Source organism: Hyperolius riggenbachi, chromosome 2 (genome assembly GCF_040937935.1).
Source record: "Hyperolius riggenbachi isolate aHypRig1 chromosome 2, aHypRig1.pri, whole genome shotgun sequence".
NCBI lineage: Eukaryota > Metazoa > Chordata > Amphibia > Anura > Hyperoliidae > Hyperolius > Hyperolius riggenbachi.
In genome coordinates this window covers 335,766,218-335,910,396 of record NC_090647.1, presented here as the reverse complement: position 1 = coordinate 335,910,396, position 144,179 = coordinate 335,766,218, and the positions used below count along the sequence as shown (strand labels likewise).

Here is a 144,179-nt window from a genome sequence, read left to right as displayed (position 1 = left end):
GATTCCAGCAGTCCCTTTTCTCTATGCACCAAAATAAGTGTCAGCCAATTCTCACACTTTTTGCCAACCCTGAATAAACTACCCCACCTGCACCCGAAATCAAATCTGCTTTTAAAACCCCCTCCCCCAGCACTCTTACCCCTCATTCTCTCACCAACACCCTTATTAAATAAAAAAAAAAAAACCTGAGGGGAAAGGGGAGTTAAAAGATATTCTGTACTAGGATTGGAGGATGTATAGGCTATCTTTACTTACACTTACAGGCTCTTTACTGCCGCCGGGCGGATCGTTCAGAAACAGCCTTATCAGTCCGCCGACAGTGCATACACACACACTACAGTCTGCTGAAAACCCGCCCAGCGGGAGGTGCCGACGGACCCGTCGTCGGCTGCTGTAGTGCGTGTGTACGCACCTTTGGTCAGGGCATTTTGTTGTGACTTTTTTTGTCTATCCCTATAAATTTTCCCCACTTTATTCCAAAGCATACCATGTAGCCTTTTATTGGCCTGTTTTCCGTGCAATCTCTGCAATGCACTCCCTGCAACCTCGGGACTGTTACCATGGAATTAAGGATTCTTAGGTAAAATGTAAAGGCAAGCTTTAGCTCTACACCAGAGAAACATAGTCAATGCTCATGTACTGAATACCTTTCATAGGAAGAGGTGGGCTTGCTGGAGCCTGCAGGATCCTATGGATACATTTTGAAGTTTTAAAGTGAAGGGAACTTTTTTGACCCCCGAGTATCAATATATTTACCTAATGCTTCTAATTTAATCTGTTGGCATTTCTTATTCGATATGTCATACTGTTAGCCTCCTGTTTTATGGCAGGTTTAATTTGTACCAACAGGCATCTGCATTTGTCAGTACAAGAGCTACAGGAAAACAATGCCAGCCTGCAAAGCCTTCATAGCCAAAGCTCTGATCTCCGCCTGGGATAAATAAAGTCCTTCGCTAAGTTTCCACATACAGTACAGACCAAAAGTTTGGACACGCCTTCTCATTCAAAGAGTTTTCTTTATTTTAATGACTATGAACATTGTAGATTCACACTGAAGGCATACAAACTATGAATTAACACATGTTGAAGTATAGTACATAACCAAAAAGTGTGAAACAACTGAAAATATGTCATATTCTAGGTTCTTCAGAGTAGCCACCTTTTGCTTTGATTACTGCTTTGCACATTCTTGCCATTCTCTTGATGAGCTTCAAGAGGTAGTCACCTGAAATGGTTTTCACTTCACAAGTGTGCCCTGTCAGGTTTAATAAGTGGGATTTCTTGCCTTATAAATGATGTTGGGACAATCAGTTGCGTTGTGGAGAAGTCAGGTGGATACACAGCTGATAGTCCTACTGAATAGACTGTTAGAATTTGTATTATGGCAAGAAAAAAGCAGCTAAGTAGAGAAAAATGAGTAGCCATGATTACTTTAAGAAATGAAGGTCAGTCAGTCCGAAAAATTGGGAAAACTTTGAAAGTGTCCCCAAGTGCAGTCTCAAAAACCATCAAACGCTACAAAGAAACTGGCTCACATGCGGACCGCCCCAGGAAAGGAAGACCAAGAGTCACCTCTGCTGCGGAGGATAAATTTATCCGAGTCACCAGCAGAAATTGCAGGTTAACAGCAGCTCAGATTAGAGACCAGGTCAATGCCACCCAGAGTTCTAGCAGCAGACACATCTCTAGAACAACTGTTAAGATGAGACTGTGTGAATCAGGCCTTCATGGTAGAATATCTGCTAGGAAACCACTGCTAAGGACAGGCAACAAGCAGAAGAGACTTGTTTGGGCTAAAGATCACAAGGAATGGACATTAGACCAGTGGAAATCTGTACTTTGGTCTGATGAGTCTAAATTTGAGATTTTTGGTTCCAACCACCTTGTCTTTGTGTGTTGCAGAAAAGGTGAACGGATGGTTTCTACATGCCTGATTCCCACCGTGAAGCATGGAGGAGGAAGTGTGATGGTGTGGGGGTGCTTTGCTGGTGACACTGTTGGGGATTTATTCAAAATTGAAGGCATACTGAACCAGCATGGCTACCACAGCATCTTGCAGCGGCATGCTATTCCATCCGGTTTGCGTTTAGTTGGACCATCATTTATTTTTCAACAGGACAATGACCCCAAACACACTTCCAGGCTGTGTAAGGGCTATTTGACCAGGAAGGAGAGTGATGGGGTGCTGCGCCAGATGACCTAGCCTCCACAGTCACCAGACCTGAACCCAATCGAGATGGTTTGGGGTGAGCTGGACCGCAGAGTGAAGGCAAAAGGGCCAACAAGTGCTAAGCATCTCCGGGAACTTCTTCAAGACTGTTGGAAGACCATTTCAGGTGACTACCTCTTGAAGCTCATCAAAAGAATGCCAGTAATCAAAGCAAAAGGTGGCTACTTTGAAGAACCTAGAATATGACATATTTTCAGTTGTTTCACACTTTTTGGCTATGTACTATACATCCACATGTGTTAATTCATCGTTTGGATACCTTCAGTGTGAATCTATAATGTTCATTGCCATGAAAATAAAGAAAACTCTTTGAATGAGAAGGTGTGTCCAACCTTTTGGTCTATACTGTATATGTAATCCTACACCTGTTGAAGGAGAGAAAAAGTCTAGATTAGGGCACATTTAGAATGTTTGGGAGTGTATTTTCCCACTCCTTGAATTAAACATTCTGGAACTGCAAAGGGTACAAATAATACAGTTCAATATTCCTAATGCTAAGGTGAGCTCCTTGATGTCAACACCTTTGGAAACTATGCTAGAACACAGATACAGACAAGGTCTGAGTGCTACCACGTAGTGATCACAACGGCAGACAACCAGAGAATGACCAGCACCCAGTATATATAGCAAAGCGCTCTCCAGCGCCTCCCCTAAGTGCTGGACCAATGGCAGGTGGTGAAAATGTCAGCTGACCCTTTTCTGGCTGTCATATAAGCTCTGCCTCTCAGCGCGCGCGCGCGCGTCCTTCTGAACCTGTGTGGACTAGCAGTCCCAGCCACACCAGACATGTCTTGCAATGTGACCACTGATTCAGGCGCTCTCTAGGCGAGCGGCAGTTTCCCCGCGTACAGCCGCAATGCCATCTGCTTTGCCATGCGTACAATCTGCCGCATCCAACGCGGACTTCACCGCTCTGCCCATGCGGCCTGCGGCGGTTTCTTCGCGTTGTGCCGCCATGTTAGACGCGGAAACAGCCGCCTCACTCTGAGCCCTTGCGACGGCTTTTCCGCATTTCCTCACAGTACCCCCACCCTGAGGAGTGGACTCCGGACAGCTCCTACCAGGCTTCTCAGGATGCAACGCGTGGAACTCCCTTCTTAATTTGTCAGCATGCATACGACATTCAGGTACCCAAGATCTCTCCTCAACACCATACCCTTTCCAATGAACCAGATATTGTACTGAGTTCTGAACTATGCGAGAGTCTAAAATCTTCTCTACTTCGTACTCAGGTTGGTCATCTATCATCACAGGAGGAGGAGGAGTGGGACCTACATGAACTGCTGGCTTAAGCAGGGACACGTGAAAGGATCTTACACCGCGCATACTGGCAGGGAGGTCAATGGCATAAGTGACATCGTTGATCTTTCTGGTTACTGGGAATGGACCCACATACCTGGGCCCCAACTTAGCTGAGGGCTGTTTCAAGGTCAAGTGACGTGTGGACACCCAGACTAAATCTCCTGGCAAAAACCTCCACTCTAAGGAACGTCTCTTGTCAGCTTGACCTTTTTGACTTTGAAACGCCTTCTCCAAATTATTTTTCACAATCCACCATATATCTTTAAATGACCTTTGCCAGGGCTCCAGAGCTGGAAACGGAGTGGAGGCAACTGGCAATGGGGAGAATTTAGGCAACTTCCCGGTCACTACCTGGAATGGACAAAATCCAGAAGAAGAACTTTTCAAATTATTGTGCGCAAATTCTGCGAAGGGTAAAAACTTAATCCAATCATTTTGCGCTTCTGCAACGTAACACCTCAAAAACTGTTCCAATGATTGTTTGACTCTTTCCGTCTGGCCATTGGTCTGTGGGTGGTAGCCCGACGAAAATGACAGTTCCATGCCCATTTGGTGACAGAATGCCCTCCAAAATCTGGAAACAAATTGGACTCCCCTATCTGACACAATGTTTTCCGGAATGCCATGCAATCGAAAAACGTGGATGATGAACAAATCGGCTAATTCCTGGGCCGAGGGGAGTCCTTTCAAGGGCACAAAATGGGCCATTTTACTAAAGCGGTCAACTACCACCCAAATGACCGACATGCCCTCAGACCTGGGGAGCTCACCCACAAAATCCATGGATAAGTGGGTCGGTCCATGGTTCACTCGGGGTGGGACTGCAATTTTTCCACAGGTGCCAGTCGGGAGGGCTTACTGCTCGCACACACCGCACACTCCCTAACAAACTCTTTACAATCGGCTGCCAGAGACGGCCACCAAGCGCATCTGGCTACAAGGTCCTGTGTTCTGGAGGCCCCAGGGTGTGCCGCATTCCTGTGTGAATGGAACATCTGCAAAATCTGAAGGCGAAATGGCAGTGGAATAAACATAACCCCTTTGGGCTTCCCCTCCAGGATGTCCTGCTGAAAAGGACCTAAAGTCTCTGTCCAATCTTCCCAAGTCTCAGTTGTAGCTAATACCAGTCTCTGTGGGACAATGGTCTCTGGGAGGGAGGGCTGTGCTGTCTCTGGCTCAAAGCATCTAGACAGGGCATCTGCCTTAATGTTTTTTGATCCCTGGGGTGTACGTAATTATAGATCTGAATCTCGAGAAAAATAATGACCATCGAGCCTGTCGGGGGCTTAATATCTTGGCTCCCTCGATATATTCTAAATTTTTGTGGTCAGTGTAAACTGTAATCATATGTTCTGCTCCTTCCAACCAATGACGCCATTCTTCAAAGGCCAATTTGATGGCCAGGAGCTCTCTGTTGCCTATTTCGTAGTTTCTCTCTGCCGGAGAGAACCTACGAGAAAAATAGGCACATGGGTGCAATCTACCCTGCAACCCTGACCGCTGGGACAGCACAGCCCCTACCCCGACCTCTGAGGCGTCCACCTCAACAATAAAGGGATAGGAGGTGTCAACGTGTCTCAGGATGGGTGCAGAGCAAAACAAATCTTTCAGAGTGGAGAATGCATGCAGAGCCTCTGGAGACAAGTGGGTAGTATCTGTCCCTTTCTTAGTGAGACTGGTGAGGGGTGCAATGACAGTGGAGTACCCCTTTATGAACCTTCTATAGTAATTGGCAAAGCCTAAAAATCTCTGAAGAGATTTTAACCCCACTGGTTGAGGCCATTCCAACACAGCAGAGACCTTGGCAGGATCCATAGACAGGCCCGAGGTGGAAATTATGTACCCTAAAAAGGTGACAGATGTTACCTCGAAGATGCATTTCTCCAATTTAGCGTACAGCATGTTTTGTCTTAGTTTATCCAATACAAACCTGACATGTGTCCTGTGCTCAGAGAGGTTGTTGGAAAAAATAAGTATATCATCTAGGTAAACCAACACGAACCTGCCCAATACCTCCCTGAATACTTCATTAATCAGTTCCTGAAAGACGGCCGGGGCGTTACACAGCCCGAAGGCCATCACCAAGTACTCGTAATGCCCGTCGGGCGTGTTGAAGGCCGTCTTCCATTCATCGCCCTTTCTGATCCGCACCAGGTTGTATGCACCCCGTAAATCCAATTTTGAAAAGATCTTAGCATTGGTTATCTGTGTAAACAAGTCATCTATCAAGGGCAACGGGTAGCGATTCTTTACTGTGATTTTATTCAGGCCCCGGTAATCAATGCAAGGCTGCAGGCCTCCGTCTTTTTTCTTAACAAAAAAGAAACCTGCGCCAGCAGGTGACCGGGAAGGGCGAATGAACCCCTTGGCTAAATTTTCACGGATGTATTCCTGCATGGCTACTTTCTCTGGACCAGACAAATTGTAAAGATGGCCCCTAGGGGGCATACAACCTGATCGGAGATCAATGGGACAATCAAAGGGGCGATGTGGAGGTAACTTGTCTGCAGCCTTGGGACAGAACACATCAGAATACTCGGAATATTGTACTGGTACCCCCTCCAACTGGATCCTGGTCTCGCACAGTGTCACTCTCCCTAAACACTGCTGAAAACAGTGGGTTGACAAGCTAGTTAGCTGACCGGTAGCCCAATTAATCTGTGGAGAGTGTAAGTGCAGCCATGGCATGCCAAGGATGACTGTGGAGGTGGTCATGTGTAACACAAAAAACTGTAGTCTCTCTTTATGTAACACCCCTATAGTGACTTCCACCTCTGGTGTCTGGGACAGCGGATGAATACTTTGCAGGGGACAATCATCTACTGCCGTAACCTGAATGGGTGGTTTTACTGGGGTGAACGGAATACCCAATTTCTTTGCAAATTCAAAATCCATAAAATTTGCTGCAGAGCCTGAATCAACAAAAGCCTCAGTAACCTCGGTTTTATCTTCCCATGTGACTGTACAGGGAAGAAGTAACCGTTTATCTTCTAGGGGTAAAAGCTGCGTGCCTAGGGTGCTACCCCCTACAACTCCTAGGCGATAGCGTTTCCCGGCTTGTTAGGACAATTACGTACTCTATGACCCCCCTCTGCGCAGTAAAGACACAGCCGCTCAGACATCCTGCGTCTTCGCTCCACTTGGGATAGCTTTGACCAACCAATTTGCATTGGTTCGGGTGGAGGCGAGACAGGAGGAGGTGGAGTTACTGGAGGTGCAGCGTAGGACACCATTCTTACATGACTACTACCCCGGGTCTGTTTTTGATAGCGCAGTCTGCGATCGACTCGAATGGCCGATGAAATGGCCTCATCAAGTGTCTTAGGTTCAGGCAGACTTAACATGAGATCTGAAACCTCATCCGACAACCCTGATAACAAGCAATCTAATAGGGCATAGGTGTCCCACCTGGCTGAAACTGACCACCTCCTAAATTCGGCTGCGTAATCTTCGACCGGACCCCTACCTTGACGCAAGAGCTTGAGCTTCCGCTCAGAGGTCGCGGCAAGGTCTGGGTCGTCGTAAATTACTGCCATGGCTTTAAAAAATTAATCCACTGAAGAGAGGGCCAAATCCCCGGTGGGCAAACTGTATGCCCACGTCTGAGAATCGCCTGATAACAAAGTCTTGATGAATGTGACCCTTTGGGCCACAGTTCCTGAAGATCGGGGTTTCAACTCAAAGTAAGATAACACTCTACTCCTAAAATTTCGGAAGTCTGATCTGTGACCAGAAAATTTCTCAGGTACAGGCAAACGCATGTCAGAGCTAGGAGGGGATCGCACCTCATTCACTGCTGTCTGGAGGGTTTGTAAAGAACCAGACAAGGCTTCAATCATAGTCTTGTGACTACCCAGCACTTGATTGATGTTGTCCACCGAAGTGGCAAGTGCGCCCAGACGATCAGCGTGTGCGTTTATTTGTATTTTTTGGTCTGCCGTTCTGTAACGATCGGTGTAACACAGAGAGGGTCTAATTACCGGTGAACTGCAGTATCACCGAGAATACAGAATATACCTGATTATTGGTGATCTGCAGTATCACCGATAATCAGATACTGTATATCTACTAACCTCTGGACACCTGATAGAACAAGTGAGTGTATAGATGCAACAGTATACTTTGAGTACTTCTCCAGAAGTATGTTCCTTCCTCTGGCCTAGACTCTCCAGGGGGGAGGAGCTAGGCTGAGGGGAGGAAGGACAGAGCGAGAGTGACACCCGTGGGAGAGGGTGTCACTGACAGGTCTGTGAACTGCCTCTAACAGTAAGGCCAGTTCTCGGGGTCGGCAAGCCAGGTCGATAACACACGGACAGATAAGGTACAGATTCAGGAGGCAGATACGGAATCCAAAAAACAGACAGAGTTTGGCAACGGAGTATCAGAATAGCACAGTACAGAATCAGGAGGCCAATACAGAGTCCAGGAACGAGCAGAGATTGGCAACAGGGTAACAGAAATAGCGAGGTACAGAATCAGAGTTCAGAGGAATGGTCAGACAGGCAGAAGGTCATAACAAATAATACAGTTCAATATTCCTAATGCTAAGGTGTGAGCTCCTTGATGTCAACACCTTTGGAAACTATGCTAGAACACAGATACAGACAAGGTCTGAGTGCTACCACGTAGTGATCACAACGGCAGACAACCAGAGAATGACCAGCACCCAGTATATATAGCAAAGCGCTCTCCAGCGCCTCCCCTAAGTGCTGGACCAATGGCAGGTGGTGAAAATGTCAGCTGACCCGCTTGGTCAGCTGACCCTTTTCTGGCTGTCATATAAGCTCTGCCTCTCAGCGCGCGCGCGCGTCCTTCTGAACCTGTGTGGACTAGCAGTCCCAGCCACACCAGACATGTCTTGCAATGTGACCACTGATTCAGGCCACCGCCCCCGCTCTCTAGGCGAGCTGCGGTTTCCCCGCGTCCAGCCGCAATGCCATCTGCTTTGCCATGCGTACAATCCGCCGCATCCAACGTGGACTCCACCGCTCTGCCCATGCGGCCTGCGGCGGTTTCTTCGCGTTGTGCCGCCATGTTAGACGCGGAAACAGCCGCCTCACTCTGAGCCCTTGCGGCGGCTTTTCCGCGTTTCCTCACAGTACCCCCACACAGTCTCCATATGTTCCTCACCTCGGTTTACTTTTAAGAAGTGGCGGTGAGTGGTGGTGGGATATTTTCAGATTGCTTGAACTTAAAGTGAACCTCCAGACTAAAAATCTACTCAGCAGCGCTGAAAAGGCTTTGTGTTTCTTTAAAGGGAACCTGTACTGAGTAAAATTATTTAAAATAAACACGAGGTAATTTCAAATGAACATTACATAGTTACCTTGCCATCAGTTCCTTTCAGAAGCTCACTATTTTCTTCTGAAAATGATCCCTTCCAGTTCTGGCAACATTTTGTCAGAACTGAAATATATCAGTTGCTGTCAGTTATTTATCAGTTGCTGTCAGTTATAGCTGAGAGGACAACTGATGTGCCAAGTAATGTCTATGTTTCCCTATGGCTCAAGTGGGCGATGTTACAGTTTAACAGTGTGCTGATCAGAAACCTGTTATGGGGTGATGGCCATTTTCAAAATGGAGGACAGAGAATTCCCTTGATCCCAATGGACAAACAGGACACGGGAAAGGAGAAAGATATTGAGGAGTAGACTACATGGGAGGTAAGTATGACTTGTGTATGTTTATTTTAGCTTTTCATTTTCAGTTCAGGTTTTCTTTAACAGTTTCACAGCATCAGAACTTTGTTTTTCTTACCCAAGCCTGATTTTTAGCTGCACAGAAGAAAACTGCCCGGGCATTTTCCCCTTGATGCTGTGCAAAGCATGATGGGATTTCTGATGTTGTTGTTTTCCTTCTGCTGTTTTGGCACAAGTTTGTTTTTTTAAATTTTTAAATTAAGATTTGAAGCCTAGCATGTGCAGCTGGGAGGGGTGATCAGGACTCAGGACAGTTGGAACTGTGTCTCATGCTTCCTGTCACCTCCTTTCAACCAAAAAGATGGCTGCCTCCATGAAAAAGATGGCTGCCCCATGAAATCACAAACATTTCCCTGTTCTTTTAAAACAGGGTGGTTAAAGTTCCCCTTTATTGGTGGACAGTCCTCTTTTTTCAGCCTAAATATATAACTTGACAAGAAACATGAAACAGTTAAATTATGCACGTGTCTTCTCTTTTTAACACTGTTTATAAACTTTAAGTGAATACGTGGGTTACAAAAAGGGGTTCAGCTTGCATGGATGAGTTAGTCTCACCAAACCTTTAATCAGACAAAGTGTCGCATAGCACACCTATCCTTTCAAAAAGGCTGAACAACCAACAAAATAAAAAAAAATTGCTGTGGATATGATTTTCTGCATGCTTCTTATCCCCATACCACACAGCAACTATCATTTGGCATGTAGAAAAACAACTGAGAGAAAGGTGGGATTTGTACAGAAATTAGTTGTACAAGGACAAAATGAGCATAGAGGTACTGTATATCATGACACAGTATAGTGTCTCCTGTAATGTAGGATTGTTGTTTGATATGTTTCAACTTCCCTAGCGGTTGAGGTTAAGTGGAATCAGTTATTGTTTCATAAGAGACTTGTCAGATGAAGGACATATAGTTTCTATTTCATAAGGAATTTGCTAAACTTTAAGGGACATTCAGCTTTTATCCTATCAGGATTTGTTAAACTCAAGTGCAGTGGAAAATGCTGGAACTGCACATCCCACCTGCTCTGTCTTACTACAATGTTGATGGCATTGTTCAGAGAGTCACCTGTCAAATATGATTTGTGAGTCTGCATGTTATCTTTTCTCTAAGTAAAACCGAGACTGTTGTTTCTTTCTTTAAGGTCAGAAAATAGACCTACATCACTGTATCGCCCTGAAAACGTGTTGTGTCATATTTCTAGACTAAATTTATTTATAAGTTATTTTTGTACAAATACACCACCAGTCCAGGTATATGCTAAACAAACTCAATATAAGGGAACCTGAATTGAGAGTCATATGAGGCTGCCATATTAATTTCCTTTTAATCAAAACCAGTTACCTGGCTGTTTTGCTGATCTCTTTGGCTGCAGTAGTCTCTGAATCACACACCTGAAATAAGCATGTGGCTAATCTAGTCAGACTTCAGTCAGAACATCTGATCTGCATGCTTGCTTAGGGTCTATGGCTAAAAGTATTAGAGGCAGAAATTGCAGGACAGCAAGGCAAGTTGCATTCTTTAACATTTTCACTGCCCCTTCATCTGTTAATTAATAAGCGCTGTGGTGGCAATGCAGAGTGGTGCAAGCAGCACTTGATATTTCCCTGATCCAGATGCAGGATTGGCTGTACTCTTGAAGGATCGGTTCCCATCTTCCACTCCCAGGATTGACTATACATTTCCACCACCGAGTGGCACTGCAATGCCAACATCCTCCTTCAGGTCCCGACCCCATGATATGATATGTGATCGGTACCTGAAGGTGGATGTCAGCATTACAGAGCCGATCTCCTCTTCCACCACCAAGTGGCACTATAATGCTAACATCCTCCTTCAGAGGATGATGTCAGCATTACAGCAACGTTTGGGAGTGGAAAAGGAAAGTCAATTCTGGTGGTAAAATGGGAGAGTTGATCCTGCGTCTGGATCAGGTAAATATGAAGCGCTCCTTACGCCACTCTGCATGCGCTGGAGGAGGCAGCACAAGTTTAGCCAGCTGCAGCAGCCTTGCCCTGAGTTACCTAAAATGAATGAGTTGGGGCAGTTAAAAGGTTAAAAGGAAATAAACATGTCAGCCCCCATATCCCTCTGACTTAAGGTTCCCTTTAAATCATTTATAAATACAGCTGGTGGAAAAGGAGAGCCAATCCTGGTGGTAAAAAAAGTAGAGCCGATCCTGCAAGAGAAGAGAAGATCCTGTGTCTGCATTATATTGTGTAAATTATTTTTATTAGTGCTGGGTACCCCTATATTGTTTTTGCGTTTTGTTTTCAACCAGATAAATCAGATCGATTTTTCAGTTTGATAAAATAATTTGAAAAACATTACCATATGATCAGTTTTTTGGAAAATGTAAAAGAAAAATAACATTCTTATATCTGATTTGTGCACTCAGATAATTAATTGAAAATTCTGGGGGAAAAAAACATTCTTAGGCCTCTTGCACACTGCAAGCAATTCAGATTCAGATTCCGCTTTTTAATCTGTTTTTACTTCCGATTCAGATTCAGATTTGCAGTTTGCTCCTTGCACACTGCAAATCTGAATCTGAATCGGAGGTAAAAACTGATTAAAAAGCGGAATCTGAATCTGAATTGCTTGCAGTGTGCAAGAGGCCTTAATCGAAAAAATCAATCTTTTTATACAAAAATGTGTTGAAAAGTCAAATAACTTGGTTGAACATTCTATAGGGAATTTTTTGAGCATGTGGTTCTGACTGCACCCAAATGGGAAAGCGGATGGGTCCACTTTCTTCTTCAATACACATGGCAGTTGCCGACTACAGACAGAACACCCTTCTGCACCTTCTTTAAATACTTTTCAGCAGATTTATAAAAACAAGTGCAAGAAAAGTTGGAGCAAATCTAATGAAAAAATTGGGTAGAACCAGATGGAATCTCCCACACTTCTCTTGGATGGGGAGAATAGCAATCTTAAAAATGAATATTATGCCTAGGCTTCTGTACCTGTTCCAGACTCTGCCAGTCCAAATACCTAGCTCTTTTCTACAATCTGCCCAGACGCTATTTGGTAAATTTATTTGGAAAGGGAAGCCCCCTAGGCTCAAAAGACATATCCTACATAGACCTAAACAACTGGGAGGGCTAGCCGCACCCGATGTTAAAAAATACTACTATGCTGCTGTCCTCACCAGAGTAGTAGATTGGCATAGACATTATACAACTAAGCAATGGGTCGAACTAGAACACCTCGTTTCTAAATATCCCCCCACTAACTTATCATGGTCATCTCCGTCTGCACGTCGCGAGTGGACTGAGCTACATTTAATATACAACACTCTCAGAGTACTATCTATTACCAGATACAAGGAGGATATGTCCCCCTGGCCCCCCCCTGAAGTACCATTATTTAACAATCCAGCGTTTGAATTAGGCTGCCATGGCAACCACTTTAAGGATTGGAAGTTAGCTGGTATCGTTGTTGCGGATGATCTTTGGAGTCGGGGGAAATGGCTGATGATTGATGAGCTCAGAGCTGGATCAGGTATCCACACCCTGGACTGGCTGAGTTTGGCACAGCTCCGCTCTCTGTGTAGAGCACTAGGAATCTCACCAAACAATTCTAGACCGAAATCCGCTTTTGAAATGCTCTGCAGAGCAGGGGGTCCCTCCCAGAAAACCCTCTCGGTAATATACTCTCTATTAATTAACCAACCGCTTAGCTCACTCTCATACCTCAATAAGTGGGAAAGGGACCTCCAGTGTATATTTTCTGGTGCACAGAGAGCGAAAATGTGCATACTTACCCATAAGTCCTCGATCACGGTCAGATTACAAGAGATCAACTATAAAATTATGTCACAATGGTACTTTACTCCACAGAAACTACATAATATTTTCCCAAGTAGAGATCCTCACTGTTGGAGAGGATGTACCTACATAGGCTCCCTACTCCATTTACTATGGGAATGCCCACTAATTGCCTCCTTTTGGGGTAAAGTGGAATCCTTAATTAGAAAGGTAACGGATAGAGAGGTCCTATTTACTCCGCAATTCTTTCTTCTCCATTTTAACAATTGGAGCATAAAGGCATATAAAAACTCCATAGTAAAACACATCCTGAATGCGGCTAAACTGCTTATAATACGTAGATGGGGAACTCATACTATACCTACCCTAAAAGAGCTAGATCAAGAATTGAGCCATATCAGTGCTATGGAAAACACGATAATGACTCTCCAAAACAGATCTGAGCAATACATTAAAACGTGGAGATTCTGGAACTTCTATAGAGAATCAGAGGAGTTCAGGAGTATACTGGTGCAATCATGAGTTCGCCATCTATTAATCGCCCTCTCCCCCTGCCCCAATGGCAATGGCCGACCACAAACCTACACACCATAAGAATTGAGACATTGCCGGACACCCAACAACTAGACCCTAAGTGTTCTGTTTTTGTGTTCTCTTCTGTTTTTCTCACCTCTCACTTGTTCCCTATTTTTCTCCCTTTGAGCTACTTGCTAGCTCTACTCTCTTCCCACTTTCCCTGCTTGCTCAATGTCTTTACTGTCATGTTGAAAGATATTGAATAGCATTGTTATTTAGTTGAAATATATAGATTGTCCCCTTAACAGTTGGGATGCACCCCACAGCTCCATGGAAATCGACACATCTTTATGTACTGTAAATATAAATGGACATTTATAATGTTTTCTTTGATAAGATCAAGCTAGGCATCGCAATACATGTATATGATCCTATGGGCAACTGTATGGTAACAATGCTATGTAGATATTCGGTTGTATTCATATGACACTGGGTCGCCTTACTTTTCTGTTCTGTAAAAAACCTTTGCATAAATAAAAGTATATGAAAAAAAAAATTGGGTAGAAATGGTTTAGTGGCATACAGAGCAACCAATCACACCAATCCTTGATCTGGACGTCTACTGTTGCACCAGTTCTATTCCAGTTTTCCTTGCATTGGTTACGCCCCATGTTCCTCACAACACTAAAATAAGTCTCACAGTGGTTTCTGTATATGTTCCTTCTTTTTTTTAAGATGGTTTTTGAAGCACTTGTATAATTCAGTCATTACAAGACTGGATGCGCAGGAATAAAAGTCTTGTATTTTGGATGAAAACTCTTATTAATTAGCTGTTTGCAAAGACTTTTAGATTGGGTACTCAAACGAAGAAGCAGTACAGTAACCAGTATAACGTAACATTATTACCATTATATACAATTTTTAAGTAACAACACTAAAGACCACTATAGGGATATACGGTAATACTGACTTACCATTTGAATTTTAAATGAGTCTATGAGTAAAATGTTTTCATTTTTTCTAAAGGTTTCAGGTAGCCTTTTAAAGGTTTTTCAGCTCCAGTTGAACAGTACATTATGATACATAATACCCATGTAACCATTAGCACTAAGTCATCATTCTGCCCAATGTGCTCTGCCTCTGCCTGATTTGTGCAGGAAAAAAATGTACATGCTGGCCTTTCACATATAATTATAGAAAATATTCCACAAGTCAGTATTAATGATGCAGGTATAAGAGTAATGGCAATTCAAATAAGCAATTTAGAAGGCATCTGACCCTCAGTATGACTTTATGGCCAGGAAAGCTCCAGATAAAAAGCCAATAAATAACTAAGAGCTGGATATAATCCCAGTTACGTGTACATTTTTCATTTAGCTGCGAGAGAAGCTCATCAAAATATCCCACCAGGCAAAGATTCCTTTTAACACCCTGGAAATAGGCAGCAGCACGTATTTCAACCACTTAACTAATCTTTCCGTCTTTCTAAATAATCACGTGCTGTCACCATTTAGCCACTGATGGATGCAGCCAGGCTGATTTATAAACATCTGAAACAGTGGCATGCTTTCCTGTAGGAACCAATCAAAGCTGTTCTTTCATTTTTTTTACCATCTATACAGTAGGATTATTTTGTCTTTTATACTTTTGCAAATATGTCTTTTTAACTATACAGAAGAGCCTCCAACATAAAGTGCAAGGTGCCTGAGAAACTAGGCACACATGATACAATTCAAAATAAGCTTTGTATCCAATTCCCCCGGCTTCCCATCTCTCTCTCTCTCTCTCTCTTTCTCTCTCTTCTCTATCTCTCTCTCTCTCTCTGCAAATTATCTCTTTATGCCCCTGAAAGCCACACTAGCATCCAAAGCCTTTAACCAGCCCCGTTTCTATGGGCGTGCGACACGTGCCATCGCCCGGGGCGCTTTATTTTGCGCAGGAGGGGGGCGCAGGAGCGGGAGGAACAGACATAATAGTTACAACTCACCTCCTTCAGCCATTCCCCTGCAGTTTCAATGACTTTCCTCTCCCAGCGTCCGTCGCCTGGTAACAGCGCTCCCTGTGATGACGTACCGCATGTCATCACAGGGAGCGCTGTTACGGAGACAGATGCCGGGAAAGGAAGGACATTGAAGCTGTTACGGAGACAGATGCTGGGAAAGGAAGGACATTGAAGCAGCGCGGGTTCGGTGGAAGGAGGTGAGTTGTAACTATTATCAGGGCAGGCAGAAGATTGCTTGGGGCGGGTGGGGAGCCGCTGGCAACATTTCTTATTAGCACATAGCTGACAGAGTCCGCAGTTCTGTCCCTTCCCAGCCGCCAGCTTTGCACACAGACATAAGAAGAAGAAACAGTGGCTGCCTCTACTAGACGGAAGTCTCTATGCTGCTGGGGCTGCCACAGATCAGAAACCCACAGGGGACAGGCATAGAGTGAGTACTCCGTGCACAAATGAGAAGAACCACAGCAGCTACAGTATATTTCCTGAAGGGAAGAGAGAGAGAAAGCATGGCGGGGGAGGGAGAGGGTGATCAGCTGATTAGCTCAGCTGATCGGGACTGGAGCTCACATGGACACGGGGAGAAGCAGGGCTCTGTATGCAGCCTATCACAGTGCACAGAAGACAGGCATAATGATGCAGGAAAGGAAACTGGATGATCTGATTCCTGACAGGGGATAACCTGCTGTGGCTGCATGCTTGTGAGTAGCTGTTGTGACTGTATGCTTGAGAGTGCACCCTCCCCCCTTTCTCCAAAGTAGCATTTGTTCCCCTCAGCATGCCCTCCCACTCCATAGAGGCACCACAGTTACCAGCATGCTCCTCCTGTCCATAGAGGCATCACTGCTCCCAGCATGCCCATTCACAGAGGCACCACTGCCCCCAGCATGCCCCTCCTGCACTATAGGGTCACCATACCTCCCAGCAAGAACCACCTCTCTTTATACAGGCACTACAGTTCCAAGCATGCCCTTCCTCCTCCATATAGTATCGAGTTGTCCCTTACAGTTGGCAGGAGGACCCCCTGGTCTCCCCCCCCCCCCCCCCCCCCCAAAGTGATTAGTGGCCCCCTGGAGCCTCTGCAGCATATTCGCAGAAGAGCACACTTAACTGTACAGCTTGCTTCTCTGTGCTTTATCCTCCTTCATCTCTCTGACCCAGTGACACATGGATGCAGTCCACTGCAAACACAGGGGCCCTGGGGAACCACTATTCACATTTGAGGGGACCTGGCAGCCAGCTCTGGGGGACAACCCAATACTATATGGAGACTGAGAGGCATGCTGGAAACTACGGTGCCTCTGGAAGGGAAGTAGCATCATGGGAGCTGTGGTGCCTCTGTGGAGGGGTAGGGGCATTTTGGCAGCTGTATTGCCTCTATAGAGGGGGGCATGCTGTGAGCTGTTGTAGGTTTGCCCTTAAGGAAAAAATGGTCTTGGCTAGCCCCTTTAATTTCTACCCTTACCTGGCTAACTTATTCACTCTGACCACCCCCTCAGTTCTGGCTGCCCCACTCTATCCTTTTTTTCCTAACTCCTACCTCACTGATATCTCCTCGCCCTGACCACCTCTTTAGTTACTGCTCCTCTCCACCCTTACAAGCCCCCCCCCCCCCCCAACCCCGCTCGGTGTGTATGGATCTATGTTTTTTTTTTGGGGGGGGGGATTGCATCCGGCCCTGACTATTATGTCTGCATCCCCCGCAGCTGCGCTTCTCTCCTGCCACCCATACCTAACTAACCTAAACTGCGGGAACCTACCTATTTAACCTAAACTGCGGGAACCTACTTATCTAACCTGTATTGCGGGATCCTGCCTATCTAACCTAAACTGTGGGAACCTACCTATCTAACCTATACTGCGGGCACCTACCTATCTAACCTATACTGCAGGAACCTACCTAACTAACCTATACTGCCGCAACCTACCTAACTAACCTATACTGCGGCAACCTACCTAACTAACCTATACTGCCGCAACCTACCTAACTAACCTATACTGCGGCAACCTACCTAACTAACCTATACTGCGGGAACCTACCTAACTAACCTATACTGCGGGAACCTACCTAACTAACCTATACTGCGGGGACCTACCTATCTAACCTAAACTGCAGGGTCCTACCTATCTAACCCATACTGGGGGAACATACCTATCTAACCCATACTGGGGGAACCTGCCTATCTAACCCATACTGGGGGAACCTACCTATCTAACCTATACTGCAGGAACCTACCTATCTAACCTAAACTGCGGGAACCTACCTATCTAACCTATACTGCGGGCACCTACCTATCTAACCTAAACTGCGGGAACCTACCTATCTAACCTATACTGCGGGCACCTACCTATCTAAACTATACTGGGGGCATCCACCTATCTTACCCATACTGGTAGCAACTATATGGGCTACCCTATACTGGAGGCACCTACGTAGCTAACCTATACTGGGGGCAACTACCTATCTAACCTATAATGGGGCAACTATACAGGCTACCCTATACTGGAGGCACCTACGTAGCTAACCTATACTGCGGGCACCTATGCCTGGCTCCTTGGGGGGGGGGGGGGGGGGGCGATTTTTTACACTCTCGCCCTGGGTGAAATTTAGCCTAGAAACTGCCCTGCCTTTAACAATATTAACATCCTCCATGGCAAGCTTGGGAATACTTGCCTGGCATTTTTAAAACTATAGGCATTATAAATATAGTGGACACTTTTAGCTTATTATTAGTATTATTAATTTTTTTTTTAATTTATATAGCGCCAACATATTCCGCAGCGCTTTACAAAACACAATAAGACGACAAAGGGAACATAGAACCAAAAAATGTACAGCAGAGTCTCAAGCATCACAAATATTGCGACAAAAACAGTAAACATTAGGAGGAGGACCCGGCCCTTGCGAGATTACAATCTAAAGGGTAGTGGTAGCTTATTCACATATACAACTTAGAATGCGTTGTAGAGATTAGGCAAACATTTTGAAGCATTTGTTAATGCTTCTATTTATTCCTATGGATATCCCCCTGTTCTGAAATGCTTCACATCACAGCATTATTTTTACAGCCAATGTAAGTTCAAACAAAAAACTCAAACAGATACTTACTTAAAGAGAGGTAAGGCTCTGGGTCCTATAGAGCCTTCCCGTTCTTCTCATGGTCCCCTTGTTCCAGCACCGGAGCCGGCTTATGATCTGCTGTTTGCGGGAGGCTTCGGAAGTCCAATTGCTACCAAAGATGGGCGTCTTTGGGAGCACTCAGGTTCACAAAGACCTCTGAAGCCTTCTGCAGCGGCACAGAGCAGTATTCGACTAATTAGTCGGAAACTGCTACCAGGGGGTGACATCGCTGGAACGAAGGGGATCAGAGCCTTCCCTCTTCATAGGTAAGTATCTGTTCTTTTTTATTTCACTTTACATTCATTTTAAATGGCTTGCATTTTTATAATTCTCTATGTACTACTGTATGAATAGGTTCTAAGGCTGTTTGATGACATAAGCACCAATCATATTTAGAAAAACTGCTTTTCTCATGCATTGTGGAGAAAACATAATATACATTAATACTTATAACGCCCTCTAGCCCTCAATGACAAAACAACAATTTCACATACCAGTATTACTACAGTTTCTTTATATAGCTAGAAATGAGGTTTCATATATTACCATGTATGAAAATGAAATACTTATTACTATTAGTTTTTTCATTTAAGGTAGATTGTCCTATCTATGTCAATCCTGTCAATCGTTCCCCAATGATACATTGTTGCCTTGGAATGTGTAAATATATATGAGGTATTATGAATCTGGTTGCACTGTGCAGCTTTATGCAGCCTCTCTGTGCTGAAGCTGTGTGGACATAGTTCATCTTTTAATCTTAGTTCTCTGTCCAGCTCCCCTGCTTCTGAATGCGATGATGACAACCTTATGAAACCTCTTCAATATCCTTCTGCATATTTTATCTCCTGCATAAGTCCCCTACAGCAAAACAACAACACAGGGGACTTACAGCTTCCTCAGCCCTATTCACGAGGCCAGAAAAATGTATATCTACACTAAGCCATAGACATTATACTTTACTCTGCAGATGGTAGGTCAGGAAGCAGCTGTTTCTTGCCTTCCATGTGCAGAATAGCCCAGAGACATTGTAGAGCAATGTCTACAGAAACATTACACCTTTTATTGAAGCAGGGCCTCTTGGTAAAGATGAATGGAGCTTTTCCATTTATCACATGTTGTCCTTATGTGGGTGTATGATGTTCTTCTGATTCTCAACATACTGTAAATAATTCAAACCATTTGATTAAGTTGTTTGCTTTTGTTGTGGGAGTTGGTCAGCCGAAATTACCAATATGGTCGGTTTTATTGAGTATCTTAATAGGAAAATGAGGGGGCAATTTTACTGATGTGTGCCTATTATTGACAAGTCTGTTTGAAGGTTGGGTACATCCGTTAGCATGTAGGCAGCAGAGAGAATAGTGGAAATGGGAGTAGACTATTATACTAAACAACAAAATTTCAGTCAGAATGAGAGTAAAACTGGGCTTCCCAATTAAAGTAGTTCTGTATTAGATTTGTTGTCCCTGGCCATATTGCCCATATTGCCATATTGTAGTTACAGTACAGTCCCAGGTTATCCGGAACTCAACTAACACACCATCTCAACCGACCAGCACAAATCACCGGCAGTGCTCCCAGTGGTAAAAGCCAACTTCTTCCCCAAGGTTAATATGCTTTCAATTACTGTGTTTTAATATTTCATAGAGAGTTCATGGTGTGTATATACAGTGGGGTATAGTACTGTATTAGCTAGGCCTATTTTTAACATTGAGTCTCAAGCAACCAGAATGCACACTTATCCGGCATCACCTAAACCCTGATGGTGCCGATTAATCAAGACTCTAGTGTACAGTAGTACAAAAAATTATGAAAAGATTTGTCACTTGCAAAAGCCTAACATATCACTGGTCAGGTGGTTCAGGGTGTATTGGAGTAATGTTTCAAGAAAAAAATTAAAGGAGAGAGTTTGGCTATCATTCATAAAAGCAGTGCGGTAAGAAAAATCTGTGCGGGAAAATACCGCATTCGGTAGTTTTAAACTTCTGTGTGCTTATTCATAAAAATGTTTACAGTTGCGATACAAGTTCGGTATTTTCCTTGAACTAGGCAGGCAGTAGGCTGGCGGTATGTTTGTGTAACATGAGAAGCTGCCGAGTTGATACATTTTCTCCTCCAGAGACAGCTCTAGTATAGAAGAGGCAGCCCCACCATCCCTTTACATGTGCATTTTTTAAAAACTGCCTCTGTTTGCCCTGAATCTGCACTGAATCTGTCTATTAGTCTTTCTAAACAATCTATTAAATTGGCAGCTTAGAAGAACTTCAAAAAAATGTTACACATGTCAGGCTTTCTGATGTCACATATATCTGAAAACAGGTACCCAAGGGGTTAAAAAAGCACAGCCTTGGTATTCGGTATGCCTTGTCTGCTCTACTCTCTCTGCAGCTGCTGCTTGGGAGGTCTGTCTCATTAGCTTAGCTGTTCTCCGCATTGTTATCGCTACTTCAAAGGGAGCGGTAATCACCGCGCTGATACCGCTTGCTCTAATCTTTATGAATTGATGTATGGTGACATTTGTTAACATAATCACCGCACAAGGCGGTAATTTATCGCTCTGATCAGGAATTGTATCTTCTCATGCGGAAACAGCCTTTATGAATAAACACTTTGCCAAGTGCTCGGTAAATTCAGCTGTTTTAAGCATTTCCGCATGCGGAAATGCTTTATGAATGATAGCCTTTATGAATGATAGCCTTTATGTCACATTTCACAGCTGCCACTAGGCCTATTGCCAGTGATGACAGTGCCACCATTATCACCAGCAACCTTTTCAGTCATTATTGTCCATAGGAGAAAAAGAACGTCTGGCACTATAGTTTATAGTTTATTTATAGCAAACAAGGATACAACAGCTTGTGCAAAACGTTGCTGTGCAAAAAGCAGATGGACAGTACAAAAACTGACATGCATCAAACAGTGTTAATAGAATGGATCCAATTGCTGTACCTGGGTGGTGGGAGGTAGCAGATGTGGGCGCCGCTGGTGCACGGCCTTACGACCGTTTCGCTAGGCTGAACGCCAAGCTTCTTCTGAGGTGGGGTGTGCACAAAGTGACTAGAACATGGCGAGATTAAATGCAAACAGAGAGTCGCATTTCCGGGTCGCCGCAAGGGAGACGCCCCTCCCAAATGATTGGCCCAGAAAATCTGTCCCAGTGATGTAGGTGGCGGAGCGCGCAGCCATCCAAGGAGGAAATCTGAGCGCGTCACTAATGACGCTGCAGTCAGATTACCTCCTGCTGCGTGCCCGCCCATAAGAGCTATGTAGTAGGCTTTGTTGTAAAGTTGCTCAGGAAAGCTCCGTGCAGTCCACGCACAGAGCAATGCGATACAACGTATTCCCCATGTACTTTAAATTACAGGGGAAATAGCTGAGAGGGCTGGAGGAAATTTATCATAGTCTTCTCGGCAAGAGCCTCTAAAACGTGGAGCTATTCTCACACGAGTCGGCGGCTTCGCCTTTTAGAGTAGCATATATGTCACAGGGGCAGGGGGGGGTAACTTATTGGGGGCCAAATGTGAGGAAAAGGGGCGAGGGGGAGGTGTTGATGTGACCCAAGTGGAACGGAAGTGAAAGTGAAATAAGTGTGAAAGAAAGATGGGGAAGAAAAAAAGGGGGGGGGGGGGAAAGGGGGGAAAAAAAGGGGTGTGTGGAAATGGGTACACCAACAAAAATGTGTGAAAGAGAATAGTGAATGAGATCTATGATGAGACCAATCACCGCATAAAGGAGAGGAGAAAAAGAGAAAAAGAGGGTATCTGGTTTTCCCTGTGGCAGGGGTAAAAAAGCGTCTCATAGGGGACATATAACCCTACTAGTACAACAACTTTATTAGAAATCGTACAGAGAAAATTTTCATAAAATTCCTTAAGCAAGGGAAGGGTTGTGAACAGTCATCCTAAGAGGAAGGATGAACCTAGTGTATGTACCAAAAGTATTCCAATTTTAAAAAAGTACCCTGTACAACAGGGGGGGGGGGGGGGAGGGAAAGGGAAAAGAAGAGACATCCTGCCAACATGGGAACCAGAGAGAAAGGGCAACAACCGGTAGCCAGAGGGGGGAAGAAGAAAGGATCAGAAACCAATTAGGGATCCAAGAAACAGGCAAGATCGATATAATCGTTGAGACCCAAAGCACCCATCGCATTGGTGCGTAGAATTCAATGTGCTTCCTGTCTGAGTAAGAGTTTCCTCCTATCACCCCCACGTCGGGGGGTGTTGCAGACATCGATGCATGCAAACAAAACAGGTTAGGATCATTGTTATGAGCTATGGACATGTGTTCAACTATCCATGGGCAACCTTTGCCCTTGGGTAGCAGACGTACATGCTCAAGAATGCGTTCTTTAATCATTCTTGTCGTCTTGCCAATGTAAAACTTTTAAGCCTGCCATTTAATGAAAACAGGCAGGCATTTTCAACTTGGTCCCATAACGCGCAACACGACTTTCTTTGCCATTTGTAGAACCAAGTATGTAGTGTATGCGCTTTGGTGTCCCTGCCAAAGGTTTTACATTGGCAAGATGAAGCACAGTTAGCTATTTATCCAGTGAACCCCGAGTGCCTGCCTGTTCTCCTCATACTCAGTCATTATTGTACCTGATCATAAAAATTGGCAAAACTGCAGATGCATACGTTAAACTACAGGCTGTGAGGTACAGGGAAAGCGACTTGATGTGGTCCTCTGTGAGCAGAATACATGGTCAGTCATGCCTGAGAGGCAGCTGTGGAGGTTTGTTCAGGGTATAAGAACCAGGGTATAAGGTTAGGACTCTAGCAGAAGAGGCTGAGCTTAACTAACCTAAAGGCAAGCAGTGGCAATTAAGCAGCTTAGTGAAGCATCTAATCAGTTGGTTGGCAGGCAAGTGAATGAATGGATGCATCATGGAAATTTTTGTTTCTGAAATAATATGAGGCAGGAGGTAAGTATAGGAAAATGGTACAGGACCACTTAGTAGTGACACTTTCATCATTTCTCCCTCACTTTCTAGCTTACCATAACAAATCTCCATACAAGTATCCTTGTCCAGAGTCTCCCACTAATATTGTTTCTTAAAGAGAACCCGAGGTGTGTTTAAAGAATGTTATCTGCATACAGAGGCTGCATCTGCCTATACAGCCCAGCCTCTGTTGCTACTATCCCAAACCCCCCTAAGGTCCCCCTGCACTCTGCAATCCCTCATAAATCACAGCCATGCTGTGAGGCTGTGTTTACATCTGTAGTGTCAGTCTCAGCTGCTCCCCCGCCTCCTGCATAGCTCCGGTCCCTGCCCCCGTCCCTTCCCTCCAATCAGCAGGGAGGGAAGGGATGCAGGCGGGGGCTGGGGTTCTGCAGGAGGCGGGGAGAGCAGCAGACTGACATTATAGAGATAAACACAGCCAGCTCTGACAAGCTGTTTGTCAGCAGTGTGGCTGTGATTTATGAGGGATTGCAGAGTGCAGGGGGACCTTAGGGGGGTTTGGGATAGCAACAGAGGCTGGGCTGTATAGGCAGATCCAGCTTCTGTATGCAGATAATATTCTTCAAACCCACCTCCGGTTCTCTTTAAGGTTAACCTCTGCTTGATGCTTAACACTAACTTCTCGCCTTGACATAATCCTGTTCCTGAATCCTAACCCTCAACTTTTCCCCTTCATTTCCTGATACTTAACCCTAACATCCTAATCCTAACTGATGATTAAACCTCCATACATCATCCCCGAACTCTCTTAAAAATACCTACTCCTAACTGTTAACACTAGCCAATACTCACCTTCCATCTTCAACTCCAACAGTGAATTTAATCCTTAAAATTGTAAGCTGGCAAGGGCAGGGCTCTCTCACCCGTTTGTGTTTGGGAATTTTCTATACATGTGTTCATCATGTTACATTTTACACTGTAATTACTATGTCTACCAACTCTGTATCATGTACCAGTGTCCATTTATTGTGTATTGTCTGCATTACTCTCATGTTTATTTCTTATTCTGCACAGTGTCATGGAATATGTTGGCACTTTAAAAATCAATAATATTTATAAGCATTGTTCTAATAATATAATAACCATAAAACAGGCCAAATGCTGGCTCTTGGCCATTCATAGGTTTCAGCAAAATACATCTGTCGGGGTCAGTGAACTCACTATGAAGACATACATATGAAAAAGCTGCACAGTAATTTAGGCACAGCATTAAAGGTTAAAGGTAAATAACAATTGAAATGCGGTAGTAGAATATTGGTAGATTTACCAATAGTCTACAACCTGATTGTTATAGTGAAATATCAGCAATATTTGCAGACATTTCTCTATAACCTAACCTCTTCCTACTCTCACACAGAACCCTCTCCGTGGGCAACTAATAACCCTCACCCCGGGCAACTAATAACCCTCCCTCCCCAGGCAACTAATAACCCTCCCTCCCCGGGCAACTAATAACCCTCCCTCCCCGGGCAACTAATAACGCTCCCTCCCTGGACAACTAATAACCCTTCCTCCCTGGACAACTAATAACGCTCCCTCCCTGGGCAACTAATAAACCTCCCTCCCTGGACAACTAATAAACCTCCCCCCATGGGAAATTAATAATCCTCCCTCCCCGGGCAACTAATAACGCTCGCTCCCTGGACAACTAATAAACCTCCCCCCATGGGAAATTAATAACCCTCCCTCCCCGAGCAACTAATAACACTCCCTCCCTGGACAACTAATAACCTTCCCTTCCTGGGCAACTAATAACCCTCCCTCCCCAGGCAACTAATAACCCTTCCTCCCCAGGCAACTAATAACCCTCCCCCCCGAGCAACTAATAACCCTCAATTGGGCAACTAATAACCCTCCTTCCCCAAGCAACTAATAACCTTCCCCCCAGGCAACTAATAACCCTCCATCCCTGGACAACTAATAAACCTCCCCCCATGGGAAATTAATAACCCTCCCTCACCGGGCAACTAATAACCCTCCCTCCCTGGGCAATTAATGCCCCTCCCTTCCTGGGCAACTAATAACCATCCCTCCCAGGCAAAACTAATAACCCTCCCCCAGGCAACTAATAACTATCCTGCCCCAGGCAACTAAACCCTCCGGGCAACTAATAACCCTCTCTCGATGGGCAACTAATAACCCTCGACCCGGGCAACTGATAACCCTCTCCCCTGGTCAACTAATAACTCTTCCCCCACAAATAATAACTCATGCAACAAAAAATGGTAAATAATTTTACCAAAGCTGGCCGTTAAATAACAAAGAAAAAAAAAAGTATATACAACAATGGTAAATAACAATTTTACCCAAGCCGCCGGCTAAATAACAATAAAAAAGGTAAATAACAATTTAACCAGAGCCCCCCACTAAATAGCGGGTGGCTAATAGCAGTAGCGGGTGGCTCCGGCCCTCACTAAATAGTGGGCGCTGGGGCCACCTGCTACTGCTATTTGACCCATTTTTGGCCACACCTTTATTAACTGCTTCGCTAGGAAGTTCCAATCAACACCCGCTAAAAGCACCAGTGAGTGCTTGTAAAGCATCTCACATAGTTTGATCCAACAGAACCTTTTACAACCATTACAATTAATCAGCTTTGATAACATCTTAGATGTCCCTAAACTCAAGATTGTCTAAGCTGCTAATCTTAGTTCTGATCATTCTCAATAAAGGCAAATTTAATAAAACTCATGAAGCATTAACTGTAATTTTTCAATTACTAATTAAAATAGAGCTGTGATGAAATATTAAATTGTACTGTAAGTAAGTTTCTGTTGCTGTGAGAATGAGCGCATTATATAATGCTGCAAGGGAATTCGGTGTCTGGTAAGCAGAGGCTCACTTTGGCACTGAAAGAACTATTTCTTTTAAATGTCAGAATAATTTTTCTTTTTTTCCTGTCTCGCCAAGGCATATATATCTCATTTACTGCCTTGGCTGAATCTGTTGCTGATGTAATTTTTTTTTAATCTGTCACTTCTTGCTCATTTATGTACTCCTTGTATATGCCTCTGTCAACTTCATTCCAAATTCAATATATTGTTTATAGTCCTGTGATTAAAAAGAAGTACAGCTGGGCTCTGTCCTTTTCCTCAGCTTGGTTGTGGCAGATCACATAAATAGTAAGGGACAAATGTTGCCATGTGACCAGATTTTGTATGTTTCCATGAAGATCAAAATCTTCCAAAAATATATTTTATTATATTTTTTGTTCAGATAAGAATTTCCATGAAAATTCTTTGAAGTCAAAGGGATGCAAGAAAATGCATTTTCATAAAAATTTGTATATTTTCTATTTAGCTAAAATTCATGGGGCTTGAATCTCAAAACAGCGCTTACTGTTAGCACGGGTGTGCTAAACAGTTAGCATGCAAAGTGCCGCTTGCGGGCTTTTGTGCGCACAAACACAGAAAGGACGTTTGCGCGCGTTCGGTTTCTGATAACGCGCAAAAGTCTGCATTATCGTGCGCAAATGTACGCGATTGTGGGACTTTGTGTGCGCAAAAGTCTGCGAGCGGCACTTCGCGTGCTAACTGTTTAGCACACCCGTGCTAACAGATAGCGCTGTTTTGAGAATCAAGCCCGTTGTATTTTTGAAATATTTTTTTGCTCTGGTCAAAACATTTTTTTTTGCAATGAAAACAATATTGCAAACTCATCCCTACAACTGACATGGCATAAACAAAGGAAACACTGTGCAAACTGTAGTTGACATGCATGTAGACTGCATTATTGCTCAGGGCCATACTTTAAGCATAAGTACACTAAGGTTTCATTTACATGGGAGGTTCAAGGAAGGTTCATTCACTGCCTGTCAACTTTCACCTAGCATTGGTGGACCACTTGCTAGCACTGAGCACAGGCAGCGGAGAGGCCGCCACCATACCGAAGGCCCCAACCATGCTCAGACGTGACTTGTCACATTTTATTCCCACCACGGATCAAACACTGGACCTAGTGATGTTTTAAACACTGCAATTTGGCTGTATTAAGAGCAGAGACATACCACCAACACTTTTTGATTCGTTTTTTTGATTCTTATAAAAATGCCCCTATTGATTAGCTTTAAAATGGCAAAAAAATGAAAAAAAGGGATTTCAGCTATTTTGCTGCAATTTTAATATAAGTCAATAGGAGCGTTTTTTGTTTTGTTTGTTTTTACTAAAAAACTGATCGGAAAGCACTCGGCAGTGCAACACAGCCCTAAATTGCAGTTGACCGGTGCTCATGACCTGCTGATGGGAGGCTGAGCTAACCTGACAAGCTCAGTACAGCCATCAGTCTGAAGGAGGCCTACCAGTTTAATGAATTTTATTTGGATTAAAACTATAACCACCAATAGTTAGTCATGATATAACTTACTAATACACACTTACGTATTGGTCTCCTATATTAAAATATTAATCTTTACATTTACTCCAGTCTAAAGATGAATAACAGCTTTCAGCTAAGTTCTGGTCACTGTTGTAAAGTGTATTTTTTTCAGTGCAACCAGTCGTTGGACTCCCATTTAATTCCAAGTTATCCAAGACTGGAGGCAGGAAAGGTACAAAAAGAAAACATTACAAATCCATTGATGAAAAAAAAAAAACAGCTTGCTTTAGCTGTGAAATATGTCAGCGCTACATAAATGCATAATAATAATAATTTACCTTAAATAAAAGCCTTGGGCAACCTTGCCTGCTAAATTCCCCATAGTATTTCACTTAATCCCTCTGAGGAGTTGTGCACACATGCATTCAGACAAGGCTTTTCATAGAGGTTTCTGCAGCCCATTAAGCACCTAGAAATGACATTTAAAGTGTACATATTGAGAGCATTAACATGAACATCTATAGGTTGTGTCTGCATTAAATACCATGTAAAAAAACAGTTGCTTGTAACATTCTTCTGGTTGCTGGCATACACTTAACCCCCACTAGCTTAAATGGAAGAGCTTGAAAATTTGAAGTGTTTAGTCAGGAGTTACTAGACGTTTGTGGAGCTTTTTTCTGCATTATCAGACTTTCTTGTCTTTCAGCAAGTGTCAGACAGACTTCCTAAAAGACTTGATAAATGCTTGCACAATGTCCGTCAAATGCTTTGACAAATAACAGTACAATGCTGGCTTGGTTGCATCAAGTTAGTTTCTTGAAAAATAAATAGCATTCTAAAAAAAAAAAAGGCCTAACTGCATGTAATGTAATAGTTTATGGGCTATGATTAAGGAGCCTTCCAGAGCTCCGATACGCGTCAGCCTTATATGTGCTTACTGATGTGTCAATAAAGTTGAAGAAAAAGCTTTTACCCAGCCTTGGTGCAGCGGAATTTTTCCTTCTTTTGCTAATGTAATAGTTTATTGCAGATTTTTGCAAAGGCCACATAGACCATGGCCTAATGGGATGCTGTATATGGGGACGGAGGGGACCCACATATAGAGGAACTGCTCCACATAAGATTTAAGTCTGAAAATGGAATAAATGGCAGCAAACGTGAAGGTAAGCCGTATAGATAGGTATGGCCCAATGGGGCACTGCATAAGGAACAGGTAACTGCACATGGAATGGGAAGGAGGCTGCTGCTCATGCAAGGGTGACTTCTTGAATAATGTGAGTAGAGAGTAATGTATTGCATGTAATATATTGCATTCTGCTCTAATTATTGTGCAGTAAGACTTGTTACACTTGTTATTCTGATTACTACAGTTTAGTTTATATACCCCAAGTAGAGAAGTTCTGTAGGCCACAAACTTTGCAACACCAAAAGGATAATTCACAAAGTCCCAGTGTACAGGGTCTGCACCATCAATAAAACAGTGCATAGTCCTTTAACAAAAAAATCCCATATTAAATACCACATGGTTTTGTTTGAGAAAGTACTGCAAGTGGCAAATGATGGGTATCAGATGGTGCTATTTGTTAGGATGTTTTATATATGAACCCTCTTTAGACTGCTCTTATGTGCACCTGAGAATACTATATTGGACTATCATTATTTTTATTATTATTTATAAAGTGCAAACATATTACACAGTGCTGGACAATAAATAGTGTTCCAGACATTAATAGGGTTGACAGACAGCACTAGATCAAAGTAAACGAAAACAGAAAGGAGCGCTCCTCCTTGTACATTAACCTTTTTATTTTTCAATAATTGCACTTAAAATCACACTTAGAGTTCAAATGGTGTATGGGCGCATCATAGGCCTGCCAGCAAGTCCTCCCTCCTCTCCTGCGCTTGGCCAGAGCTGCAGGGGCGATGTTCGGCGTAGAGCGAAGTGCCAAACACAAAGCCAAAATCCTTTAAATTATTTAAAGATTTACATCGATTTATCAGGACTCTTGAATTGAAGAGGTTCTATGCACTCAAGGAGAAGAAAACCAAGCAAAAAGTGACCAATAGTTCAGAGGTACCAATAGCGGAAAATGTATTTACAGAAGCAGATCTAGAAGCTTTGGCAAACCTCATTGAGTTGAGTGAAGATAACTCTGGAGAGCCAGACCTGGATCAGTTGGTTTGCAGTGAAGAACCAGTTAAATCGTCAGGTTTTAAACCGAGGTCTATTTTTACCCCACACAATCCAAGGGCCAATATATATCCACCTTTTATCAAATAGTCATGGATGAGTTTAATTCACTGTGCAAATCTGGGAACACAAAGAAACAACCAAGTAACCTGATGAAGAAATAAACAGAAGCTCTAAATGCCCTTAAGAAAAACAAACATTTAGTGATATGACAAGCTGATAAAGGCGGAGGCATTGTTCTACAAGACTTTGAATTATCTGATCCGACCAAAGAATACTCTAAAGATCTACTAAATCTGCTTAATAGAGGATTACAACAAGAAATACCAACAAAGGATGAGCACAAATTTCTGTCTCCTACAAATCCGCTAATACCATACTTTTATCACATCCCAAAGAGCCACAAAAATGAAACTACACCGCCAGGACACCCAATAGTGGCAGGAATGGAGGGCCTTATATCCTCCGTCTCGGATTATATAAACCATTTTTTACAGCCCATAGTCCAACAGACAGAGGCCTATACAAGAGACTCCTTACATTTACTAGAAATTATTGAACAATACAAATGGAAAAAACAGTATTATTGGGCCTCACTCGACATATGCTCTTTATATATGAGTATTCCACATGAAAAAGGATTGGAAGCTGTGAATTAATTCCTGATCGAAGATGGCTCATTCAATTCCCTACAAGCACATTTCATCATGGAATTACTTGAATTCACACTCAAACATAATTATTTCATCTAAATGAATAACTACTGCTTACAAACCTGTGGGACATCGATGGGGGCAGGGTTTGCCCCCAGTTTCACCAACCTCTATATGTCCTATTGGGAATATTACTACATCTGGTCAGACCACCCCTTCAGACAAAACTTGGTGCTTTACACTCGTTATATTGATGATGTGCTATTAATTTGGGATGGCACAGCAGAAAGATTTGATGAGTTTGTGAAATACTGTAATCTAAATACATTTGGTTTGGAGTTCACCCATGTCTTAGATAAAGAGAAAATAGTTTTTCTAGACCTGGAAATAACAACAGATGAACAGTTACAAATCTGCACAAAAACACACTTCAAGCCCAACTCTGGGAACTCTTACCTGCATGCAGCAAGTTGCCATCACCCTAAATGGATAAATAATATTCCAAGAAGCCAGCTCTGCAGACTCAGAAGGAACTACACTAAGGACCAAGACTACGAAAGCCAAGCACTAGCATTAGCACATAAGTTTAGAGAGAAGGGATACAAAGAAAAGACCATAAACACGGCAATCGACAAGTTCAAAAGTAAAGATAGAACTGGGCCACAAAAGAGATTGGCAGAAAACAGCTCTATGCCAACATTCATTACGAATTACACAAATGCTTCACGATGTATTCAGAGCGTAATAAGGAAGAACTGGCCTATAATATTACAGGATCCTCTCCTAAAAGACTTGGTCCCTGAGAAACCGAAGATAATCTTTAAAAGAGCATGTTCCCTCAAAAATCAAATTGTGCCAAGCAATAGAAATCTAGACCCACCTCAAACCTGGTTGAGAAACACCTTTAGATGCAACAAATCTAGCTGTGGGTGCTGCTCATTCATACACCATGGGGTTAAAACTCTACAACATCCGGACGGAAACACAATACCACTAAAACATTTCATCAATTGCTCGACTGAGTTTGTAATCTACATGTTAAAATGCAGTTGCAATAAACTATATGTAGGAAGAACTACCAGACTGTTAAGGAAGAGATTGGGCGAACATAAGTGCAATATACTATCCAAGTCTGAGAAGCACGATGTCCCCAGACACTATGCAAAATATCACCAATCAGATCCAAGCTGCCTAAAAATCCTGGGCTTGGAAAGTATCCCTGCTACCTTACCGAGAGGATCAAGATACAAAAAGCTCTGCGAGCAAGAAGTTTACTGGATTTTCAAACTTAATACACTATCTCCAGGAGGACTTAATGAAGATCTAGAGGTCCGAAGCTTCCTACGATGAATTCCGTTTGGATTTGGGCCCCCCCCACACAGTGAAACACGCCTGCAAATGTGGACACTTACCCATTGTTGTCCTTCTGTTCTTGCTTTCCTGACTTTATCGTCCACTTTTCCTCCACAGTACCATCCCTTGTTCCCCCATCCTCCCCACCTTCTACTCTCCCTTCTTAATTCCCCCCCTTGTTTTACCCATCCCAACCTCTCTTCACAAAGTGTGTTGTCTATATAAATACACCGCCATTTTTTTACTGATCCAGAGTACCTCCTAATATCGCATTAGGTCCTTATTTCGTAAGGGATACCCCCCCTCCGGGATTAATAACCTCCATAACTGCACACGCTAGTATATTCAGGTTCCCCCACAGGATCCTATATCCTATCATAGAGACCTAAAGGAGGCTCAAGACAGCCCATGTTCACCTTCCCGCAGTCACTTTGAGTGACTTCCCCTTCTCTTTTCATTATTTAAATCATATAAGTATTAATTTAATTTATATATTACCTTTGCCCTATTTTAATTCAAAATTCCTGTAATTAATTTTTAATCGTATGCATTTTATATACTGATATGCACGTGCATATATATACAATTTAAAGTGGACCCAAATTAAAAATACAATATTTCAGAAATAAAATCTATTTTCTAAATTATAATAATAAATAGCAGCCTTTTTTCAGCTGCATGGTGACAAATATAAAATATTTTACATTTATTGGAGGAACCCCTCCCTTCCTTTCATATTGCCGGGACAGAATCCGGCAAACTGGTGGAGTAGATGATGTCCGGCAAAGGAGGAATTGCTAATGGCTGCCACCTGTAAACCCTAGTTATAAAAAAAGAAGGGTGAAAAGCATGCACTGAAATGCTCATAGGCTTGAAGGAGTGTTTATTTATCTTTGTATGTGTCAGAGTGGTGCAACTAAATATTTTGAATTAAAAAAATGTTTGGTTTGGGTCCGTTTTAATCCACTCCCCTTTTCACTTTAGACTTAGATTCTTTAGAAGACTTAGGGCCATATGCAATTAAGTTTTTCACTTGAGTTATCTCCTAGGAGATAATTTTCATCTTCTCTTTAAACTAACTTTTCAGCATTTTACAATTGGAAATGTACCCAAAAGTTGGTGAAAAAGTACTATTAAATTTATTTTTGAGTATTTTCTTGCTTGTTTTTGGTTTAAATGGCTTTTTATGACAAGTTGTGAAAATATCACTTGAAGGAAAACTCAGGAGAAAAAGTGAATTGCATATGGGCCTTAGAGTCTTTAGACAAGGGTCCATATGCAATTTACGTTTTCACCTGACTTCTCTCCTGGGAGATATTTTTTCATCTTCAGTTTAGAATAACTTTTCAGCACTTTGCAATGTAAAAAAATACCAAAAGTATGTGAAAAGGTACTCAAATGATTTGAGTATTTTTTTGCGCTTTGGTGGTTTAAAAAGCATTTTTTTTTGACAAGTTAAAAAAATATCATCTAGGTGAAAATTCAGGAAATAAAGTTAATTGCATATGGGCCAAGTTCTCTCAGTGTTTCCCTTCGTTTTATGTTAAAATATATTACTATAATAATTATTCATTTAATTGCATGCATTTTTATGCAAAACATTTCTGTACCGATATGTATGCGCATATATATACAATCAGATCCACTTCTCTTTCACTTCATACTCAGATAGTTATGATATAAGTTCTCTTAGGGTTACCCTGAGTTTTATGTACAAACAAGTGGTATATATGCAGCTATACACATGTCAAAATGGTGTTTCTGATGATGCTAGTATGTTTGCTAATGCTGCCAGCGAGTTCTCACTTCGCCGTGCACCTTTTTAATTGATCTGACATTTTTGTATCAAGTTTCTGCCTCCCAGGGGTTTTGATCATGGTCAGCAATGCCAGAATAGTTTTTTAATTTTAATTTTTAATTTCTTTTGCTCCGGTGAGCTTTTAACATTATGTTTAATAACTTTGCATTTAATTTCGAGGTAGTAACCGTCCGTCACACCCCTCCCCGCCTCCAGCCAGGAAGTATAAGATCTCCACCGTCACCGCTATCGCGTCACCTGACGAAGGCGTGGTCTAGCGCTGAAACGCGTCATGACGTCAGATGGCTCCAACGCGACCAGGCCCCAACCACCGCACCTCGCTCCACGCCGAACATCGCCCCTGCAGCTCTGGCCAAGCGCAGGAGAGGAGGGAGGACTTGCTGGCAGGACTATTATGTGCCCATACACCATTTAAACACTGTAAGTGTGATTTTAAGCACAATTATTGAAAAATAAAAAGGTTAATGCATTAAGAGGAGCGCTCCTTTCTGTTTTCATTTACTTAGGCATACTGGCACCACCCAGCAACCGGAGCAGCACCCAGCGCATTAACTGACAAACAAGGAAGCCATTTACCCTAACCCAGGCAGCCCAGGACTATATATTTAAGCACTAGATCAAAACAAGAATAAAAGATCATACAGCACAGGAGAATGGCATGTGAATGTGAGGCAAAAAAAAGAGTGAGGGTAGGTATAGCATACTTAAAAAAGCCAATTATGTAATAGTGTTACCACACATCCAATTTGTGGTCCTCATGATATTCTAACAGCAGATAGTCATAAAGAAATTCTCTCCTTTTTCACACTTTTACTTACCAGTTAGAACTGATTCAACCAGAAACTTGTTAAAGAGACATAATTTCATGGATTAATGCCCAACTGAAGCCAAAACTGAACAATGAAAATTATAATAGCAATCAGGCTATTAAGTACATATAAGCACTGTACGGAAGCAACATGGAGGACAGAATACCAGTATCAAATATGCTTCCCAAACTCCACTACAGCTTGCAGCTTCTCTCCACCCTCCAGTAAGTCAAACCTGTGTGATAATGTGACCCCTAAAGTAAGAGGAACAATAGATGCCAGATAAGTGTCAAACTACTAGCAAACATAGCTACTCAACAAATTTGAACTTATGGTGTACTTTTGAAGAGGTAATACTTATAATTTACACTTTCAGCATGATAGCTTTCACAATTTGCTTTGTTCAATTTTAAATTTAGTTAGGTTTAAATCACCAATGACAAAAACCCTCCACATATCACCAATTTTTTCAAATCCTAATTGCCTTGTCTGGGTTGTAGTCCCCATCAATGGTTGCCAAGCTAATTGGAAGCCTAATGTCAATTCAGTATATCACCAGGACCCTGGTCAGACATAAAGAAACTTTTTCTCCAAATGGTCATATGGGCTACAGCAGTGTTTCTCAACATTTTATTGATATGTACCCCTTTTAAAACCCTGTACTCACCAAGTACCCCCTAGCATAGTAAACATTATCACAAGTACCCCTTGACAAATATATACTTAATCGTAGTACATGATAATTGGTTCTAAACAATTTCCAAGCATTTACTATGGCTTTTAATCAGCTAAAATACTAATTTTTGCTGTTTAAATAGGATTTATCATTTTATAAAACTCTAAATTTGTAATTTTTGGTTAAGTATATCAAGGCCGAGTACCCCCTAGAACCCTCAGAAGTACCCCCTGGGGTACGCGTACCACACGTTGAGAACCTATGGGCTACAGTACATATCAGCACCCGAGAGAGTCAATGAAGAAAGACATCTTATTATATCATACCAACTGCTCAGAACAACACAGCTCTCATAACACATCTATATTAAAGTATTCAAACTGCACTCTTGATTTTGTCCCTTAGTTGACACCATATCTAGTTTTCTTTATTCAACAAAAAAAAACCTACTTATGTAAGTGATTGTTTTGCTCTATTCATTCCTCCTCTGTTCAAAGGTACATAATCAATCACTCGGCATCTTTACTGTGACAGGTTATGACATTCTTCTGTAAAATGACTTGGTACTGCTTGTTCTATATTTCTATTTTTACAATCATTTATGTACAGATGTACAAGCTTTAAAGGGAAAATCCACTTGTAAACATGTCATAAATACAGATTAGTGCTGCATGAGTCTTTGCAGTGCAGTATAATTAAAAATTACCTTTCCATTTCAATCTGCAATAGCTGAGAATTTCTAAAACTGACAGTAAGCTTGAACTGCTCTTCTTTGAATATTTAATGGCATTGCTCTGTCTAGGGTACTGTTGCCATAAGACTAACTAGAAACTCCAACCTTACAGAAGAAGTAATTAACTATAAAGGGCAGCAGCCATTGTTACTCATCTTTAATCCCGGGACTGATCCATTGATTGGCTGCAAAGTTTGACACGCCTACCTGTTAGGTTTTATTAGAAGCACTGTAGGACCAATTTGTTTCCACCATGTGAAAACAAAGTAATCAAGCTGAAATGTTTGCCATTAATCTTTGTAATATATAAAACTGCAGTGAAATCATTAGGTTTCCCTTTCTCTTCTGAATTGTTCCACCAACATAAGCAATTCATTAAATATACTACATATTTAGAGTCATGTTTACTGTAAAATAGCACTTTATATGCCAGGCAAAAACGATGTGCCGTGTAGTTCTAGAATCCATCCTGAATTCTGCTGCCACAATCATCCATCTCTGCTCTAGCTCCTCAGTTGCGTCTCAGCTGCCCCATGCATCACTACACTCATTTCCAGATACCATCCAAAACACAACCTATGCATTTTCAGTGGTCTTTTTCTCTCTACCAGAAACACCTACTTCCACTCCAGATCCAGGATTTCTCAAAAGTTTCCCCCTCCTATGAAACTTCCTCCCTAAATCAGTTCAGAACTTTCCATCTTTGCTCATGTTCAATGTAACAAGTAGACTGTATTTTTTCAAGGAAGCTTAAAATCTGTCAGAGGCCATTTAAGATGGTTACTCGTGCCAGTACAATAATGTAGCCTAGCTTTAAGGCGCACACTGCTCAGCTGCATTATTGTACTGGCACAAGATTTTGGCATAAGGAAGTGGGTTAAGCCCACAAAACAGTTCGCCACTGTCAAATAAAAGCCTCGTTTTTTAACCACACTTAGCGTCATCCTTTGAGTTTAGCCACCTCTCCATTATCTATTTTATATTTTATATTGACTTGGGCACCTTTTTCACCCCATTTGTGTTATGGGAAAGGGCCCTCTAAACTATTCTATTGTAAAACCTCGCTGCATATGGCGGCGGAACGCCGAGATCCATGCTGAGGCGTAAGCCTCTGAGCCTTGGTGAAGCTCTGATGTCAGTGGAGGGCATGGCACTCCTTCCTTAATGGCCAAGCGGCGGGCGCATCCTCAGTACGCGCTCTGCCACTGTAAACATTAGCAGCATGCGTACCGGCGTGTCAGCTGACTTACTGACACGCGGCAGACTGATTGTTTTTTTTGGATTCTGTTACTTTTTGATTGGTTAAATATAAGAGAAAGGTGAGCGCCTTCAGTCTTCGCCAATGATAGCCTATGCTGGGCTTGTAGCTGAGATTGCGCTCACACCAAGTGCCTTGTTTTGCTGAAGATTCTTTCTGTCTCTTGACTAAGCTTCTTGCAGATCTGATGTTGCCAACCCGGATTGAACCTGACTACTCTTCTTCTGTATCAAACGCAGATAGAACAGAGGCGCCAAAAAGAGTAAAAACACTATTACTTAAAAACAGTAAAAAGAGGGAAGGTAAGGTGGACTTACCTCCCTCTAGCAGTGGACAACAAGACTCTGAGGTAGAGTAGAATGCATTTATTAAACAGTGTAACTCCTAAAGATGCAACGCGTTTCGCGGGCCACAGCACCGCTTCCTCAGGCTATACAGGAGTTCAAAAAAGCTGTATCCAATCCAAGTATTGAATGAGCGCCTCCAAGTATTGAATGTACCTTCCCTCTTTTTACTGTTTTCAAGTAATAGTGTTTTTACTCTTTTTGGCGCCTCTGTTCTATCTGCGTTTGATACATATTACTTATCCACCCTTGGTGGAGGGGTATGCCCCCTTTTTTTCCTATCTATAGAGAGCGACTTTTATACCCGAGTGGGGTCGGGTACCAATTCTCCCCACCTGCCTTTCAAGTGGTTGCCTGCTGGTGACCCTTTTTTGTGAGTATAATTCTGCACGAACTATCTAGACAGATTTTCTCTGTTAAAACTATATTGCACTATTGGGCTCTCGGTGCCCTGTTTTCTCTTTTGTCTTACTCTTCTTCTGATCTTCTGTTATCGACCCAGCTTGTACCTGACCTTGCATCTACTGGATTCCCTGTTGCCAAACCTCGGATTGTTTAAGGACCTTGCATGAACGCTGCCTGCCCTGATCCCGGCCTGTCTGATCTTGCATCTGTATTGTGATTATACTTTCGTCTGGATTGCCTCAGTCCATAGGCCTCAGGTGACTATTTAATTATACTGTATCTGCATTTCCTTGCTGTGTTTGCTGAATGCTATATGCCTGATTGTATGCTACATCTACCTGCAGGGTTGTGTAGTTTTGTTTGTTAGGCAGGAGTATATGCAGGTGTTAGGGCTGGGTTATAGGTCAGAAATATGAGCATACAGACTGACATCTATATTGTTACTACGATTTTGCTGACTGACCCATTATTGTATGTATGTGGAGAGAATGGAACATCCTCCCTCACAATGCATCAATTTCACAATGTCAAGGATTAAGGGACTCTTCCATCCTTTGGTACCTCAAGAGGGGGTGGAGGAAATATAGGGACTTATGTGCTATCTCTGATGCAGATTGACCAGTGAGAAGCTACAATAATCCCTTATCCTTTAATTATAAATAAGCAGCATAGATTATAGGCTTGAGGCTGACAAGAGGTCAGTCAAGAAAGTGGTACGGGCTCAACCTCAAAGAGGTGTGCAAAAGTCACACACACACACACACACACACACACACACACACACACACACACACACACACACACACACACACACACACACACACACACACACACACACACACACACACGTGATCAGGACTTGATTCCTCAGACAACAGTTCAAGGCTGAACCCTGTACAGATACCACTCTCTGCTATAGTAGAACAATATATCTGTTGCTATGGAAGAGGTACAACATGCAGTGCACAACAGAATGACTTCTGACGGATGGGTAACAAAGTACTCAAAGGTCGCTGTCATTTAACCACTTCCTTGCGGCAGGTTATTTCCCCTTAAAAACCAGAGCAATTTTCACATTTTACTCCTCTCATTCATTCGCCAATAAGTTTAATGCTAGTTATCACCGAACACTGCCATTCCAGCGCAGGAGACTTGGATGCAGCAGTGAGTAACTTCAGCACCGTCAGAAGACAGAGCTGAAGTTACTTGTAAAACTCTATAATTCGGCCTCCAGCAATTGCTGGAAGCTGAATTATTTCATTCCCTACCATCCATGGCGGCCTGGAGGGGGAAGCAGGATAAGCCATACAGGTTGTATCCTGCGCCCAAGTCTCCTGCGCCGATTCCTCTCATACGCAGTTATCACACCTAAAAGATATATATATATATATATATATATATATATATATATATATATATATATGTTTTTTATTTTTGTTTTGCAGGACAAACTAGGATTCTTTGGGTGGTAACAACCAGAAAAAGAAAGCGCAACAAATGAGAAGTAAATGCAGCTAAGAGGTGGGGGCGGGTCTCAGGCCCCAAAAGATTCAGGAATGTAAATACAGTAAAACCTCAGCGCATATGAAGCAGCTATAGCAAAGTCACAGAAGTAATAGCGGAGCTTCTCACCCTCTCTGGAGATCGGGATTACATCAAGAATATGTATTTTATGGTTTAAAGGTACCAACTACTCATCTCTCCAGGAGGAGGTACTGTATTGCTTTTGATACCTTTGCAGCTCAGACGCTGGGGAACATTGTCTTTGAGCTGGATCAGCAGCATATTTCACTTGAGTCCTTATTACTTCTTTGACTTTGCTATAGCTGCTTCATATGCGCTGAGGTTTTACTGTATTTACATTTCTTTGGGTGGTACTTTTATTTTATTTCTTATGCATTATAAGAGGAATAAGGAAAAGAATGAAAAAAGTCATTATTTCCTCAGTTTTCAACCATTATAGCTTGAAAATAAAAAAGTGCTAATGTAGATAAAAGCCACATTTTTATTTGCCCGTTTGTCCTGGTTATTACAACATTTAAATGATGATCCTAGTACAATGTACAGTTAAAAATTTTTATTTGGAAATAAAAAAGTTTTTTTCCGCTTTGTGTCTTTATACTGTATCAATAATACAAGCTCCTATTTGCAAAAATACCTGTAATATTGTTACAAACCTGAACGGAGGAACAGGTGATGACCACAGTGTGCAGCAATACAGACACTGAAACAATGAATAATGTGCAACAATGGTTTATTGTGACCGGATTGTGAAAAAACAGATAAATGCAAATCAGATGCAAATACTTGCACAACACACTTATATACAGAGCAGATGCAACCAGGTGCACAACACACTATATACAGAGCAATCACCATACATATAAATGTGCAAACCCCAAATACCCTATCTATCTATTCTAGCTAACTAATATATAAATATGTACAGGATAATATATACAGGAGTAATATACAACAATCGGTACAAAAGGGAGCAGGCAGAAATCAAGTCAAACGTAATGCAAGTCAGGCAACAAACCAATCGAAGTACAGAGGACTGAGGAGCAGGCAGGAATCAGAGTAAGACAAAGTATACAGAGTTCAGCAACAGAAAGGCAAATATATACTCAGGGCAACGTACAGGTCAGGTAGCAGGTTGTCCAGAAGCTCAAGGCTGCAAAGAACTGCTAAGCTCTGGCAACCAGCAGGAAGAAAAGGCAGTTCTTAAATAGTCCAGGTAAGAAACAAGATGCATACTGGACACCAGGGCTGCTCACAGTCCACAGAGCCCTCTGCTGGTGGAGGGCAGAACTCCAGGGCTGCTACATGTCCATAAAGCCCCCTGCTGGTGGCATAGTGCAAAGTCCAAGGCAGTCCAAATGAACACCACCAGCAGGTGGCACTTTGCACTATGGTGGCATAGTGCAAAGTCCAAGGCAGTCCAAATGAACACCACCAGCAGGCAGAAAAAGAGCAGCACATAGTTCCTAACAAATATACCCTCATTACATACATATTAAAAAAGCTGAGTTTAAATTTATATTTTATCCACTAGATGTCCTCACACTTTATCTTGTGTAATAATAACAGTACACAAGAAGTGAGTGTGTGTGTGTGTTTCATTTTTCTAAAGCTACTGATCATTCATTTACAGGCACTTTGATCAGCTTTGGGTACATATGTTCCCATTCACTGATCAGCACTCTGTGGGACAGGGTGCGCTGCAACGAAAACAAGGAAGTGCGCATGTCTACACCCCTGATCCAAAAGTGAAGTTTTCAGGATTATATATATATTTATATATAACGGTATATATATATATATATATATATATATATATATATATATATATATATATACATAGAAAGGATCCGGAACTAGTTTAAAGATATGGGCTTCCGAATATCTAAAATATCTAACCAAAGTCAGTGGACACCTGTACACATTCTTAGTAGAGAGAGTGTATACGCACCGCACTAGCTCCTTGACAGGAAAAGAAAAGAAAAAAATTCTTACAGTTACACAGACATTGAATAAGACTGTAAAACTTTGTTTAGCCCCCTTTCCATCCTAACCCTTATATAATACCTAAAGCATACCTTATGTTTCTTGTAATACAACCTAACTCTCTCTCATTAACTTTTCTAACTGAATGGACCAGAAATGTTCATTCTCAAATTTACTTTGCGAATCAGGCAGCAAAAAGTAATGGCAGCAAAATTATCAAAGTGGAAATCTCCGCTTCCATAACACCAGAATGGTATTTTATTTTTTTAGCTGAAGATGCCAAATAGTTTTCCACATCCATAAATTAGCATCCCTAGCATGCGCCCCATTATAAATCCCTTTTTTTAGTAGGTTGCTCCTCAAAGATAAGGTGTATGGGGCATATAAAGTGTTCCGATAAAAAGAAAATGTATGTTTGTACAAATGGTGGGACACGGTGACACTAAGCAATAGATAAGCATTATCACAGCAGAAAAGGAATTTCTAAGCTCTACAGTTTGACATCACCAGAGCAATAAAAATGATTGTTTCTAAGGGCTGAAGAAATCTGTACTTGATGTCAGCACTACCCCTCCAATCCTGACATATAAAAGATAGCAGTGACATTACACGTTGACATATGCTCTGAAGGTTCCCAATCTATACTTTAAAAGCAAATAAAAGAAAGCGAGGTGAGTAAATTATTATACCATATATCTGGTCTTTTTAATGTTCACATTCCTTATAACTTTACCTGTACTACAAAGCGCAATCTATGGCTTTTAGGTTGCAACTTGAAAGGGCTACAGGAGCTCAAGGTAATGGACTTTTGTTACTGTTCTTTATATCTATGTTTCACTTATTCCTTCTGATGCAATCAAAGCTGAAGAGGTGAAGTCATAATGATGTAGCTGGAGTGCAGGATGCACAAAGAATTTAGTCTTTTTGGATGCAGTTTAGTCTATATATGTGTATGAGATACATCAATATGGCTGGGCTAATGATGTTACCAAAATTCAATATTACCAATCCCAATAGTGTTATGTTCAGCAAAACATTCCATCTCAATGGTTGCGCATAAAATACATTGCTGCTATATTTCCATTACTTGTGACTTTGCAATTGCAAAGATGTTGAAGCCAGGGAGGGAATGGGAGGTGATAAAAACTTAATTTAATTTTTTTTAAATAGGCAAACACATACAGAGTGTGTTAGTGTCAGAATAGTGTAAAAAGATAATAAACTCGGATATAAGCACTAAAACACAACTGTGATAAAGAACTCTTTCTTTTCCCGAGCATCCATGGCTTCTCTCCCCTTTCCTGATGATCCAGGAACACAAAACAGCAACAAAATCTTCTTACTTCATTTTAAATGATCACACCCTGCTAAAAAAAGAGCCTTGCTGAAGCCAATACTATGTCAACCAACATTGAAAGCTGCAAAAGAGTGATATAATGGAAGGTGATGAGTAAGCAGCGCATAAAATATGCTGCAGTAAAAAAATAGGGGAATAGGCAAATGGGTATTGCTTATAGAGGTGTGTCTAAATTATAAAGGATGTGTTCATGTTGCAATACTTAGCAATGCAGATATCCAATACCCTATATGTCCTGCTATGCAGCAGGTTATTTGGCAGTTGCTAAAAGAAAGCACTATCATAGTTACATAGTTACATAGTTATTTTGGTTGAAAAAGGACATACGTCCATCGAGTTCAACCAGTATAAAGTACTATCAGGCAAGACAAAAAAAAAATTAGGATTAGGTGTCAGGAAGGGTATTTTCATTAAAGGGATACTGTAGGGGGTCGGGGGAAAATGAGTTGAACTTACCCGGGGCTTCTAATGGTCCCCTGCAAAAGTCCTGTGCCTGCACAGCCAGTCACCGATGCTCGGGCCCCGCCTCCGATTCACTTCTGGAATTTCAGACTTTAAAGTCTGAAAACCACTGCGCCTGCGTTGCCGTGTCCTCGCTCCCGCTGTTGTCACCAGGAGCGTACTGCGCAGGCACAGACCATACTAAGCCTGCGTAGTACTCTCCTGGTGACATCAGCTGGAGCAAGGACACGGCAATGCAGGCGCAGTGGTTTTCAGACTTTAAAGTCTGAAATTCCAGAAGTGAACCGGAGGCGGGGCCGGAGCATCGGTGAGTGGCTGCGCGGGCACAGGATGTCTGCGGGGGACCATTAGAAGCCCTGGGTAACTTCAACTCATTTTCCCCCGACTCCTCTACAGTATCCCTTTAAAGAACAAGCGACACCCATGATAACCTAGAAATAAAAATATATATATATATATAAGTAGATAAATACTACTTCTACTTACATAACAGATGTATTGTGCTATCCACTTAATGATTCCTGTGAATGTTATAAAGGAAAAGCAGAAAATCCTATTCTAGGCAGTGGCCATCTTGCCAAGCTAATGCTGACATCATATCCTCCCTGACTCTTGTTTCCCCCCTCCCTTCTCTTGCTCATTGTGTATTCATTAGCTGCCCTCCTCCCAGAGTCTTCAGACACTCCCACCGAGGTGTATACTAACAACTGCACTGTCTTTTTTTAATTTACACATCCAATCACTGAGTCACCTCAGCCTTGTAATCAGAGGGTGTTTCTAATAAGCAGCTAGGCAGGGAAATAAATGGAAGAGGAGGAATATATTATAGATAAAAAGAACTCCCAGCATTCAACTATTTGGCACTGTTTGGCACTAGGGCCAGTGCTCCTAAAGTATGTGATAACTACAGACCATAACAGCAGAACAAGTTTTGCAAGTTTTGAATGCAGGATTAGCATCTTTATCACTTAATACACTCAGACCAGTTGCTGTTGAAATTTGATTTTTATGGTGACAATACCGCTTTAAGATGATTGGTTAAGTTTAGGTGATTGATGGGAAAACACAGTGTAAACTATGTACTTCAAATATGCAAGTACTGGTAATAGATTACCACTATTCAATGTCTGTGGCAAATTCACCATGCTAAATCGAAGCAAACTCTCCAAGAGAATTCATTTCAGTATATTGAAGAGACACTGAAGCGAAAAAAAATTATGATATTATGATTTGTATGTGTAGTACAGCTAAGGAATAAAACATTAAGATCAGATACATCAGTCTAATTGTTTCCAGTACAGGAAGAGTTAAGAAACTCTAGTTGTTATCTCTATGCAAAAAAGCAATTAAGCTCTTTCAAGACTTTCAAAGTGGTGGAGGGGGCTGTTATCTGACTTTTATTATCTCAACTGTAAGTAAACAAATGTCTTTTACTCTGGCAGAGGAGAGGTAATTAGTTCACAGACTGCTCTGAAAGAATCATTTTGAATGCTGAGTGTTGTGTAATCTCGACATATTATAGAATGATACAATGTTAGAAAAAACACTATATACCTGAAAATAAAAATATGAGAATATTTTCTTTGCTGCTAAACTTCTATTAATTATTCATAGTACACACAACCAATTGATTATATCATATTTTTTTTTCGCTTCAGTGTCTCTTTAACCAGTTCACCCCCAAGGGTTTTTATCCTAACGGACCAGAGCAATTTTCAGTTGTCAGTGCTCCTCCCTTTTATTCCCTAATAACTTTATTACTACTTATAACAAGAAAATGATCTATACCTCGTTTTTTCCGCCACCAATTAGGCTTTCTGTGGATAGTACATTTTGCTAAGAATTTTTTTATTCTAAATGCGTTTTAATGAGAAAAACAGAAAAAAAAGAAGAAAAATCATTATCTCTCAGTTTTCAACCATTATAGTTTTAAAATTAAACATTCTCCTGTGGATAAAACAAACACGTTTTATTTGCCCAGTCGTCCCGATTATTAAACAGTTTAAATTATGTCCCTATCACAATGTATGGCGACAGTATATTATTTTGAAATATAAGTGTTATTTTTCTGTTCTGTTTTTTTTTTTTTATTCTGGCCATAATTACAAGCCCCTATGTAATAAATTAAAATTAATTTCCCCCCATAAAATATAAATTAACAAAGCTGAGTCCCTAAGGCAACTTTTTTTTTTTTTTTAGCTGATTTTTTTTTTACAAGTGTTTTTTTTTTTGGGGGGGGGGGGAGGGTTGGAAGTGTAATTTTATTAAGATCTGTATGTACTTGAAAATGAATGTATTTTGTAGGTGTAATATACTTTTTGGCCACAAGATGGCGCTAGTGAACACTCATAGGAAATGTTCACTTTTTTTTTTTTTCCTTCACTTTATTTAATTGTTACATTTCCTGTTATTGTGAATGGACGTAGCCGCTGTTCGCGGTCACGTCCATTCACTCCAGGCACTGCGATTGGGTAGAGGACCGTTCGGTCCTCTTCCCCAATCACCCAGCACAGAAGCCCGACGGTAATGGCGGCGGTAGCGGCGCACACACGGCGGTAGCAGCGGCGGGAACGCGGGACGTATTAAAACGTCATGTTGCTGTTAATAGCGGTAAGCATGACGTTTTAATACGTTAGAATGTCAGTAAATGGTTAAGAAAAGCCCTCTTTTTTCAGAATAAGACTCTAAAGAAAAGCTCGGTGTCTCTCTTCATACTAAAGCAAAATACAAGGATCCATCAGTATATACTGTAGGCTCTCAAACAAGGTTCCCTTCACCACCTGTGCCCCATAGAAAGTGCACTCTAAAAATATTCCTCTGTCTGAAGCCAAGACCCCCCTAAATATTTTTAATTCTTGAGAAATCTCCCTCATTGCTCCAGATGTTATCCTTATAATATACACCCGATCAGACAAATGTAGGCTGTTCTGGAACAGTGTAAAATAAAAACTGTAGCTCACGATTTGCATGAAGTGCAAATCAAATGACCAATAACTCACAAACCTTTGCCAACCTCCACTGTGGTCTGACATGAATAAGATGAGGGTGACAATTCAATTAGAAATGAATTCAGTACAGGTTAGATATAACATCTCCAGTTGCTTGGATATCCCTGGAGATGCCTTATTAACTAATGGGTATTTGCTATATATTGCAGCAATGCTTCTTATTAAACTAAATCTGTGGACTAAGCAAATATACCATCAATGTAGATGACACAATATTATATGTATTGTCACGTGTAGAGCAACCATTGAGGTGGAGAGTAATCCAGAATTTCTTCTTTGCTCTAAAAGATTATTTACAGTATATAATATACTAACACAATTTTTTTTTTAGTAAAACAGCATACAAAGGGTTAAATCACAGGACTGACTTTTCCTCCTGCAGGGGCAGCTGCATCCAAACTGGTGATAACCTTTATCTTGTGTTTACATTCTTCACTTGATACAACATTCTCTGATTGTGCAGAAACTTCTGCTAATGAGTTCTGAACTGAAACACTGCTCAGAAATCATTACTGGGTGCATTTACAATAGAAATACAACAGTTATGAATAAAATGCGCCGGCAGCTTTTAAAGTAAATAAACTGGGAACTTATAATTTCTAAAAGAATAATAATACTTGTGTACAAAAGCAAATATGATAATTGTATGGGTTATAAAAACTAGGAAAACACATTTTTATTGAATATCTTGTCAGAGTTTAAAACTGCTTTAAGGTTCCGACAGAATGAAAGTATTCAAGACCAACTTGCTCTATATAAGGACTGTCTTAATAGCTGAACAATGGCTAGTCCAGTCTAGTTTAGACTTGTCCAAAACCTGTCAGATCTTTCAGCTACAACTACCTATTGTAAGTGACAGCAACATAGGAATAGTAAAAATAAAACAGAGGACACCAAGAGCCCAATAGTGCAATATTGTCTGGTAAGCTCAATATATAATGTAATGTCAAAGGTTCTTATACTCACAAAGGTGGGTTACCATCAGGCAACCACTTGACAGGCAGGTGGGGAGTATTAGTACCTGACCCCACTCAGGTATAAAAGTCGCTCTCTGTAGATAGGAAAATGGGGGTAAGAACCCCTCCACCAGGGGTGGACTTAATCGTGCTGTAATATGTATGAACAGAGGCACCAAGCAGAGTAAAACAATGTTCTAAATATGATAAAAAGAGGGAAGTCGAGGTGGACTTCCCTCCCTCTGGTAGTGGACATATACTCAAATGCAGAGTAAAAAATATACAATTTATTCACAGCTCCATAAAATCGCAACTGCCTGATGAAGCGGGACTGTTGACCACGAAATGTGTTGCGATTTTATGGAGCTGTGAATAAATTGTATATTTTTTACTCTGCATTTGAGTATATGTCCACTACCAGAGGGAGGTAAGTCCACCTCGACTTTCCTCTTTTTATCATTTTTAGAACATTGTTTTACTCTGCTTGGTGCCACTGTTCGTACATATTACAGCAACATAGAAAAAAGGCTAAGTCTAGTGCCTTTTACTAAAATGTATCTATTTGAAATCTTACAGTTCGCTATAGTGGTCCTATAAAGATGAACTTTACTGATTATAGCTTAAAGCGGTTTAAAACCCTGACATAATATTCAATAAAAACATGTTTTCTTCTTTTTATATGCCATACGGTTATCATATTTGCATTTGTGCATAAGTATTATTATTGATTTAGAATTAATAGGTTCCCAAAAGTACAGTTTTTTGCTTTGTGAGCTGACTTTGCATTTTATTATAAAACTATATAAAGATGAACTTTACTGATTATAGCTTAAAGCGGTTTAAAACCCTGACATAATATTCAATAAAAACATGTTTTCTTCTTTTTATATGCCATACTGTTATCATATTTGCATTTGTGCATAAGTATTATTATTGATTTAGAATTTAGAAATTATAGGTTCCCAAAAGTACAGTTTTTTGCTTTGTGAGCTGACTTTGCATTTTATTATAAAACTATATAAAGATGAACTTTACTGATTATAGCTTAAAGCGGTTTAAAACCCTGACATAATATTCAATAAAACATGTTTTCTTCTTTTTATATGCCATACGGTTATCATATTTGCATTTGTGCATAAGTATTATTATTGATTTAGAAATTATAAGTTCCCAAAAGTACAGTTTTTTGATTTGTGAGCTGACTTTGCATTTTATTATAAAACTGGTTTTATTCATTATGTATTGAAGGCAGACATGCTTTGACTCTCTGTCTGTGTCGAGCTGCTTCTCCACAGTCAGAGAATCGGTCACATTTCTCACTTGATACATTTAAGTAAACACAAGATAACATCATCTACAACTTTGGATGCGTCCACATTTCACTGCACTGAACTTTCCAGCCCTGTGTGTTACCCTTCGAAAGCTGGTCTAGTAAAAAAAAAATATGCTGTAAATAATGTTTTAGAGCAAACATGAAATGCTGGGTTATATTCCGCTTTAAAGGGAACTGAGAAGGATATGGATGTTTCCTTTTAAACAATATCAGTTGCTTGGCAGTCTAGCTGATCTCTTTGGCTGCAGTAGTGGCTGAATTACACCTGAAACAAGCATGAAGCTAATCCAGTATGACTACAGTCAGAGCACCTGATCTGCATGCTTGTTGAGGGGCTGTGGCTAAAAGTATTAGAGACACAGGATCCGCAGGACAGTCAGGCAACTGGTATTATTTGAAAGGAAAAATCCATATCCTTCTCAGTTTAGGTTCCCTTTAATGAATACAATTGCTAATTTTTAACAACATTACTTTATAAATTGTTTAATCAATATTTGCCCACTTTAAAATCTTTCCTCTCCCCGATTTACATGTTTTAATTTATCTCAGGTGGTGACAACTTTACTGCTGGCAAGGTGTATAACTGCAGATTGTTTGTTTACTGTGTGTTCTGAAGTCAGTAGAAACAACATCTGGCTCTGCATAACGAAACAGTCTATGCTAAACATCACTGGGAGGGTGTGTCTGCATATCAATGTGCAGCAATATATAGATATAGGAGTTGTTTCTGATGCTGAAGCCAGGATAATTAATCCTGAATAATTGACTAGATATGTCATTATTTGCATCTTAACATTTTTGCTCCTAATCATTATTTTTTCCCAATTGTTAGCTCCCCTTCTCTCTTTCTCTTTCAGCAATGATCTCTCGTACAGCTGTCTCGCTCTTACTCATCGCATTTGGTCTCTGCATTTTGGCAGAGAGGACTCAAGGAAGTTTCCTTCATTTTTTCTCGCACAGTGATGCTTGTAACATGCAGGTATTGCAGTCATCATTTGCTAATAAATGGCAGACATCAAGTTCCGCCTGTGTCATTGGAATTACATATTCAATACACTTTTTCTCCTAATTTTTTTCTAGGAGAAAAAGTGAATGGAACAATGGCGTATGGGCTTCAAGTGGAACTGAAAATGATATGTCTGCCTGTGTATGTCTGATCATTTCCATCTTTGAATCTGAACTGCATTGAATTTTGCAACCAAACGCTTTATATGCTCCAGCATCTGCCTGTGTATGTCTGATCATTTCCATCTTTTGTATTTGTTCACTTTTGCTTTCTTGATCTACCTCTGTAATAGTATTAGCACCTGAGTAACATTACAGACATTATTGTAATTGCTATTGAATTCTGGCTTTGTTTGTTCACACTTTACTTCCCCGTGGCTGGCCTGCAACTTCAATCAAAGCCTGTATCACATACAAATCTGTTTGAACTTGCAGGAGACCACTCCACCCCATTACTTAATTTGCATATTGTCTGCCAGCTGACCAGGCCTTCCTGATTACACATTGCTCTGGCTCTGTGTATATAAGGAGAGCACATTGTCGGTTCACAGACAATAGGGTTCGCTTTCTAAGGGCGAAAAAATGAATTTACCCGAATTCACCAGTAATTCACCCTTAAAGACAAAAAATGGGCAAGCACCATCAACTTATACCATAAAATATGGACAAATCAAAAATAATATATAATATATAATCAGGAGTGTGCAGAAAGGAACCAAACAACATATATGCATCAAGAAAGAACAAGAAGTTCCCTAAAAAACCGCACCACTCAACCAATGTATCCAAAAATACAAATCATCTTTATTGAGCACAAAAACCAATAAAAACACTTAAAACCATAAACAGAGGGGCACTCTGTAATAATATTCAAAATATTGCACAATAAACACATGCAACTTATTTATTCATCCATCCTCTGAGGCTGCACTTTTGCACTAATTGTTATGATACACTGTCATACTTAGTCTTACTTGGTAGTACTCTTGTCTCACTCATGTTCTTATGATCTTATCTTTTATGTATATGTATATATATATATATATATGTTACCTTGATCATATGATTATTTCACAAGGCAATGTGTTTACATGTGTTTATTGTGCAATATTTTGAATATTATTACAGAGTGCCCCTCTGTTTATGGTTTTAAGTGTTTTTATTGGTTTTTGTGCTCAATAAAGATGATTTGTATTTTTGGATACATTGGTTGAGTGGTGCGTTTTTTTAGGGAACTTCTTGTTCTTTCTTGATGCAGTAATTCACCCTTGTCATCTCCCGCCTAGACTACTGCAATTCTCTTTTGTCTGGGCTCCCCTCTAACCGTACTGGCCCACTTCAATCGGTAATGAATGTGGCAGCCAGACTGATACATTCTTCTCATCACAGCGCTTCTACGACTCCGCTCTGTAAAGCCCTAAACTGGCTCCCCATCAGCTTTAGGATCAATTTCAAAATCCTGTGCTTGGCCTACAAATCAGTGCACAAGACCTGCCCAACCTACATCTCTGATTTGGTCCACAGGCACATACCAGCCCGCCCCCTCCGATCCTCCAATGACCTGCGCCTAGTCGCACAATGCATATTTCAGTCCCATGCACAATTGCAGGACTTCACCAGTGCTGCCCCCACTCTCTGAAACTCACTCCCACTAGCCATCAGACTCGCCCCCACCTTTAATACCTTCAAACAAGCTCTCAAGACTCACCTTTTCATGCTCGCATACCCCCCTACACCAGCACCATAATACGTTCTGTTAGACACCCTCTCAACAGATGCACTTATTGTCTCCACCCCCACCCTTTAGATTGTAAGCCTCTGGCAGGGCCCTCCTCCCTATCGTTTCCAGCTTGATTATGCAATCTTACTGTCAATCACCCCTCTTGTGGACTAGAACAGTCTCTATTTTGACATATGACACTGTACTGTTATCAAATCATTTGCATGATCTTGTTTTGTTGTGAGTTTCTTGTATGTCCTACATTGTATGTTAACCCATTTATCTATTGTGCAGTGCTGCGTAATATGTTGGTGCTTTATAAATACAATAAATAATAATAATAATTACTTACCCTGCTTTGTAGCAGTTTAGTTTCCTTGCATTGTAAGCAGGTGCAAAATGCCTCTCATAATTTTACCAATATGTGGGGAATTATGCCCTTTACATAAATGCACACTATAAAGTTAACCTATTTTGGTTCCTGGACGTAGAAACTACGTCCAGGAACCATGCGCTCCTGCAGGCGATCGCGCGCGTGCACGCGCACTCCCGGCCGCGGATTCGGTAGCCACGGAATCAATGTATCGGGCTATGGTGCCCGATCACTGATTCCTCTCCCCCGCTGAAAAAGCGACAGCTTCTCTCGAAAGCTGTGCTTTTTCTGGCCGTTGCCTCCACCCTGCGTCACTCTAAGTGTGTGTTACGCTTAGAGTGACGTCATATAAACAAACTCATGGCCGCCATCTTGTGGCCAAAAAGTAAAACTACAGCTAAAAGTAAAAAAAATTAAAAACAAAACACAATTACATTATAAAACTATAGTTTACATCCCACCCTCCCAAAAATACCCAAATAAAATGTTTAATATTAAAAAAACAACAACATTACAATAAAAAAAAAACAACATGTAAATATTTACCTAAGGGTCTAAACTTTTTAAATATCAATGTAAAGATGAAATATTTCTATATTTTTTTTATTTTATACTTGTAAATAGTGATAGATGCAAAACGGAAAAAATGCACCTTTATTTCCAAATAAAATATTGTCGCCATACATTGTGATAGGTTTGTGATTGTGATTACATACATTGTGATTGTGATAGGGACATAATTTTAATGGTGTAATAACCGGGACATTTGGGCAAATACAATACGTGAGTTTTAATTATGGAGGCCTGTATTATTTTAAAACTATAATGGCTGAAAACTGAGAAATAATGATTTTTTCAGTTTTTTTCTTTTTCTTCTTGTTAAAATGCATTTACAGTAAAGTGGCTCTTAGCAAAATGTACCCCCCAAAGAAAGCCTAATTGGTGGCGGAAAAAATAAGATAAAGATCAGTTCATTGTGATAAGTAGTGATAAAGTTATAGGCTAATGAATGGGAGGTGAACATTTCTCAAGTGAAAACGACGGAACGCGAATGGGTTAAGTTTGGGTGAATGAAATGGCTGACTTTGCTAGCCTATCAGAGTTAGAGGTTAGAGATGCTTAGCTTCTCCAGTGTCCTCTACTGTTGTTCAAGCGTAGTAAAAAAAATCAAGGTGCTTCCAAGCTTGCATGTACTGCTGAGTTTTCCTGTTAGAAAATGCAGTATGTTCTGCATGATGAGTTTCCTAACTTCTTTGTTCCTTTACAATATGCACACTAAAGGTGGCTACACACCATACACTTTTTTTTTTAAATATCTGTTCAATTCAAGAATAGCAATCAATTTTCCTGACTGATTGTAACAATTCAAAAATCTGGCCAATGTACCACACGCCTATTTTTTTTCCAAATCATGAATAAAATAACTGAAAGCTCAGAAAAAATTGATTGGAACTATACATCAAGTAATTGACAATCCATCACACACCATACAATTCTTGATAAAGTTGGTCTGAAATTTCCAACATGCCCAATCTCCAAAAATTGAAAAAAAAAAAGAAAAAAAACCTTGAAATTTGATTGCATTTATTGATTGAAAAAGAAGAAAAACTCTCGATTTTTCGGGACAACTGATCGAAATTATCAAATTGTATGGTGTGTGTCCACCTTAAGGGTCCATTCACACTGAATCAGTTGCTGTCGGTTATAACTGAATGAACAACTGATTTGCAGGGAAATGTTCATGTTTCCCTTTCATATAGAAATGCTCTGTGAAGCACAAAACTCATGCAAAATTGCATTGAAGAGGATGCAGAGCATAAAATAGCAAGTGAAAATACATACAAACCTAAGCATTTTTATATCCAATTCTTCAAATTTGAAGTGTAAACATGACCTAGAAATGCAAACGGTGTAATTGTGTCCCAACCTTATCATACCACAGGAATCCCCATTCCTACCCCTAATGTAAAAATATAAAGAAAATGGTTCCATACGTTTACTCTCGCAGGCATTTCTCCATTTAACATATACAGTACCGTATTTGAAACTCTTTTTTATATCAGCTATAGGAATGTAAGTTTAGTTCCTGCAATGATCCTGCTAGGGGTACAATTTTAATTTTCTTTTTCATGGCTTTATTTGGCTGGCCAGCTCCATTCTGCATACCCTTGATAAGCTTACTATTGCTTGGTCTAAATGCATACAATTTTAGTTTGAATTAACTGTAATGTAAGGTTTTCATATGAGTAATTGAAAATGTAAAATGTCATTTTATAAACATGTAATCTTAAAAAGAAAAGTAGAGAAAAATTGGCAAAAATTCTGGTACCTTTGCTATAAAAATGTACAAAATTCATTAAGTAAAAAGTTCACTAATAGCTGGTTACACTTAAAGCCGATCTACAGGCACAGAGCTTAAAAAATACCATCTAATAGTTCAGCACTTAGTGTGGTTGATATGAAAAGAAGCTTCTGAAACTAAAATTTGATCATGCAATTTTGATCACGTGAGCAGAAGCCCTGAGAACAGGCAGTTAGCAGTAGGCTCTGTGAGTTTGGCTGCTACCTGGATTGCATCATCCAACTTTTTAGACAGCAGGGGAAATGCTCTGACTGAGGGCTCTTGCACACTACATGCAATTCCGGTACTGAATGCTGTGTTTTTCTGTGTTTTCTTCTTGTTTTGATAGCATCCAGTGAAAATCGGAATCGCAAATCGGATTTGCAGTGTGCAGGGGGCCTCAATCCCTCAGGAAAGGTTGCAGGTTATAGTGATAGCAGTTTGTAGTGCAGGAATTCATTGCCTTAGGTCCTAAGCAGAAAATGTGAAAGTGATTTTATTTTTTGTAAACTGAGTGCTTACACAGGTCTAGAAAAACACTTGAGCCCACAGTGGAGCTTTAAAAACAGACATTCTTTATTTCAATGAAAACATATAGCCAGTTTTGTTTTTGTTTTTTAAATAACTTATTGATGTTGCCATCACACAGGGTGAGATATGTGTGAACATGTTCTGGGATTGATCCAAGGATCATTGATCTCTATAGTAAATGGACCATCTTTACTGATGAACAGTTAACTGAGGAAATCTCATGATGCAAATGAACACAGACACAGCATAAGTGCTTTATGGACCATTTTTTCCGTCCATCAAGTAGGGGTATTTAGTTATAGTTCATTTTCCTCTGAGCTTAGTAAGCACTGAAGAGGCTAATGCATCATTTTCAACAGTATACATATTTAGATAACATTTTAATGATTGTTTTATGGTGAGGTCATGGAGTTTATTTTACCAGTAAAAGATAAAACTTGCAGAAATGCTTCGCAACCAATCACAAGTCAATTCTCTGATCTGACTGCAGTAAAAAGTAAATAATTGCTATGTATTTACGCACATCATTACTGCTCTCTCTGCTGCCTCATTTCATAACTCGCTATGTATTTTCAGAGACTTTAGCTGTGCTGAGTACATTATTTTTAACATCTAGCTTGGTTTTAGCTCATTACCATCATATCGTTACTCATCATATTTACAAAGCAGCAAACTCAGATTCCACAAGGAATTTGCAAGGATTTCTTCATTCAGATCAAATTCTTACATAGAATGTTTTAATAAATAAGCATAACTGAAATATTAGTTCTGCATAAGAAATTTCCAGGAAATTCCTTAAGAGTTTGTAGCAAGAATGGAATACACAGGTTTATGAATGGGTTTATAATTGTGCACCCTTTGTCTTAGCCTCCTAGAGGTAACCCTGAACCAGGCTCGGGAACAGAAATCTGCAGCTCAGAGCAGTAACCCCCGAGCCTAACTTGGGGTCACGCCTGCGGTGTCTGGATTGCTTATCCCCTGCGTCTCCAATGTTCCCTCCAGTTGCTCCAGTCCTCTCCCCGTAGGATCAGAGCATCTGTGACGTGATGATGTCATCCGCACAAGATTGACGGTAGTGTTAGAAGAATTAACAATAAAGTAAAAAAAATATGAACTATAAGAAAAAGAAAATATTTACAAATATAAATTAAAAAAATGAAGCATAAAATAAACAAAATACTGGAAATAATGAAATAAAAAAAGAAAATAGGACCAAATATAAATGTTAAAAAAGCAACACTTTAATTAAAAAAAATGAACAATATAAGTAAAAGAAAACAAAATTTCAATTTAAAAAAATTGCCACACTTTTAGAGAGTTACTTTTGGCAGTAATCATAGTGCCAAAGAAGTCCTGTACTCTTTTGCAGACAAAAGCTATTCCTAACTTCCCCTCACAAAGAGGATTCCACGCATAGCTTTGCTTGTATAGGAGAAGTAATTTACATAAGAAATTACTTTCTTTTACTGTTGAGACTTTCAATTGTGGGGTGTTGACAGCCGCGCCTGAAAGTTTGGCCTGGGTCTAACCTTTGGTAAAAAAAAACACTTCTATTTAGAAGGTTGCAGATACATACAGTATATAACCCTTAAGGGCCCGTTCAGATCACAAATGCGGATGGCCATGCGTGCGGAACGCGTGCGGACCGCAACGCGTACGAACGCATGGCCATCCGCGTTTGTGTGCGTTGCGTGGCTGATCCCATCACTGAAAAGTGAATGGGACAGCCACGCGTTTTAGCAAAATCTGCGTGCAGCATGCGTTTCCGGACCGCACAGGTCCGGAACGCATGCAGTGTGAACATCAGACATTGCACTCTATGCAATGTCTGATGTCGTGCGTATCGGCCACCTGCACGCGTTTCCAAAACGCGGCTGGAAACGCGTGCAGTGTGAACGGGCCCTTAATATCAGCAGTAGCTATGATCTCTTGTTCAGTGAGTCCTGTCTGCACTGAGAAGGCCTTAGATGACAATCCTAAAGCAACGCTAAGTATAATTTGTCTTCCTAAAACAGAAGGTATTTGCGATAATTCAAGGGATCAAATGTGGTTTGTTATGAGCAGTGGCGGCTCCAGGAAATTTTTTTAGGGGGTGCTATGCAGGTGCTGGACCAATTTCCGGGGGAGCTGACGACCTGCGGCGCGCAAAGCGCGCCACGCCAAAAAATGGGTGTGGCTACAACCTGCGGCGAAAAAATGGGCGTGGTCATGACCGGATGAGGGCGGGGCTAACTGTAATTTAAAGTGAACCCAGGGTGAGAGTGATATGGTGGCTGCCATATTTATTTCCTTTTAAACAATACTAGTTGCCTGGCAGCCCTGCTGATCTATTTGGCTGTAGCAGTGAACTGAATTACACCAGAAACAAGCCATGCAGCTAATCTTGTCAGTTCTGACAATATTGTCAGAAACCCCTGACCTGCTGCATGCTTGTTCAGGGTCTATGGTTGAAAGAATAAGAGGCAGAGGACCAGCACGGCAGCCAGGCAACTGGTATTGCTTAAAGGGAGATAAATATGGCAGCCTCAATATTATTCTCACCTCGGGTTCCCTTTAAAACTGCAACGCAAAGACAGAGGGCCCAAGTTTTGGTGACCCTTTTCCCAGAAAATTCACATAATTGTGCAGGTTTTCTCAAGAAAATACACGTAATGTGAGCAGATTTTAACAAAAAACACGTCCAATGACCCCAATATGCACAATCGTTATCAGATATGACCCCAATATGCACAATCGGTAGCAGATATGGCCCCAATATGCACAATCGGTAGCAGATATGGCCCCAATATGCACAATCGGTAGCAGATATGGTCCCAATATGCACAATCGGTAGCAGATATGGTCCCAATATGCACAATCGGTAGCAGATATGGTCCCAATATGCACAATCGGTAGCAGATATGGTCCCAATATGCACAATCGGTAGCAGATATGGTCCCAATATGCACAATCGGTAGCAGATATGGTCCCAATATGCACAATCGGTAGCAGATATGGTCCCAATATGCACAATCGGTAGCAGATATGGTCCCAATATGCACAATCGGTAGCAGATATGGTCCCAATATGCACAATCGGTGGCAGATATGGTCCCAATATGCACAATCGGTGGCAGATATGGTCCCAATATGCACAATCGGTGGCAGATATGGTCCCAATATGCACAATCGGTGGCAGATATGGTCCCAATATGCACAATCGGTGGCAGACATGACCCCAATATGCACAATCGGTAGCAGATATGACCCCAATATGCACAATCGGTAGCAGATATGACCCCAATATGCACAATCGGTAGCAGAAATGACCCCAATATGCACAATCGGTAGCAGAAATGACCCCAATATGCACAATCGGTAGCAGAAATGACCCCAATATGCACAATCGGTAGCAGAAATGACCCCAATATGCACAATCGGTAGCAGAAATGACCCCAATATGCACAATCCGTAGCAGATATGACCCCAATATGCACAATCCGTAGCAGATATGACCCCAATATGCACAATCCGTAGCAGATATGACCCCAATATGCACAATCCGTAGCAGATATGACCCCAATATGCACAATCAGCATCACCTGAAAAAGAAAAGAAAAACCCATTTACTCACCTACAGCCAGAAGACCTTCTTTCCCGACCTCCTGTCCCGAGTCCCGACCTTATTGTGGCGCGCAGCGCCCGCGCGCCCACGATCCTCTTCCTTCCCGACGTCACAACGAGACTTCCTGCCTGCATGCAGAGAGCAGGAATACGGGAAAATGGCCGCCCGAAGCCATGCACTGCAGACTCGAAGTCTGCAAAACAGGGCTCCGGGCGGCCATCTTACCGTAGCCCTGCCTGCTGCTCCGTGCTGCCGCTGTGTGAACTGACTTGGCGTCTTTTAGACGCCTGAAGTCAGTTCACTCCAGGGGGTGCTTTGGGGGTGCTTGGACAATTCTAGGGGGTGCTCGAGCACCCCCTTGCACCCCCCTGGCGCCGCCCCTGCTTATGAGACATCACTCCTGAATATGCAGCTCATCTCTGTATGCCCTTGAAGCCACAGAGAGCAGATTTTACACATCAGGAAGGTGAAATGACACTGTGCACTAGTAAAGTATTGTTATTTGGTTATGTAGATCATGGCGGTCATGGTATCAAATGGAGAATAATAGAGTTTATGTTTGCTTTATAGCCTAACTGTAGACAATTTTTTTTGTTTAGCATCAGCTAGAGTGAGGGAATACAGTAGTTTCTTCTTTTTGATGAGTTCCTACTTCTGTCTGTTTCACCACTGGGTAGAAATCACCTACCAACATCTTTAACGTGTTACAAGCATAAGCTCATAGTATCACTGGAAAAGAAAGAGAGGGACAGCAAAAAAACCTATACAAATCTACATTTCCATACTGTTTCTAATCTTTGTTGAAGAAACTTACCAAATGTCCAAGTTGCACAGCAAGTATGAATACTTCAGTTTAAAGAAGACAAAGATGGCCCCCCAAAAAAGAGAAACTAAAAAGTGTTCAAAACCCATTTCATTTTATCTAAAGTTAAATTCAAAATTTTGGTTAGCGTTACAACATTAATCAAAGTAACTTAAGTTTCTTATTCTTGTGTTTCCTATTTAAGAAGGGAGGCCTGTGCAAAAAGTACTTGCAGCAGAGATCAGAGGGAGGAAATCTACGAGACGCAGGAGGTTTGGAAGAAGAAGATGTTATAAAGGTAGGAAATCCTCTTGTGTTTTTCCTATAAAATGCTTACATACTGTAATACTAGAACACATAGCTTTCAATATTAAGAGAACGCTATTTTGCTTTTTTTTTGTAATGGAGCTTAACCACTTCCCGACCGCCTAACGCACAGAGGCGGCCGGGAAGTGGAGCCCTGAAGGACCGGCTCACCCACAGAGGCGGCGGTCCTTCTAAGGGCATGGGCGGAGCGATCGCGTCATCCGTGACGCGATCCTCCGCCGGCGCCTGTCACCGATCGCTCGCCGCAACATCCCGCCGGCTATACGGAAGCGCCGGCGGGATGTTAACCCCGCGATCGCCGCATACAAAGTGTATAATACACTTTGTAATGTTTACAAAGTGTATTATACAGGCTGCCTCCTGCCCTGGTGATCCCAGTGTCCGAGGGACCACCAGGGCAGGCTGCAGCCACCCTAGTCTGCACCCAAGCACACTGATTTCTCCCCCCCCTGCCCCAGATCGCCCACAGCACCCATCAGACCCCCCCCCCTGCCCACCCCCCAGACCCCTGTTTGCACCCAATCACCCCCCTAATCACCCATCAATCACTCCCTGTCACTATCTGTCAACGCTATTTTTTTTTTTATCCCCCCCCCTGCTCCCTGCCCCCTCCTGATCACCCCCCACCCCTTAGATTCTCCCCAGACCCCCCCCCCCCCAGACCACCCCCCCTGTTTACTGTATGCATCTATCCCCCTGATCACCTGTCAATCACCTGTCAATCACCCGTCAATCACCCGTCAATCACCCCCTGTCACTGCCACCCATCAATCAGCCCCTAACCTGCCCCTTGCGGGCAATCTGATCACCCCCCCACACCAATAGATCGCCCACAGATCCGACATCAGATCACCTCCCAAATCCATTGTTTACATCTATTCTCTCCTCTAAACACCCACTAATTACCCATCAATCACCCATCAATCACCCCCTATCACCACCTGTCACTTTTACCTATCAGATCAGACCCTAATCTGCCCCTTGCGGGCACCCAATCACCCGCCCACACGCTCAGATTGCCCTCTGACCCCCCCTTATCAATTCACCAGTGCATTAATTACATCTGTTCTTCCCTGTAATAACCCACTGATCACCTGTCAATCACCCGCCAATCACCTATCACCCATCAGTCACCCCCTGTCACTGCCACCCATCAATCAGCCCCTAACCTGCCCCTTGTGGGCAATCTGATCACCCACCCACACCATTAGATCGCCCGCAAACCTGCCGTCAGATTACCTCCCAAATGTATCGTTTACATCTGTTATCTTCTCTAAACACCCACTAATTACCCATCAATCACCCATCAATCACCCCCTATCACCACCTGTCACTGTTACCTATCAGATCAGACCCTAATCTGCCCCTTGCGGGCACCCAATCACCCGCCCACACGCTCAGATTGCCCTCAGACCCCCCCCCCCCCCTTATCAATTCGCCAGTGCATTAATTACATCTGTCCTTCCCTGTAATAACCCACTGATCACCTGTCAATCACCTGCCAATCACCTATCACCCATCAATCACCCCCTGTCACTGCCACCCAACAATCAGCCCCTAACCTGCCCCTTGCGGGCAATCTGATCACCCACCCACACCAATAGATCGCCCGCAGATCCGACATCAGATCACCACCCAAGCGCAGCGTTTACATCTATTCTCTCCTCTAAACACCCACTAATTACCCATCAATCACCCATCAATCACTCCCTATCACCACCTGTCACTGTTACCTATCAGATCAGACCCTAATCTGCCCCTTGCGGGCACCCAATCACCCGCCTACACGCTCAGATTGCCCTCAGACCCCCCTTTATCAATTCGCCAGTGCAATATTTACATCTGTCCTTCCCTGTAATAACCCACTGATCACCTGTCAATCACCTGCCAATCACCTATCACCCATCAATCACCCCCTGTCACTGCCACCCAACAATCAGCCCCTAACCTGCCCCTTGCGGGCAAACTGATCACCCACCCACACCAATAGATCGCCCGCAGATCCGACATCAGATCACCACCCAAGCGCAGTGTTTCCATCTATTCTCTCCTCTAAACACCCACTAATTACCCATCAATCACCCATCAATCACCCCCTATCACCACCTGTCACTGTTACCCATCAGATCAGACCCTAATCTGCCCCTTGCGGGCACCCAATCGCCCGCCTACACGCTCAGATTGCCATCAGACCCCCCCTTATCAATTCGCCAGTGCAATATTTACATCTGTTCTCCCCTGTAATAACCCACTGATTACCTGTCAATCACCTATCAATCACCCATCAATCACCCCCTGTCACTGCCACCCATCAATCACCCCCTGTCACTGCCACCCATCAATCACCCGCTGTCACTGCCACCCATCAATCAGCCCCTAACCTGCCCCTTGCGGGCAAACTGATCACCCACCCACACCAATAGATCGCCCGCAGATCCGACATCAGATCACCACCCAAGCGCAGTGTTTCCATCTATTCTCTACCCTAAACACCCACTAATTACCCATCAATCACCCCCTGTCACTGCTACCTATCAGATTAGACCCCTATCTGCCCCTAGGGCACTCAATCACCCGCCCACACCCTCAGAATGCCCTCAGACCCCAGCCCTGATCACCTCACCAGTGCATTGCTTACATCTATTCCCCCCTCTAATCACACCTTGAGACACCCATCAATCAACTCCTGTCACCCCCTAGCACACCTACCCATCAGATCAGGCCCCAATTTGCCCCGTGTGGGCTCCTGATCACTCGGCCAAACCCTCAGACCCCCTTCCGATCACCTCCCCAGTGCATTGATTGCATCTATTTTCCCCTCTAACCACCCCCTGAGACACCCATCAATCACCTCCTGTCACCCTGCTAGCACTCCTATCCATCAGATCAGGCCCAATACAACCTGTCATCTAAAAGGCCACCCTGCTTATGACCGGTTCCACAAAATTCGCCCCCTCATAGACCACCTGTCATCAAAATTTGCAGATGCTTATACCCCTGAACAGTCATTTTGAGACATTTGGTTTCCAGACTACTCACGGTTTTGAGCCTGTAAAATGCCAGGGCGGTATAGGAACCCCACAAGTGACCCCATTTTAGAAAAAAAGACACCCCAAGGTATTCTGTTAGGTGTATGACGAGTTCATAGAAGATTTTATTTTTTGTCAAAAGTTAGCGGAAATTAATTTTTATTGGTTTTTTTTCACAAAGTGTCATTTTTCACTAACTTGTGACAAAAAATAAAATCTTCTATGAACTCGCCATACACCTAACGGAATACCTTGGGGTGTCTTCTTTCTAAAATGGGGTCACTTGTGGGGTTCCTATACTGCCCTGGCATTTTAGGGGCCCTAAACCGCGAGGAGTAGTCTAGAAAACAAATGCTTCAAAATGACCTGTGAATAGGACGTTGGGCCCCTTAGCGCACCTAGGCTGCAAAAAAGTGTCACACATGTGGTACCGCCGTACTCAGGAAAAGTAGTATAATGTGTTTTGGGGTGTATTTTTACACATACCCATGCTGGGTGGGAGAAATTTCTATGTAAAAGGACAATTGTGTGTAAAAAAATCAAACAATTGTCATTTACAGAGATATTTCTCCCACTTAGCATGGGTATGTGTAAAAATACACCCCAAAACGCATTATACTACTTCTCCTGAGTACAGCGGTACCACATGTGTGGCACTTTTTTACACCCTAAGTACGCTAAGGGGCCCAAAGTCCAATGAGTACCTTTAGGATTTCACAGGTCATTTTGCGACATTTGCTTTCAAGACGACTCCTCACGGTTTAGGGCCCCTAAAATGCCAGGGCAGTATAGGAACCCCACAAATGACCCCATTCTAGAAAGAAGACACCCAAAGGTATTCCGTACGGAGTATGGTGAGTTCATAGAAGATTTTATTTTTTGTCACAAGTTAGCGGAAAATGACACTTTGTGAAAAAAAACTATTAAAATCAATTTCCGCTAACTTGTGACAAAAAAATAAAAACTTCTATGAACTCACCATACTCCTAACAGAATACCTTGGGGTGTCTTCTTTCTAAAATGGGGTCATTAGTGGGGTTCCTATACTGCCCTGGCATTTTAGGGGCCCTAAACCGTGAGGAGTAGTCTTGAAACAAAAATGACCTGTGAAATCCTAAAGGTACTCATTGGACTTTGGGCCCCTTAGTGCAGTTAGGGTGCAAAAAAGTGCCACACATGTGGTATCGCCGTACTCGGGAGAAGTAGTACAATGTGTTTTGGGGTGTATTTTTACACATACCCATGCTGGGTGGGAGAAATACCTCTGTAAATGACAATCTTTTGATTTTTTTACACACAATTGTCCATTTACAGAGGTATTTCTCCCACCCAGCATGGGTATGTGTAAAAATACACCCCAAAACACATTGTACTACTTCTCCCGAGTATGGCGATACCACATGTGTGGCACTTTTTTGCACCCTAACTGCGCTAAAGGGCCCAAAGTCCAATGAGTACCTTTAGGATTTCACAGGTCATTTTGAGAAATTTCGTTTCAAGACTACTTGACTAAAAGTTAGCGGAAATTGATTTTAATTGTGTTTTTTCACAAAGTGTCATTTTCCGCTAACTTTTGACAAAAAATAAAATCTTCTATGAACTCACCATACTCCTAACGGAATACCTTGGGGTGTCTTCTTTCTAAAATGGGGTCATTTGTGGGGTTCCTATACTGCCCTGGCATTTTAGGGGCCCTAAACCGTGAGGAGTAGTCTTGAAACGAAAATTCTCAAAATGACCTGTGAAATCCTAAAGGTACTCATTGGACTTTAGGCCCTTTAGCGCAGTTAGGGTGCAAAAAAGTGCCACACATGTGGTATCGCCGTACTCAGGAGAAGTAGTATAATGTGTTTTGTGGTGTATTTTTACACATACCCATGCTGAGTGGGAGAAATATCTCTGTAAATGGACAATTGTGTGTAAAAAAAATTAACAAATTGTCATTTACAGAGATATTTCTCCCACCCAGCATGGGTATGTGTAAAAATACACCCCAAAACACATTATACTACTTCTCCTGAGTACGGCAATACCACATGTGTGGCACTTTTTTGCAGCCTAACTGCGCTAAGGGGTCCAAAGTCCAATGAGCACCTTTAGGCTTTACAGGGGTGCTTACAATTTAGCACCCCCCAAAATGTCAGGACAGTAAACACACCCCACAAATGATCCCATTTTGCAAAGTAGACCCTTCAAGGTATTCAGAGAGGGGCATGGTGAGTCCGTGGCAGATTTCATTTTTTTTTGTCGCAAGTTAGAAGAAATGGAAACTTTTTTTTTTTTTTCTCACAAAGTGTCATTTTCCGCTTACTTGTGACAAAAAATAATATCTTCTATGAACTCACTATGCCTCTCAGTGAATACTTTGGGATGTCTTCTTTCCAAAATGGGGTCATTTGGGGGGTATTTATACTATCCTGGAATTCTAGCCCCTCATGAAACATGACAGGGGGTCAGAAAAGTCAGAGATGCTTGAAAATGGGAAAATTCACTTTTTGCACCATAGTTTGTAAACGCTATAACTTTTACCCAAACCAATAAATATACACTGAATGGGTTTTTTTTAATCAAAAACATGTTTGTCCACATTTTTCGCGCTGCATGTATACAGAAATTTTACTTTATTTGAAAAATGTCAGCACAGAAAGTTAAAAAAATCATTTTTTTGCCAAAATTCATGTCTTTTTTGATGAATATAATAAAAAGTAAAAATCGCAGGAGCAATCAAATAGCACCAAAAGAAAGCTTTATTAGTGACAAGAAAAGGAGCCAAAATTCATTTAGGTGGTAGGTTGTATGAGCGAGCAATAAACCGTGAAAGCTGCAGTGGTCTGAATGGAAAAAAAGTGGCCGGTCCTTAAGGGGTAGAAAGCCCTAGGTCCTCAAGTGGTTAATCTTTGAGGGCAGAGTCTCTGACTTTTTTTGACATACTGTTTGACACCCCTATCCCAGTGATCTGCAAACTTTGCTCTTCAGCTGTTAAGGAACTACGAGTCCCACAATGCATTGCAGGAGTCTGACAGCCACAGTCATAATTCATAAAGGCAAATGCATTGTGGGACTTGTAGTCCCTTAACAGCTGGAGAGACAAGTTTGCAGATCACTGCCCTGCCCTATCCTATATTTATTGGACTCCCAACTGCTGGAGGTCTATTTTCTTGAAATCCAAAAATGTGAAATTCAACCCAGCAGTAGAAAGCTTTCACCCAATGATCTGGGGCCCACAGACATTGATTGTGGGATCCAAGTGCATCCATCATACTGCCTAGGCATTGCTGCTTTGAGATTTCATTAAACAATTTCACGGCCCACTGCACAGGGCAAAGTGTCAGATAGCATTTGGTAGGACATACTTACTGCAGAGTGACAAGGTGCAGAGGTCACAATACCAGTCACTCATGTGTTACCTGTTGTTTCACAGTATTTTGATTTTCAAAACGATCTAAAAGCTCTGTAGACAAGAAGAATTATATGTGTGGCTTTGAAAAGTAATGTATATAGCTTTACTGCGCTAGAGGTAAATAACTACCAAGTTTGTGGTTTTAGCTAGTTTAATATAAAACTTGTATGCTACATATATCAGTTGGGAAATCCGATAAAAATATATTTTTTTTAGCGTTCATTTATGATGTGTTGATGAAGGCAAACTAGACATGATATGTTCCCTAGCCCAAAGATGCCTCACCATGTATTAGGGAGCCTTTTATCAAACTGTACATTATTGATCAGTCCAAGATGACTCCTGCCACATTATCAAGAATGAATCCAAATACTTCCTTTGAATGCCCCAAATGTAAATGCCTAACCCCATCATATTACCACTTAATTTGGGAGTGGCCCCCAGTTGCTAGCTTCTCGAAGCAGGTTGTAAATTTCCTGCATGTTAAAATGGGGTGTCCTGCAACATTTCCCCTACATTGTGTATTCTCTACTTAATCACAGATTAATCAATGCATAACAATATAAATATTTTTTTCACCCAAACTCTGTTTCAGGCTAGGCAAGAGGTTGCACATAATGGCTTTCTAGTGGACTACCTAGGTACCAAAGCTGGGTTAGTAGAGTTGATCAAGCTCTTCCCTTCAAAAAATGGGTTATCCTCATAGCAAACACCTCCCCAGGTATCACTTAATATGGGATAGAAGGCTTGAACAATAGGTGCCCAGTGTTGTGTTATTTACATGGTTTCCATGCTAATTAGTCATTGATGTTCAGTTAGAATACCTATTTTGACAACTGTGGATAACTCTATATGTATGTAACTAGGCTTTTCTTATCTGCAGCTAGAATTTGGAGATATGTGTCAGGTTGATACAATTTCATGATATTACTTCTTCTTTTCCTTGCTGCATTTATATAGGTCTCTTTTGTGAGATTCATGACTGCTATATAATTAATATTGTGTTGCAGTATGCTATTGACATCTGGAAATGTGGTATTTCGATAAGTATGTTTCTATATGCTCCATTGCTTATTAAAAATGTTCTTTTATATTTTTTATTAGCTAAAGGCCCCTGTTGAGATTGAACTTAAGCTGGACTCACAGCAGATCGAGAGCTACAGAAATATTGTTGAAGAAATGTTTGGGGATGAAGCTCAAAAGTCTAATTAATGTAGCAAAAAATACTCCATATATTTTGTTTTGGCTATCTGTGAGTTTTTTTAAATCAAACTTTAGCAATAATAAAAGCATTGTCATTTTAGAGAAGAAAATGAATAAAATATAAAACATGAACTCATGTATTTTCTTGAATGCCAAACCAATTATAAAACATTCTTTTTACAATTCCGTATAATCTAATTAGCTTATTGAGGATGTAGCAACTCAAAATGTATTAAACTACTTAGCAAAGAACATAAGCAAGACTGATCTACAATTGCCGTACAATGTAAAGGTGCAGGACCAAGTTCTTCCAACATTTTGTAAAATCTTTTTACAATCTACCAACCAACAACCAACAGTAGATCACACTTTTCTCTTTGTGTAAAATGGATGAGGGTTTCACCCTGTGTGCTCTACAGCCAACCATTAGTCACATTGGGCCAGATACTCTATATTACAATAAAGTGCAGAATTGTTAAACTTTCATACTGCATGGAAGTGATAACAGTGCCCATTCATTGGACAATCAAAATTGGCCAATTTTACCACTGCTGTGTAATATAATAGCTTATAGTATTCAAAATCTGATGGCCCTCATACTACATGGAGGTGGTAAAATTGGTAGTCATTGGCCAATCAAAATTAAATGGCTTTACCACAAACATTACCAGAGATGTTGATAGGTCGGCAGATTCTTCACAGCCTATCATTCTTGGGGAAATATTTCCCCATCTATGGGCATTTTTACTAAACAGTCATTACCAATTTCCTCTTATGTCCACCAATAAAAATCCTATGCCCATTCAGTTCTGTTAATCTATAAATAGTGCTTATTCCACAAAGACCAGTTCCATAAATAGGCAACTATTTGAGATTAACCCACTGCAAAATTTTAACTGGCAGCCAGTAATGTATATAACCCATTTCCTGCTGGCTGAGGTTGAAGAAACATCTTAGCAGGTATTACTTGTATTATTGGTATAGAACATTCAACAACAAAACCTCATTTTCTATTGTTTTTAATAACAAGTGAAAGGCTTTTGTAAACATGCATTTTCTCTTTCTACAAAATTCAGAGGACTCACATCTTTAGATGCTTAAGCACTATATTGTGGACATTTATTGGTATTTATGGACATTGCAGTCTCTTCACCCTTACCTGCTCATTGCCACCAGCTTAACAAGTTAACCTATTTAAAGAGAGTCTGAAGCGAGAATAAATCTCGCTTCAGACCTCATATATAGCAGGGGCACGTGTGCCCCTGCTAAACCGCCGCTATCCCGTGGCTTAACAGGGGTCTCTGATCCCCCAAATCCCCTCCGTAATGCGGGGGAGCGCTTCCTGGTTGGGCAGCCCTGCCCCACGCGCGTCTGTCAGCGCGTATCTCCGCCTCTCCCCCGCCCCTCTCAGTCTTCCTTCACTGAGAGGGGCGGGGGAGAGGCGGCGATGCGCCGCTGATAGACGTGACTGGAGGCAGGGCTGCAGCCGTTAGCCCTGCCTCCAGGAGCGACCAAGTCTGTGACCAAGTGTCGCAGTGGGGGGTTTGGGGGTAAAGGGACCGCCGTTTAGCGGCGCTATTGCGGCGGTCTAGCAGGGGCACACGTGCCCCTGCTAACTATGAGCTCTGAAGCGAGATTTATTCTCGCTTCAGAGTCTCTTTAAGGATGCTCAGGCCACTCCCTGACTGTCTAAATATCAGGTATGTTTGTCCTGTCAAGGCTTCAACCATGACAGGAATGCAAAAGTTGGTTAATGACACACCAAAAGGTCTTATTTTATAATGCGGGCCTGATCACCTGTAGACAACCCCAGTTACCACATAATTCCTATCACTTGTCTCACACTACAGCTGTCTCACCTGTCTGTCTCTACAATAGAGAGAAGAAATTATGCTATTCCAGAGGGATTTTATTCCACAAATGTATTCTGAGTTAAAAAGCAGACCTTAACTACTCAAATGTGCTATTCCTTTAATAAACTTCAATGTAGAGTTGGCAGCACAGCAAAACTCACTTGATGGATGACTTGACAGCTGCACAGAGGGCCATTTCTGAAACAGTCTTATTTCCATTTACTATCATTTGGATGACAGTGGATGGCAGCGGGACTGCTGCAAGCTGGGCATAAAGTGTTTGTAGCGGTCCTGTGATCCATCAAGTGAGCCACTTTCGCTATATTCCCAACTCTAAATTCAAGTTTATTAAAGTAAAACACATTTGAGCAGGCATGACCTGTTTTACCTGTCAAACCTACCAGAGGCAAACTCATCAAAAAAACAATATTGCTGCCATGGTTTATTTGGGCTTTATATTTGGGGATATTTTATTAACAGTTTTTTTTATAAAGAGATGCAAGCTTTCTTACAGTAAGTCAATGTCAATCTACATAATCATGAAGTTTACTTCCCACCTGGACGTCACACCAACTGTGTGTTTCGGGTTGAACTTGATGGAAAGGTGTTTTTTTCTAACCAAACTTACTAAGTAACTATAGGCTTGATGCACTGAAGTACAGTTAAGTTGCCGGAGCACTGCAATTTTATCATTTTAGTGCAGGAGGAGCACCAGCCGTTAACCCATTAGCGGGACGTGTGTTACAGCAATGACACGTGCGTTGCTATGGTAATGTGTGTTACCATAGAAAAGTGTGCGCTAACCCAGTGTGTGCCGCTAATGGGTTAACAGCCAGAGATTGGGGCCTGGGATTATTTCTATTTCATATCTCCATTAATGCAATACAGATGGAGAAAGAAGAGAAGAAGAGGAGGGGTGTGTGTGTTGGTACATGAGAATAGAAGAAATGGGAGGAGAGTATGCAAGAAACTTTCCATCCACTGTAAACCTCAGCCATGTGTGTTGGGGAAGCAGCAGGCATCTGTTTTATTCTATTTGACCCACAAGAACGTTTGTAATCAGTGGTAGGCAGCTTGAGCTACATGAACACCCTCATGTTGATGTGCTTACATCTCACAACTCACATGCAGACCCTTATTCAATTTTTCTCCTAAGAGATCATTTTTCATCTTCTCGTTAAAATAACATTTCCACTCTTTACAATTGGAAACACTGGGGTATCAATAGGGGATGTGACTCCTGCCGTCGCAGGGGGCCCCGGGGCCCCCCTAGGGCCCGCTCAGGGACTTTTGGGGGCAGGAGGGGTCGCAGCCTAAAAGGAGAGTGTGGCAGATCGGTGGGGAGGGGGGACATTCCCCCCCTCCTTCAACTCGGGCTCTCCTCTGAGCGCTCCCCTCCTGCAATCAATCATTGGTGGCAGCAGGCAGCAGCAGCGGCGGCAGGCTGAATACATTACCTCCTTCTCGCTGGAGGTCTTCCGATCTCTTCATGCAACTTCCTGTGTAAACGGAGAACGGAAGACCTCCAGTGAGAAGGAGGTAATGTATTCAGCCTGCCTCCGCTGCTGCTGCCACCAATTAATGATTGCAGGAGGGGAGCGCTCAGAGGAGAGCCCGAGGTGAGGGAAGGGGGGAATTTCCCCCCTCCCCACCGATCTGCCACACTCTCCTCTTAGGCTGCGACCCCTCCTGACCCCCCAAAAGTCCCTGAGTGGGCCCTGGGGGGGAGGGGGGCCGGATTTTTTTTGCAGGGGGGCCCGGGGATTTCTAGGTACGCCCCTGATTGGAAAATTAGCTAAAAGTAAGTGAAAAAGTAGGTGAAAAACAATCAAAATTGTTTTAAGTATTGCTTGCTGGTGGTTTAAAAGGCATTTTATTGACACAGTGTGATAATATCTCCTGGGATAAAACTCAGGAGAAAGGTTAATTGCATATGGGCCATAGTCTCTCACAAAAGTGAGTACACCTCTCCCATCTTGTAAATATTAGATCTTTTCATGGGACAACACTGAAGATATGACACTTTGGTACAATGTAAAGTAGTCAATGTACAGCTTGTATAACAGTGTAAACTTGCTGTCCGTCAAAATAACTCACACAGCCATTAATGTCTAAACCAATGGCAACAATCATGAGCACACCTCAAAGTGAAGAATGTCGAAATTCTGCCCAATTAGACATTTTTCCTCCCCAGGGTCATGTTACTCATACATGTTACAAGGTCTCAGGTGTGAATGGGAGCAGATATATTACATTTGGTGCTATTGCTCTCATACTTGTCACTGGAAGTTCAACTTGGCACTTTATGGCAGAGAACTCTCTGAGGAAGTTAACAAAAAATAAAAAAAAATGTTGCTCTGCATAAACATGGTCTAGGCTATACGGTTACCAACACCTTGAAACTGATATGCAGCATGGTAGCTAAAACCGTTTAGCAGTTTAACAGGACAGGTTCCACTCAGAACAGGCCTCGTCATGGTCAACCAAAGATGTTGAGTGCACCTGCTCATCATCATATCCAGAAGTTGTCTTTTGCAATAGAGATATGAGTGCTGGCAGCACTGGTGCACAGGTTGAAGAGATGGTAGTTCAGCATGTCAGTGTTTAGACCAAATGCTGCACACTGCATCAAATTGGTCTCCAATTGTCCCAGAAGGAAGCCTCTTCTAAGGATGATGCACAAAAGCCCGCAAGAAGACTAAGGGCTCGATTCACAAAGCGGTGCTAACCCAGTTAGAGACTTTAGGCGTGATAACCATTGCACCACACTGGTGAAAAGCTGGTTTAGGCGTGATAAGTTTCGGCGTGATAAGTTTAGGCATGATAAGTTTAGGCATGATAAGTTTAGATAACTGTAGTTTGCGTGCAAAGTCCCGCACGCAAAGCAGCACCATTAAACACTATGCGAAGTGCACCAGACTTTGCTAGCGCAAAACTTTTTATCAGCTGTGCACTGCGGTGCTAACCCAGTTGGTGCTTAAACTTATCACGCCTAAACTTATCACACTTAAACTTATCATGCCTAAACTTATCACACCTAAACGTATCATGCCTAAACTGAGTTTAGGCGTGATAAAGGGCTTTTCACCAGCGTGCTATCTGTTAGCACCGCTTTGTGAATCAGGCCCTAAGTATGTGGATTACTTGAACCATGTCCTGTGGTCTAAAGAGACCAATATAAAATGATTGTGTCCAGTGTGTGTGGCAGCAACCAGGTGAGGAGTACAAAGACAAGTGTGTCTGCCTACAGTCAAGCATGGTGGTGGGACTGCATGAGTGCTGCCAGCACAGGGGAGCTAAAATTCATTGAGGGAACCTTGAATGCCACCATGTACCATATCATACTAAAGCAGGTCATAATCCCCTACGTTCAGAAACTGGGCCGCTGGGCAGTATTCCAACATGATAACCTCAAACGCTCCTCTAAGATGACCACTGCCTTGCTAAAGAAACTGAGGGTAAAGGTACTAGACTGGCCAAGCATGTCTCCAGACCTAAACCCTATTGAGCAGGGCTGCCCATTGCATCGATCGCGATCTACCTGTAGAACGTAAAGGACTTCTGGGTAGATCACGGTCAGATGCTTTAAAATAGTGCGCTAGATGCTGACTGTGCAGCACCGCTCTGCTGCCCTGTACAGAGCAGCACACAGCCAGTCAGAGGAGGCGAAGAGAGAGGCACAGCAAGTGAAAGCCCGTGCCTGTGGCCCCACCGTTTCAGGGGTGTCTCATGCACAATAGAATAAGTGGTTATGAAGTACTGCAGCTGCAGGAGACAATGCTCCATGAGAATATATACACTTCTCTCTGTCCAGGCTCAATACACAGAGTAGTGCAGGGAGTACTGTACATTACCTATCTGCAAAACTGTAAATATCTCAGCACAGCTTAGTGTGCATCTGTATAGCTCTATACAGCTCCTGCTTTGGATGTTCCTGCATACCAGGGCGACAGAAAACCTGGGAGCCATACAGAGCTATATGGAAACACGCTGACTGGTGCTGGAAATGATTTGGAGATGCTGAGAATCAGTTTTAAATGTTTTCAACTCTGTTGACCTGACTTTACTGCATCAGGTCTCGTGTGACCACCCTTCCTAGTGCCTAACCTTAGCCCTTCCTCTTTAGTGTGATACCTAACCCTAAAAGATACAATACCTGTAGCCACCTAAAAAAAGAAAGTTACATACCTAAGAGGCAAGGCTCTGAATCCCTTAGAGCCTCCTGGTCCTCTGCGTCCCCTCGTTCCACCGAGAGGCCCTCGTTGCAGCAATCTGTCTTTAATCACTTGAGGACCACAGGCTTACACCCCCCCAGCGACCAGTCGATTTTATTTACAATGCAGCACACTGCAGCTTTAACAGTTTATTACATGGCTAAACGACTTAGCAGCCAAATGAATCTTACCTACTTTTCTGCCCACCAAAAGAGATTTCTGTTGGTGGGATCTGATTGCTGCTGCAATTTTTTTTTTATTAATTTTATTGTACATTTCTTTAAATAAAAATGTGTATTTTCTTTTTAATATATTCCGTCCCCCTTTCCTCCCTCCCCCCAAGATCCAATCCCTGTGAACAGCTCTCATAGGCATCAGCCTATAAGAGGGATCAGATTGTGAGCCTCTCCTGGGGACAGCTCAGTGACAGAGCTGTCCCCCGTACAGCGCTGTACTAGATCGCAGTGCTGTACAAATTATTTTGGCCATTTTTTTTTTAATTTACAGCCTGCCAGCTCCAATCTCGGCTGGCAGGATGTTTATGGAGTGGAGCTCCGTAACTCAACGTGGATGCAATCCCTGCTAATCTCCACCTACAGGACCTAAAGCCAGTCAGCGTTAGGCGGTCCTGTACATGCCACCCTCCCACCGCCAACAGGTGTTAGGCAGTTGGGAAGGGGTTAATGTTGAAGAACCCTTTGGTCTTCTTGGAAGGCTTCATAAGTACTCGGGTCTTCGAGTCCTTAAGTTCATGTGTGCGAGTCATTGAGTCCATATGTAGGTGGTGCCAAATATTGACCATATCATGGTAGTAGGCAGTAATTGTCAAGCAGTGATAGATAGTGGATGCAGGTAGTGGGAGACAGACAAATAATGCATGCCAAGTATAAGTGGGTGCAAGGCCGAAGAGGATGCAGAGCGTTAAAGTATGCTGAGCACCATCTGATCTGGTTCAAAAATGGTGTGTGCTGTTGGAGGGGGGGGGGGATGTGTCAAACATCTAATCTAATCTAATCTTGATACTTACCTGGGTCCTCCTCCAGCCCTCTTCAGGCGGTGGGCTCCCTTGTCTCTCCGGGCCGTTCAGATCGTCCCCCAGCCAACCTGATAACTTTACTAAGTTGCACTCTGCTTGCTACATCATGAATTTGTAATCTTTTCTCAATAAAAGAGCTATTTTATGAAGGTCGGTGCTGACCTTCATAAAACATATTGGAAGATACCTGTATTGGAAGATACCTGTAGTGCACAGGTGGATTGGAGTCTACAGCACATCCATTTACCACTAATTTTTCCTCCATCGGTGCATGCCATACACAGTTTAGCCTATAGGCTAACTACAAGTTTACTCATACCTCCCAACTTTTTGAGATAAGAAAAAGGGACTCTTAGGCCACGCCCCTGACACACCCCTGGCCACATCGGTGTATTTTTCTTATGAAATCTTTATGGTATGTGTGATTAGGGGCATGGTGGGGGCCACCATGCCCCTAATCACACAAACCATAAAGCTTTCATAAGAAAAATATGTTGTTTTATAATTCAAACCCCACTGATCCTTTTTATCCTGGTTCATTTTCCTTCATAGTAACATTTTAAAATTATTATTATATATATTTAAAGGATGGGAATAAAGTTTAAAATCAATCAACCACATTTTTAGTATAGCATTATATATGTGTATATAGAAAGAGGGACAAAGTCCTGAAAGAGGGACAAATGAGGGGGAAAGAGGGACAGTGCTCCCAAAAAGGGACTGTCCCTCCGAAAGAGGGACAGTTGGGAGCTATGTGTTTACTAGCTGCGGAGTGCAGAGGAGAGCCGACAGAGCAGCACACGACATAGCTGTACATAGTGGGCAGGGTAAGAACAATGCTCTGTGAGACGATCAACCGTCCGGCTGCCTTAGCCGATAACTGTCTAATGTGTGTACAAGGATTATGACCAATTTGACTTTTCTGGGATAAGGGAGGGAATGTGGGGTGCTTGGACCAAAGCCCTACACAGGGTGAACATACATGTCACTGACCTTCCCCAGGGCCAATTCTAGACCTTTTGCTGGAACAGTCCCTCTTTCTTCCTCGTCTGTCCCTCTTTAAAGACTAATGTACAGATCGGTCTTAATATATGGATTTTTCTACTGCAAAGTGGGTTTAATGGACTCTAAACTATATTCCCATAAATTAAATTGATATATTTGTTATTTTTTAAATGTTAAATGATCAAAAGCTAATGATGATAGAAAGGACCAGTATAGTTGGAATGATAAAACCACAACTCTTTATAATTATTAATTCTTTGTTATATGCATGTGGAGGGGTGTGCTGGTGGGCATGGATAGAGGTGTGGCAGGGATGTGTCCTAAAAAGTGTCCCTCTTTCTTATTTCAAAAAATTGGGCGGTATGCTAATTTAAACCACAAAGGATTATACAAGTTCTATCGACTGGAAATGAGGGGAAATCTTTACATTGGGGATAAAGCAATAAAGTAGTAAGTTTTAACTCCTTTCGACGTTGTTCAAAACTAAAATAATTTTCCATGCAGGTCCTTAGCATGCCAAGATTCCTTTTATAGACAAGCTTGTAATGCTGTGGCGTTCGAACAGCAGGCAGTCCTCCTATCCACGACACCCAAGTTCAGCTTCCTGGCAGCACATGCCCACTTTCCCTTCAGCAGTATGGCGCTAAGGAATCGCCGCGGAAGTGACGTTACAGCAGCCTCCAGAAAGATGTCGGACGAGCAGCTGAAGCGGGATTTGCTCGCATTGGGCTACACACCGGGGCCAATTACTGACAGCACGCGGAAGGTCTTGGAAAAAAAACTTCAGAAGTTACGAGAAGAGGCTTCCAAGAGTTCTAAAAGTTCTAAAAAGAACGTAAGAAGCAGGAGAAGTGATGAAGGACAGCGGCACCGTGACCTGCAGGACGACGACGGCGGCGGAGAGGACGAGCTGGAGCGCTGGGCAGAGTACAGAGCGACCCCGGCTGTACGAAGCCAGAAGCCCGAGAGGGCTCCCCGTAGGGACAGTTGGGGGGAAGAGAGGCAGGAAGGGAGATTGTTCTCTGGTTTTAGTAGTCTTCCCACTCACTTGCAGGACACAGGACCGCGAGGAAGTGACAGGTCCTCGCTGACCAGGGAAAGTGTGCCAAGAACTACTGAGTACTTGGAGCATGAGAGTAGGAGTCTGCCAGCAGATAGATTTGAAAGATACTCCTCTGATTATGGTTCGAGGGGACAGGAAGCTAGGTACTCTTTAGGAGGGGACAGGTTTGGGAGAGCCACTTCTGATTATAGTGGCAGTCTTGGGCATGAAGGCGGATACTTAGGAGGGGAGAGGTTTGGGAGAGGCACCGATGATTACAGTGCCAGCTTGATGAAAGAACCCAGGTCCTCCTTAGGAGGAGGTAGTTTTGCGAGCACTGCTGAATATGGTGGTAGGTTTGGGCTGGGATCCAGGTCCTCTTTGGGAGAGGATAGATTTGCAAGAGGTGTTGCTGATTACAGTGGCAGCTCGATAAAAGAACCCAGATCCTTCTTAGGAGGTAGCCTTGCAAGCACTGCTGCATATAGTGGCAGCTTGGGGCTTGAAGGCAGGTCCTCATTGGGAGGAGAAAGGTCGTCAGGAAGTATTGCTGATTATAGCAGTAGTTTGGGACAGGACATAAGGTCTCCATTGGGAGGGGACAGATTTGCAAGTACTTCTGTTTATAGGAGCAGCTTGGGGCAGGAGCTGAGATCAAGACCAATAGGAGAAAGGAGCAGCTTGTCAGGCTTGCTAACAAATAGGGAACAGGACAGAAGTTTGTATCAATATGGTGTGCCAGGAACCCACAGAAGTTGGACAGCAAAGGATCAGCTTTCTAAATATGGGAGCCATGGAAAACCACAAAATAAACCAAACTGGAGCAGAGCTATGGAATATTATCTGTCAAGGCTCTTGTGGGCTCTTTCAGTACTTCTAGTTATCGTCTTTCTTGGAATTCTGGTTGTGAAGAGTGGGGTATTTTACAGTAAAGATCAGAATGATAGTAAGTGAATGTTTGATGTCTTGTTACTTTCAAATACTGTGCTAAAATCTCACTGTATTGCTTTCACATAGTATATATTTTTTCTAAGGATTGAAGAATAGAGTTTAATTATTTCAGCTCACGGGTTGTTTTCACCTTATGGACTAGAGGGATTTTCACATTTCAGTGCTCCTCCCATTTATTCCCCAATAACTTTATTACAATGAAATGAGCTATACCTTGTCTGTTCCGCCAGCAATTAGGCTTTCTTTGGGTGGTACGTTATGCTAAGAATTATTTTATTCTAAATACATTTTAATGGGATTAATAAGAAACATTTTTTGAAAAAATCATTTCCCAGTTTTCGGACATTATAGTTTTAAAATAAAACATTCTACTGTGGATAAAAGCCACACATTTTATTTGCTCATTTATCCCGGTTATTGCAACATTTAAATTATATCCCTAGTACAATGTATGATTACAATATTTTATTTAGAAATAAAGGTGCATTTTTTTCAGTTTTACATCCATCACTAATCACATGCCCATAATGTAATAATAATATACCCTCTTGACATGCATACTAAAAATGTTTTTGACCCTAATGTATATGTGTAATTTTACTGTTTGGCCACAAGATGTCCTCGCACAATACTTCCTATAAGCGTACAATAAGTATGCTTAATAGGAAGTAATGCGTAGCTGTTACTCGGCAGTGATGCATGCATCTCATTAATGCCTGCGATCACGGTGGCCTAGAGGGGGAGATGAATGAATGGGAACAAAGTTCCCATTCATTAAAGAGAACCCGAGGTGGGATTTTATTCAGGGCTGTGGAGTCGGAGTCGTGGAGTCGGGCAATTTTGGGTGCCTGGCGTCGGAGTCGGGGAAAAATGCTCCGACTCCTAATGAATTTGTAACTGTAATTAAAATAGAAAATATGATAAAATGTTCTATTTCTCAGATAATAGTCATTAAAAATAATGTATATATACAGTATATATACAGTAATAGCTGTGCTTAGTATACAAAAATGAAATAAACCAATCAAAATTAGTTACTTGTGCTGCTTCAATAAAGCAGTCCACGTATTTTTAAGGTCAGATATACATATCTGATTGTGACTGTATATATGATGTGTACACAGGAATCTCTTATATATACTAAATAACATCTATGCTGTAAGAATAAAGCCTGACAGGGGCGTAGCAATAGAGGTCGCAGCGGTCGCATGCGCGACTGGGCCCGGCTCCTGAAGAGGCGGGGGAGGGGCCCGGGGGGGCCCATGTCTTTTTATAGTGCGGCCAGGACTGAGTGCGGCCCGTGCGCCGTGCACGCTATTGGGAAGGGGGGAGCCGCAGCTGCGGGGAGAGCAGCCCGACCTCTCCCTCCCTTCCTCTCCCCGGGCCCCCCCCCCTTTCAGATGCAGAGTGACGCGCACGGAAGCGCTGTAGGCTGAAACTCACCTCCGTCCCTGCGTTCCAAGCGCCGCTGATCTCCTCTCGCTGTATAGATGCTGTTACACACTGCTTCCGGCTAAACAGGAAGCAGTGTGTAACAACATCTATACAGAGCGGGAGGAGAGGAGACCAGCGGCGCAGGGACGGAGGTGAGTTCTGCCTACAGCGCTTCCGTGCGCCGCGCACTCTGCATTTGAAGGGGGGAGGGCCAGGGGAGAGGAAGGGAGGGAGAGGTCGGGCTGCTCTCCCCGCAGCTGCGGCTCCCCCCTTCATTATAGGGGGGGGACCTACCTACCTACCTAATCCTGGGGGGCAGCTACCTACCTATCCTGGGGGGGCAGCTACCTAACCTAATCTATCCTGGGGGGCAGCTACCTAATCTATCCTGGGGGGGCAGCTACCTACCTAACCTATCCTGGGGGGGCAGCTACCTACCTAACCTGTCCTGGGGGGGGCAGCTACCTACCTAACCTATCCTGGGGGGGCAGCTACCTACCTAACCTATCCTGGGGGGCAGCTACCCACCTAACCTATCTGGGGGGGGGCAGCTACCTAATCTAACCTATCCTGGGGGGCAGCTACCTAATCTAACCTATCCTGGGGGGCAGCTACCTAATCTATAATGGGGGGCAGCTACCTACTCTAACCTATCCTGGGGGGCAGCTACCTACTCTAACCTATCCTGGGGGCAGCTACCTAATCTAACCTATCCTGGGGGCAGCTACCTAATCTAATCTATCCTGGGGGAAAGCTACCTAATCTATCCTGGGGGGCAGCTACCTAACCTATACTGGGGGGCACCTACCTCATCTAACCTATACTGGGGGCCACCTACCTATCTAACCTGGGGGCACTTACTTGTCTAACCTGTATTCGGGGCACCTAGCTAGCCTATACAGGTGGCAACTATACTGGCTACCTATATTGGAGGCACCTACCTAACTAACCTATACTGGGGGCACCTACCTATCTAACCTATGCTGGGGACAACTATTCTGGCTACCTATATTAGAGGCACCCACCTAGCTAACCTGTACTGGGGGCACCTATCTATCTAACCTATACCGGCGGCGCCTGCCTATCTAACCTATACTGGGGGCAACTATACTGGCTACTTATGCTGGAGGCACCTACCTGGCTAACCTATACCGGGGGCAACTATACTGGCTTACCTATGCCTGGCTACCTATACTGGGGGGACCTATAGCTGGCTATAGGGATTTGGATATGTGTGTGCGTCGGGTGTTGCCGGGGGAGGGGGGCTGTTGTTGCCGTGGGGGGGGGGGGGGCCCACATCCAGATTCCGCATTGGGGCCCAGAGGTTTGTAGCTACGCCACTGAAGCCTGATGTGTAGCTATGTCACTAATAGAGATGGTCAACAAGATGGAAATAATTCTGCATTGATGCTGATTTATGCAAATGTATGCACTCCCTTTGCTGATGAAATAAAAAAATTTGATATGTTATTAAAATTTGGTTTGGTGACTACAAATTAAAGGGTAACTGAGACGGATGAAAAGTAAAGTTTTATACATACCTGGCGCTTCCTCCAGCCCCCTTCAGGCTAATCAGTCCCTCACTGTCCTCCACCACCCGGATCTTCTGCTATGAGTCCCGGTAATTCAGTCAGTCAGCGCTGTCCGGCCACGTGCCGCTCCCACAGCCAGGAACATTCTGCACCTGCGCCATAGTGCTGCACAGGTGTAGTATGCTCCTGGCGGCGGAGTGTGTGCATGCGCACTACGCCTGACTGGCTCAAGTACCTGGACTCATAGCAGAAGATCCAGGTGGTGGAGGAGGACAACGAGGGACTGATTAGCCTGAAGGGGGCTGGAGGTTACCCCAGGTATGTATAAAACTTTAATTTCATCTGTTTGAGGTTTACTTTGTTACACAGTAGTACTATACTCTACATACAGTATGCACTCGACACAGAGCTGCAGGGAATCCACTCAGAATGTTGTGCACATTGAACACAGAGGTGTTGTCTGTTTACAATCTCCTCATTCCCCTGCAGAGTACCTGCACATCATTCTTACATGTACCCACACTTACATTGCCTAGGGCCTGATAGATGTTCTTTGTTCCGGTTTGTACCTTTTACAAGTACTCTTACCAAGGACTAGTTTTAGTCTAAAGGGAATAAATATAGTAGTCTACATATCCTTCTCACTTCAGTTGTCTTGTAAAATTCCTAAGCGTTGGCAGTTATGAGACGAATTTCATGTTACATACTTTTAATCAACAAAATTGTAATATGCAAATTAGAGGAGTCGGAGTCGGAGGAATCCTAAACTGAGGAGTCGGAGTTGGAGTCGGAGTCGGTGGATTTTTGGACCGACTCCACAGCCCTGATTTTATTATGCTAGTGGGGCACAGAGGCTGGTTGTGCACACTATCACCAGCCTCTGTTGCCCCATGGTGTGCCTCAAAGACCCCCCCCCTGCGCGCCGCTATACCCCCACAGTGCTGGCGACAATGTTTACCTAAGCGCTGTCTGTCAGCGTCGCTCCCCCGCCTCCTCCTTATCGGCGCTACCCGCCTGTGTCCCTTCCCTCCCGCTGATTGGAGGGAAGTGACGCGGCGAACCTTGTGCTGGCGACACGCTGCGTGTCGCCAGCACTGCGGGGGTATAGCGGCGCGCAGGGGGGGTCTTTGAGGCACACCATGGGGCAACAGAGGCTGGTGTTGCTGTGCACAACCAGCCTCTGTGCCCCACTAGCACAATATAATCCCACCTCGGGTTCTCTTTAATCTAACGATGGGCGGCGGAAGCAGTGGAAACGAGTGGGAGGCAGCGCGGTGGCACCAATCGACTTTTGTCCCCTGCCACCAATCCCCCCTGATGCCAGGACCATCGCGAACGCGACCTTCTTACAGGTGGCCCTTGTTAGATCACTGAGCCCCTTCCTGCTGCAATTTAATGTAGCTAAATGGCAGGGCACTAGTTTAGGGGACATAGCAGGAAACTTCACAAGAAACGGTTCTCCAATCACAGCACCCTCTACAGCACAAAATGTTGTGAATTTCAGAATAGTGTGGGCGGGGTTTACTACTAGCTATCTGAAACCTAGCAATTTGAGAGGGTGGTGTCCACTTGGCACTTTAATTCGCTACCAGGTAGCAAGCATCTATATGATGTCGCAACAAATTGTCGGCTGTGGCTTCAGAGGTGCCCAGCGAGACCACCGTGGGATATAGGAGGACAGGGAAGCCTGAATCGGATCCAGAGGCTTCCCCCCCTCCCGAGGTAAGTACCCCTTAGGGACCATTTTTTTTAGATACAGTCTCTTTAAAGGGACTCAGAGACAAAATATAATAATGTATACATACCTGGGGCTTCCTTCAGCCCCATCCGCATGGATCGCTATCACGCCGCTGTCCTCCAGCGCCTCTATCGCCGGTACCTGGTCCCGTCACTTCCACTGGACGCTGCCAGTTTTCCGCATGCGCAGGGACTCCGTCTCGCTGGCTCCTGCTTTATGCACGTGCCTGCGCAGTACGGAGGGAGCGCACTGCGCTTGCGTCGACTGGCCAAAGTGATGGGACCCGGTACAGGCGATTCAGAAGGCTGAGGACGGTGGCGTGGGAGTGATCCATGCGAATGGGGCTGGAGGAAGTCCCATGTATGTATTAATCTATTATGATTGTCGTCTCTGAGTCTCTTTAAAGTGTAGCTGAAGGGTAAAATAAGTGCCTCTAGGGGGTACTAAACTTGGTAAGTGGAAGCCTCTGGATCCTAAAGAGGCTTCCTCCCATCCTTATCAGCAGAGGTGATCCAGCGCTGGAACCCCTGAATGTCCCCTGCACAGTAGAGCGACCTCATCGGGCTTGACTATTTCCGCTGGAGCCAGAGTGAAAAGCCGCTGGTGCACCTGCATGCAATGGTTGATGTTATTATTGGGGGTTTTTTGTCGATGCCAGTGCTGGATCAGATTGGCTGCGGAGTGAAACCTCATTAGGATCCTGTTGTTTTTTGGTGTTTTTTTTTTTTTGCCTTTTTACTGATTCTCTCTAAATGTAGCAAATGCTGTTAAAATGTACCTGACGTGTAGAAATGCTGTATTTTATACTTACCTGGGGCTACCTCCAGCCCCTGAGGTGCGTGGGTTCCCTCGCCATCCTCTCTGGCCACTCCATTCTGCCAGATATCTCATCCGGTAATCTGGCCAGTCATGCTCTTCTGCAAATGCTTGACAGCACACTTGCTCCCGGGAGCATTCTGCACCTGTGCAGTACTACTGCACAGGCACAGCACACCCCAGGCTTTGGGAGCATGAGAGGGGGCCCGCGCATGGCCGAGCCACACACGTATGAAAGATTGCCGAACGAGATAGGGGGAGATTGGAGAGCATGGTGAGGGAGCCCACAACCTCATGGAGCTGGAGGAGGCCCCATGTAAGTATAAATACAGCATTTTTACAAATCTGAGGATTCTGTTGGGGAGCAGCTGCTACATGGTGAATGCAAAACCTTGTGTGAAGTGGCCTAAGGTGTTCGTGGTTCAAGCGATGTCCATTCAGATAGATGAAAGCATTTTTTTTTAAACAATGTACTATTTTTTGCATTTGTGTAAACGCTTTACTTGGTTGTGTTGTCTCTATATTTGGTGCTTCCGTGTCCCAGTAGGGTGCTCTAAACACAACAGGAACTGATGCCAAATGATTTTCTGCTCTGTTCTAGAAACACCTTTTAGCATTGGTAAACAGGACGCACCTGGTGGCCAGTGTAAATCAGCCCTTAGAGTGCGTACACACATGAAAGTGGACAATTTTACTACTTCCATGAAGTATGAGGGTCAATACATTTTCTACATACTACGAGCAAATTGTGTAGGTAAACTGTCATACTACACACATGGAAGTGGTAAAATTGAGCAATCCAAATTATATGTGTACCTACCCTTAGGGCTGGTGCACACCAGAAGAGCTTTTCTGAGCGGTTTGTAATTTTAAATGCGCCTTCTAATGATATCCTATGTGTGTGTGCACACAGGAGCGATGTGATTTTGTAAAAAAAAAAAAATCCCCCATAGCATTGCATTAGCAATAGCTTTTAAAATCTCTAACGTTTAAAAAGCTCTTGTGGTGTGCACCAACCCTTAAGGGGCCCATACACTGGTCGATTTCAATTCTATAGAATCGACCGAACAGAAATCGATTCTTTCATATCGATCGATTTGTGGCCGTTTTCGATGGATTTGATCTGACAGGATGGAAGATCTAGATCGATCTGCTGCTGGTAGCAGATCCATGGCCCATAGAGTTGCATTGGATCTAATGGTCCAATAATGCATTTAGATTTCCAATGGATTTAATTCTGAAATCTATTGGAAATCTGTTTCTAGTGTGTGCCACACATCAGATAGATTCCTGTCAGATTGGACTTGACAGGCATCTGGCAGAAATCTATCTGATGGTCAAATCTGCTGCAAATCTATAAGTGTATGGCCACCTTTAGTCGGTGTGCAGACTAGAATCATTGTCCTTATTTATACTTATCAAAAGGGACCAAGTGTTTTATTTTAGACCTGAATTGTGTGCAAAGGTCAAAGCCTGTGTTATTGGTCTTTTCATGTTTTACTAACAAAATTGCGTTACTAACACAGGGTTTTTAAATGCAAATTCAGCAGTGTACCCACATCTGGATTGGCCACAGTGTAGCCACATCTGGACAGGATACAGTACACTACAAAGCAGCTTTCCAGATATAGCCACTGTCTGAGAGAAGTGCAGGCATGGGCAATAGAATGGTTAAAGCCTTCTGAGCACCTATTTAAAAAAAAAAATATACAAAACAAATGTAAATACTGTGTTTCCCCTAAGACCTCCTCTGAAAATAAGCCCTAGCTTATATTTCAAACATGTTTGAAATATAAGCCTTCCCCCTGAAAAAAATCCCTAGCTGTGGGACGCTATGTGTATTGGGAGGTGTGCAGTCTCTTACCGCACCTCCAGTATGCCATTGACTCACTCAAGAAGGGCTTGTGTGATGCTGTGCTGTATTCCAGGGTTCCCCAACCTTTTTCAGCATGGGGACCGGTATCCAGACCAAACTTTTCTCTGGGGCCCGGAGGGGGGGGGGGGGGGGGTAGCAGCGAAAGCAGCCCCCCAATTGGAGTGGCAGGTGAATTCTCCCCCCCCCCCCCCAGATTTGGAGTATAGTTAGTCCAGTATAACCAGTATAGTTAGTCCAGTATAACCAGTATAGTTAGCCCAGTATAACTAGTATAGTTAGCCCAGTATAACTAGTATAGTTAGCCCAGTATAACTAGTATTGTTAGCCCAGTATAACTAGTATTGTTAGCCCAGTATAACTAGTATAGTTAGCCCAGTATAGCTAGTATAGTTAGCCCAGTATAGCTAGTATAGTTGCCCCAGTATATTTAGCCTAGTATAGTTAGCCCAATGTAGTTAGTATAGCTACCCCTGTATAGCTAGTATAGTTGCCCCAGTATATTTAGTATAGCTACCCCTGTATAGCTAGTATAGTTGCCCCAGTATATTTAGTATAGTTAGCCCAGTATAGCTAGTACAGGTCCTTTCTTAAAAAATTAGCATATTGTGATAAAGTTCATTATTTTCTGTAATGTACTGATAAACATTAGACTTTTATATATTTTAGATTCATTACACACAACTGAAGTAGTTCAAGCCTTTTATTGTTTTAATATTGATGATTTTGGCATACAGGTCATGAAAACCCAAAATTCCTATCTCAAAAAAACTTGCATATTTCATCCGACCAATAAAAGAAAAGTGTTTTTAAAACAAAAAAAGTCAAACTTCAAATAATTATGTTCAGTTATGCACTCAATACTTGGTCGGGAATCCTTTTGCAGAAATGACTGCTTCAATGCGGCGTGGCATGGAGGCAATCAGCCTGTGGCACTGCTCAGGTGTTATGGAGGCCCAGGATGCTTCGATAGCGGCCTTAAGCTCATCCAGAGTGTTGGGTCTTGCGTCCCTCAACTTTCTCTTCACAATATCCCACAGATTCTCTATGGGGTTCAGGTCAGGAGAGTTGGCAGGCCAATTGAGCACAGTAATACCATGGTCCATAAACTATTTACCAGTGGTTTTGACACTGTGAGCAGGTGCCAGGTCGTGCTGAAAAATGAAATCTTCATCTCCATAAAGCTTTTCAGCAGGTGGAAGCATGAAGTGCTCCAAAATCTCCTGATAGCTAGTTGCATTGACCCTGCCCTGCCCTTGATTAAACACAGTGGACCAACACCAGCAGCTGACATGGCACCCCAGACCATCACTGACTGTGGGTACTTGACACTGGACTTCAGGCATTTTGGCATTTCCCTCTCCCCAGTCTTCCTCCAGACTCTGGCACCTTGATTTCCAAATGACATGCAAAATTTGCTTTCATCCAAAAAAAGTACTTTGCACCACTGAGCAACAGTCCAGTGCTGCTTCTCTGTAGCCCAGGTCAGGCGCTTCTGTTGCTGTTTCTGGTTCAAAAGTGGCTTGACCTGGGGAATGCGGCACCTGTAGCCCATTTCCTGCACACGCCTGTACACGGTGGCTCTGGATGTTTCTACACCAGACTCAGTCCACTGCTTCCGCAGGTCCCCCAAGGTCTGGAATCGGTCCTTCTCCACAATCTTCCTCAGGGTCTGGTCACCTCTTCTAGTTGTGCAGCGTTTTCTGCCACACTTTTTCCTTCCCACAGACTTCCCACTGAGGTGCCTTGATACAGCACTCTGGGAACAGCCTATTTGTTCAGAAATTACTCTGTGTCTCACTCTCTTGCTTGAGGGTGTCAATGATGGCCTTCTGGACAGCAGTCAGGTCGGCAGTCTTACCCATGATTGCGGTTTTGAGTAATGAACCAGGCTGGGAGTTTTTAAAAGCCTCAGGAATCTTTTGCAGGTGTTTAGAGTTAATTAGTTGATTCAGATGATTAGGTTAATAGCTAGTTTAGAGAACCTTTTCATAATATGCTATTTTTTTGAGATAGTAATTTTGGGTTTTCATGAGCTGTATGCCAAAATCATCAATGTTAAAACAATAAAAGGCTTGAACTACTTCAGTTGTGTGTAATGAATCTAAAATATATGAAAGTCTTATGTTTATCAGTACATTACAGAAAATAATGAACTTTATCACAATATGCTAATTTTTTGAGAAGGACCTGTATAGTTGCCCCAGTATATTTAGTATAGTTAGCCCAGTATAGTTAGTATAGTTAGCCCAGTATAGTTAGTATAGCTACCCCTGTATAGCTGGTATAGTTGCCCCAGTATAGGACTAAGTGCCCCCTCCCTCCGCAGCCGCGGCTCCTGTTACCTTATGAGCTGGCGGCCGCTTGCTCTTTTATAATCCCTAGTGGCCCCTCTCCTCCACGCTCTATCGTCTATAACAGCAGCGCGACTCGCGGCTGCTAAGGAGGAAGGAAGCAGGAGAGCTCCTGCTTCCTTCCTCTTTAGCAGCCGCGAGTCGCGCTGCTGTTATAGACGATAGAGCGTGGAGGAGAGCGGCCACTAGGGATTATAAAAAAACAAGCGGCCACCAGCTCATAAGGCAACAGGAGCCGCGGCTGCGGAGGGAGAGGGGGGGGGGTGAGAGGCCAGACCTGCCGCGGCCCAGCTGTAAACTGCCCACGGACCAGCAGTGAGCCGTGGCCCGGTGGTTGGGACCCCTGCAATATACCACACCAAATTGATCTACAAGGGTGTCATAAAAAGCATTGTGTGGTGTTCTCACTGCAGTACACATTTTTGGGCACAATGCTGCCCCAGTATGTGTACTTGAATGGAGTCAGTGCTGCACTAGAAAGGACAATTGTAGTGGAGAGTTGTTCACTACATACTGTGGTGACTAGCTCAAAGCAAGGAGTCACCTGTTTGTTGTATGCCATTGACCCCTACCTGGTCTTTTTTTAATTCCTGGCCCTCTCACAACTGGCACTGGGGCGAAAAAACCTAGGTAATTTCAAAATATTATGTTTTTGAGTGGAGCAGGATTTATGGAGATCAGGGATGAGCCGGAGAGTATGAAATTCAGTTTCACTTTCACCTGTGACAAAAAATGAACCTGAGTGTTGATGGGAAGATGGGAAGATCAGCACCTTGATGAGAGGCGGTGACTGGTGAAGAAACCCTGCCATGGACCGCACCCACCAACATGCAGGCAGGGAAATATATTTTTCCTTTTAACCACTTCAGCCCACAGTGTTGTTCACCTTATGCATCCAAGCAACTTTCACCTCCCATTCATTCACCAATAACTTTATTACTGCTTATCACAGTGGAATGATCTATATCTATATCTTGTTTTTTCCGCCACTAATTATGCTTTCTTTGGGTGGTACATTTTGCTAAGAATTATTTTTTCCTAAATCCATTTTAACAGAAAGATTAAGAAAGAAATGGAAAAAATTCATTATTTCTCAGTTTGTGGCCATTTATAATTTAAAATTAATACATGCTACCATAATTAAAACCTAATGTATTTTATTTGCCCATTTGTCCTGGTTATTACACCATTTAAATTATGTCTTTATCACAATTTATGGCGCCAATATTTTATTTGGAAATAAAGGTGCATTTTCTCAGTTTGGGTCCATCAGTATTTACAAGCTTATAATTTAAAAAACAATCTATTAATACACTCTCTTGACATGCATATTTAAAAAGTTCAGACTGCTAGGTAACTATTTATGTTTTTTTTTTTTTTTTTTTTTTTAGCCTCCTTAGCGGTAACCCTGTGCTACATACGGGGTAGCCGCTGCGGAGGATCACATGGCCCCAGAACCTAAAAAAAAACCAAAAATGGTGCAATGCGCTTTAGCTAGCGGTTCGCTAGCTAAGCGTATGCACAAAGTTGCTCCGGTCCCCCACGATCGCCCGTAATAGCTGCCGGTATATGTATCCCCCAGCGTTCCCACGTCGGCTCCAGGCCTCGCGATGACTGCAATCGGGATTGCGGCTGACGTCATGACGTCGATAACGTCATCTCCGATCGTCGCCATGGCAACGCCGGAAGAAAACTGCACTTTGCGTGGGATCGTGGCGAGGTATGTATAGCCGGCGGCGATTGGCGGGCATGGGGGGGGACGGGACCGGAGCAACCTAATACATACGCTTATCTAGCAAAATGCTAGCTAAAGCGTTCATAAATTTGGGGGAGGGCAAAAACCTCCTGGCGGATGCAGCGTCAGAAACTGCGTACCGCCAAGGGGGTTAATTATAATTTTTTTTTTTTTTATTAAAATTTTTATTTGGGTTATTTTTGGTGTGGGAGGTAAACGGCTAATTTTAAATTTAATATGATGTATTTATATATTAAAACATGTATGCAAGTGTAGTTTTTTACTATTTGGCCACAAGATGGCCACAGTCAAAAAGTCCTGGAAGCGAACGACCTCGCTTCCAGGGACTAGAAAGAGGAAGGGAAACTTTTTTTTTTTACGCAGAAAGACTGCGGACTCTAACGGGCAGTCGGTTTTTCTGCTGGGGACTTTGATCGATGAATGGGGACTATATTTCCATTCATTGATCTGGGATCTAACAGCAGACGGCGGGAGCATGCGCGATCACGCGCCTCAGGCAGAGGCAGCTGCACAGTCTATCTGGACGGATATATTCGTCCAGATAGGCTTAAGTGGTTAAATAATACCTCTTGCCTGGCTGTCCTGCTGATCTCTTTGGAATCGCACACATACTATGCATGACATGCTTGACTGCGAGGAAGGTGAAGAGTACGCGTTGCCGGGAAAGCTAAACTAACCAGCGGCAGGGCCCAGAGCACACTCGAGGAGCTGCAAGGGCACAGGACGGCTGCAGGGGGCTTGGGGAAGTCCCAGGTAAGTGAAACTTTTTTTTTTTTTGCCTGGGTTAAGGTTCCTTTTAACAGTGGCTGAACAGTAATCATTCCTTAAAGTGAACCTCCGGACTAAAAACCTACTCGGCAGCACTGAAAAGGCCTGGTGTTTCTTTAACAGTTTCATAGCATCAGAACTTTGTTTCTCTTATCCAAGCCTCATTTTTAGCTGCACAGAAGAAAACTGCCCGGGCTTTTTTCCCCTGATGCTGTGCAAAGCATGATGGGATTTCTGATGTTGTTGCTCTCATTCTGCTGTTTTGGTGCAATTTTTTTTTTTTTTTTTTTTTTTTTTTTTTTACATTTTGAATCTTACATTTGAAGCCTAGCGTGTGCAGCTGGGAAAGGTTATCAGGACACAGGACAGTTGGAACTGTGTCTCCTGCTCCTTGTCACCTCCTTTCAACCAAAAAGATGGCTGCCCCCATGACAAAGATGGCAGCCTCCATGAATCACAAACATTTGCCTGTTCTTTTAAAACAGGGCTGGTAAAAAATTATCTATTTTTTAAAAATATATATAAAAACCCATCTATTCTAATTAACATAACTAATGTAACTTAATGACAGTATGTTTGTTTAGGCTGAAGTTCCCCTTTAAAGAGACACTGAAGCGTAAAAAGAAATGATATAATGCATTGGTTGTGTAGTACGGATAATTACTAGAACATTGGTAGCAAAGAAAATATTCATCAGTGTTCTCCCCAGAGATTTTTTTCAGCCAGATGGCATGAAAAAGTAGCCGGGTGGGGATGTAAGGGCTCTTTTCTACTGGGAAGCGCGATCGCGATGCGATCACGCAACCTACAATTTCCACCAGGGCTGTGGAGTCGGTCCAAAAATCCACCGACTCCGACTCCTCAGTTTATTATTCCACTGACCTCGACTCCGACTCCTCTAATTTGCATATTACAATTTTGTTGATTAAAAGTATGTAACATGAAATTCGTCTCTTAACTGCCAACGCTTAGGAATTTTACAAGACAACTGAAGTAAGAAGGATATGTAGACTACTATATTTATTCCCTTTAGACTAAAACTAGTCCTTGGTAAGAGTACTTGTAAAAGGTACAACCGGAACAAAGAACATCTATCAGGCCCTAGGCCAGTGGTTCCCAACCTTTTCCAGGTCGTGACACATCACGCCAAACATTCAGATATCCGTGACACGTCACATCACGCCAAACATTCAGATATACGTGACGTGTCACGTATGATAGAAAAATAAGGATAATAATTTGAAAATCAATAAAGTGCATTTTTCAGAACACACTTGAAAATGAGGGCTAGAGCTTTTCATGTATATGATTAAGGGCTGCATCGACAGTCTGCTTCTGCTGCTGGAACAATGGGGGGCTCAGAAAATCTTCTGATGCTGCTGGTGCAATGGGGGCTGCAGGGACAATCTGCTGGTGGTGCAGGGACAATCTGCTGATGCTGGTAAAATGGGGGCTGCAAGGACAATCTGCTGATGTTGCTGAAACATTGGGGGGGCTCAGAAACAATCTGCTGGTGCAATGGGGGCTGCAGGGACAATCTGCTGCTGGTGCAATGGGGGGCTCAGAAACAATCTTCTGATGCTGCTGGTGCAATGGGGGCTGCAGGGACAATCTGCTGGTGCAATGGGGGCTGTAGGGACAATCTGCTGATGCTGCTGGAACAATGGGGGGCTGTAGGGACAATCTGCTGATGCTGCTGGAACAATGGGGGGCTGCAGGGACAATCTGCTGCTGGTGCAATGGGGGTTGCAGGGACAATCTGCAGCTGGTGCAATGGGGGGCTCAGGGACAATCTGCTGCTGGTGCAATGGGGGCTGCAGGGACAATCCGCTGCTGGTGCAATGGGGGGCTGCAGGGACAATCTGCTGCTGGTGCAATGGGGGTTGCAGGGACAATCTGCTGCTGGTGCAATGGGGGGCTCAGGGACAATCTGCTGCTGGTGCAATGGGGGGCTCAGGGACAATCTGCTGCTGGTGCAATGGGGGCTGCAGGGACAATCTGCTGCTGGTGCAATGGGGGGCTCAGGGACAATCTGCTGCTGGTGCAATGGGGGCTGCAGGGACAATCTGCTGATGCTGCTGCAATATACTGCTGCTGACACAATGTGGGGGGGAGGTGGTTAGAGGGACACAATGCTGCTGCACAATAAACATTGGGCTGCAGGAATAATTTGCTGCTAATGCTGCTGCTGGTGCAGAATAGCTTGAGGGACAGTATTCTATATGATTGGTACAGGGACAGTGTACTGCTGCTCACACAGTGCCACAGGAAGAAACTTCCCTAACTCACCGCTCCATGGCCACCCCTTTGCCCCTTATCCTCCTTCCCTCCAAGCATCCAGACTTTGGCTCCGTCCTCAATGCTCCGCCTACGCCCTCTGACTCGTAGTTAGTAAAGACTACAAGAAAATGGCCGCCGATGTCTGCAAATGCAGACGGCGGCAGCCATTTTCTTGTAGTCCTGCACTAATAGGAGGAGAATGGCAATTAGCGGGGAGGAGATAGAGCGGGGGAGATGAACGGCAAGCAGAGTGGCGACACATAGCCGGTGCTGCTGCGACACATAAGTGTGTCGCGGCACACCGGTTGGGAACCGCTGCCCTAGGCAATGTAAGTGTGGGTACATGTAAGAATGATGTGCAGGTACTCTGCAGGGGAATAAGGGGATTGTAAACAGACAACACCTCTGTGTTCAATGTGCACAGCATTCTCAGTGAATTCCCTGCAGCTTTGTGGGGAGTGCATATGTAGAGTATAGTACTACTGTGTAACAAAGTAAACCTGAGACAGATGAAATTAAAGTTTTATACATACCTGGGGCTTCCTCCAGCCGCCTTCAGGATAATCAGTCCCTCGTTGTCCTCCTCCACCACCTGGATCTTCTGCTTTGAGTCCAGGTACTTGAGCCAGTCGGGCGTAGTGCGCATGCACACACTCCGCCGCCAGGAGCATACTACACCTGTGCAGCACTATTGCGCAGGTGCAGAATGTTCCTGGCTGTGGGAGCAGCATGCGGCCGGACAGCGCTGACTGGCTGAATTACCAGGACTCATAGCCGAAGATCCGGGTGGTGGAGGAAAGCGAGGGACTGATTAGCCTGAAGGGGGCTGGAGGAAGCCCCAGGTATGTATAAAACTTTACTTTTCATCCGTCTCAGTTACCCTTTAATTTGTAGTCACCAAACCAAATTTTAACAACATATCAAATTATTTGATTTCATCAGCAAAGGGAGTGCATACATTTGCATAAATCAGCATCAATGCAGAATTATTTCCATCTCGTTGACCATCTCTATTAGTGACACAGCTACACATCAGGCTTTATTCTAACTTCATAGATGTTATTTAGTATATATAAGAGATTCCTGTGTACACATCATATATACAGTCACAATCAGATATGTATATCTGACCTTAAAAATACGGGGACTGCTTTATTGAAGCAGCACAAGTAACTAATTTTGAGTTTATTTCATTTTTGTGGACTAAGCACAGCTATTACTGTATATATACTGTATATATACATTATTTTTAATGACTATTATCTGAGAAATAGAACATTTTATCATATTTTCTATTTTAATTACAGTTACAAATTCATTAGGAGTTGGAGTCGGTGCATTTTTTTTCCCGACTCCGACTCCAGGCACCCAAAATTGCCCGACTCTCCGACTCCGACTCCACAGCCCTGATTTCCACTACCCGTGATTGTGGCATATAGCTGCCGGGAACGGAGCACGATCATGCGACGATTGCAATGCGGAAAAACCGATGCATGCTAGTGGGAAATGACCACCACGATTTACATGTTATTGCGTTGCTCATTGGGTGAGGGGCGTTAGTTACTTAGCTGGGGCTTCTTCCAGCAGTCTTATCAGCTCCCTTGCTGTAGTTCCAATCTACTCCAGTGTGTCGCTGTTCCCTCTGAAAGATCCCAGACTCTGGTTGTGAACCCGTCTGCACCTCTCTCAGTTGTGCTCCAGTGGCCAGGATGATTCTGTGCCTGCGCTGTTCACGCATAAATAAACTACATAAACGCAGAATGCTCCAGACTACAGGAGCATGAGCAAGAGAGGTGCATAGATGAGACCTTGCATGCACAGTAGCCTGCGATCAGCTGTGGTTGGAGATCTTTTGGAGGGAACAGCAGCAGCCTGGAGGGCAGCATAACCACTGCGTGGGTTTCCTCCGGGTACTCCTGTTTCTTCCCACATCCCAAAAACATACAGATAAGTTAATTGGCTTAGGCTTAAAATTGTCCCTAGACTACGATACATATACTGCACAATACATACATAGACATATGACTATGGTAGGGATTAGACTGTGAGCTCCTCCGAGGGACAGTTAGTGACTCTGTACTGCGCTGAGGAAGATGTTGGCGCTTGATCGGTTCAACTCTTCCTATGCTGTAAGCACAGTTGCGCACAGAAGCACCGGCCCTGCATTCTCTCATCTTGCCCCACCTTTTTCTACTTTTTCATGCCACCCGGGTACTCTTTCATGCCACCCAGCTGGAAAAAAAATAATGGAGAGAACACTGGCATCAAAAAAAATAAATTGTTTTTTTAAAAAAAAGCATACAAAACGCATTACATTGCATTACTATTGACTTTCATTATGTGTGTTTTTTTTATGCGTTTTTGAAAATCATGCTACAAAACCAGCGTTTTTAAAAACGCATGTTGTAAAATGCATAAAAATGCATATGCGTTTTTGATGCGTCGCATTCACTACCATTAGCGGCTAAAACGCTGCATTTTCCGCAAAACTAGCGTTTATGCTAAGTGTGATCCTAGCCTTACAGTGTAACTCAGAGATTGATTACTGAAGTCTAGCAGGAAAGGTCTATAAATGTATCTAGGCTGCCAAACCATTTAATGACACTGGAGGAATAAGCTAAAGCTTTCCCATCTTTTGTCTAATTTGCCTTCTGAATTCAAAAATTGCTCTTGCCTTTGTAATGTGTACATCCGTCCACTATTGGTATCATGAATTCTGTTGATTTTGAAAGCATCAAGTTAGGAAGATGTTGGTTTTCTATGGCTTAATAGAAGTCATTGTAGAAATAGCTATATACCGTAGTAGTATACATGTCAGGGGTTTGGCCCAAAAGTGTAGAAGAGCGCTAGTTCCATCACAATTTTCAAAGCAGCAGGACTACTAATAGTCATGGCAGAGGTAGATGTGAAGCTGGGCATGTGTGTAGTAGATGTGGGAAATGCTTAATATCTATATTAATCACATACCACCTTGCCACTGTACCGGTCTAATATAAGATCAGATCTGAGAAAAGACAGGATTTAAAATGGCTTTCCCTGCTGCAGGCACACGTTTTCTACCACTTGTTGCAGTACAAACTTTTGGAGCCTCCTTTCAGCGTCACCCTTGCCTGTAGCTGCACATGCTTGAACTTAAATAGAACACTTTTTCCCATCAATAGGTATGATTTACAAAGCGTTTTCACCTGTTTTCACCTTATCTATGTTACATTTTTGAGCTCCAAAAGAGCAAAAATATAATTAACTGCTTGAGGCCCGCAGTGGTAAACCCCCCTAAAAAACCAAGCCATTTTTTACTAATTGGGCCACTGCAGCTTTAAAGAGACTGTGCAACAACATTTTCAGCCTTATTTCTTCTATCCTATAAGTTCCTATACCTGTTCTAATGTGGTGTGTCTGATGGCCCGTACTCACGGGCTGCAGAAGTGGCCTGTCGCCAGCACACGTGAGCGTGTGGGCGACAGGCCGGCGACAGCTCCTCGCCAGGTCCCTCCGCGTACACACGCGGAAGAGGGACCAGCGGCGAGACGGAAGCTGTCGCCGACGTTCCTCCTCCCCCCGCCGGAAGCTCCATTTACCACACTGGAGGTTGCTGTAAACCCCCCTAAAAAACCAAGCCATTTTTTACTAATTGGGCCACTGCAGCTTTAAAGAGACTGTGCAACAACATTTTCAGCCTTATTTCTTCTATCCTATAAGTTCCTATACCTGTTCTAATGTGGTGTGTCTGATGGCCCGTACTCACGGGCTGCAGAAGTGGCCTGTCGCCAGCACACGTGAGCGTGTGGGCGACAGGCCGGCGACAGCTCCTCGCCAGGTCCCTCCGCGTACACACGCGGAAGAGGGACCAGCGGCGAGACGGAAGCTGTCGCCGACGTTCCTCCTCCCCCCGCCGGAAGCTCCATTTACCACACTGGAGGTTGCTGTCGCTAGTCCGCGTACTCACGCGGACTAGCGACAGTTGCGGGGGAGGTGCGGCGGCGACTGTCGCCATGCGATTGAAACTTTCAATCGCATGGCGACATGAGCGACGGGCGATAGTTCGGGGTGCACACGCGTGCGACGGCCCATACTCACGGGCAACCTGTCGCCGCAACACGCGCGCGCCGCGTGTTGAGGCGACAAAAGTCCCTCGTGAGTATGGGCCATTACTGCAGCTTGTCCTAGTAGCACAGTGGCTGTATTCTCTCTGTTATATAATCTAATCTTCTTTTCTCTGATGGCTTTGTCGGACTCAGGCTGGAATGTGCAGCTCAGCTTGTGATAGGATAGAAGCTATACACACCCTGCACTTATAACATTGCAGGCTCTGTGTGAGTCACAGAGTGAGCTCCTCTGAGCCTAACACATTCTGGTAACAGCCATGTCTTTTGTTTGTAAACACTGCCTCAGGGCTGGAACCCACTAGAGCGATTTTTTTTTTTTGAGCGTTTGGGGAGCGCTTTGAATCGCTATCGCTTTCCCTAAACGCTCTGCCAAAGTAAATAAATGTAACAAATTCCACAGTAGCGATTGCGATTAGCAAAATCGCAATCGCAAGACATGCAGCATTTTGAAAGCTTTTGCACTTCAATGTAAAGTACATTACATTGAAGCGCTGGCAAATCGCTCATGAATCGCTACACCTAGCGATTTGAGTGCGATTGCAAACTGTAAATAAAATTATGATACATTGAAAGGACCAATTGGCATTAAAAACACTAATCGCAAATCGCTGGCAAAAAGCTTACACTTTTTAAAATCGATCCCAAAAGTGCCGTAAATCGCTTACAAATCGCTTATTAAAAACTCTAGTGATTGTACTAGCGATTTGTAGTGGGTTCCAGGTCTAAAACTGGCAATTAGACGCCAGGATTGCAGCAGGGAGTGGCAGAAACAGCACAGAGGGGCCCAGGAGAACATAATGAATAGAATGGTATGCTTTTTATTGTAAGAATTTTAGAGTACAGATTCTCTTTAACCACTTCCGGATTCTCGGAGCGTATATACACGCCCCTGAATCCTGAAGTGTATTCCATGGAAACGGCCGCTCGTACGAGCGGCCGTTCCATGTCAGTTCCCGGAGGGTGTCTCCGTGAACACCCTGCGAGCCGATCGGCGGCTCGCAGGGTAAATGTAAACACACGGGGAAGACCTTCCCCGGTGTTTACATGTATACGGCGCTGCTGCGCAGCAGCGCCGTAGAGGAGATCGGTGATCCCCGGCCTCTGATTGGCCGGGGATCACCGGCATCTGATAGGCTAAAGCCTATCCCATCAGGCGCAGGACGGAAATCCGTCCTGCGCCGCTCACAGGGGGAGGGAGAGGGAGGGAAGGGGAAGGAGGCCAGGAAGCGCTGCGGAGGGGGGCTTTGAAGAGCCCCCCGCAAGCGCAAGCAGCCGGCGGCGATCAGACCCCCCCAGCAGGACATCCCCCTAGTGGGGAAAAAAGGGGGGAAGTCTGATCGGCCTGGCTGCTAGCTGATCGGTGCTGCGGGCTGGAGAGCCCACGCAGCACCGATCAGCACAAAATAGCGTGGTAGGGAAGTGGTTAAGGTCTAGCTGCAGGGCCGCACAAGTCAGCACACAAGTGATTTCCCCATCCCCTTTCTCCCCACCACAGAGCTTTCTGTTGGCGGGGTCCGATAGCTCCCTCTGTGTTTTTGTTTTTTTTTATCAATATTTGTTATTTATTTTGAATAAAATTAACTTTTTATTTATTTTTTGTACGCTAGCTACGCAGTGGTCCGTTGCATAATGCACACGTTATGACTATGAACTGCAAAGGCTATAGACTATAATACAAAGCTTGCATGCAGCACATTAGGATAATGTGATCAGTTATAACACTGGCCCATAGAATTTTATGAGCAGTGAGTTGACATGCAGGATTATTTTACAACGCAACTGACCACTGTGAACAGGGCCTTAATGTTTTTTATCCAAAGTAACTTATCTAATATTCTAATCTAATATTCTATTTCTTATATTAAATAGAACTACGCTTGCTGTGCCATACTGCCCCCCCCCCAATAAAAAAAAAAAAACCTTATGATCTACAATAGGCAGAGCTCTTCTTTAACATTCAGATTAGTATCTGTGACCCATGTAAAACACCCACTTCTGTTCTGTAGCCATTTTCATGGCCTTTCTGCAGTGCGTATAGCCCATTTATGCCTTCTACGTAAAGTAAAAAAAAATAGCACGCCTGGCCTGAAGGGAAGGCTAAATGATATAACCTGCTGCTGGCTAATAGTTTGGTTGTAATAATAAATAGCAAAGATAGACTAAATGAAATGTCATCTGTAGTCTGAAATAGAGAAGTGCCCTGCTGTAGTAATAAGTGCCACCTTGTGATTAAATTAAATGTCATCCACAATCTAATAGAAGGGTGTCTCATTTTTAATACCTTTTTTTTTTTGTTTTAGCTGTTCTTTTATGCTACAAGTTTGTTAAAATTGGTATGATATTCTGTGATTTCAAGTGGAATGTTGTATTGTGAATATTAATTATAATTGTGTCCCAGTAGTATAGAGCTTGTTAATGGAAATGCATTTTCTTTGTGGCAAACTTTGGAGCGGTAGTAGGGAGCGGCAGGCTTATTCTGCATACCTTTAAATAATAATAAGCATTACTTGTAGGAGCTGTAATGAAAATGGCTTTCTACCACTATAAAAAGGTGAACATATTGAAATAAATATGCAATTCCTTTTTCCTATTTCTTTTAGTCATTAATATTTTTACAGGCATAAGGCAGAAATTTTCATATTTCTGACTAGTATGCATACACAAAACTGACCCCTTGTCAATGGGTTATCAGTTGGCACATTAATGTGTCAGTATATGAACAGGGAAAACTGTTGAACAAGCAAAGCTATATGTGCACGGGGGAGAATGTTGCCCATATTTGCTTTGGGTGACTGTTTACTCATGATCAGTGCGCAGATGAGCTGCTTGGCAAACAGCCCATTCTTGTTCAGAGGAGAGGGAGGGTGAGCAGGAGCTGTCCGCTGCAGCACTGAGTGGGAACTACTGTAACAATTTACCAGGTAACTCGGCTGAGAGGGGGTCGCTGTGGTACTCGCACCAGATTTTCTTCTATTCATAGTTTCCACTTGTGTGTTCCTGCATGCAGCTTCAGCAACGCACAGTGTGTAACATGTAAGGCTGTCAGAAATGCACTGTCTGTCTCTATTCATGCTTTGTGATTCCGTTCTTTATCGCAACGCATGGCTGCATGCATTTCTTGTGCAAATGTAATGTAACACCATTCATTATAAATAAATGGGATCTGCACCGCATCGGAGAGCAAAGCCGGGGGCGTGCGTTGCTACATCCACCTGTGTTGCAAGCAGCGAGTGGGGAAGGGGCCTTGGAGTTGCTTTTGGCTATCAAAATCTAGTGTTTCTGCATAATTTAATATTGTTTATAGCTAACACTTCTTTGCAGATGCAGATCAAATCCATTTATAATGCATGGGATCGCACTGCGTTTGCACAAAATTGCATTTAACTATATATTCCATTACCACACTTAATCACAACACATAGATGGGAAACATCAGGCAGTGCAACTTCTGATGTTCTTGTGTGTCACACGCACTGTTGAAAATGAGATTAGCAAGTGGGGACGAGGCCTTTAGTGAGGTCTTTTAATACCTTGCCATGTACATACCATAGTTGCCCTATAGGGAATTTTTTTCTCCACAAAACTGTGTGGCACTCTTTTTTCTACCATTGTTTCTGTTGTTCCATTGCACTAGGTGTAGTAGTCAGATCTCCGTATCCAGGCAACCACAGCTGCAGGTCCAATTTTATATCTTGATGCATTTTGGGGGTCAAGCAGGTTATCGTATTACTGTTTACAAATGCGGTTATCGTTTAAAACACATTAAAGGTGCTATAACGGGAGCGCTCAACAGTACTTGCTATACTCAGGATCCTCCGTATGCTGTCAGAATTCAAAAGTCCTCCTAATGTTAACTTCCATCGTACACCATCAGGTAACGCATGTTCTTAAGAAAGACAGAAAATGTTGTGCATTTCGCACTGACCTCTTCTGCAGCATTTTGGAGAGTACATAGTCATGTCACTGACTGTACTCAGAGGAGCTCCGCTCACAAGCTAATCATAGTGATAGTGAGAGAGAGAGCCACATGGAGAAAGATGACAGAGAGAGGCAAAGACGGCAGTATGGAGGGAGACAGAGCCACGTGGGGGAATCTGAGAAAGGGGGAGAGTGGCAGTTGCGGGAGGGGCCTATGTCCACCCCTGTGTTGGACAATTAAAATAGGATGTGTGTATGTACCCTAATGTTCTGAAGGCCTACCGCTGCTATTTGACTGCAGTTTGACTTCTCTGACTGCTAAAGCACACTATTACAGTAACCGTAGGTATAAGAAGAAAACTGGCGTAACAATAGACCCTGCAATGGATGCAGCCGCAGGTGGGCACAGAAGCCACAGGGGGCCCCATCCTCGAAGACTGACAACTAAGGGCAAGAAGAAAAGTCTTTCTGCTCTCTGCACAATTGTTCTAATGACTGCATCTGCTCAGCTACTGCTAAGGAATCATACAAAGATTTGTAGACAATCCCTATTCAGTGTTCAGGAGGGTCTTGTAAACAGTGCTACTCTTCCCCCAGCCTTTCTACCCCTCCCCAAGTGCTCTGTACTGTAGTGATGCTTGAGGAGTCTGGGCACGGAAGAGAAAAAGCTTTCTGCTCTCTGCACAATTGTTCTGACTGCATCTGCTCATCCACTGATAACGAATCATGCAAAGTTTTGTTGAAAAAAAAATTGTAGACAGTCTCTGTTCAGTGTAGAGCAGGCTCTTCTGTACAGCACCAGAAGCTGGAGGGGGCCCCATCCAAAGTTTTGCAGGGGAGCCCAGCGATTTCTAGTTACGCCCCTGGAAGAAAAATTGAAAAGGGACCAAAGAAAAGTTCTAAGTAGGATAAGTACTGTATATACACACATTTATCTCATTATGTCACGTGTCAGTTCAGGTACTACTTAGCTTATTTGGCAACGCTATTCCATTCTCATATGTCATTAGCTTGAAATGGCAAGTCTCTTCCGTTGTCATTGTACATGTTCCACCAAATGTGGCATATTTGTATTTGTTTATACTGTTTTAACTTTGTTTGTACTTAAAATATCCACCCTGTTTGTTTTGTATATTATATCCTGCCATGTTAGAAGATTGGACTGCATAAATCAAAAGCGTACATCTGCATAAAATATATGATTTGATAGAACACATTCTAATTTTCCTGTTTTTGTTTTTCTTTAGTCAAACTTCTACCATCTGAGTGCGATGGAAAAGATGATCAGGTGGGATTTATTTATTTATTATTGCACCATTTTCTTGAAATGCTATGTAATTTTTCTCTATCAGTACATCTCTGAAAATTGCTACCTGTCTCCCGTTAAGCAGTGTACCACAGCTGCACTATGCATTATGTAAATCCTAATCTATAATAACCATACAGCATTCAAGTGTTTTATTTGCCTTGTGTCTGTTATGTAAATAGAATTAGGGTGTTACCACATATCTGTGAAAAATACCCATTTATACAAGCTGTGCAGCTATTTTTCCAGAGCAGTTTCATTGTTTTCTTCGATGCAGAAAACTGCTGTGTTGTTGGGGAGATGTTTGGGAATAGTGTATTGTCCAATGAGGTCCTTGTGTTAATTTGCTATTATTTCTGGCTCCTTTGTGTTTCAGTATTGCAAAGCCAAGCAAAAGCAAATCATCCTCCAAATCCTGTCAGAGCTGTATGAGTTTCTGTCCTTAGAGGCTGGTGAGTATTTAATGCTCTGCTGTTACAAAAATACAGTATAATCTAGCAGTAATTATCTGCTTGTACTTGTCACATAATCTTAGCCAACAGGTCACATTCATTCAAGTTCCTCTTCATGTAAAATCCTGTAGGGGTGATGACAGCTCTATTACCTGTTTGTACTGAAGTTAAATTATATATCCACTGAAGACGATAGAGCAGTGGCTTAATTTTCATGCCAGACTTTTTCTTTTTACATATTACCTTAGCCGAAGCTGTTAATATGAATAAATCATTGAAAGATGTCGGCCTGGTAATCTGAAAATGTTGTTTCAGCTCACAGTGTGTGCATCAGTAGGGATAGTTCAGAGCTGGCTGCTCAACGCATAAGTGCAAGGATTCTGCAGCATGATATTGTTAAAGGAAAAGAAACTGGTAATATAAAGAATTTTAAATCATTCCCAGCTTTTCCCCTAATCGGTAGTACAATTAAATGGCGTATTGTATTTGCCCTCATGGCTCTCGGTGTACAGTAACAGCAGCTAGTACGCATACACAGCATTGCTGCAAAACATGCTGGGTCTGATCTGCTCCAGAGAACATTCACCTTATCCAGTGGTGAGATCATAAGTGATCCAGTGAAGTGTGGTCCGGTGTTAGTTGAGGAGCAGAAATGCAGACATCAAACCAACAAACGTTGCAAGCTTTCAAAACGTTAAGTTTCTTCTTCAGGCATTATACAGAACTGGATAAGAACCATACAAATCATTGTACGGTTCTGATCTAGTTCTGTATAATGCCTGAAGAAGAAACTTAACGTTTTGAAAGCTTGCAATAAACCATGTACATTAAAGGTATGACCGGAATCAACGTTTGTTGGTTTGATGTCTGCATAAGTGATCCAGCAAACCTGACGTGAGAGGAATATGGAAGCTGACCTATTTATTCTCTTTGAAACAATGCAAATTGCCTGGATGTCCTGCAGATCATCTTCTTCTAATCACAAAATTCCGACTGATCAATAGATACACAGGAATTTCCCTGAGATGGACTGAATACTAAAATTTAACCTTTAACCACCCTGGCGGTATTGAAGAGCTCAGCTCGTCCAGGAAAAAACTTGCTGAAAGCGGTATTGACGAGCTGACCTCGTCAATACCGCCAGGGAGATTTCTTGTTTCTCTGCCCCGCCGGCTGCACTTTTCCCTCATCAGAGGGATTCCGCAGGATGGCTGGATACCTGTCGGCACGCTGTGGGTAGCGATCTGTGCTACCCACAGCATACAGAACTAGCATCCAGCCACCCTGGGAATCCCTGTGCAGCCGGCGGGGCAGAGAATGTGTGAGGTTGTGCAGGGATTCCCCTTCTGTGCCGGCGGGTAGCTGGTGCGGGGATCCTCTCTGTGCGGGGGGCCAGGGGGGATCCCCGTACTGTGCGTGCGGGTGACCCTTTTGTGTGTGCGGGGAGGGGGGTGGGTATGCCCTTCTATGCGGGCTATGGGTGGCCTCTCCCTCCTCTTCCCCATCCCTCCCTCTCTGACCCCCCCCATCCCGTGTCTCCCCCCCTGTCAGAAGCCCTGCTTTACTCACCTGAGGGCTTTCTCCTGCGCCGGCCGCGATGGACACCCTCCTACTCCATCGCCGAAGTCCCGGTCTGTGTAATTACAGTACGCGGCTTGGTGACGTCACCAAGCCGCGTACTGTAATTACAGAGAACACGAGACTTCGTGATGGAGGAGGAGGCGCGCCGCTTCCACCGCAGGAGAAAGCCCTCAGGTGAATAGATCAGGGCTTCTGAAAGGGGGGAGACATGGGATGGGGGGGGGGGGGCACGGGGGATCGGGAGGGAGGGATGGGGGGAAGAGGAGGGAGAGGCCACCCACAGCCCGCATAGATGGGGACACCCACCTTCCCCCCCACCACAGAAGGGGGTGTCCCCGACCGACCACGGCTAGCCCCCATAGAAGGGGATACCCCCCCCCCCCCGCACACGCAGAAGGGCCACCCGCATGCACAGTATGGGGATTCCCCCCCTCCCACAGAGGGGATCCCCGCCGGCCACTACCAGCCAGCACAGAAGGGGAGCCCCCCCACAGAAGGGACACCCGGCCACAGCATCGGGGGCAATGGGGGGGGGGGGCAGAGGCACCCGCAAACCTGGCTCCCTATACATATGACTCCCTAGACCTGGCTGCACATCTGTCTCCTATACACCTGGCTGCACATCTGTCTCCTATATACCTGGCAAACATCTTGCTCCCTATATACCTGGCAAACATCTTGCTCCCTATATACCTGGCAAACATCTTGCTCCCTATATACCTGGCAAAACATCTGGCTAACTATTCCTGGCTAATACATCTGGCTAACTATACCTGGCTGCACATCTGGCTAACTACACCTGGCTGCACATCTGGCTAACTATACCTGGCTGCACATCTGTCTTATGTGAGTCTTATACTCACCATTGTCACAAGTTAGTGTAAAATGACACTTTGTGAAAAAATACAATAAAAATCAATTTCCGCTAACTTTTGACAAAAAATAAAATCTTCTATGAACGTGTCATACACCTAACAGAATACCTTGGGGTGTCTTTTTTTTTTCTAAAATGGGGTCACTTGTGGGGTTCCTATACCGCCCTGGCATTTTACGGGCCCAAAACCGTGAGTAGTCTGGAAACCAAATGTCTCAAAATGACTGTTCAGGGGTATAAGCATCTGCAAATTTTGATGACAGGTGGTCTATGAGGGGGCGAATTTTGTGGAACCGGTCATAAGCAGGGTGGCCTTTTAGATGACAGGTTGTATTGGGCCTGATCTGATGGGTAGGTGTGCTAGGGGGTGACAGGAGGTGATTGATGGGTGTCTCAAGGTGTGATTAGAGGGGGGAATAGATGCAAGCAATGCACTGGCGAGGTGATCAGGGCTGGGGTCTGAGGGCGTTCTGAGGGTGTGGGCGGGTGATTGAGTGCCCTAGGGGCAGATAGGGGTCTAATCTGATAGGTAGCAGTGACAGGGGGTGATTGATGGGTAATTAGTGGGTGTTTAGGGTAGAGAACAGATGTAAACACTGCACTTGGGAGGTGATCTGACATCGGATCTGCGAGCGATCTATTGGTGTGGGTGGGTGATCAGATTGCCCACAAGGGGCAGGTTAGGGGCTGATTGAAGGGTGGCAGTGACAGGCGGTGATTGATGGGTGATTGACAGGTGATTGATAGGTGATTGACAGGTGATCAGGGGGATAGATGCATACAGTACACGGGGGGGGGGGGGGGGTTATCTGGGGGGGAGGGTCTGGGGAGAATCTGAGGGGTGGGGGGGGGTGATCAGGAGGGAGCAGGGGGCAGTTTAGGGAATAAAAAAAATAGCATTGACAGATAGTGACAGGGAGTGATTGATGGGTGATTAGGGGGGTGATTGGGTGCAGTGGTCTGGGGGGTGGGCAGGGGCGGGAGGTCTGAGGGGTGCTGTGGGCGATCAGGGGGGGGGGGGGGAAATCAGTGTGCTTGGGTGCAGACTAGGGTGGCTGCAGCCTGCCCTGGTGGTCCCTCGGACACTGGGACCACCAGGGCAGGAGGCAGCCTGTATAATACACTTTGTATACATTACAAAGTGTATTATACACTTTGTATGCGGTGATCCGGGTGCTAGTAACCCGCCGGCGCTTCCGAACGGCCGGCAGGTTACAGCGCGAGGTGGGCGGAGCCAGTCCCCGGCGGTCGATCGCGACACGGATGACGCGATCGCTCCGCCCATGCCCCTACAAGGACCGCCGCCTCTGGGCATGAGCTGGTCCTTGCGGGATCCACTTTCCGGCCGCCCCTGTGCAGTGGGTGGTCGTTAAGTGGTTAAGGTCTGCTGATTGGTCATCAATGCTGTATATCACATATTGGCCAATCATAGTGTAGCTCTATCTTTTGCCATATCAGTGTCATCCTTCTTTAGATCCCTGATTTCAGGATCTATATTCTGAGTGGAAAGATGTGTTTACACTGATATGGCAAAAGATAGCGCTACACTATGATTGGCCAATATGTGATATACAGCATTGATGACCAATCAGCAGACCTTAATGAAGGGGTGGCGACCCGAGGTGGGTGGACCGCTAACCACTCCCTTCATCTCAGGTATAAAAGCACTAGGTCTGCAGCATGTTCATTTGGGCTGCTGTCGTACGGCCTATATGTTATGCTATAATTTGTATATAAAGTATATTTTTTGCACCTTGGCACGTTAGTACTTTACTGTCTGCACTTACCCTTAAAAAAGGTTCTTTATGAATTGAAACATGTTGGGTTTTATGGTGGAGGGTGTTTAATTGTAATTCTAATATACAAATACTGCGTTTGGAATGGGTCTTCCCTAATACAATAGTTACCTTTTATAATGGTTCCCAACGCAGTTTAATTGTATTTGTCCATCTCATATATGACAGCATTTTCACTTGCTTTTACACTTACTATTAAAGGTTAAGTTTTAGTATTCAGTCCCTCTCAGGGAAGGTCCTGTGTATCCATCTTCTTCTAATGCCTGGTATCATGATTTACTTTTCCGTCAGATCGATGATCGATTGATGATTTCTAGCATGTCCGATCTGCTCCGGATCAAGAAAGTGGTCAATTTTGTGCCGTACTGATCTGAAAATTTTAGCCATAGACACTGAACAAGCATGCAGATCAGTTGTTTCTGACAAGATTAGCTGTATGCTTGTTTCTGGTGTTATTCAGACACTTCTGCAGCTAACAAAAAGATCACCAGGACTTGCCAGGCAATTTATGCCCTAGATCAGCAATGCTTATGGTAGTAATTTAATTAGCAGTGCACAATGTTTGTGCACATGTGCATTGCATACGTGTGCTTTTCACAGTACATGTGTTAAAGCATCGCTGAAGTGAGAAGAATAATAAAATTAACTGAAAATATATTATTAATAATTTGCCAGCCCCTTTTGACCCGTTCCATGGTTTTGTGTGTTTTTTTTGTTTTCTTTTGCTTTACTGTTTAAGATGAATTATTTCTATAAACATGGCACTCACTGACCCCAGACAACCTCCAGCACTGACCCCAGACAGTGTTCTGTGAACAAGACTGCCAGGAGCTTGTGCATGGTCATCTAACTCTGCACAAGTAAAGCAATGTACTGAACATGCACAGTTTGTGAGCTCATGCATGATTAGTACAGCTCTGCTGATGTACAGAGCTCCTGTGTGGCCAGGAACGTGTCTGGATGGGGAGGGAAAAGGGTGCGAAATGAGTGGGTGTGGAAAAACCTCCTCCTCCTTCATATTTGAATAATGGCCAGTGGAATATTTTAGCTATGGATTGTGGGGGGCATAATTCCTGAGTAAAGACCACAACAAAGTATGTGTCACTTAAGGGCACATGTTTTTAATCTCTAAACTCACTTCAGGTGTACTTTAAAGATTAGCTTGCTGGTTTATTTCTATCATTTCATTTCCTGCTGCGGTGACGGTGCAATTTTACTTGACAGAACACTGCCCAAAATAATCCTCCTATCCCATCATCACCCACATGAGGTAGTTAGGGAGCAGCTAAAATGAGGCACTAGCTAGTCTTTCCTCGTTTCCCTGTCAGCGCAGATCGCCTGACACCACCGACTTCTGCCTTATGCTGCTAAGAGATTACCTCTTTGTGGCCAGCATTGCAGCTCAGAAGACTTGCTTACTTATCCTGTAAAATGTAATTAACCAGACCAATAGAAAATTAATGTATGTTGTTGCCTTCAGTGAAGATATCAAAAGGATTTTGTTGGTGCAGAAATGGAATTGAAAATAGCGTCCTAGTGGTATGAATACTGACTGTTAAGCTATTTTGATATGCTAAATTAAAGTTTAATGTCATGCTTTTGATCTTTCATGATAGTTTCAGATGATGTTTAAAGAGAACCCGAGGCGGGGTTCTTACATCGCAATCCGCATACAGAGGCTGGGTCTGTGTATAGACTATGCACTGTCATACACCCTTTGTCTGCTGTACCATACCTAGCAGGAATTACATAGATTAGCATTCAGGTGGGAGGCTTCGGTTGGACGCAATCGTGAATTGCGTCGTTTAACAGGGACGCCCCGTGTAGGCACATCTCCCACACGGTCCCCTTTCTAACCACTCACCTGTCAACAGCATCGTAGAAGCTGCAAAAAATAAAATTTAAAATCACAAACACTGGTCCACATGACAGCCCAGGGGCCCCAGGTCTCTCTCACTCACTCGTGAGGTAAACACAGCTGAGGTAAACACAGCCGCATATTATGGGGTCTGACGGCACGCAGGGGGGTCTTTGGAGGAAAACTAACTAGCAACAGAGGCTGGGCTCTATAGACAGACCCAGCCTCTGTATGCGGATTGCGATGTAAGAACCCCGCCTTGGGTTCTCGTTAAGGAAAGACTGCTATACAGATGCTCTATTTGGCTCTTGACCAATCAGCTTTTTCTGTTGTGTGGTGTGGGAGAGGGGTGTGGAGGGACAGGTGATGAGCGGGAGGTGCCCACTATGGTAACTAAAGCCTGACACCTGAGTGTGATTTGGCACAGTGAATCACTAGGATTTTCACCCAAGACCATAACAAATTATTTTCTCTGGCGTTCCCTTGCATTTTTATTCAAAAAATGTAATGTGGAGGGTGGTACTGCATGTGAAGACAAAAGGCAGGCCCTGCATCTACTTTAGTCTGGGAATGGGGCAGAGCTTTTTGCCTACTGCCTGTTCCTCCCCTCAATGTCACCCCTATAGGTGTTCCCAATTATGCCTGAGGGGGTAGCAGCCAGGAAGGGGGGCAGCGGCTGTGTTCTCCTCAGAATTTTTTTCCAGCCAGGTAGCATGAAAATGTAGAAAGGTGGCATGAAAAAGTAGCCGGTTGGGGCAAGATGAGAGAATGCAGGGGCAGTGCTTCTGTGTGCAACTCTGCTTACAGAATAGGAGGAGGTGAGCTGATAACAGCTGGGTGCTCACCAAAACTAGCCGGGTGGAGCACCCGGCTAAAAGAGTCTGGGGAGAACACTGAACGGGCACAGCGGCAGGGTCCCCCTGTCCCCACTCCCCCTAGAGCTATGTCAGCTATAGCAAAAGTAATAATGAACGAGTGGGGAAGCAATTACCTTCCTTCCTCTACTCGCCGTGTGACTTCCCACTAGTGGGCTGCATTGCAGGAAGTCACGAGGCGAGCAGAGGAAGGAAGGTAATTGCTTCCCTGCTCGCTCATTATTACTTTTGCCATCATTACTTTTGCTATAGCAGACATAGCCAGAGGGGGAGCTGGGACGGGGGGACCCAGGTGAGGGGCGCCCCCCCCCTCCTTGCCGAGTGCCCGCTACCCCCCTTCCCGGCTGCTACTCCCTCCAACATGGCGCCCCCTCCAAGCTATTTTTAACGGACACGTAAACGGACTGGAAACATGCTGCAAAAGGGCAGCAAGGATCTGTTTTTGATCCATTTACGTTCCGGTTTAGAAAAACTGAGCCCGGACCGCGGATTGCGTTCTGCAACCGCACCTACCGTCTTTCCCTGAAAATAAGACAGTGTCTTATATTAATTTGTGCTCTAAAAGATGTACTAGGGCTTATTTTCAGGGAATGTCTTATATTTCTATTAGGAAGTGTCTCTCAGCAGAACATTTCCTGTTCCTTTGCACTGTGATATTCATGGATTTGAAAGTATGCTTCTGTACAGCTCAGGCACCTGCCCTGTCTTCCCTGCACACAGCTGATAACCTTGCTGTGTGCTGGGATGACAGGATCAGTGCCCGATTGGCACTGCACCACTGTGTCCCCACTTACTGGCTGCCTCTTCCTCCTCTTATTTTCGGGGTAGGGCTTATATTTCAAGCATGCTAAAAATTCCAGCTAGGGCTTATTTTTAGGGTAGGTCTTATTTTCAGGGAAAGAGGGTAGTGTGGAGCCTAACTGCAAATTATTTAAAGCCTACACCATTACATGTAGTAGATTTAGCCATTGGTTACTGGTATCAGATGTCTGTATGTTTTAGACAGGCAACAGCTGAGCCATAAGAGAAACATTTTTACAAAAATAATGTAGAAGTTTAATAATGCACATAATAAAGATCTGATTGTTTATTTTTCTTTTAAAGTCAAAACTATCTAGCTCAACCTCTACAAATATCCAGGTGGTTCTGTTTCTCAATGACTGGATATCCTGTAGCAGCTATCTCTCCCTCAAGTTTCCCATACAGCTGTTTCACTCTGTGCCTTTCACAGACAAAGGCCAAAACAGCCTAAAACTGCTAACCATAAGGTGGATTATACGGCTGTGTAAAATTAATAAGCTGTAGGTGCGCTATAAAGGAGTGGTTCTGGATGTATGCCTGGCTTTTCAGGGACATAAAAGAATGATTTGCGCTCACTGTCCTGGGGTGATGTATTATGTGACGGCAAATACTTGCAAGTACCTTCTGTTTAAATGAGGCAACATTATACTGTGCAAAACAATTTGAGACAGAATTAAGGTTTACCTAAGCCTATACCTGGGTTACAAAAAGAGACCTTGGAAAGACGTATACTGCATTGTCAGCCTTGCAAGCAGCTGAGCCACATGGTTCAGCCAGCTGCCGATAAATTAATTTACTATGCAAACTAATGTCAAAGTCCCAACACCTGCAGCTGAAAATTGGCCTGTTTGTTTACAGCCACCTCTCAGAATTTGCCTGCAGCATTCCTTTAAAGAGAACCCGAGGTGGGTTTGAAGAATATTATCTGCATACAGAGGCTGGATCTGCCTATACAGCCCAGCCTCTGTTGCTATCCCAATCCCCCCTAAGGTCCCCCTGCACTCTGCAATCCCTCATAAATCACATCCACGCTGCTGACAAACAGCTTGTCAGAGCTGGCTGTGTTTATCTCTATAGTGTCAGTCTGCTGCTCTCCCTGCCTCCTGCAGAACTCCAGTCCCCGCCTGCATCCCTTCCCTCCCTGCTGATTGGAGGGAAGGGACGGGGGCAGGGACCGGAGCTATGCAGGAGGCGGGGGAGCAGCTGAGACTGACACTACAGATGTAAACACAGCCTCACAGCACGGCTGTGATTTATGAGGGATTGCAGAGTGCAGGGGGACCTTAGTGGGGTTTAAGATAACAGAGGCTGGGCTGTATAGGCAGATCCAGCCGCTGTATGCAGATAACATTCTTTAAACACACCTCGGGTTCTCTTTAAGGATCTTTAGTATTAACAGAACAGAGCATTAACAGAACAAGGCACCACACACAGTGTGCAGTATGTAGGAACATCACATAGTGCATAGAAAACTATTCCTGGCATTCCCACAAATGTGCTGTGTTGCAGTGCGAGGTGAGATTGTACTGCTGCACACATTTCTTTGTTTCCCCATTCAGTGTATTGCTGGATGTCCTTATTGTACAGAGTTTTGATTGTGTCATGTATATTTGCTCCCCACTGTTTGTTGTGTACTATGTAAAGTGCTAAAGAAGAAGTTGGCACAATATAAATAAAAAACAATAATTTGGTGCAATAAATAGGTTTAGTGTCATAACAGCCCAGATATCTGTGCATCATGGTAACCTATGGCCACCTGCTTTCCATGGTAATGAGCCCTTAGGGGTGACTGCTATAAGCGAAACACACCCCCTTTTAACCACTTCGCGTCCCTGGTCATTTTCACAATTCAGCTCAGTTCTGATTACTTTGGCAATAACTTTATCAATAACTATCACCACTAAATGATCTATATATTGTTTTGTTCAGGACAAATTAGGCTTTTTGTGGCTGATAGTTGTTTTAGGTAGGTACCTTATTTTCTATGCATTTTAAAATAAAGATAGGGAAAAAGTGAAAAAAAAATATAGTTTATTCACTTTCATACATTATAGCTTTCATGTAAACAGTCCTATTGTACATTAAACACCCACATTTTATTTGTCTATATCTCCTGTTTATTAAAACAGTTATTTTGTTTTAACAATGTATTAGTAACACATTGTATACACTACCTAATAGTTACATTTGTCTGCTCCTAAATGTTTATTTTTCCACTTGTTAATTCATTAGGCTTGCCATTGAATTCCCTAGGGGAAGGAGAGTGCTTTTCTTTCATTCTGTAAGGGCTCGTTTCCACTTGTGCGGCGTGCGTCTCGCAGACGCACGCCGCACTGAGCGGGTGGGCGGGATCGCCGGCGAATCCCATGAGCCGTGCCATGCACGGCTATGGGATTCGCAGCCTCAGCAGCGAAAACTGCGGGGTATTCCGGGCGAATCGCTCCCGCGAGCGATTCCGCACCGGCGCCGTCATCCCCTATGGCAGAGTTTCCCCGTGCGAATGATGTGCGGGGAAACTCTGCAGATTCGCAGGCGAAAACGCCCTAGTGGAAACGGGCCCTTACAGCTGTATAGCATTTTTATCAGTTCAGAGATAACAAAACAGTGTTATCTAGGATTTTGTAAGGAAGAGAGTGCAGAGACTTATTTTAAGGTCCTGGAGCTTCAATGGGTTAAATGACTGCGAATGCTTTGTTATGCACTTTTCCCATGTTTCTGGGTGGTTTTTAATGCAGAACTGTCTTCTAAATGTTTTACAATAACTTGCTTATCAAATGCCTGGACAACACCCCTGGAATGGCTGCTTCCATTATCAGTATGCACAATGCTGTCCTTGTACAGGAGGGTATGCTAGGTTTCATCCACTTACACTTGGCTGCAAAACTTTTTTGTGAACTTAAAGGGGCACTATAGCAAAATTTAGGCTACTGGGATAATCCTAGTTGCTTGTTGCTAATAAGAAGAGCAACACATATTAGGTAGTGTTTTTTTGTTTTGTTTAAAAAGGTGATTTGGATAGGATAACTTATAGCACTTGTACAGATCCTGGCATCAGCAAGAGGAAAGTGACATTGTCCTCTGTTCCGTTGTGGTCTCCTCTCCACGCTGCAAGATCAAAGCTTGTTCTCCTAATGCAGGCTCCTCAGCAGCAAGTACTGATATCTTAGGTAAATAAACAGGATTGCTGCCTGTTTATTTACCAAATACCTTCCACAGCAGATATTAGTACTTGGTGCTGAGCCTGCATTACAAGAACAAGCTTTGTCCTTAAAGTGGACCTAAACTCTTGCACAGGACAGAAGGGAAACATAGTGAAATGCACCCTGCATGTATTTTCAATTGTGTCTAATCACTAACTGTAATTTGATCTCTCCCCTGTGTCACATGACTGCCATGGTAGATAAGGCAGATAAGCCCGTTTGAAAGCACAGGAGGTTAACAATATGTCTGCTTCCATGAATCAGGAAGTAGAAACAGTGCAGATGTATTTTTAGGATTTGTATCAGCTGTAACAAAGAAGTTGAAAGGTTATTATGCTGTTTCATATCTTTTAGAGCAGAGAGCATGTTCTGAGTTCAGGTATGCTTTAAGGTAGCCGTACATCAGGCGACTTGGTAGCCAATCGGCCATCCAATGAAAACACCGGCGCTGTCCCCCCCCCCCCCCCCTAATGTTAAGGACTACCCCCTCCCCCCCTCCCCCCCCCCCCCCCCCCCCCAGTGCCTAGTGCATGTTATACATTGTCTACCGCTGGCTCCAGGCGCACTCTGCTCTACATGCGCGCCCCATGTGATTGCCTGGTAAGGGCGCGTGCCAGACGTCACACACGCAGCCACGTTACTAGGCAACCACACGGCACGTGTATGAAGAACAGATTGCGCCTGGAGCCAGCGGGAACAAGCAGAGGTCACGGGCAGGTAATGTTTAGCATGCACTGGAGGGACACTTAACGTTGGGAGAAATCGGCGAGGCGGTGGGATGCGGTGTCACCAGGCAGATTACAGAATTTTTGTTCAGAATCTTTTATTTCGCCAAGCACAGCTGGGTCGTTCCCGGAATTGGTTTTGGCAGAAACAGGGTGTGACAATCCAGCCCCGCGATCCCGTCGAGGTCTGCTCCCGTTAGCGTACGCAGGAAGTACGGGCGCAGACGGACAACGAGACCGGTTGCTGGATCGTCAGAGGTAGAAGAAAGAAAGAAGAAAAAGCGACAGAGCGTGCCAATCCCGTCTAATCTGCTCCCGTTAGCATACGCAGGAAGTACGTTGAACAGACTGACAAAGAAGCAGCTGCCGACAATATGTAATGGGATAAACATCCACCAATCCCGTATTACTAGGCCACTGTTGCCATGCAGGTCTCATGCACTAGAGACTGCTGGAGGCAAATTCACTGTGTGCGTAGTAAACGGTTAAGATCGGTTGGAGGTGTCCATACATGTACAATTCTGATTGTATATACAATCGGTAAACTAAAAATATCGATTTCGCGCTGGAAATTAGGTAAATACACTGCCACCACTGCCTGATTGGATGAATGGAGCAGACAGTCTCCAACTAGGGCGAAGAGACCCCAACGCTATCATAATACGGTAGCCAGCCCAATCACGTTCAACACACTCCAGTCACCGTTCGGGGAATAGTCACTTCCGACGGCTTAGACTGTGAGCAATGTGACGTTAAAGAAAGGTTACTGGGTCCCTATATGATGCAATCTCGAATTGTATTTACAATCATGAAACGAAAGTTATCGATTTCACACAGGAAATCTGGTACTAGCTAATCCTAAAAGGAAGAAACGGTTATTTACAACCTAGCTAGCAAATCAACAAGTTATAAGCAAGTAAAAAAACAATGCGGTAGTATGACGGACTCTTCAGAGGGCAGATTCGTTATAGCAGCAATCAGATGACCAGAAAAGGCACACGACTGAACGATAAAAAATCGTTAGTTTATTTCTAAACTACATACACACAGCCTATTTTAGTACAGATTGACAGAGAGAAGAGAGGAAAAGAAACAGAATGTCTGAATATACAGTTCAAATACCGTTATTGGTAGTCCATGCGGCAATCGCAAGTCTTTGGCGAAAGTCCCAAAATGGCGGTTGCCATGCGGCCAACAGGCCTTTGTTAGAAATAGTTCCAAGATGGAGGTTTTGGCCTGTGTCCTTGCGGGCTGCCAGGATGTTACTAGGCATCAGATGAAAGGTAAAGGACCTGGACTTTTGGGTCATGTCAGTTTTGTTCCTCACTGTAGGTGGGAGGAGTTATGACACATACAAGTCCAGCCTTGCAATTTGAATAAGGCAGTGCCTCCTTAGGCAGGGAGAGGCTTTGGCCCAATTCATATTTTGCCCGCTCTCAGCATGCCCGTAGGTAATATCAAGAACCCGAATGAATATTCACAATCAGCGTAAGTGTGTGAATCTGCTAATACCAAACACGAGGAGTCTGGATCGCTAACAGCACCGTCCCCCCCTTTCACCTTACTGACACTGGTTCCAAAAGATCCAGAGGGCTGAAAATCTCTCAGGACCAGTGTCATGTGGAATCTAATAAACTCCGTGAATTTGAGGGAACTGTGATCTTGGGAACACCAGAAATATTACCAAACTGTGCCTATTTATTAAATATAGTTTCTAAAGTTTGTTGAATCTTTGGGTGCCGCCAGATGGCGTGATAAGGATCATTCCTGTCTCCTTTCAACTCAGGCCACAAGGCAGCTAAGTGTCGGACTCCTGCTGGTTCGGTTCCTACCAGTTTGGAGAAGGACAGTGTAGGGGTGAGATTTCTCCCTTTCTGCCTGGTTGGGGGTCCCTGAATGCCCAGGAAACACTTTGTCACATGGAGGTGCGAAAGCTGTAATTAGAAGCTACCAAAGAGCCAGGGTTTGTTAGCAGCCAGAGAGTAAGAGAAAAAACGGGATTTTAAACCAACAACTGTCAGTTTGATTGGTTTGTGAAGAACTGGCGTTCGTAACTTCATGACGCATTCGATATGTCATATCGACGGCGTCACACAGGGCTAGTGTGAAAACTGACATACATACAAACAAACACGGTAATTTATTCAAACATAGAAAAACATTGAGTTGGCCGCTAATTTTGACCAGTTTGAGGAGCGTCCATAGAGTTCAAAGAGTTACAGCTGAAGGGAAGAAGCTGTTCCTGTGTCTTGTGGTCCTGGTGTAGATGGACCGGAATCTCCGTTCCGAGGGAAGCTGGCTGAAGAAGTGGAAGCCCGGGTGAGGTGGGTCCCTGATGATCCTCAGAGCTCTGGAGCGCAGTCTGGAGGTAAAAAGTTGTTCCAGGGAGGGAAGAGGTTTCCCAATAATCCTTTCCGCTGATCTTATGACTCTCTGTAGTTTGAGTCTGTCATTGGCGGAGGAGCCAGCATACCAGACCAAGATGGAGGAGCAGAGGACAGATTCAATCGTGGTTGTGTAGAAACTCGTCAGAAGTTCCTAGGCCATGCCAAACTTCTTCAGTTGGCGGAGGAAAAAGAGTCTCTGCTGTGCTTTTTTTCTGGATGGAGGTCGTGTTGGCTTTCCAAGTCAGGTCCTTGGAAATTGTCGTGCCTAGGAGGCGTGCACAGGGGACGCTTACCACTTCTGTGCCATTAATGCGGATTGGAGGTGGGGTGGGAGTGTGTCTTCTAAAGTCAACAATCAGTTCAACAGTGTTTCCAGTGTTGAGGACTAGGCCATTCTCTCTACACCACTGGCAAATTCTGTCAACCTGGTGGCGTTACACCTGCTCATCATTTCCAGAGATGAGGCCCACTATAGTGGTGTCGTCAGCGAACTTGATAACCTTGACAGAGTTTGCCGTGGACCTGCAGTTGTTTGTATAAAGGGAGAACAGGAACGGCGACAGCACACATCCTTGAGGGGCCCCTGTGTTGGTGATCCTTGGTTGGGAGGTGATGGTGCACAGCTTGACAACCGGGGATCTGTTACGTAGGAAGTCTGTGATCCACAGGCGTAGGTTGGGGTGGACCTTGAGGGTAGGAAGGTTCTCTTGCAGAATTTGGGGGCTGATGGTGTTGAACGCCGAGCTAAAGTCAAGCAGGAGGATCCTAGCGTATAAGCCTGGCTTATCTAGGTGGTCACTAACGAGTTCCAGGCAGATGTTTATGGCGTCATCAGTGGATCTGTTCGTTCTGTAGGCAAACTGAAAAGGGTCTAGCAGGGCCTCAGTGGATAGTTTTAGGAGAGGCAGGACCAAGCTTTCAAAGGTTTTCATGACAGATGTGAGAGCCACTGTCCTGAAGTTGTTGAGCTCGGATACTCCCTGTTTTTTAGGGACAGGGATGATTGTGGACCTCTTGAAGTAAGCAGGGACTTTGCCGGCCTGAATTGATTTATTGAAGATGGAGGAGAGAACAGGAGCGAGCTGCCGTGCGCACGTTTTCAGACAGGCTGGTGACACTCCATCCGGGCCTGAGGCTTTCCTTGCGTTTAACCTTGACAGGTGTCGCAAGACATCCTCCTCATTCACAGCCAGAGGTGGGAGGCCTGGAAGTAGTGGGACATCTGTGTCAGAGGTTGGGGCGGGAGACACAGGAGGCCTTGTGGGTGCTGCCTGGTTCTCAAATCTGCAATAGAAGTTGCTGAGGCTCTCGGTGAGCTCTGTGCTGGGGATTGCATGCTTGGGGGGGGGGTTATAGTTTGTGGCAACCTTGAGCCACTTCCAGACAGCTTGTGAGTCTCTCGAGGAGAGGTTCTCTTCTAGTTTCACCGCATAGTTCTTTTTGACGACTTTCAGTTCCCTGTTTAGGGTGTTTTTTTGCCCTTCTATAGTCTTCCTGGTTGCCAGACTTGTATGCCATTTCCTTACTTCTCCGCAGCTGCCGAAGTTTATTAGAAAACCATGGCTTGTCATTAGGGTAGTGCTTGCAGGTTACTGTTTGGATACAGTTATCCTCGCAGAAGTTGATGTACGAGGATACGTTGTCTGCCCATTCGTCTAGGTTTGGTGCTTCCAGGGCCTTCCAGTCTGTACAGTCGAAGCAGGCTTGAAGTTGTAGTTTAGCATCGTCTGACCATATTTTTCTCGATTTCAGGACCGATTTCACAGTTTCCAGGCATCTTCTGTAGTTGGGAATCAGGTGGATGACGCAGTGGTCAGATGAGCCTAGCGCTGCCCACGGGGTGGCCTTGATTGCATCCTTAAAGAGAACCCGAGGTGGGTTTGAAGAATATTATCTGCATACAGAGGCTGGATCTGCCTATGCAGCCCAGCCTCTGTTGCTATCCCAAACCCCCCTAAGGTCCCCCTGCACTCTGCAATCCCTCATAAATCACAGCCACGCTGCTGACAAACAGCTTGTCAGAGCTGGCTGTGTTTATCTCTATAGTGTCAGTCTGCTGCTCTCCCCGCCTCCTGCAGAACTCCAGTCCCCGCCTGCATCCCTTCCCTCCCTGCTGATTGGAGGGAAGGGACGGGGGCAGGGACTGGAGCTATGCAGGAGGCGGGGGAGCAGCTGAGACTGACACTACAGATGTAAACAGAGCCTCACAGCAGGGCTGTGATTTATGAGGGATTGCAGAGTGCAGGGGGACCTTAGTGGGGTTTGGGATAGCAACAGAGGCTGGGCTGTATAGGCAGATCCAGCCTCTGTATGCAGATAACATTCTTTAAACACACCTCGGGTTCTCTTTAAGGACCGTGTAGCAATGGTCCAGAGTGTTGGCATTCCTGGTTGGACAGGTGACATGCTGATGGAAGCGCGGCAGCTCTTGGCGGAGGTTGGCCCAGTTGAAGTCACCCAGGATAATGAACAGCGAGTCCGGGAGGGATGTCTCCCACTGCGTGGTGGTATCGCTGAGCTCACGCAGGGCCGTTCTGACATCAGCGTCAGGTGGGTTATACACTCCCACAAGGACATAAGAGGAAAATTCCCTGGGTGAGTATGTCGGTCTGCAGTTTACAAGGAGTTCAAGTTCTGTGGAACATTTCTTGGCAAGTACGGAGGTGTTGGAGCACCAGGCGGAGCTGATGTAGAAACAGATGCCGCCCCCTTTACTTTTCCCGGAGAGGATGCTGTCACGGTCTGCACGGATTATATTGAAACCTGGAAGATAAAGGGCACTGTCAGGGATGTCGTCGTGGAGCCAGGTTTCCGTGAAGCAGAAAACTGCGGTGTTGCTTCCAAGTTCTCTCTTGTTGCTAAGAAGCCGCAGCTCATCCAGCTTGTTAGGGAGGGAGCATACATTTGCCAGGAGGACCGCAGGGATGGGTGATCGTAGCCCTTTCCTTCTCATCCACACCTGGGCTCCGGCCCGACAGCCCCTGCGTTGCTTACCTCTGTGAGGTTCCGACACAGGCGCAGTGATTTTTTTGGGGGCATGTCTCCAAATGGACTCGTACAGGAGCCTGGCTTCTGGGTGCTGGGGTGTGCTCGTTTCCCATTCTAGGAGCTGAGATCTAGTGTAGGTGATGCGTGGGGAACAGTGTAACAGTCAATTTTCAAACCCCATCACAGTAGCAGCGCAACACAGTCCATATTGTGACAATCTACACAGTCCATATTGTGACAATCACAGTACATCCCATGACCCTGCTACAGTAACTGTGCAACACAACCCCTTTTTGACGACTACCGCACCCATGCAGCATAGTACATAAAGTGGACTTGCGCTGGTAGCAGTTCAACACAGTCCAAAATTGTGGCCTCGCAGCAGTTACCGTGCAAAGCCAGTCCATATCATGACATCACGCCAGAACAGTGTAACGCAGACCGTTATGTGACGTGCTACAGTAACAGTGCAACACAGAGCATATAGTGACCCTGCTCATACTGACCGTGCAACACAGTGCAGTGGTAACAATGCAAACTTAGTCTATTTGGTGTCCCCCGTGCAGAGAGCATATAACATAGTCCCATAAGCAGCAGGATGACCACAAGTGGAGTGGATGGTAATAGCCCCAGAAGCCTCAAATCAAATTGCCCACAGAGGTGTAGCAGCACACATGGCAGAGAAAGACAATTTAATGCTGCACAAAAGAGCTCAGGCCCAGCAAGCAGGGCGCTCACCTGGATGAGACCTGGATGGATGGATGGATGGATGGATGAAGAGGTGCTCTGCTGCTTCTGACTATAGGTCTGCCTGGGACTGAAGCAGTGGAGTGGGCAAGGCTGGGTGGCACGTTGATGGTGCTGTAGTGTGTTGGCCGCAGCTGGCAGAGGAGGGGGAGCAGGTCGGGTCGGCTCATTCCCTGGTAGCGGTGAAGTGGCAGAGGTGAAGTGGGGAGCGCAGGAGCAGAGGCCGCAGCTGCCCATGGAGGAGGAAGCAGATCGGGCTGGCCCGTCTCTGGAATCCGTAGTGTGACCTGGGCACTGGTGGGGAGCGCAGGAGCCAGCAATTAGCGGTGGAGGAGCCGGCTCTCAGGAGCTAGCAGCTATCGGTGGAGGAGTCTGCTCGCCCCCGGCGTCAGAGTAATTGGGCCGGGTGGGAGCAGGAGCCAGTAGGTAGCGGTGGAGGAGCTGGCTCACTCCGGAGTCATTGTGTCCGGGCCGCTGAGATTTGCAGGTAGCGGTGGAGGAGCCGGCTCGCACCGGCGACAGAGTGACTCGGGCCGGCTGGGAGCAGGAGCCAGCAGCTAGCGATGGAGGAGCCGGCTCACTCCGGAGTCATTGTGTCCAGGCCATTGAGATTTGCGGTGGAGGAGCCCGCCAGTTGAGACTTGCAGTGGAGGAGCCAGCTCACTCCGGCGTCAGTGTGTCCAGGCCAGCTGAGATTTGCAGCTGACAGATCTCTCTCTAAACAGATTCGATTAGAGAGAGATTTGGCTCTTGGTCAAATCTGCCCATCATCGCTAGATGTATGGCTACCTTTACAGGGAGGAGAGAAATAAGCTATTAGCACAGCCTAACTGAACACAGGAGGATGTTGCTTTCCTCTTAGGGCTCAGCCACACTAGAAGCGCTTTTGTGAGCGCTTGTGATTGATTAGCTCTTTCTGAGGGCTTTTTAAAAATCGCTCCCATTCACGTTCATTAAAATCACGATAAAAATTGCTTGAAAATTCCCATGATTGCACAATCGCTGTGATTTTTACTGCGATTTTAATGAAAGTGAATGGGAGCGATTTTTAACCTCTTGAGGACTGCAGGGCTAAACCCCCCTAGTGACCAGGCAATTTTTAGTTTAAAAGGCCACTGCAGCTTTAAGGCACAGCTGCAGGGCCGCACAACATAGCACACGAGTGATTTCCCCCCCCCCCCCTTTTCTCCCCACCAACAGAGCTCTCTGTTGGTGGGGTCTGATCGCTCCCCCCATGTTTATTTTTTTTTTTATAAATATTTGTATTGCTTTTTTTTAAAAAAAAACCCTCTTCCTTTAAATCCCTTCCCTCCCTCGCTCCCTCCCTCCCCACAGCCGGCCAATTACGGCGATCGGCTGTCATAGGCTTCTGCCTATGAGAGCCGATCGCTCTCTTGTCCCCCAGGGGGACAGCCGTGTCACACGGCTGTCCCCAGTGCAGCGCTGCTGCTGATCGCAGCGCTGCACAGAGTAAATAGACGGCGATCACGCCGTCTAACAGTCTCCCGAGCGGCAATAGCCGTTCGGAGACTGAAGGCGGGGCGGAGCTCCGCCCCCCCAAGCAGGAGATGCGCGCGCAGCCTGCGCGCGATCTCCTGCAAAACAGAGCCCCAGGACTTTACGCCAATTGGCGTTAGGCGGTCCTGGGGCTGCCGCCGCGGCCACGCCTACTGGCGTGACGCGGTCGGCAAAAGGTTAAAAAGCACTCAAAGTGCTAAACAATCACAAGCGCTCAGAAAAGCGCTTACAGTGTGGCTGAGCCCTTACTGATGCCGGGATCTGTACGTGTAATATAAATTATACTATTTTGTAAACAAAAACATTACCTAATAAGTATTGTTCTTCCTATTAGTAGGGTTCATCAATGAGAAGCATCTATTTCCGAGTTCATGCAGGATTATGTTAATTTCTATGCAAATATATGCAGCTTGAAAATAGACCAATCAAGTCCCACCAAGGTTTAAATTGATTGGTCCATTTTCAAGCTGCATGTTTTTTCATACAAATGTACATAATCCTTCATGAACTTGGAAATATTTGCATCTCATTGATCATCCCTACCATGCTACTAGGGCAGTGATGGCTAACCTTGGCATTCCAGCTATGACAAAACTACAAATCCCATCATGCCTCTGCCTCCCCGAGTTATGCTTAGAGCTGTCAGCGTATTGCAATGACTCATTGGACTTGTAGTTCCACCACAGCTGGAGTGCCAAAGTTAGCCATCACTGTACTAGGGTAATCTCAGCAGCCTAAATAGTGCCCCTTTAAGACTTTTATGTGGAAGCAGGCATTCTCTGACTGACCAAACCTATTCACTGAGCCACCCTTTTAATCTAAACATTAAACTGTATAATGGCTTTTGCAAACAATAATCTATTTAAAATAGTAATCCAGTTGGCCTGATATTTTATTAAACTTTTTTTCCTTTAACTTGATAGGCAGCTTTGAGTGTGGAAATCCTTCTGGTCTGAGTAGTAAATGTGTGCCAGTCAATACAGCAAAAGACCATATACTGGTAAGTAGGAGTATGGACTTGTCACACTATCACAAACCATTTAATGTTCATGACTAAACTTTGCTTCCTATGCTTTGTAGACTGTTACGGGCCATACAGAGGAGAAATTTGACAGTGCTTTAGACTGGCTCCTGGCAAGTCACGCACATTTAGGCATATGGTGAGTCAACTGGAATTCTATCCTATCCGTTGCCGATTAAAAATGTGAGAGACTCGTCCCCTTTTTCTATCCGTACCCAGGCAAGGACTTTCCATGTTTCCGTGCATGATCGCATGCATGCACTTGATCCCTTCCACGCACATTCCCAGCGGCTCCAAAGGTAGCACTGATTAGTGCAAGGGAACATGTGTTCCATCAGCCAATCTGTGCCTGTTGTGAATGATGGCTTTTAAAACCAGTAACTGTGATCATTTTCTAATGACCACAATTGAGCATGAGACTCATGTCCTCTTTTCCTAGCTCTACCCGTGCAAGGACTTGTCTCATGTCCTTGTAGTTTTGCCATCGCTGTGCGCAATTACATGCACATTTACATACTATCCTGCATACGCACGTTCCCAACAACTCCAAAGCAAGCACTGATTGGCTCAGAGAAGACTTGTTCCCTTTCACCTGTCTGTGCTTCTTTTTTGTGAATAATTGTTGTTACAGCCAGTAACCGTGATCATTCTTAGGCTAGGACCACACTTGCATCATGGAAAACCAGCCAAGTTTTTTTGCAGATGATTTTGTGCATGTTGGGTATGTTTTAATGTGTTCTTCACCCACCTCTGGGACTTATCGGCAGGCTATAGTTATTGCAAGATTCTATGCGGGTGGCGGGAAGGCAACGCACGGGAATCGCGGTAGAAAATCAGAGATGGTGCACATCGCCATTGAAAAGCATTAGGTGTGGTCATAGCCTTGAAGCGAACCTGTGTGGGGGAAAAACATAAATAGAAGTTAGCATATTTGACAAACTCTTGTTGAATATGTTTAGAGGGTCAGAGTGCTGGAACGGCTATGCAAACAAAGAATGACTCTGTAACAATTCGTACAGAATAGAGAAATAGATTGTGAGTGGAAATGAAATGCTTCTCAGCTGATGCAGGTAGAAAATCCCAGGTCCATCAGATTTCTGATAGCTATACATGGTTGACTTAGGTGTTTTTGCAATGTTTACCCTATTCCCCCACCAATCTCCCACACTTCCCTACCCCGCCCATTCCCCTACCCTTAGCCCTCCCGTTCGCGTTCCCCACCCTATTTTACCTCATAGCAGAAACCTCCGTATATTATTAAGACATGTATGTTTTACATGATCCCAAATATCAAAAAATGAATGTTAAGTTCAGAAACATTTGTATACATGTAAATGTTGAATTGTGCAGCTTTATTCTTTGAAAAATCCTCAATAATATGTGATTGTTTAAAGTGAACCAGAGACGAAGCACCCTTGTGTATTTTACCATAGAAATCAGTGGGAACATTAGAGAAAACATTTACCATGCTCTCTGTTCCATCCTCACTGCTAAAAGTGTCTGTTATCTAGCTGAGATAAGAATCCCGGACTGAGCATTGATTCTGGCTTTGCTATAATGACTCAGCTATAATGATTCCTGAGCAAAGCCAGCAGGGGGCAGGCTTGGACTTGAAGACAGCAAAGAACACAGTCTCAGCTATAATTATTCTGTAGCAAAGCCAGACCGACTGCTTAGTCGGGATTCTTATCTTAGAGGTGATAACAGGCAAATTAAACAGAGAACAATGTAACAAAGAGCAGATTAGGTGTTTACTGTCATGTTCCCACTGATTTATAAGGTAAAATACATGAGGTTGCTTCATCTCTGGTTCTCTTTAAATAAAAGAAAAAGACTGCAAAAAGCAATAGGTGCACGTTGAGTATAGTGGATTGCCATGCATCCAGATTATGAAATGATATGTGCGGACTTATTTTAATTGATTACATTTTGATGTGCATTTCAGCTTAGAGACTCATGTCCCATAAAAAATAGGTAGGGACAAACTCAATACATCATACAAAAACATGTAATTTTCAAAATTATGAAAAAAACTTGGGAACATTTCAGGAAACTGGAACTTTACTAACTACCCATACTTGTATAGCCCTGGATGTTCCCTTTTCATTAGGACGACATTTGTGGACTTTTTTTTTTCCTGGTGTCCAGTCTCTTCTGGGGCTCAAAGAAAGAATGACGCTAAAATGCTTTGTGCAAAAACTGGACTGTAAAAAGCCACATGCGAACTTTGGGGTTAATAGTCTAACTGCCCAGCTAGCTATCTAGTGAAACGTGGTAACATTTTATTTCTGAGATTTAAGGTTTGAGGCTTAAAGAGAATCTGTACTCTAAAATTTTTACAGCAAAAAGCATACCATTCTATTCATTATGTTCTCCTGGGTCCCTCTGTGCTGTTTCTGCCACTCTGTGCTGCAAACCTGGCTTGTAATTGCCAGTTTTAGGCAGTGTTTACAAACAAACTAACCAGCTTGTGATAGGCTCACATAAGCAGAGTGTGTGAGTCATACAGAGCCTGGAGGGTGTGTGTGTATAGCTTCTACCAATCACAAGCAGCACAGCACATTCCACACATTCCAGCCTTAGCCCGACTGTGCCGACAGAAGAAAACAGATTAGATCATATAACAGAGATAACACAGCCACTGTGCAATTAGGAAAAGCTGCAGTAAGCCAGAGCACATTAGAACAGGCAAAGGAATGTCTAGGATAGAAGAACTAAGGCTGAAAATTTTGTTACAGAGTCTCTTTAAGTCATGTGCATTCTTTTTAATGAATCAAAAGCAATCAAATAGTTATTTTCATATACTCTGTACCAAAATTAAATACTTGTAACACAAAAAAAGTGACAGAACTTACAATTTTCTGGTAACCAAGATAAATGGGGAAATAAAATGTGTGGGTTTTATGTATAGTAGCACTGTTTATTTTAAAACAATAATGAATTAAAATTGAGAAATAGAGTACGTTTTTCATACTTTTAAAATGCATAGAAAATTAAGTAAATGCTAAAAAAAAATGTCACCAACAAAAAGCCTAATTTGTCCTGAAAAAAAAAACAATCTTGATTTAGGTGTGATGAGTAGCGATTAACTACTTCCCGACCGCCGTATAGACAAATGGTGGCCGGGAAGTAGACGCCGCAAGGACCGCCGTATTGACAAAATGCGGCGGTCCTTGTTTGGGCATGGGCGGAGCGATCGCGTCATCCGTGACGCGATCCTCCGCCTCCGCCTGTCGCCGCTCACTCGCCGCAACATCCCGCCGGCCATACGGAAGCGCCGGCGGGATGTTAACCCGACGATCGCCGCATACAAAGTGTATAATACACTTTGTAATGTTTACAAAGTGTATTATACAGGCTGCCTCCTGCCCTGGTGGTCCCAGTGTCTGAGGGACCACCAGGGCAGGCTGCAGCCACCCTAGTCTGCACCAAGCACACTGATTTTCTCCCCCCCCCCCCCCCGCCCCAGATCGCCCACAGCACCCATCAGACCCCCCCCCTGCCCACCCCCCAGACCCCTGTTTGCACCCAATCACCCATCAATCACTCCCTGTCACTATCTGTCAACGCTATTTTTTTTTATACCCCCCCCCCCTGCCCCCTGCTCCCTCCTGATCACCCCCCCACCCCTCAGATTCTCCCCAGACCCCCCCCCCCCCATGTACTGTATGCATCTATCCCCCCTGATCACCTGTCAATCACCCATCAATCACCCCCTGTCACTGCCACCCATCAATCAGCCCCTAACCTGCCCCTTGCGGGCAATCTGATCACCCCCCCACACCAATAGATCGCCCGCAGATCCGACATCAGATCACCTCCCAAATCCATTGTTTACATCTATTCTCTCCTCTAAACACCCACTAATTACCCATCAATCACCCCCTATCACCACCTGTCACTTTTTACCTATCAGATCAGACCCTAATCTGCCCCTTGCGGGCACCCAATCACCCGCCCACACGCTCAGATTGCCCTCAGACCCCCCCTTATCAATTCACCAGTGCATTCATTACATCTGTTCTTCCCTGTAATAACCCACTGATCACCTGTCAATCACCTGCCAATCACCTATCACCCATCAATCACCCCCTGTCACTGCCACCCATCAATCAGCCCCTAACCTGCCCCTTGCGGGCAATCTGATTACCCACCCACACCATTAGATCGCCCGCAAACCCGCCGTCAGATTACCTCCCAAATGTATTGTTTACATCTGTTATCTTCTCTAAACACCCACTAATTACCCATCAATCACCCATCAATCACCCCCTATCACTGTTACCTATCAGATCAGACCCTAATCTGCCCCTTGCGGGCACCCAATCACCCGCCTACACGCTCAGATTACCCTCAGACCCCCCCCTTATCAATTCGCCAGGGCATTATTTACATCTATCCTTCCCTGTAATAACCCACTGATCACCTGTCAATCACCTGCCAATCACCTATCACCCATCAATCACCCCCTGTCACTGCCACCCAACAATCAGCCCCTAACCTGCCCCTTGCGGGCAATCTGATTACCCACCCACACCAATAGATCGCCCGCAGATCCGACATCAGATCACCACCCAAGCGCAGCGTTTACACCTATTCTCTCCTCTAAACACCCACTAATTACCCATCAATCACCCCCTATCACCACCTGTCACTGTTACCCATCAGATCAGACCCTAATCTGCCCCTTGCGGGCACCCAATCACCCGCCTACACGCTCAGATTGCCCTCAGACCCCCCCTTATCAATTCGCCAGTGCAATATTTACATCTGTTCTCCCCTGTAATAACCCACTGATTACCTGTCAATCACCTATCAATCACCCATCAATCACCCCCTGTCACTGCCACCCATCAATCACCCCCTGTCACTGCCACCCATCAATCACCCGCTGTCACTGCCACCCATCAATCAGCCCCTAACCTGCCCCTTGTGGGCAATCTGATCACCCACCCACACCAATAGTTCGCCCGCAGATCCGACGTCCGATCACCTCCCAAGTGCAGTGTTTACATCTGTTCTCTACCCTAAACACCCACTAATTACCCATCAATCACCCCCTGTCACTGCTACCTATCAGGTTAGACCCCTATCTGCCCCTAGGGCACTCAATCACCCGCCCACACCCTCAGAATGCCCTCAGACCCCAGCCCTGATCACCTCGCCAGTGCATTGCTTGCATCTATTCCCCCATCTAATCACACCTTGAGACACCCATCAATCACCTCCTGTCACCCCCTAGCACACCTACCCATCAGATCAGGCCCTAATTTGCCCCGTGTGGGCTCCTGATCACTCGGCCAAACCTTTAGATCCCCCTCGGACCCCCTTCCGATCACCTCCCCAGTGCATTGATTGCATCTATTTTCCCCTCTAACCACCCCCTGAGACACCCATCAATCACCTCCTGTCACCCCCCTAGCACTCCTATCCATCAGATCAGGCCCAATACAACCTGTCATCTAAAAGGCCACCCTGCTTATGACCGGTTCCACAAAATTCGCCCCCTCATAGACCACCTGTCATCAAAATTTGCAGATGCTTATACCCCTGAACAGTCATTTTGAGACATTTGGTTTCCAGACTACTCACGGTTTTGGGCCCGTAAAATGCCAGGGCGGTATAGGAACCCCACAAGTGTCCCCATTTTAGAAAAAAAGACACCCCAAGGTATTCTGTTAGGTGTATGACGAGTTCATAGAAGATTTTATTTTTTGTCAAAAGTTAGCGGAAATTGATTTTTATTGGTTTTTTTTCCACAAAGTGTCACTTTCCGCTAACTTTTGACAAAAAATAAAATCTTCTATGAACTCGTCATACACCTAACAGAATACCTTGGGGTGTCTTCTTTCTAAAATGGGGTCACTTGTGGGGTTCCTATACTGCCCTGGCATTTTAGGGGCCCTAAACAGCGAGGAGTAGTCTAGAAAACAAATGCCTCAAAATGACCTGTGAATAGGACGTTGGGCCCCTTAGCGCACCTAGGCTGCAAAAAAGTGTCACACATGTGGTATCGCCGTACTCAGGAGAAGTAGTATAATGTGTTTTGGGGTGTATTTTTACACATACCCATGCTGGGTGGGAGAAATCTCTCTGTAAATGGACAATTGTGTGTAAAAAAAATCAAAAGATTGTCATTTACAGAGATATTTCTTCCACCCAGCATCGGTATGTGTAAAAATACACCCCAAAACACATTATACTACTTCTCCTGAGTACGGCGGTACCACATGTGTGGCACTTTTTTACACCCTAAGTGCGCTAAGGGGCCCAAAGTCCAATGAGTACCTTTAGGATTTCACAGGTCATTTTGCGACATTTGCTTTCAAGACTACTCCTCACGGTTTAGGGCCCCTAAAATGCCAGGGCAGTATAGGAACCCCACAAATGACCCCATTTTAGAAAGAAGACACCCCAAGGTATTCTGTTAGGACTATGGTGAGTTCATAGAAGATTTTATTTTTTGTCACAAGTTAGCGGAAAATGACACTTTGTGAAAAAAAACAATACAAATCAATTTCCGCTAACTTGTGACAAAAAAATAAAATCTTCTATGAACTCACCATACTCCTAACGGAATACCTTGGGGTGTCTTCTTTCTAAAATGGGGTCATTTGTGGGGTTCCTATACTGCCCTGGCATTTTAGGGGCCCTAAACCGTGAGGAGTCGTCTTGAAAGCAAATGTCGCAAAATGACCTGTTAAATCCTAAAAGTGCTCATTGGACTTTGGGCCCCTTAGCGCGGTTAGGGTGCAAAAAAGTGCCACACATGTGGTATCGCCGTACTCAGGAGAAGTAGTATAATGTGTTTTGGGGTGTATTTTTACACATACCCATGCTGAGTGGAAGAAATCTCTCTGTAAATGGACAATTGTGTGTAAAAAAAATTAACAAATTGTCATTTACAGAGATATTTCTCCCACCCAGCATGGGTATGTGTAAAAATACACCCCAAAACACATTATACTACTTCTCCTGAGTATGGCAATACCACATGTGTGGCACTTTTTTGCAGCCTAACTGCGCTAAGGGGTCCAAAGTCCAATGAGCACCTTTAGGCTTTACAGGGGTGCTTACAATTTAGCACCCCCCAAAATGTCAGGACAGTAAACACACCCCACAAATGACCCCATTTTGGAAAGTAGACCCTTCAAGGTATTCAGAGAGGGGCATGGTGAGTCCGTGGCAGATTTCATTTTTTTTTTGTCGCAAGTTAGAAGAAATGGAAACTCTTTTTTTTTTTTGTCACAAAGTGTCATTTTCCGCTTACTTGTGACAAAAAATATCTTCTATGAACTCACTATGCCTCTCAGTGAATACTTTGGGATGTCTTCTTTCCAAAATGGGGTCATTTGGGGGGTATTTATACTATCCTGGAATTCTAGCCCCTCATGAAACATGACAGGTGGTCAGAAAAGTCATAGATGCTTGAAAATGGGAAAATTCACTTTTTGCACCATAGTTTGTAAACGCTATAACTTTTACCCAAACCAATAAATATACACTGAATGGGTTTTTTTTTATCCAAAACATGTTTGTCCACATTTTTCGCGCTGCATGTATACAGAAATTTTACTTTATTTGAAAAATGTCAGCACAGAAAGTTAAAAAAATCATTTTTTTGCCAAAATTCATGTCTTTTTTGATGAATATAATAAAAAGTAAAAATCGCAGGAGCAATCAAATAGCCCCAAAAGAAAGCTTTATTAGTGACAAGAAAAGGAGGTAAAATTCATTTAGGTGGTAGGTTGTATGAGCGAGCAATAAACCGTGAAAGCTGCAGTGGTCTGAATGGAAAAAAAGTGGCCGGTACTTAAGGGGTAGAAAGCCCTAGGTCCTCAAGTGGTTAAATTGTTGCCAAATGAATAGACGCAGTGCTGAAATGTGAAAATTGCTCTAGTCCATTAGTTGAAAAACAACCCTGCAGTCAGAAGTGGTTAATATTTACATACCAACTACATTCTACACATCTGCCAATCTTAGACTGAATATGTTGGTGTATTAAAAAAGAGTGTTCACATCATCTTCTTTTAGGGCAAAGGACATAAATACTGAGATCGTTAACACAAGACCAGATGTCTACTGCCTGGAATCCTCGCATCCACGTTTAGGAACTACTTGCCGTCTGAAGAATGCTCTCCACACAGCCATTTCTAACCTTTTCCTGGCACTCTTTGGTAGGATTTTCTTTTTTTGTGGTGTTGTTTGCCTCTGTAGCTTGTCCACTGTTGCACATATACAGTGTCATTACCATTCCTTATTAACTATACTGTACTACTATACTGTATTCTGCAAAGTGCACAGTTCAGCCAAGGCAGAATTTCTAACTAGACCCTTTAGTACATGATCCGTAGGGCTAGCACATATTGGGCTTGATTCACAAAGCGGTGCTAACCTACTTAGCACGTCTAAAGTCTTTAGACGCGCTAACCAGGGTGCTAAGTAGGTTAGCACCGGATTTCTCAATCAGATCGCGCGCTAACTTTGCGCGCGCAAAGTTTTACGCGCGCTAAGTCCCATAGGCTTTAATGGGCACTTCGCACGGAGCGCCCTGCACTCTGTGCAGTACGCGCGTAAAGTTTTACGCATAAAGCTTGTTTAGACGTGCTAAGGGGGTTTTCACAGGCGTGCTAACAGTTAGCACCGCTTTGTGAATCAAGCCCATAGAGTTTTAGTTAAAGAGGAACTCCAGTGAAAATAATTTAATAAAAAAAAGTGCTTCATTTTTACAATAATTATGTATAAATGATTTAGTCAGTGTTTGCTCATTGTAAAATCTTTCCTCTCCCAGATTCACATTCTGACATTTATTACATGGTGACATTGTTACTGTGGGCAGGTTATTTAGCTGTTTCTAGCTGTTAGACAGCTGTAAACAGCCATTTCCTGTCTGTGAACATTGTTACATTGTGGCAGTTTGCCAGGAGTACTGCGTATTCAGAGCCTCTTGTAGGAGGGGTTTCAGCACAAAATTAGTCACACAGCGCCCCCTGATGGTCTGTTTGTGAAAATCATTCTATTTCTCATGTAAAAGGGGGTATCAGCTACTGATTGGGATAAAGTTCAATTCTTGGTTGGAGTTTCTCTTTAAAGTTGCTTCCTGATTTCAGCCTCAGCTCAAACTATAGAAAACAATTTTTGTCCATCTGTTTGTGAACCTGGAATGCACTTGCAAGACGGTTTTATATGAGTGGATAACATTATAGTAGTATTATTTTATTTTTTAACCACTTAATGACAACCTGACTTATAAAAACGTCCTGCTAGAGCCTCTTAATGGCTCCAAGACAAAGTCACACAGTGGTGTGGCCGCTGTGCGCATGCACGTGTGTGTGAAAATAGTGGGGGGAAAAAAATACACCTTTATTTCCAAATACTATATTCACCATACTTTGTACTAGGGATATAATTAAAATCTTGTGATAACCAGGACAAATAGGCAGATAAAATGTGTAGGTTGTATGTACAGTAGCAGTGTTTATATTAAAACTATAGGAGATGAAATTGGAGAAATAGTGTATTTTTTAATTTTTTTTCCTTGTTTCCCTTTAAAATACATAGAAAATAAAGTATTTACTGAAAACAAATATCAACCCCAAAAAGCCAAATTGGTGGTAAAAAAAACAAGATATATATCATTTCATTGTGATTAGTAGTGAAAATCGCTCTTGTCCGTTAGGGTAAAAACGCCTTTGGGGTGAAGTGGTTAATCTATCTATGGTAGCTTTTGCCACTTTGAAACGATTCTCTGAGCGAGTTTTAATCTTTCCTCGGGGCCCTTTTATACTGGTGAGGTGCAGCAAATTGCCACACTGCTACCAGAGCCTAATGAAAGTCTATGGAGTTCATACTTCCCACGTTGCGGTACACTGCGCCGGAAGTACCCGAATTACCTCTAGAGTATCTCCATGTTACCGCATGGCTCCTGTGGCGATCTGCATCGACCCGGAAGTCATGCTAGTCTATGGCGACGCAGGTTTTTTCAGAAGTTGGCGTATTTTTACAATATGCTTCCGTGCACTTCCGCATACCTGAAGCAGGAAGTGACCACAGACTCGTGTCACTTCCTGCTTGGCCGTTTGCCAGACAGGTAACAATGTGTACTAACCTGAAGTTCCCTGAAGGCCTGTTTTTGGCGGTGCGGCAGGTGCCACGCACCACATTGCTAATGCCAGTTTTTTTTTGCCCTTAAAGAGAAACTCCAACCTAGAATTGAACTTTATCCCAATCAGTAGCTGATGCCCCCTTTTACATGAGAAATATAATGCTTTTCACAAACAGACCATCAGGGGGCGCTGTATGACTGATTTTGTGCTGAAACCCCTCCCACAAGAAGCTCTGAGTACCGCGGTACTTTTGGCAGTTTGTTACAATGTAACAAGGTTCACAGACAGGAATTAGCTGTTTACAGCTGTCTCTAACAGCCAAAACAGCTAGAAGCAGCTACATAACCCATGCCCACAGTAAAAATGTCACCATGTAATAAATGTCAGAATGTAAATCGGGGAGAGGAAAGATTTTACAATGAGCAAACACTGACTAAATCATTTATACATAATTATGGTAAAAATGAAGCACTTTTTTTACTACATTATTTTCACTGGAGTTCCTCTTTAACTCCCTAGCGGTATGGACAGATATATCCGTCCATAAAAACATGCTGTGAACAGTATAAACATGCATACACATCAATACTCTCCTGCACTGTATACTAGACCCTTGCTTGACACATTTTGGCAAGTTACAGGGAAAAAAAGTTTTTTAAAAATACATTTTATGACTTTTTGCACAGAAATCCTGGGAATATTGAACGCCAGGGAGGTTAATGATAAAGAGGTGTGTGTGTGTGTGTGTGTGTGTGTGTGTGTGTGTGTGTGTGTGTGTGTGTGTGTGTGTGTGTGTGTGTGTGTGTGTGTGTGTGTGTGTGTGTGTGTGTGTGTGTGTGTGTGTGTGTGTGTGTGTGTGTGTGTGTGTGTGTGTGTGTGTGTGTGTGTGTGTGTGTGTGTGTGTGTGTGTGTGTGTGTGTGTGTGTGTGTGTGTGTGTGTGGTATTTAAAGTGATATTCCAGTTTTGTAGAGAAATACTCAGTGCCTTCAGTTTTGCTCTATATATATTGCAGTGAAGGGTCAGTGCTGCTGCGTATGGCAAACAAATGCTTGCAGCAGTGTGAGAGTGCATAGCACTGCTGTGCAGCACAGCGCACGTTCTTGCATGTTGCACACCATATGTGCTGCTGAAATGTGCACGGCAGCGCATATAATGTGAACAAACCCTAAAACGATCATTCTGTGCAGTTTCTAACAGAAACCGACTTACCGTAGTTGCCAGTCAGTGTTGCTGCAGTTTTTGAAAATGAGTAACAAAAGCTCTGCCTCTCCTGTGTAACTAATTCCTCCTGCAGTTTCATGACAACAGTACTCCAATACTCAGTGCAGTCAGAGCTTATTGTCAGTTTGGAAATTCTTAGCTGGCTGCAGACTGAAATAGAGAGATGAGCACCAATCTAGCAATTTTATATTGAATGTAAACTTTCCTTTGCAATTTTCACCTTTGCAATAAAGTTGCCCTCATCACAGATTTGTAGTGCTGTAAAACAGTGTTTTACTGCTAAATACTCTTTATTTCAGCATTCAGCCAGTTGAGAATGTATGAAAACAAACTGTGAGCTCAAATTGCACGTCTTTGCAACCATGGTATCATTACTCTCAGGAGCACAGATTGCTTATAAACGTCCACCTTTACTCCTGGAGTGATAAGCTCTGTGAAGCAAGAACCATTGATACTAATTTTTAAAGCGGACCTGAACTTCCTCTCTGCTCTAAAAGATGCACAACAGCATAATAACCTTTAAAGAAAAAACATTTTTGTTACAGCTGATATAAATCTGCAGTGTGTCTACTTCCTGCTTTCATGAAAGCAGACATCTTGTTAATATTCTGTGTTTACAAATGAGCTCTCTGCTGTGGCAGTCAGCTGATACAGCTAAGGGATCAAATTGCAACTTGTGATTGGACAGATGAGGGGGGAATTCGACAGTCTAAACTCTCTAAGTACATACAGGATGCATTTCTATCCGATTTCCTTCTGTCCAGTGCAAGCATTCAGGTCCACTTTAATACCTGTGCAAATTCAGTGATGGTAAATTTTCACTAACTCTAGTCTCCTTGCTTCCCTTAGGGCTAGTTCACATGACAAGAGCTGTTCTAAGTGCTTTGTGACTTTAAAAGCTCATGCTAATGTTATCCTTTGTGTGTGTTCTGACTGGAGCAATGTGATTTTGTAAAAAAACAAAAACAAAACCTATAGCATTGCATTAGGAAGAGCTTTTCAAAATCACTAGCGCTTAAAGAGAACCAGAGACGAAGCACCCTCATGTATTTTATTACATTTATCAGTGGGAACATGACAGTAAACACCTACCCTGCTTTTAGTTTTTTTCTTCTCAGTCTAATCTATCTGTTATCAACTGTGATAAGAATCCACCGACTATTCAGTCGAGGTTTGACCTGGAATCATTATAGCTGAGTCACTCTTCTGTGGATTCTTTTCAAGCCCAAGCCTTCCCCCTCCTGGCTCAAATTTCATGCTTTACATACTGAGAGCTGTGATGACATGGGAGGGGCTGCTGCTGCAGGAAAAATCTCTGTCTAACAGACAAGTGTGGCTGTGTGATCTGTGTGCTCTGTCTGTGCAGCCTGTCATTATTATCTACTGTATGCAGTTTCATTACTATGAGAGACACTTCCTACAGGCAGCCACAAAGCATACCAGAATATGAAATTGAAAGCACACAGATGAAAGCCCACAGCAGCCCTGCTTGTCTATAGTCTCATATAGCCTAGACAGCACATCCAGAACACCTCATAACCTGGAAGCAGAAGGAATATGAGCCGGCGGCCATATTGGATATTTCCTGGAGCGATAATGGATAAAAAGCACTCAAAAAGGCACACCAGAGTGGCGGGTAGAGCATTTATTCTTTACAAGCTATCAACTGATATGTTTATTTTGTGTGAATCGTTCATCTCTGGTTCCCTTTAAAAAGCTCTCCTAGTGTGAACAAGCCCTTAAAACACTGGAATGGGTCTGCCCTAGTTGGCCCCTCTGTGCCCTTGTCTGCCCTCCTGTGTCTTCCCCTGTCTTGTGTCCTCTCTGCTGCCTGTGTATAGTTAATATGAACAGCGGCAGCACCGGCTCACCTCAGCCTTTGGTTCCAGCGGCGATCGCACACCTCTCCTCTTTCGCACTGCTCTCCTAGTGATGGCTTCTGCTGACCATGCAGGAGAGGAGACCTCTGCGATCTGGGTTTAGCACAGGCACTAGTGAACATTTCCTCCAATGTATACAACGTATGTCTTAGAGAAAATACTTTTTTTTTTTTTTTTTTTTTGCATGTAAGGAACCTCTAGTGAAGCCATGCCCCAGTGAACCTTTTGTCAAAATCTTAGTTACCTGGATAGGGGAACAGGACTACGCTGTGTCAATTCTTGTTCAGTATCAAAGAAAGATTTACTGTGCAAAATAGCATTTTTCACACTAGACTTGCCCTGAAATACTGATGTATAATGTTGTGGTTGTGCCAATTTGCCTTTAACAGTCTGTTTTTCCAACAGGTCTCTTTGTTCTCTGGTTATTTTTGATTTACTTGAGATTTCACTGGCAGATGATGGAAAAAGAAGAGCAGGATATGTACGAGATGGTTAAGAAGATCATTGGTATGTCACTTTTTCTGTAAGATGTATAAATAATTAGCAAAAAAGGGATGCCTAATTATCACTTGTCCTGTTTTCTTCTTTAAGATATTGTGAAGAATCACTACGAGGCTTGGACCCAGGGAATAGAAGCATACCCGTACATTGGCATCTTTCATGTCAGGGACACACTTATATCGCCTCAGGACAGGTAAGCAGCAGCCTGTAATGATCTCTTGTTAAAATGAACTCTTATGCAGTAAGCCTTAATAAAATAGAATATCCACCTTCATTTAATAAAGAGAAAGTTTGATTTGAAAGAAATCAAAGTTTCCTGTCTTAGTGCAGTCACTGTATTAGCTTAGTACACTTATTCCTCACATTTTTCAGTATAACATTAGGAATTTTTAATAAAACTACTGGAATAGTCAGTTAGATGTGGTAACTTCCCCAGTCACCATAGCTTACAGCATCTCAGTTAATCATCAGCATTACATAAACTTAAACCCATATAATTAACCAAACTATAACAAACTACAACTACCTATAGTTTAAAAATCCTGGTGCTATTATACAATTACTTATAATTAAGGGGTTTTACTGCTGTCTGTGTTCCCACAGTGGAAGGCAATGCTTACTCACCAAGCAGCACCTGCCATGTATCTGGTCTGCAGAGAAAAGCCAATAACCAAATCTAGCACGGGTTGAACTGAATTACACAATCTCCCTTAATACTATAAGGAGACCTTCAGTTTCCCATAGTATTGTGGTAGCCTGTGCAGCTAGTCTCCAGGTCCCAAGCAACCACTAATATGTGGCCTGTGAGCTGCATTACCTATGGGATGCTAAAAGCTTCAGAGGCGAGCAATATGGGTGCTGCCACCGATCGGGACCACCAAACAGCATTCTACACCACAGGGGACGGAGTGGGCAGCCCTCACTACTAGAGAAACCACCCACAATTACTACCTGAATTAAATGCTAAAACACATGGAAAGACAGGGAACATACTTGCGGGAATAGAGCGGTTTTGCTGTGGATGTCAAAACGGGCACAGCTGCACTGGCTATTGAAGTCAGTAGCCTCGCTCGTGAAACGCACATGGTTACCATTCATTTGCGGTTTTTCCATGCATTTTTTTTAAAATTGCTCAGCTTTCTGCTTTCCGTATGACCCACAGGTTCACAATTACAATGTATTCTGCTGCATACATCAATTCTGTGGCGAAAGACGTGAACACAAAGGGGAGTACACTGTGATGGAGACCCAGGAGTCACAGGGAAAAAGCCCCTGCAAGTGTGTTCCCTGCCTTACTCACCAAACAGCACCTGCTAACTATCTAGTCTGCAAAGCAAAGCAAGTCAGCCAATTTAAAGACACGCTCAGACCTGCAGCATTCAGTTGGGGGTCCCAAGCAGTGACAGTGCTTGGGGCCCATCCTGTATTGCTAACTTCTGTTTCAGTGTGTTACCACATGGGAGAGCTTTCCCCAACAGGACTCCTATGTAGCCCATGATAGCATGTGGATGTTCTGGTTCTGGGGACATCATGTAAGGGAATATTTCTCCACAGGTTAGAAGAGATCCTCAGCACACCTTTGGTATGAAGTCCTTTATTCAAGGCAGATGCTAGTCTTCTAATTGAGGCCACCACATGTAGTAATCCGTATGGATAAATACAAATCCACACTTACATACAGTATTGCAAATTTAACACACGAGTCAGCAAACATCCATACAGGACCTCTTTGTCAAGGACACAAGTATGAGAAACAACCTAAACTTGACATGCACTCAAGTACATGTGAGCACTTCAGGCAGCAGCCGCTGCATCTGTGCACATCATACTCAAATGCCATTAGTCTTTTTGAAGTCATCTGGAGAAACATTTTTTTTTTTTTCCCTCCCCAAAGTTTTAACCCTTTTCAACCGCTAGTTTTCCACCATGGCATTGGGGTTAACGTACACATTTCTGATTTTCTTCTGCTCTTGATTTGCTGATAGTAGTCCTGTCATTTTTAAATTCTTTTCTATTACCTGGACAATCTGTCTGCAATGATAAAGCCACTTAGAAGTTATATCAAAGAAAGCATTCCCTTTTTTAAAGAGAACCCAAACTGAAAATAAAAAGTCAAAATAACCATACTTACCTCCCGTGTTGCCTACTCCTCAATCTTTCTCCTTTCCTATGTCCCATTTGTCCACTGTGATCAATGGGCTTTTCCTTCCTCCATTTTAAAAATGGCCATTACCCCCTAACAGTTTCCTGATCAGCACGCAATACCACACACCTGTGCCATAGGGAAACCTGGACATTACCTTGCACATTAACTTGTAATTGACAGCTGCTGATATATAACTGACAGCAACTGGAAGATTTCAATTCTAACAAAATATTGTCAGAACTGGAAGGGATCACTGTAAGAAGAAAATGGTGAGCATCTGAGAGGAACTGACAGTGAGGTTCATATGTAATATTCATTTGTAGCTACATAATGTGTTTATTTTAAATAATTTTACTCGCTTCAGGTTCCCTTTAAAATGCAGCTCCCTAGGCTTTTTCACAATCGTCTGTAGCAATAAGCAAGGCGCAGGAGCATATACAGTAGATGGGTGCCTGTGATGCATTATTTTATGTAACAATGAAAAAAAAACTTGCAGCCTCTCATCTTTCCTGCTAGTATGTGTGTTGTCAATGCTACATACTTAAAGGGAGGCTGCCATATTTGTTTCCTTTTAAACAATACCAGTTGCCTAGCAGTCTTGCTGATCTCTTTGGCCACATTAGTGTCTACATAACACGTCTAAAACAAGCATGCAACTAATCTTTCCAGATTTTTGTCAGAAAAATTTGATTGGTATGCTTGTTCAGGGCCTTCTAAAAGTATGAGAGGCAGAGGATCACTTTAGAAGACTTCCGGCAACACCATACAATAGAGAGTTCCAGCATATTCCTCTCACTTCAAGTTCCCTTTAAGGCCCTAGTTCACCCTTGAGTTTTATGTATGCATTAATTAGAGATGCAGTTTATTAGTAATAGATATAATCATATACAAGTAATAAAAATGTACACCTTTCATAAAAAAGGGGGAGGGGGGCGGGATAGTGCTGGATAGTGTAATTGTTAAGGGCTCTGCCTCTGACACAGGAGTCCAGGGTCCGAATCTCGGTTCTGCCTGTTCAGTAAGTCAGCACCTATTCAGCAGGAGACCTTAGGCAAGTCTCCCTAACACAGCTACTGCCTATAGAGTGCGTCCTAGTGGCTGCAGCTCTGGCGCTTTGAGTCCGCCAGGAGAAAAGCGCTATATAAGTATTTGTCTTTTTTTCATTAGTTGAAGAGTTATGAAAAGATAAAGATGCCATTAATTCCACCAAGGAAGGTAAACAAACGTTTCCCCCTAAGTTATAAGTCTCTGCATGTCTCTACCTTGCTTGGGACAGAAGACTCTTTTAAGCCTCTGAACGGAAAAAAGGACATGCCACTGTAGTGGATTCTAAAGGTGGCCATACATGCTTAGATTGCCACCGGATTGGCAAACATATTAATTCCTCCCTGCTCCGTCTGTTTAGAGATGGATCAAATCCCTCCTGTCATACACTGCACACAGATTTTTAATATATTTCACCATAAAGTCTATTGGAAATCTATCCAGCTGCAGCGTTGCACTGATTGATGCAGTGCAAGCTGTGAACCGTCAATCTACTGCCGCGTCCAATTGATTGGACTTTACCAACCAGTTTTAATTTTGAAGGATTTTTGCAGTGAATCCATTGAAATTACAATCGATGCAGCTAGTTGTGCTTTAGATTTGTGTATGGCCTGCTTAAGGAAATGTTTGAAGACATAGGAAACATTAGCGGTAGACCGAAAACATCTGCTATAAGGCTCTGCATTACACAGTTGCAGCCCATCAATACAACCTACTGAGGGCTGGTGCACACCAAAACCCGCTAGCAGATCCGCAAAATGCTAGCAGATTTTTAAACGCTTTTTTTTTATTTTTATGAGGCGTTTTGCGGATTGCTGCTGCGGTTTTCAGTATAGTAGATTTCATATATTGTTACAGTAAAGCTGTTACTGAACAGCTTCTGTAACAAAAACGCCTGCAAAACCGCTCTGAAGTGCCGTTTTTCAGAGCGGTTTGCGTTTTTCCTATACTTAACATTGAGGCAGAAACGCATCCGAAATCCAAAAAATGCCTCACCCAGGCATTTTTCGTTTCTGCAAAACGCCTGCCGCTCTGGTGTGCACCACCCCATTGAGATACATTGACCAAGCAGATCCGCAGCCGCAAGCGGATCTGAAAACGCCCAAAAAGCCGCTCGGTGTGCACCAGCCCTTACACTGTGCAGGATATTTGCTATACCACACTATGGGGACCAGAGTTGTGGAGTCAGAGCAATTTGGGTACCTGGAGTCGGAGTCAGTAGTTTCAATAAACTTTTTAAAGTCTAGTCGAAGTCGGATGATTTTTGTACCAACTTCACAGCCCTGGTAAGAATTAGACTAAGGAATTGGAGCAATTTTGGGTATAAACCGAGGAGTCAGGTGATTTTTTTACCGACTCCACAGCCCTGGTAAGAATTAGACGGAGCTGAGGAGTCAAACATTTTGGGTACCTGGAGTCAGAGTTGAAGTCGTCTGTTTCATAAAATGAGTCGTTGGATGAATTTTGCACCGACTCCACAGCCGATCAGCACGATCCAATTCACTTTTTCTCCGAAGTTTTCTGCTATAAGATAATTTTTCATGCTCTGTTTAAAATAATTTTTTCAGCACTCTGCAGTTGAAAAAGTACCAAAAAGTAGATGAATATGTACTGCTAAAAGTATTTCCTTGCTTGCTGGTAACTTAAAGCACCCCGTTTTTAAATCACATATTTTTAATGCATTTTTGTTTGTGATGCTGTGACATGTTACCGCACCATGCTTAAACATTAGCGCCCCCTGTGTCCCCAGCTCTTCTAAGCCGTAATGCAGCGCTTGATTACGGGCGAGGAGGAAGTGTTAGTTTTTCTTCCTCTCTGCCCATCTTTAGGTCTGCCCCCACCATTCGCCACTTATAGTTCCACATAATTGTTACAGTACACAGAGTAATTGAGCTTGGAATGATAGTGTACTAATACAGCTATTAGTAAACTATGGTTTATGAGTTCAATTACCACAAGCTCACACACAGTGCAGCTCCCCTGCGCGCTGTATATTGTAACAATTATGTGGAACTATAAGCAGCGAGTGGAGGGGGCGGAACTAAAAACAGGCAGAGAAGAGAAAGAAATGACACTTCCTCCTCACCCATAACTGACGTTCTGAATGTTACAGCTAAGCAGGACTAGGAACACTGGGTACTGGAGGGAGAGGAATGTGCTGTGACGTATTTCACAGCACAACAAATAAAAAGGCATTAAGAGTGCATGATTTAAAAACGAGTTCAGGGGTACTTGAAAAAGGTTCTGTGGCTACTTCTAAAGACGAAAACTGACCTTACCTGGGGCTTCTACCGGCCCCCTGCAGCTGTCCTGTTCCGCGCCATCCTCTACGATCTTCCGTTCCCTGGCGCAATTGTATTCGTCTAGTTACACAAATAATTGGACCGTGACTGGCGGCAGGGAATAGAGGATCATAGAGGACGACGCGGGACAGGACAGCTGCAGGGGGCCGATAGAAGCCCCAGGTAAGTGTCAATTTTGTTTTTTAGAAGTATCCATAGAACCCCTTTAAGTCATTTTTATTGACAAGGTGTAAACATATCACCTAGAAGAAAAAGTGGATTGTATTGTATGTATGCTGTGGTGAACATTGAAACTTGCAGCATGCAACTGGAACAATATATGCAGAAGTACATTAACAAAAAAGTCTTGCAATGTAAGTACATTTTCTTAATGTAAATAGTGGCAAGCTTGTATTTTTAGAACAGAAGTAAAAACAGTAAGGCATGTGCACTCCATTATTATTTTAGGTTATTTTATACTGTAACCAATGTCCAAATCCTGTGGAGTAGAGCAAACATGTGAAACCATTATACATGTTACGTTCTTATGATTGCTCCAAGTATGACTTCAATGTAATTTTGCCTTTTCCCTGAAATTGCCATTTAGTAGGTGTATGGAGTGAGATTTAAGTCTGAATTGTAAATTGAGTTTGCCCTTTCCTGTCTCACTTAGCTGCTCCCATGGGCCAACTGTCACCATCTCCAGTCATGATATTGGTGATGGGATTAATGGGTATCAGTCTTCAATTAACGTAGAACAGCATTTTCTGTGAGACGAAGAAAACTGCAGCCCAGGGCCTAATGTGGGAAGCATTTGTGTTGGTTTCCCTTACCATCCAAATATTTTTCGTTCATGTGTATATCAGTACTGTGAGATGGCAGCTATAGTCAGTGCACACACTTTACTGGAACTAGCAGTCATTCTCACATGCACTAAGGAAAGCAAATCCAGGGCACAGAAATAGACTTCTTGGTTTTCCCCCTTGAGAAACTGAAATGCTGAATCAGAAAATATTCAGACCACTAATAAGAAGACAGACCGAAAACTAATTCTTACTCTCACCCATTATAGCTGTACTTATATTCAGCTTATTAAGCACATTTTTGACACAGGTTTGCTTTAAGCACAAGTACAGTTGAGGGATTCAGCATTAACGTGAGAATGCTTCAATGTGAACGTGATGTACTGTGACTCAAGAAAATACATGCAGAGTATCCTGAAGCCAGGAAAGCTAGGTTGAAGCTGCAATTCTTCCAATATATCAGCAAAAAATTGATTTTATTAGCAATAATGGAAAAATGAATTTAGGCTTCATGAATTAGGAGCTAATTCCAGGAGCCAGGGAAGATGTGGTATCCTTTATATTAGGTCAGGAAAGGGCACCAGCTGTAATGTTTTTAGGCACATTGGTTACAGGGCTCCTGGCTTTTGTCCAGCCCTAGTTGCAGTATAAGAAAGAATGTCAGGAATACCAGAGCTAAATGATAGTTAAAGCAAATATAATACATTAACACAACTTTTTTCCTCCCTGTCAATGTTTAGGAGACGTTTGAAGAAATCCTGGGATCGAGCAGTTCAGTTTATTGAAGACAACGAATCACGCCTCCGTACAGAGACTCAGCGGGTGGCTGGAGCAGATTTACGGGTGTGGCGCTGGACCCAAGCACGAAATTTATATCCCTCTTTACCATCTTAATATACTTAGATTTGTGGTACCAGAAAGGAATTACATGGTTAAATAGGGAAAACACCACTACCTGTGCTCCAGAGCTATAACTAAGTACACCAAATATTTGAGGCTCTGGGTCAGATTTCCAAAGTAATAATGCATGTCCTTCCAGCAATGTGGAAAAATTCCTTTAGGTGTTGTAATTTTAATCTTTACCTGACATTCACATGACAGCTAATGGGCTTTCCCAACAGTGATCTCCTACATAGCTCTGGAGTGCGGCTGTATAAGCCACATGCCTTCCATTAGCCACCATTATTAGAAAGGAAAGCCCGCCTACACCTCTGAACATACTCCACATTGAGGTGCTGTTCAAATAATCTGAGATGCAGCATTCCACCTGGGGTGGGTGGGGGGGGGGGGGGGGGTTTGGGAGTTAGTTCTTGTGATGTAACACACAATGACGTTTACTGTAGTGAATGTTTTGTGTGTTTTATTGCATGAAAATGCTTGCCAACATTCATATCTGTGTGACCATACAGCATATAATTCTGTACTGGAAACAGGGCCTTAAATGTTTTTTTTGTTTGTTTTTATTATTTTAAAGATTGTTTTTTTTTTGGCTTTTCAGTAGGGGTTTACAGAGGGGAATTATGGGGAACAATTCTTTAGTAGGTGGTCATGATTGATTTTTATAAATCTCTGGTTGGCTGGTAAGTCATATGATCATGCTCCAGTCTTTTTTTTTCCTGTACAAGCTAAAACAGGAAGCAGAAATTAGGCATGGTAATGTGATTAAATACACCCAGTCAGCAATTTATAAAATCACCTGATCAAATCAATATCCAGCGTCTTTGATGCATTCTTCTTGAGACTAATTTCTGTAGAATAAAGGTAGCAGTAACACTCACTCACGTCATGATTACTAGTTTGCAGTATTTGAAGTAAAAGGTTACATTTTACTTGTCACCGAATGAAAAATAAAACCTATTCTGAGTTTCTACTTCCTGTTTTGAGCCTTTGATTAAAATAAAGGCCATTAGCCACATAAAAAGGTTTGGCATTAACTGGGGATAATAATTATTCATGATCATTTCAGCCAATACTGTGCTGGCCGGCAGTGAAGATTCATTCTTGCTGGGCTTGGCTGAACTAATGTGAGAAGGGGAGGGAGAGGCAGGAGGTTCCCTGCAGTACCATGGAAATAAAGCAGTGGGCCAATCATCTCCCAGCCAGTTGTCCACATTAAAATTGCTGCAGAAGATGAGGGATGATTTTACCTTTATTAAGCTTAAATTATCACAAAATAAATTTTCAGATGTCTGATCTGCATGTTCATTTATGTATGTCTTACTGTCAGGCTGCTTCCTTTTTTTTCTCATGTCGGCGTCTTAATTTCTAGTTACTAGGGG

The 144,179-nt window shown here is 43.6% G+C and overlaps 2 protein-coding genes across 4 annotated transcripts; both read left to right on the top strand.

The window, feature by feature from the left end:
• Nucleotides 1-16,093: 16,093 nt before the first annotated feature.
• On the top strand, nucleotides 16,094-67,239 carry LOC137544436 (promotilin-like). Of its 3 annotated transcripts, none has more exons than XM_068265513.1 (6): nucleotides 16,094-16,219; nucleotides 38,252-38,411; nucleotides 49,635-49,756; nucleotides 49,858-49,924; nucleotides 59,361-59,450; nucleotides 67,013-67,239. In XM_068265513.1, exons 3-6 carry the CDS (start codon nucleotides 49,740-49,742, stop codon nucleotides 67,118-67,120), a joined length of 282 nt encoding a protein of 93 aa, XP_068121614.1. In that variant the 5' UTR covers nucleotides 16,094-16,219; nucleotides 38,252-38,411; nucleotides 49,635-49,739; the 3' UTR covers nucleotides 67,121-67,239. The 3 variants fall into 3 exon arrangements, 2 of the variants coding, with proteins under 2 accessions (XP_068121614.1, XP_068121613.1); XM_068265512.1 differs by having other exon boundaries at nucleotides 59,358-59,450; XR_011025861.1 differs by lacking the exon at nucleotides 49,858-49,924 and having other exon boundaries at nucleotides 59,358-59,450.
• An 8,652-nt stretch (nucleotides 67,240-75,891) lies between these two features.
• LEMD2 (LEM domain nuclear envelope protein 2) lies at nucleotides 75,892-143,166 on the top strand. Its single transcript, XM_068265511.1, has 9 exons — nucleotides 75,892-77,207; nucleotides 101,035-101,075; nucleotides 101,470-101,545; nucleotides 121,819-121,895; nucleotides 121,976-122,055; nucleotides 129,951-130,093; nucleotides 135,530-135,631; nucleotides 135,716-135,818; nucleotides 142,641-143,166. Exons 1-9 carry the CDS (start codon nucleotides 75,908-75,910, stop codon nucleotides 142,792-142,794), a joined length of 2,076 nt encoding a protein of 691 aa, XP_068121612.1. The 5' UTR covers nucleotides 75,892-75,907; the 3' UTR covers nucleotides 142,795-143,166.
• Nucleotides 143,167-144,179: the final 1,013 nt, after the last annotated feature.

What these genes read in the sequence shown, in the direction of transcription:
- LOC137544436 (XM_068265512.1), top strand. An exon ending in AAAATGATATGTCTGCCTGT is followed by an intron (nt 49,925 to 59,357) that starts GTATGTCTGATC and finishes TTCCTATTTAAG; the next exon opens with AAGGGAGGCCTGTGCAAAAA. An exon ending in AAGAAGAAGATGTTATAAAG is followed by an intron (nt 59,451 to 67,012) that starts GTAGGAAATCCT and finishes ATTTTTTATTAG; the next exon opens with CTAAAGGCCCCTGTTGAGAT.
- LEMD2 (XM_068265511.1), top strand. Translation starts at nt 75,908, where the DNA reads ATGTCGGACGAGCAGCTGAAGCGGGATTTGCTCGCATTGGGCTACACA. An exon ending in CAGTAAAGATCAGAATGATA is followed by an intron (nt 77,208 to 101,034) that starts GTAAGTGAATGT and finishes GTTTTTCTTTAG; the next exon opens with TCAAACTTCTACCATCTGAG. An exon ending in CTTATATCGCCTCAGGACAG is followed by an intron (nt 135,819 to 142,640) that starts GTAAGCAGCAGC and finishes GTCAATGTTTAG; the next exon opens with GAGACGTTTGAAGAAATCCT.